We start from the raw sequence: 144,179 nt of genomic DNA, 5'->3' as shown, positions 1-144,179 counted from the left end.
CCATCTCAATATTTTATCTACCATATGTTTATTCAATAAACTGAGAATCCCCATCTGAAGAATCATCGTGCTTGCCCTAGTGTCACGAGTTAAGCTTGTTCAGGGCATTATGCTTGCCTGTGACCGCTTGTCTCGTGTGCTTGGGATGAGTTTCCATCATGTAAATACTACTGTAGGGTTATTTTCTGTTAGTAGTGTCTGTGTATGCCAAATAAGGCAGTATGACTCCTCGATCACTTTGATGTTTCCCAGTGCCATGATGATAATTACATAAAAACCTCTTTAGGGGAGGGTGAGTGTTCATCAGTCATCGTAAAACTCACTAACTATTGTCAACATGTTTAGCCTACTTGCCTCCCTCACTAAACACACATTGTTAATGGAGGTGTTGTTAATGAATTGCGTAGATTTGATGTTTACTTCTTGCTTGCCACTGCTTTCATGAATGTTTATTGTTTCCACTGCCATTTGATTGAATACTAATGAAAGTGTATCGTGGATGAATGTTGGTAAACGATAGGTTGGCTAGTTAAATAAAAGTGTTTTAGTTAGTGCCGCACGACCCTTTCACAATGGTGTGAAAATAGTCGGACCGTGACACTTGGTATCAGAGCCAAGGTTGAGTTGCTACGAGAATTCAGTTACCTTCGTTGTGGGATTTGGAAAGCTTTGCTAAGTGACCATGGCACCAAATAATGCTGAGAGGATCAGCGTGTTGGAAGCACAGGTTGAGGCAACAACCAATACTATGGCTGCTGAGGTGGCCCAGATGAGAGAACTTGTTGATGAAGTGATGAGATCACAAAAGCATCAAGCAAGTTTGCTAGGTAAGATGTTAGAGGACTTTCGCCATACAGTTTAAACTTTGCAATCTCGGATTGTGGATCTAGATGCAAAGCTGAATCTGATGGTTCTTGCTATGGGGAACTCCAACACTCCGAGAGTTAGCAAGACCAAGGTACCAAAACCCAGGATGTATGGGGGTGCCCGAGATGCCAAGGAGTTAGAGAACTTGTTTGATGTGGAGCAGTACTTTTGTGCTGTGAGGATGGCCTCAAAACAGGCAAAGGTGGATACTGCGACCATGTACTTGGTTGATGATGCCAAATTGTGGGGGCGTACTAAGTACCAAGCGATTTAAAATTGAAGTTGTATAATCGATAATTGAGCAGACTTGAAGAGAGAGCTCAAGGTCCAATTCTTTCTTAAGAATGTTGAGTATAATGCAAGGAGAAAACTGAGAGATCTCAAGCATACGGGGTCAATCAGGGAATATGTGAAACAATTTTCTGCTTTAATGTTGGATATTCGGGATATGTTAGAGAAGGACAAGTGGTTCTATTTTATTGAGGGGATGAAACTGTGGGCAAGAATTGAACTTCATAGGCAAAGGGTTCAAGACTTGTCAACTGCACAAGCTGCTGCAGAACGCTTGACTGACTACACTGGTGAGGATACCATTTCGTCCAAATGGTTTGACGGAGAGAGAAACAGTGGAAAGTCTTTCAAGAAAGGCAAACCCAAGAGTGGGGGAGCCGACTCTAAATCATCAACCTCAAAGGAAGCTTCATCATTTCAAGGGTTCAACACCCCTAATGGAAAGGGGAAAAGTAAAATTTTGTGCTACTTGTGTGGTGGATCTCACAGAGTGATTGAGTGTCAACATAAAAGATTACTCAATGCTTTACAAGCTTCCACTTCGGGAAAAGTGGTGGATAGCGAGGAGGAAGAGGATGATGCCCCAAGGGTCGGTTCAGTGCGGCTGGTGAGCGCATTGGAAAAGTAGGCAAAAGCATTGAAAGTTACATGAGCAAAAGGGTTAATGTTTGTGGACTTGAGGATCAATGGGAAGAGTACCTGCGCTGTGGTGGATACGGGGGCTACTCATAATTTTGTTTTGCAAATAGAAGCGTGTAGACTCAACTTATCCCTAGAGAAGGATATAGGACGCATGAAAATAGTTAAATCTATAACCCACCCTTCTTTGGGAGTAGCCAAGCAAGTGGCTGTAAAGCTTGGACAATGGGAAGGTTATGCGAATTTCACACCAGTGCCATTGGATGACTTTCTAGTCATTCTAGGAATGGAGTTCCTAATGGGGATGAGGGTAGTGCTGATGGCTTCGGTTGGTTCCCTGTGTCTGATGGGAGATCACTCGTGCATGGTGCGGGTAGTTGTGATGAAAGGAGATGATGTGAAGTCCCTTTCAGCCATACAACTTGAGGAGGAATTGGGTCAGAGTGAGCAGACACGTCTAGCCATGGTGGTGGTAGACAAAGAAGTAGGCCAAGAGCTAGAGCCTATAACCTTCCAAGTTGTGTTGGATGAGTACAAAGAGGTGTTTCTGGATAAGCTGTCTCATAATTTTCCTTCACGACGGACTGTGGAACATGAGATTGAGTTGTTATCAGGAGTAAAACCACTTGCTAAAAAGCCATATTGTATAGCTCCTCCAAAGATAGTAGAGTTGGGGAAATAGTTTGATAAATTGGAAGCGGGAAGTATTCACCCTTCCAAAACACTATTGGGAGCATTGGTGTTGTTTTAGAGGAAACATGAAGAACATCTATTGAAGGTGTTCGACAGGTCAAGGGGAAACAGTTTGTATGTGAAGGAAGGGAAGTTCTCTTTCGCTCGGTGGAGTAACAAATTCCTTGGTCATGTGGTTTGAACAAAGTCATATTTGGAGGGGTATGGAGAAGGTAAGGATGATTCAAGAATGGAAGATCCCCACGATAGTGAAGGAGTTGCGTTCCTTTCTTGGCCTTACTAGATATTGCAGAAAGTTCGTTGAGGGGTATTTGCATAGAATGACTCCAATGACAGTATTATTGGCTACACACACGAGATGATGTGGTTGATTATACCATAACGTGTCTCACTCGCCAACAAGACAAGGGGGAGCGGAGGAAGTATGGTACTTTCATGGCCGCACCAAAGTACTGTTTGGCAAAGGAGATGACACAATTGTTCCTTGTGACTGTTGTGAAACATTGGGCGTGTTCCCCAAGTTATTATTTGTGATCGAGACTTAATGTTCACTGACAAATTCTTGACAAAATTTTTTAGGATATTCAAGTCACATCTTGACTTCTCTTTGAGTTACCACCGATAGATAAATAGACAAATGAAGAGATTCAGAGAGCTACTAGATAAGTACTTGCGCCATTTTGTCAATGAAACCCAAAAGAATGACGTGCAACTACTTGATGTGGCTCCATTCTGTGGCAATGCCCAAAGGAGCTCAACAACCAACAAAAGCACTTTTGAGCTTGTTATAGGCTAGCAGCCATTGTTACCTCACACAGAGGGCGAGCCGTACAGATAATAGAGTCCTAGGGCGTACATCTTCACCAGAGAATGGAGATAGAATTCAGAGTTTGCCCGAGCCTATCTGGAGAAAACTTCTAAGTAGATGAAGAAGTGGGCAGATGAGGGGAGAAGATCACAATTTCATGTCAGTTGCCTCAAGCCGCTCAACGCCGACACCAATGACTTGAGCAGAAGTCAGTCCAACGGAGCAGAGTTGAAGACAGTGTAACCTGACAGACGTGAAGTTGAAGAGATCCTTGCAGACAAAAAGTTCATATCCTTAAGGAAGAAGGGGTCGAAGTTCCTAGTGAAGTGGAAATGCTTTGATGACAAAGAAATCATTTGGATTTCTGTGGAAGATATGAAACTGTTTGTGGACAAAGTTGAAGTGTACCTAGTGCCAAAGTCTACGACGACATCGACCGCATAAGTGGGGGAGAATGTAACAAGCTTAGCTTGTTCAGGTCATTATGCTTGCCTATGACTACTTGTCTCGTGTGCTTGGGATGAGTTTCCATTATGTAAATATTACTGTAGGGTTATTTTTTGCTAGTAGTGTCTTTGTATGTCAAATAAGGCAGTATGACTCCTCGGTCACTTTGATGTTTCCTAGTGTCAGGATGATGATTACATAAAAACTTCTTTAGGGGAGGGTGAGTATTCATCAGTCATTGTAAAACTCACTTGCTATTGTCAACGTGTTTAGCCTACTTGCCTCCCTCGCTAAACTCACATGGTCAATGGAGGTGTTGTTAATGAATTGTGTAGATTCAATGTTTACTGCTTACTTGCCATTGCTTTCATGAATGCTTACTGTTTTCATTGCCATTTGATTGAATGCTAATGAAAGTGTTTCATGGATGAATGTTGGTAAATGATAGGTTGGCTAGTTAAACAGGATTGCTTTAGCTAGCGCCACTTTCACAACAGTGTGAAAATAGTTGGACCGTGACACCTAGGCATGTCTCCTTTGCCATCATCTGCAGTTGTTTGGCTTGGCAAAGTTTCCACTCCACTAGCTTTCCATGAAACAGGCAAATTATTTTTTTCTGAAATCATAAATATTGAAGGGCTTGAATGATTGGTGGTTGTTCTAATCCATTAATGACCTCTTTGGAGAAATAGATCTGACATGTTGCAGCGCCAGTATAAGAATTCACCCTTAGTGTGAGAATAGCTCACAAGGTACCATGAAACCCATACTGCGAGCACAGCTTGGTGGCAGAAAATGATTCTCTGGACTTTCTTGGTAATCAAAATTTCATTGGTGATGATGAACATGAACACAAATTCCAAACACCACCACCAGATTAACCTCCAAGTAGAACTGATGTGATCCAAATCTACGCATATCCAATACTCCTACTTAACTATCCCACTGTGAGATTCAGCACCTGTGGCCTCGAAGGAATAAATTATAACGAGTTCATGAAATTTCTCTAAAATAGAGTCACTAATTCGGATGACATATGACATGAAATACTAGTGCTGCGTCAGCCAGGCACGGTGCCGAACAACCAGCGTTTACTTCTAGCGCAACTTACCAACATGGCAGAGGGGTCGGTAACGATGGCCATAGACGTCACCAATATGTACATAGTGGGTTACTGAGTTGGAGACCGTTCTCACTTCTTCTATAGCGCTTTGGAGGAGGCCACCTACCATCCTTTTACCAACATTGAAGACGACGTCTACTGTGTTATTTTGAGATTAGAAAGTGAAACCCATTTTCACAATGTTGGCAATAAGTTGATAACGCATCCGGGAATTAGGATAGCACGTCACGTGTTTGATGAAAGTACTGAATGACAATCTGTTTCATCATCCTCAAGAATTTCTTATATGAATCTCACTACAACTACTCATTCTGTTTCATCGCACCCCCACGTGCTCCATCAGCTGCTCTACTACACTGTCTACGCCGATAGGGATGCCTCCACTAGGGTTCCTCCTCCTTATTGGTGCCCTTCTCGAAACGAAACCAAATATACGAACTTGGGAAGAGTTATGGAAACTTACGGTTTCAAGCTTTTTGGGACATCATACAAGGATCCTATTACAAGCTTTAGTCTCTTTTAGAACATAGGGGAACTTGGCTTCCAGGTGTAGTTTTAAATATTGCCAAATGTTGCCTGCTACCCTCGAGTAAGACAAGAAAACAAGATGATAGTTTGGCTATTTTATGGAGGGATGAAGGCTGTGACGATTCTCCTATTAATCACATAACAGTAAAAGAACTTCGGGAAAAAGTAATGTATGCTGTAATTTTTCTACTTCACTTTTTACTTATTCTGTTTAACCACTGTATCTGTGGCATGTGCCATTTAAGTACCAGTGTACCACTACTACCGTGCTTCATGCTAAGGCAAACAAGGCCTTTTCTTGGTGCTTGTCTTTCCAAGTGGCGTGTTGTAAGGGGAAGCTTGGTACATGCACCGCGTCACATGCGGAGAGCTTCTGGACAACGAGGAGATCGGCGTCTGCGACGGATTTGTCATCACCGGAAACTGCAACAACGCCCATGGAAATGACACTTGGATTTGTAATCGCTTGTGTCTTCTTAGGAGGTTGGACTCCATGACGAAGAAGATTATGGGAATTTGCTTCAGTCACCAAGAACCGATGCGAATGCCTTGAAACTCTGGGAGTTTGCTGACAATTTGTCACCTTCCGAAGAACATGATGGAGTTGACACTCTTTCAAACGAGGAAGACAAGTCCCCACAAAATGAAAAACCTTATACAAGTGATTTCTTATGTTGATCACCAAAGTTCTTCAAGAGCTCTACGTGATCTCGACATTGTACATCAATCTGATCTACGGATGACTCCTTAAGAATCTAAATGAAGGATTATATCTGCGTATGTGCGCATGTACAATAGAGAATTCAAATTCACATGAGATCCATGATCTCAAATATTGAAGTGTGCAAGTTATCCGTCATTAAACTCAAGCACATCGAGACAATCAATGAGTGTTGTTGAGAATCCTCAAGATCATCATAAGGCAACCTCCCTCATCAGGATTGAAATGCCACAGATTCAGCCCATAAACTGCTCGACGAAGTGCGCAAGTGGAACTTAGTTGAATTTCATGTTACAAAAATCTAAAGTTTAATCTTTTTGGGGAATAATATGGGGCTTTGGGCATGAACATGGCTCATTGCCATCTAGACGGCAACACTGACATGGTGGTGTTTTAACCACACGACTCATTCAACATGTTCTTGTTGCTTTGACGTATATGCTGCAAGAGGGTGCTCAACCATGTAGATTCGAAAGCGTGTCATTTTTCGATATGGATGCTACCATTTTTCAATATGGGCTAGTCATCCTGGCGTGTATCTCAAAGTATGAACTTTTCTTCAGCAAGTTGTTTTCTTTTAGCAAGAATCTAATTTTTTTACGCTTGACTTGCATACAATTAAAGTCATGGTGAAGCAAAATATTATAATTTCCATGAAAATATGAAAATGACACCGTGGAACCCACAACTGGCCGCTTGGTGTCAACTTTTATTTTGATTAAATAATGAATAATAGGAGTACCTTGTCCTATCATTTTAAAATCACAGTGAGGTTCTCTAGTAGATAAATTATCAAAATATTATTAAAGAAGAACTGACCCAACTGACGAACAATGCTCATGATGCAATGCCCCAAACCCAAAACCTAGTTCGGTGTGTTATACCTGAATAAACCGTGCTTCGTGGCGCCTCGAACTTGCCTAGTGGGACTCAGGTGCCATGTAATCCATTTACCTATACCTGTTATTTTATTAACAATTACGCAGCGAAAAACATAATGTTGACCTTATAGGTCACGTCCAGTTTTGATAATGACAAATACTCATTGTATTTTATGCATGTTTGAGGTTATGTGCAGGTATTCAAACTGGAAGATCATGATGATAGCGCAAAGAGAGATTGAAATTGAAGACCCAATATTTATGTGTTGTATTTTGTTTCACTTTCATTCAAAGGGTCTGTAATAGTAAATAGGACTTGATCTATAATAATCATATGCATCACCTACATGATACAATAGGTAAGCTTAAACTAAAAAGGATAAGCTCAAAATGAAAATGACCTTAGAAAGATCTTAGGGATCACCCTTCGGTCGATCGACGCCGAATTTTTTCGGTGTCTACAAAAAGACCTAGAAATGACCCTAGGACACTCACTCACTCACTTGTATGTGTTAAACTTTTGAATAGGTTGATTGTTGGATGAAACAATATCGAAATGCACAAAATGTGCACCTTTGGTCGACCGGCACCTCACGTTCATTTTGCCACCAGTTGACCGAACCTGGTCTAGGTCAACTGGTTGACCACAGCCCGGTCGACCAAACTCATGTAGTTCAATAGACCCTGGTCAACCAAACCTCCTAGTAAGTCAACATTTTTTACCTCCTGGTCGACCGAGAACTTTTGGTATTCCACTAACCTGGTCGAACGAGTTCCCACGTGTGAGAACCCAACAGTCTGGTCAATCAACCAGTCTAGTTCAAATCGGCCCTGGTTGACCAAACCTCGTATATATTGAAAAATTGCCTCAGACATACATGTTCATTCAACCAAACGGGCAATTTATTTTTGGCTTGGTCGACTGAACCCCAAGAACGTCAGTCGACTGAACTTGTCCTGGTCGACTAGTGCTCTCGAGTTGGACCCATTTTTTTTACCATGGTTTACTTTTTTAAACGAGGTTAAATAAATTAAATATTGTTAAAACTTTCCTAATTATTCCAGCCATGTCCCTAACGGTTATATTTCTGGGGTAGTCTATAAATACCCCCTTATTTGGAATAATTAGTGGGGGATTAGCAAGCTTGCTTAAGAAAAATCCTTTGAAATCCCAAAATGCATAATACTTATATCTAAACTCCATTCACTCATACCCTCCTTCTCTCATTACAAAAACTCTTCGTAAGTTTAATTTGAGTGATTATTTTATCAAGAGGTTTGCTCTCCTTGAGTTGTGATTATTTGATATGATTTTCTTGAGAGTCAAACCTAAGTATTTTTAGGGGACTTTGTTGATAAGTCTCTCCTAAGAAGACTTGCATTAAACTTCCAAGTATTGCATATTCATTGCAATATCTTGTGAAGTTGGTATTTGTTTCTGAATTGTAAAATCTTCTCAAACATTTTCAAATATCTTGTGTGATTTATCTTAACATACCTTTGAAAAAATATTTGCTTATGAGGTAAAATCTTTGTTGCAATATTCATTGATTTATATATCATTTGCTGAATACCAAGATTAAACTCTTTTTGCAAATCAAACATATACATTACTTGAGCATCATACGATTGAGAAAATCTGCTGATTGAAATATATATATATATATATATATATATTGTTTGGCTAATATTTTGTTTGAGCGCTTTGATTGAATACATCTTGTGATACAAAGATTATACCGATTGCACTCTCACAAACTTATTACATTGATAGAAAATATTTATTTGAGAGCATATATAAAACCACATTGAGCTTACTTATTATATCTTATTGGTGGTGTATGTGATTGCGTGTAATTGAGTACACATTTGCTTTACTTGAAAGCATAATCACTGTACCAATTTCATTGATTGTGAACATACTATTGTATTTACAGGCACGGGCCTGAAAAGGGAGACTAGCCCTGTGAAATAGTCCCAGATTGGCTTAGACTCGATTAGGAAAGTTAGGTACACCATCCTGTTAAGGTGTAGGTTGAGGTCAGTCTCGCTAATTGACCTAGTTGTAAAGGTTGAGGTCAGCCCTGTGGTAATTAACTTAGTTGTAATCTGTGCCGCTCCATCCGTTAAGTGAGTCTTTAGTGGAATTCTCGGGCTTGCGAGTTAGAGGCGGGGATGTAGGCACAGTTGGCCAAACCCTGATAACATATCGTGTGTTTGCTTATATTTCCGCACTTTATATTTACCGCACGTGTATGTTATGGTGTGAATGATACGCATGATTTAAATTTCCATATATCATATTTATCGGCGCATTTGGAATTATATAAAAAGACCCTGGATTGTATTATACAGCTATCTCATTTAACTTAGGAGATAATTTTTTTAAAATTTCAATTCACCCCCACTCTTGGGAATACACCAGTTCTAACACATAACTACAATCCTCCACCAATATAATACCAGAGTTTTCCACATTTGTCTACATTTCAAAATAAACCATTCATCCACTTGTATCCACATATATACATATCTCCAAAAACATAATCTACAACTTCCAGTATTCACAACTTCGAAAACTTAAAACATAAAACATAAAACTTATACATCCCAAAAGTATCATCAAAGTTTATACCCTTTTTCTTTTTATATCCAAAAATGCTATAATAACATCGAACTCTCTAAGCTCGATCACGTGAAGGTCCTGAAAAAGATAAATTTGTGTTTGGGTGAGACACATCTCAGTAAGCAAAAAAACAATATATTAAATTAGTGTGTGGCCAACATAAGGTTTGTAAATGTTGGCCTAACCAGACTTTTCAATCTTGTTTTGATAATAACAAAATGAAGGATGTTTTAATATGCATTGTTGAGTGGTTTTAATTCAGGTCTAAGTAAAAGGACACTCACGATTAATCACGAAAGTAAGCTGGAGATCAAAGTCAACTAAATGAAAGTTTCTTAGAACATTGAAGAAATAAAAGATACATGAAGAGCTTAAAGGCCAAACATACCTTGAAGTATACACTGAACCTTAAGAGGCTGCAAGACTTAGTGATTAAGGAGATCATGTTTAGAATGATGTTTGAAAGTACTTCAAGTCATCACTATTTAAATATGTGAAATTCCTTAAGATACAAAAACTTAGAGACTAGCACTTAAAAAAAAAAAAAAAAACTCTTGAAAATGTTTTTGAAAAGATATAATTAAGTTTTTCAAGTAAACTATATTTTAAAGAAATCAAAAATAGAAAATATTTGAAAAGGAAAGACTGTCTAGCCGACTGATTAGTGCAACAATTGACCTAGTTGAGTGAGTTAATCGACTGACTCTATGGAGAATTTTTGAACGTCAAACTTGCGGGAAGATTGTCAAAATTGAGAATTTTTGAATTTCAAACTTGCGGGAAGATTGTCAAAATTGATAATTTTTGAATTTCAAACTTGCGAGAAGATTGTCAAAATTAAAAATTTTTGAATATCAAACTTGCGGGAAAATTTTCAAAATTAATTTATAATTTAATATTTTTTAAAAAAGTTACCTAAATGGAAGATTTTCAAAATTAATTTTATAATTTAATATTTTTTGAAAAGTTACCTAAATGGAAGATTTTTTTAAAATTAATTTTATAATTTAATATTTTTTTTTTGAAAAATTACTTAAATGCTTCATGATTAATGAGAAAACTTTTCCTTCAAAAAGGTCTATAAATACCTTCCTTACTAAATGAAGAATACATTCAAGCATTACATGATTTTTATGCTAAAACTCTCCTAAAGCTCATTCTTTTTCTTTTTTTGGATTAAGCACCGGGTATCCACGTGTCCGTTTTATGGTCCACGTGACTAATCCTGCACCCCTTGAAGTTGACCCCACAACTCCAAAGGGAGGGTAAATTCGGGAGTCCAGGGGCGAAAACGAACCCTTGAAGTTGACCCCTAAAGCTCATTCTTGATCACACCTTTGTTGGGGAAAAACTTTACGAATTTGCTGGATTAAAAAGGGGCTTTGATTCTGAGTCGCATATAAAATTCTTATATTAATAAGAAAGAATATTTGGTGACTTCTAAACCTTGAGCTCCACATTTTCTATTTAGTTTTGGTTTTGAAGTACGATTTGGAATTTAACTTGTACAATTTGCTCTGTGTTTTGAGAGTGTTTTTTGTACGCAGATCCATATCTTTCTACTTGATCTTTGACGGTTTTAGGCGTTGTTGAATCGTTGGACCAAGCATAGGTTGTTGCTTGGAGAGGTTTCTCTTCCAGAAGAAAGGGTAATTCTTATAAGCTTTTTGTTCCACTTGGAAGGAACAAGGTATAGTGAATTCTTTCGGTGGTTGACCTAAGGCGAGGACGTAGGCTGGGGTAAGCCGAACCTCGTAAAAGCTGTGGTGTCACTCTCTTTCCCTTACTCTCTTTAAATTCAGCAAAGATATAACCTGCGTGGATGTTGTAATTCTTTCAATCATAAACTAACGCGTATTGGAAATTAAGTAAATCTGAAGCCTAATTTGTTCTTGGGCTTGCGGAAACCAAAAGGGAGTATGTTGGATAATCAATCTTTTGCGGAAACCGTAAGGAAGTACGTTGATTGGTTAACAACCCAAAACCAGTTAGCTGAAAGTTTATTTAAATTCTAATCTTGAAAAAGTGTTTGGATGGTATTTTAATATTCAATTCTAAACCCAACTACAGGATTTGCACATTCATATACAGGGCTACTGAATATTGCAAATGAAGAATTGATTTCTTGTGTTGTGGTTGTTTTGTTTGAACAGTTAATTAATTAGTTGTGCTTGTTGTGATTGTGGATTGATTAGAGGAAGTAAGAATTGCATGGCTTGCCTAATCAATAAGAACAAAAGAAGTCTTTAAAGAATTATAAAAAATCTAGAACTTGTGAAAAGACTCTAAGGATAATTTTTAAATAACCCAATTCACCCCCCCTTTTGGAACTACAACTTAGATTTCAGTAAATGACATATGCATATGTATTCATCATTTGCAAATCATTATCATAATTTCTAAAATCCTTTTTTGAGCCTGATCAAACACATGCAAAAGTTTTTTACCCACAAGAATACCTAAGGATTGGGGTGATTACCCGCCAATACAAGTAGCACCCCTCTGCTCTGATACTTTAGGCAGCCAATGGTCACAACTGAAGCATATCAGGGCACTTACCTTACTCAGTAGGCCCTCAGTTGAAAAAGTAATCTCATACTCACACAATTCATACAAAGGTTTATCAGCAAAGGCTCTCGAGAATAAGGAAATTTACCCGCCCATACAAGTAATTTCCCTCTGCTCTAATACGTTATGCAGCCTATTGCTACATCTGATACATACTAGGGCACTTGCCTTTCTCAGCAAGCCCTCAGGCAAAGAACTTGCCTCGCCCATATAAATACATACCATACTAGTATGAATACTGATACAACAATAATAAATTACTTTGTCTGTCATTTATTCTGTATTTCTCATCTGGTCATGTTCTCAGTTTTGACATTTCGTAGCATTTCACTTTACGTGACTCTTTCCCATTTTACATTATTCACATTTCACATTACATAAATCTCATGTAAAGTCCACCTTGCGTGGATCTCATGTAAAGTCCACCTTACGTGGATCTCATGTCATATACATCTGCTCTAATAGTCCACATTACGTGGATCTCGTGTAAAGTTCACCTTACGTGGATCTCATGTCATATATATATATATATATATCATATGTAACAGTCCACATCACGTGGATCTCGTATAAAGCCCACCTTATATATATATCATCTGTAACAGTCCACATTACGTATATTTCATGTAAAGTCCACCTTAGATGGATCTTATGTCATATACATCATCTGTACAGTTCACATCATGTGAATCTTATGTCATATCAAATAATAGACATGCAATACATATTTTTATCGCATTTCCTATATAACCTGCATTTCATACATATAACATAATTTAACACAGAATTTCCATTTTACTCATGCCACACAATTTAGTAATATATTTCAAACATTTTCTGTAAAATAAGCCAACCCTCATTTATCATTCATATACTTAAAATATACCTTTAATTTCTTACATAATTATCTTGAAAAATCTTTCACTTTCATCAGTCCATTTTCACAAATACATATATAATAAAACAGCCTTAGGCTTAGAAATTATAATTTAAATGGTTGACATTTTAAACCCATACGGAAACATATACATATATACATAACATAATCCATTTATCCGTTTAATTCATAAAACCTGGTTTAATATATATTCCCCCTTACCTGCTTTCTTGAACTGCACCAATAGGAATCACGAAATGATACCTGTGGTGCTCACCCGAACCCTGATTCAAAAATCCAAACTTATCAATTCAAATCCCCAAATAACTCATATATAATTCTTCCTAAATTTCATATACTTCAATCTAACATGAAAACCTTAAATTATCTTACTTACCTTGATTTTGGGATGGTTTCCCAAAACCCCAAATCAACAATCTGTTTTGGCTACTTTGCAAAGAACAATCCCATGAAGCTCGTAGTGGTTCCAGATCATCAAAATAAGCCTTAAGGGAGCGAGAATCGAATAAAATAGAAAGGGGAAACCTAGGTTTTCGGAGAAAATGGAAGAAGAATTTTTGAACCTCAATTAAAATATGTTGGAATTGGTGTGATCCCAAAAGGGGGGGTGAATTGGGTTTTAAAAACTTTTTGGCTAATTTAAACAATTCACCGATTCACCACAGTATCATATCCCATTCACCATGTATACGTGTATGTAAAGCGAGTTTAACAATAAAAGCAAACATACACATGTGCAGTATCTTATTTAAATTAAATGTGTGCATGAGAATGATTTTGACATTAAATAAACATTCATACACATGCTGAAATTAAAGTGCAGAAATTTAAATAAGATAGAGGGAACGACACCAATCTGTTATCGAGGTTCGGCCAAACCAGCCTACATCCCCGCCTTGGGCTTACCCCCCAAGGATTCCACTAAACCGGGCAGAGCAAAATCCTTTTACATCCTCTCCATACGGGGCGAGGAAAACCTCAGCTCAATTACTAGGCTTGAACCAAACTAGTCTCACTTGTGGGGCTGAGACTCCCCAGTTCAATTCTGGGCTAAACCAAACCGGTCTCCCTTATGGGGCTGAGACTCCCCAGTTCAATTAACTGGTTGAACTGAACCATTACAACAAAACCATTTTGTACATAAAAATATGCTTTTGAAATACAAGCAAAGATGTACACGCTAAGCTCATAAAAACATACACTCCAATGATATGAAATAATGCTTAGGGGAGTAAGGGTGCTTAACTATATTTAAACCCTAATAAAAGATTTTCTCCAAAAAGGTATTTCGATGAAAATATAGGAGAACCTAGGGTTTTGCTCTTTCAATTATTTTTGCACAAATAAAATGTGTATGAAAAATGTGTACTATGTTCTCCAAAAAAGATTTATACAAATGAAAAACTACTTGGAGAATCTAGGAGTTAAGCCCAAGATAAATATTTGTGCACTAAATAAATTCTCCCAAAATATTTATCATGAAAGTAATCATGAGAAACCAAAGCTATGCTCTCAAAATATTTTCAAAAATAAAGCATAAGTGAGAGTATGCATGTGAAAATAAATGCCCCAAAAATAAATATGCACTCTTCGATAGTGATTTTGAGATAAAAGAGTGGAAGAGAGTTGGAGAGGTTTGTTTAAAATATTTTGCCCTAAAAGTATGATTTAAACAATAAAAAATATTTTGGGGGAACTTTGATTAATAATGGATTAGAGAGAATATTTAAGTTAATCAAAGTTACTAATCTACAGTAATGAAGGGGTATTTATAGAGTTTGTGAGAAATATGACCGTTGGGGACGCGGAGGTCATTTTATAAAAAAATTAATGATGTTTAATTAAAAATAACCTCGTTTTAAAAAGTTTAACAGCGGTAAAATTCAGACCAACCCGAGAGCACCGGTCGACAAGAAGACTTTCGGTCGACCAAAGTTCATATGGCACGGTTGACCGGGCCATTTTTAAACTTTAGGGTCGGTCGACCAAGAAGGGCAATTTTTCCAAATAGCGAGGTTCGATCGACCGGTACATTTTGAACTGAGAACTTCGGTCGACCAGGTAGTTGGGGCATTTTTCAAGGACCCTCGGTCGACTAGAGCGTTGGAGTGTATTTTAAGCTCAGTCGACCAGGTGGTCAAAAAGTTGACTCCAAGGGAGTTCAGTCGATCAGGTGTAAATGAAATGCCAAGTTCGGTCGTCCAAGGCCATGGTCACTGTTGACCTAGACTGGCTTCGGTCGACCGGGGCCAAAATGAACTACCTTGTTCGGTTGATCGTGTTGTGGTCAACTTGTTGACCCGGACCGGGTTCGGTAGACCGGGGCATTTTGTACATTGGATTTTGGTCGACCGAATGTGCACATTTTGTGCATTTCGGTCCTGTTTAAGCCACAGTTACCCTATTTCAAATGGCCAAGTATGGGTATGCATGAGTGAGTGTCCTCATGCAAGCTAAATACCCCTGACATCTGTCCAAGAGTAACCTCCTCGTCTATAATGCCGATAGGACCTATGGCGTCGAATGCACACTATCCTATAAACTCATATTCTTGCTTCCCAGGAGATCTGAATACTACCACCTTTCCACGAGAGTCGATCACAGCATAACTGGAGGATAACCAATCCATCCCCAGTATGACATCAAACCCCAGACATATCGTGTACCACAAGATTCGTCGATAGCAGTCTTTCCTGAATTACCACTGGCCAGTTTTCTAACATCCTCCTACAGCACGATACACTCCCAAATGGTGTAGCTACAGATAATTCTTCTTTCATGACTCGGGTCTCAACGCCGCATAGTTTTACAAAGTTAGCATATATGAAGGAATGGATTGCACCCGAATCAAATAAAACCACAACTGTATTTAAAAGTAACATCATAGTACCTGTCACTACATTCCCCGCATGCTCAGCATCCATTGGAGTAAGCGAGTATACCCTTGCCGGAGTTATGTTCGCCTGATAAGTTCCCCGGGATACTTGATTACTTCCCTGATTCTGACACGAAGCGGGCGTACCCCTCTTTGGCGCATGATAATCCTGAGCCATGTGACCTAACTGGCCACAGTTGTAGCAATTACCCCCAAACGGTTGGCATTCACCTTCATGCCATTTGTGGCACCTGATACAACGATCATGCAATTGATTCACCTGAGAACTCTAATGCTTGGTATTCTGACGGTAACCCGAGCTCTTGTTCTTCTTCTTTCATGCCCCCAAGTGAGATCGAGATTGAGAACCAGAAGGCACTAGCCTCTTCTTCGGTTCCTAATCCACCTCATCCTCCCGGATGTCGGTCTCGATCACAGTGGTTGTATCCACCAAAACTGAAACTCACATATCTGAAGCATACCCACTAATCTGTGGATGTCCTTCCTCAGGCTTTTCTCAAACCTCTGAGTCTTCTCATACTCGTTCGAGATCAAACACCACAAGAAACAGGATAGCTTTATATACCGACCAGCATATCCCTGCACCGTTATATCTCCCTGAGTCAGAACAAAGAACTCATCCACCTTTGCATCATGTGTGGAAGCAGGGAAGTATCTCTCAAAGAACACTTCCTTGAAACGGCTCCATGTCATCTCTATAGGACTAGTCTCTGCTTCTCCAGTAGACTCACCGCAGTCCACTATTGCCTCGCCTCTCCAGACAGCTGAAAGGTAGTGTAAAGGACTCTCTGCTTATCAATGCAGTGTAGAACCTCTAGAATCCTCTCGATCTTCTCGACCCAGTCTTCCGCTATCATCGGATCGGGTCTTGCAAATGTCGAAAGGTGTATACGTGTGAACCTCTCGATGGTACACCTCGCAGCAGTAGGAGAGCATTCACGTCTCCTGACACTCCACCCAATCTCCCGCATAACCTGCCTTGTCAACCCTCGAGGCACAGAAGGAGACTCATCGCTAACAGTCTCCTCGGAGCCACTTTCCAAGTTATTATTTTTGGGCTCCATTCTAAAAATACAATAGGAATCTATTAGCACTCCTATATCCTATATCACGTACAATTAACGCAATCATTTACAACTAATCATGTTAACTACCATCTCACGGGTCCAAGTCTGCCCTATCACACCGACACGAAAATCATCAATGGTTTGATGTGATTTTACTAAAATTGTCATTCCAGGAAAAACACAGAATACCACCAACGCGTCCCTATCTAGCAACAAAACAACCCTCGACCTACTCTACCAATTTCCTACATCCTATACTCTAGTATGTACACCCCGCAATGGTAGGAGAGCGTTTGCGTCTCCTAACACTCCACTCGATCTCCCGCATAACCAGCCTCATCAACCCTCAAGGCACAGAAGGAGACTCATCGCTCGCAGTCTCCTCGGAGCAACTTTCCAAGTTATTATCCTTGGAAAATACAATAGGAATCTATTAGCACTCCTATATCACATACAGTTAACGCAATCATTTACAACTAATCATGTTAACTACCATCTTATAGGTCCAGGTCTGCGCTATCACACCGACATGAAAATCATCAATGGTTTGTCGTGATTTTATTGAAATTGTCATTCCAGGAAAAACACTGAACACCACCAACGAGTCCCTATCCAGCAACAAAACAACCCTCGACCTACTCTACCAATTTCCTACATCCTATACTCTAGTATATACACATAGCTATGCCTAACCAAGTCTATAAGACCTATCAACTTGGTTAACTCCGATACAAAGTTTTCATGCTTTGAACTAGGTAATGGGACCTAGGGGTGAAATAGTAACCTAACCTGTCTCTGTATCATACAAAACACCAATAATACAATAATGAATGAGGGTTTGACCCCGTGACGATCCCGTACACCCTATACACATTCACATACATGACATATACACAGCGAAAATTATTCTTTCTATACATACATTGTACCATACCAGAGTCTATACAAAAAAGAGTCTAAGCTCCATAATACAAAAAATACACCTGGGTGTCAGCCAAAACCCAAAAGGACAACCCAGTACAGTCCTAATACTTACACAAGTATTTCACGCAGAACACCGACCACTACGCTCCCAACACAAGGACGTTAGTTCTAGTTACTTGAAAGACCTAAAAACATATACATACGATAGGAGCGAGACACCTCTCAGTAAGGAAGAATCTGGTTACATTGGTGTGTGGCATATGAGTGTTATCATGACATAAAACATACATAGTTCAATACAATTCCAATATACTAATGATACAAAACAATACGATCTGGTGTCGTCACACCCTCTGGTGGTATTTCACACCCTTAGGCAAAAGCCGGTGGCCCCGGTAACTTGGCATAGCATAAGCCCACATTGTTGAACCGGTGCAGATCTAGTGTTTTCACACAATTCGGTAAAACCCAGTTGATCTAGTGGTATTGCGCACTCTTCAGCAAAAGCCAGACATCAAGGCTTGGAACAATTCGGAACCCCGTTCCTACCTCATTTCATCAAAACACAACTCATGCATGTTCATATAACAATTCATTCCACACTATTTTGGTAATCTAAAATCATGATTTTCCAAAAATACAGTTTAAACAAGTCAAGGCACGACCACCTCCATAACACATATAATACACAATATATATATATATATATATATATATCCCCGGTTTTCCAACGAACGAAAGATGCAATCCAATGACCCCTTTTCCCAAAACTGTAAGATGAAAATCCCGTAATTTTCACCCGTTAGATTCCCCCAAATGAGTAGCTAAAATACGCACAGGACCGTGAACCACAGTTTTACCGAATCCGATTTCAAAAATAGCTGATATAAACAAAATCCCCTTACCTTTCCCCAAAAATCTAAACCCGAACTCTACGATTCCTAAACAGCGAACCAAGTTCCCAAAACCTATAAATCACATTACCAAATATACTTACAATTCCATTCTCTACAGAACTACCAAAACAGAAATGAAAACCAAGCCTTACCTCGATTTTGGGTCAAAACCCAAAAACACTCGAAACAAAGATCCGTTCCATAAATCTCGAAGAGAATCCTTCCCCGATCCTCGTAGTAACGATGGATCGTTGATTCTAACAACGTACAGCAAAGAAATCTAGAGAGAGAAAGAGTGGAGTTCGAGTTCAGAGAGAGAGAAAGAGAAAGAGAGAGAGAGAGAGAGAGAGAGAGAGAGAGAGAGAGAGAGAGAGAGAGAGAGAGAGAGAGAGAGAGAGAGAATTTTGATAACTTAGCCATGAAGCAATGGAAATGGATATTTATAGCACCTTTGACTCGGCCAACCTCGTCGATGAGGCGGCGTCTTCGTCAACGTGTCAATTTAGATTGTTCGTCGATGAAGCGGTAGCCTCGTCGAAGAGCCTGAGATTTCTGAATTTCTAGAAACCTCTCGGCTTCTCCTCGTCGATGAGCACCTGCAATTCGTCACCGAACAACAGAAAGGCCTTCATCGACAAACTCTGGCTTCGTCAACGAAGCTTGCTCAATTTACTGTTTTCCCCTTTCCTTATTTATTTATTCCAGATCTCACGGATCGGGTTCTTACAAACTCCCCTCCTTATAAAAATTTTGTCCTCGAAATTTGTTATCTCTCATTCACGAACTCATTCACACCACCAAACACACACTCGACTCTAGAAAGAACCGGCGACCACTTACAACGTAGCCTCATCTCAATACATACACACCCTAACTTATGGCGGAGGAATATTGTGGTTACATACACAAACTGTCTCAGTAGTTCACAATAATACACACTCCTAACGACTAACCACTTATCCCAATACAATAGTAGGGTAACACATATAAACTCACTGATTCTACTATCAAAACCACAACTCAGAACAACTGTGGATACTTCTAGTATATCTCCACTTCCAATTCCCAAGAAGCTTCCTCAACCTCGTGATTCCGCCACAATACTTTCACTAATGGTATATCCTTAGTACGTAGCTTCTAAACTTTATGGTCTAGAATCTAAACAGGTACTTCCTTATATGCTAGAGTATTCCCAATTTCCAAGTTCCTTTAACTAATAACATGCGATGGATCCGACACGTACCTCCTCAACATGGATACGTGAAACACATCATGGATCCTCGAGAGCGCTGGGGGTAGTGCAATTCTATAGGCTATCGGACCCACTCGCTCAAGAACCTTGAATGGTTCGATATACCTCGAAATCAGCTTGCCCTTCTTCCCGAATCTCATCACCCCCACCTCGAATTCTAACTCACAACGGTGAACATCCACGTAACTATTCTGCCGACTTTGAGATGATCTAATCCTATCCAAGATCAAACCCACCTTCTTAGACATTTGTTGCATGAGTTTAGGTCCAAACACCTGACATTCACCAACCTCATCCCAATATAGAGGAGACCGACACCTTCGACCATACATAGCCTCGAACGGTGTCATCCCGATACTGGCTTGGAAGCCGGACTGTCTCCTGATATTTCACACCCTTCAGCAAAAGTCGGTGCCCTCAGTAACCTGGCATAGCATAAGCCCACAGCGTTCAACCCATGCAGATGTGGTGTTTTCACACCCTTTGGTAAAAATCGGCCGATCTAGTGGTATTGCGCACTCTTCGGCAAAAGCCGAACATCAAAGCCTGGAACAATTCGGAGCCCTGTTCCTACCTCATTTCATTAAAACACAACTCATGCATGTTTATATAACAATTCATTCGACACTCATTTGGTAATCTCAAATCATGATTATCCAAAAATACAATTTAAATAAGTCAAGGCACTGCCACCTCCATAACACATACAATGCACAATATATATATATATATATATATATATATATATATATATATATATATATATATATATATCCACGGTTTTCCAACGAAACTAGAGATGCAACCCAATGCCCCCTTTTCCCAAAACTGTAACATGAAAATCTCTTAATTTTCACCCATTAGATTTCCCCAAATGAGTAGCTAAAACAAACGCAAGACCGTGAACCATACTTCTACCGAATCCGATTTCGAAAATAACCGATATAAACGGAATCTCCTAACCTTTCCCCAAAAATCCAAACCCGAACTCTACGGCTTCTAAACAGCAAACCGAGTTCCCAAAACCTATAAATCACAGTACCAAATAATCTTACAATTCCATCTTCTACAGAACTACCAAAACAAAAATGAAAATTGAGTCTTACCTTGATTCTGGGTCAAAACCCGAAAACAATCGAAACGAAGATCCGTTCCATAAATTTCGAAGAGAATCTTTCCTTGATCCTTGTAACGATGGATTGTCGATTCTAACAACGTACGACAAAGAAATCAAAAGAGAGAGAGAGAGAGTGGAGTTCGAGTTTAGAGAGAGAGAGAGAGAGAGAGAATTTTGATATCTTAGCCATGAAGCAATGGAAACAGATATTTATAGCACCTTTGACTCGACCAACCTCGTCAATGAGGCGGCATCCTCGTCGACGAGTTAATGTAGACTGTTCATCGATGAAGCGGTAGCCTCGACGACAAGCCTGAGATTTTCAAATTTCTTGAAACCTCTCGGCTTCTCCTCATCGAAGAGCACCTGTAATTCATCGCTGAACAGCTGAAGGGCCTTCGTCGACGAACTCTGACTTCATCGACGAATCTTGCTCAATTTACTGTTTCGACCTTTCCTTATTTATTTATTCTAGATCTCGTGGATCGGGTTATTACATCTAGGCTGCTCTTGAATGCAAGTTAGCCCTTGCTCCTCCTAGTAAGGACCTACCAAAATTATCGATACTTCCATCCATAACTACAACAAGGATAGGAAGATCATGTCCCTTTCTTACTAACAGATCTATCCCAACCTGGATGATTCCATAATGGACATATCTTGCCTTTTTATCCATGGCTTTCTGAACTTCTTATGTGGTTAGTAATGGAACTATGAACGTGCCTGCATCCGTGCTGGATACTTTTGCAGTTACTTCTTTCTCGATAACTATTATAGTTTCTTTGTAAGGTATCCATGAGGTTTGGTACACTTCAGCCCAACAGGCTCGAGGCATTCTCCATTCCTTACAATCCCAACTTTTTGAAGGAATTTCAGTTTCTACCATCTGCACTGGATCTTCTTCTTCTTCTTCTCCTACTAGAGAAACTAATTCTGGTGCTTTATCTACTGCTTTCATCATAGCTAGTCTTAACTGACTCAGCTTGATATGATGAGGAGATTCTTCTTCTAAACCAAAGTATTATGAGAAAATAGAATATATGCTCTCATCATCTGAGTCTATTTCCTCTCCCCAAATTGGTTCATATAACAATTCTGATGAATCTTCCATTAAAATCCTTTTAAGGCTACCTTTCCTCTTTTCCACCTCTGGACAATTATTAGCTTTATGGCCCTTCTTGCCACAAAACCAACAACAATCACAACTTTCCAATGAATTTCTTTGCGGACACTTAGGATATCGTCCATACTTTTTCTTGAACGATTCCTTGACATCTTTCCTAACCCTATTGGTCTAAGATATCTTTTTTCTGGATTTTTCGGCTCTTTTCTAGAGCTCTTCCTTTTTCCAAATCTTTTCCAGGTTTTTCCTTTGACCTTGGAGGATCTAATCTTTTTATGGCACATACCTCCTACACAACTAGTTTCTACTCTTTATGAGTTCCTAATTGGCTTCTAGATACAACCATATCTGCCTACAACCCCACTTGTCTTAGGGCAGCATGATGGATTCATAAATGGCATACTTCTTACATCCTGCAAGACATGCCTCTACAAATAGTAAAGCCTTATCATCTGTCTTACTATTTTTGCTCGTACTCCTAGAGTATCTGTGTGACACCCCGATTTTTGTACAAATTTTTTTTTCAATAATAAATAAATAGTTACACGTTATCGACAACATTCAGAAATCAGCCACGTCAACAATTCTACTACCATTCATACAACTCGACCCGCATTGGGTACCGGGTTAAAAATTATTTTATTATACAACCTAACAGCAGAAGACAGTATATACATATAAATTAGAATACCGTACCCAAAGTATCAATATACATCTATATACATCACCATAATAGACTCAAAAACAACTCAACTCTAGGGGAATTATACCTCCCCTAGTCCAGAAACTCACCCTGGGTGTCAGGGTCCCAGCTCCCTATGATCACAGAGCTCTATCACCTGACCTATCCCTATTCTCTGAAAAATTTAGATAATTTAGGTGAGACACATCTCAGTAAGAAGGAATAAATTATTTACAATGTGTGGTCATATAAGTTCAGTTATAACATGCTTTACTTTTTTTTTTTTTTTTCAAAACAACATTTCATTTGAGAAAATACACTGATATTCACATTCTCATAATCATATAGATATACAATACAAGCTTTTATAAGCTTTAAAATCATTTCATAAGTTTATTCATTTCCAACACACATAATTACTCGCAAAGTTCTTGAGAATAGGGAAAATTGCCCGCCCATACAGGTAGCTTCCCTTTGCTCTAACACGTTATGCTGCCAGGAATGACCACATCTGATACCTATCAGGGCACTCACCTTACTCAGTAAGCCCTCAGGCGGAGAGTTTCACTTCTCCTCAATTATTTATTTTATAAAACACACACTCTTTCATTTTTCATAATTATTTCCCATTTTAACTCATTACATATCTATGTATATATAAATTCATTTATGTACTTTAGATAATACATTAGATCACATAATTCCAATTCTCAACACAATCAAGATTTCCATACTGAGCATACCTCCCCAACGGCATTAGTAGGAATCTCACAACACAATTTCCATACTGAGCATACCTCCCCAACGACATCAGTGGGAACTTCACAACACAATTTCCATACTAAGCATACCTCCCCAATAGCATTAGTAGGAACTTCACCACACAGTTTCCATACTGAGCATACCTCCCCAACGGCATCAGTAGGAACTTCACACACACACAATCTTTCTACTGAGCGTACCTCCCCAACAGCATCAGTAGGAATTTTACACACACACACAGTCACCATACTAAGCATACCTCCCCAACGACATGAGTAGGAACTTCACACACACACACACACACACACACACACACACACACACAGAGTCTCCATACTGAGCATACCTCCCCAACGATATCAGTAGGAACTTCACACACACACAGAGTCTCCATACTGAGCATACCTCCCCAACGGAATCAGTAGGAATTTCACACACACACAGTCTCCATACTGAGCATACCTCCCCAACGACATCAGTAGGAACTTCACACACACACACACAGTCTCCATACTGAGCATACCTCCCCAACGACATCGATTGGAATTTCACACACACACACACACACAGTCTCCATATTGAGCATACCTCCCCAACGGCATCAGTAGGAATTTCACACACACACACACAGTCTCCATACTGAGCATATCTCCCCAACGGCATCAGTAGGAAAGGAATACCACCCACCCGCAACTATTGTGCGGTATTGACATATCATCAATCATATTTCAGTATATCTCAATTCAATTTAATATAAATATTCTCATCATTTTCTCTATACATTTCAACATCTCATAATAATATAAATCATATTTCATGTATTTCCACATTTACCAAAATACTCATATCAGTAATTTGTACAAACTCATTTTTCATGCAAATAATTTCTACTCACATATAAATATCACATCAATCATTCTCATTACAATATTTTCTCAAAAAATACACATCATTATATTTCAAATTTTTCAACACATGTTATGTGCCACACAATTTTCATCTAATACTCATAATATGTTAATTTTACATTGCAAAACATAACAATTTAATATTACTCAAATGCCACACAATTTATCTAATATTTATATCATAATAAATTTTTAGGCAAAGTATTATATGTTCATTTTCACATATTAATTTACACAGTAATTCTAAAAATACTGCTATAATTTATTTCCCTTACCTAGCCTACTGAGAGTCTCGCTAGAACGCCAAATCCTACGCCCTTGGCACTCGAAATTCAACTCCTACAATTTACATTTTCCCCAGATTAATTAATCTATTTCTCCAAAATAATACCCATCTAACCTTCCCTAGGCTCCTTATACCTTAAATTAATATTTAAACTAACATTTAATAGCCCCACTTAATTTTTTGAATTTTACTCGCGGGTCCCAAAATTACACCCGCGGTGCTCACTCGGGCCCCAAATTCCAAAAATTCTACTTCAACTCCAGATACTCAACATTTTAGCATTTCTAAATTAATGCTAATTAATTAAAAATAAGCCCCTTAATAATACCCCAAATTTGGGGTTTTGCCCACGATGACCCCACGAGAATTTTGTCCCACTAGACTTGTAAAGAATAATCCCTAGATTCTCATGGTGGTGTCCGTTCGTCAATCGGGTTTATAATTTGCAAGAAATTAAAGAAAAAATGGGAAGACTTACCCTAGGGGATACACCTACGCCGCTCCTACCATCGATCCGCTCCGATAGAAATGACGGCAGCAGAAAATGGAGCTCAACGGTATCTTCCGATTTTCGATCGGGTGAAAATTTGTCACGAAATTGAGGAGAGAGAGAGAGAGAGAGAGAGAGAGAGAGAGAGAGAGAGAGAGAGAGAGAGAGAGACTGAAGGGGCGGGGGGCTTCCTGCGCAGGCCTTTTTTTTTTTTTTTTGTTTCCTTCTTCTGTTCCATCCTTCAAGATTCTTCCTGAAGGATGGATAATAATAATAATAATAATAATAATAATAATAATAATAATAATAATAATAATATTAATATTAATATTAATATTAATATTAATATATTTAATTAATATTAATAAAAATAAAAATAAATTTTTTTTTTATTTTTTTTCTTTTTTTTATAATTCTGATTTATTTATTTATTTTATTTTTGAGAATCACCTCACTAATCTTGTATAACCCTTTTTGGGGTTATTACAATCTGATACTTCTATATCTCTCTCTAGTCTTTGTTTTACGGCTTGAGCTACCAATCCTGGCTAACTGCCTGGTAGTTTCTGCACAAAAACCTCTTCGGCATAAGCTTGATCCTGGGGGCCTAATTGATAATACCAATGTTGAAACTACAAAGTTATTCTTCAAAATAACACCTATCACAGATCTGAATTTTTGTGATTGCCATTTTGGCTTTCTCTACTAATTCATCTTCCTTATCCACTAGCGAATATCCTACAAACTCCTATTTGAGAAAATCTGCTATAATGACAATTACTTCATCTAGGATCTTTGTAGTGTCTAGGATACCTTTGATGCGACACTAAATGCAATTGCTTATGATACATTGACATTTCTCCTCCCTTAATATCTTTTCAAATTTAAAATTTATAAATTATAAAATATTATATTAATGTTTAATTTTATTAAAGTAATATGAGATTGAAATTAAGTTAATAAGTTTTTTATTTGTATAAGCCCAAGTATTAATTTGACATCTTATAATTGATAGATTCCAAGTCTTACGTGTAGGAATAAATATTTATTATACGAGTTTCCTATATTTTATATTTTAGTGTAAATTTTCATAACATATATCCTATAATATTTTAATTGGTTGAAATTTAGGGGTGAACATAATTCAGGTTTAACCGAATTAATCAACCGAGTTTGATCGGTTTGGTTCTGTTAACCTTATAGGTCATATCCGATTTTGATAATGACAAATACTCTTGGTATTTGATGACTTTCAAGTTTGTATGCAGGATCATACTAAACTGGATCACATTGATAGCATGCAGCATCTTGAAGCAAAAGAAGACCTAGAAGATTTACTTGTTGTAACTTTGTATTATGTTTTATTTGGGTCTGTAATAGTTAAATAGGAAAAGGTCTGTAACAATGCATATCATGCATGTAGGACTAGCTCAAGACCTTAGAAAGACCTTAGGGATCACCCTTCGATCGACCGATGCCGGATTTTTTCGACAAGCAAAATGACCTTAGAATGACCCTAGGTCCCAGCACTTACACATAAAATACTCCCCAAGATCACATATAACATTAGGGGAATAAATTGAATAAAATCAGGACTTAAGGGTAAAAATCAAAAGGCATTCGGGCGACCGAACCTACCAGTTCAAATTGCCTCGGTTGACCGAGCCGTGGACGAGTCAAAGTGTTGACCTAAGTTTGGCAAACCAAAAAAAAATCAACATATCTTCCACGGGTGACCGAACCTGTGTAAGGACCCTTCCCACCAACTCGGGCGCCTGAACCTACAGTTCATCTTACCCTTGGGCGACCGAATATGTGAGTTCGGTAAACCAAACTTGTGACTGGGTGACCGAAATGCGCACATAATGATTTTCACCTTGGTTCGGCCAACCAAACCTAGTTTCGAGCACCCCGAACATTCAAAAGTTGCCTTTTTAACTGAGTCTATTCGGGCGACCGAACTAAAGTTCAGCCACTCAGAACCTCTCGGGTTGCAAATTATTTACCAAGGTTGAAATGCTTTAAACAGGGTTAATTTTTCTAATGTGTTTTAAAACAAATTTAATAATACCTTTGGTGTTCTTAACGGTTATAATTTACCCTTTCTCTATATATAAGGATTCATTTGTCAAGATTAGTGGTGATTAGCAAATAGGAATAGCCAAAAACTCTATCAAATTTCCTAAACCTTATTTGTTCATTCAAACCCCATACACTTATAATACTTCATTCCTTTGAGAAATATTACTTTGTGAGTGTTTTATTCATCATTCTAATTTGCTAAGAACCCTCACTTGCTTGTATGCTTGTGACTTTTATTTGAGGGTTAAGCAAATGAATTTTCCCCATATTTTATTTAATAAATCTTTGTGTGAGAAAAATCTTATAGCTAAGTGAGTCTTTGCATTGTCATTGCAAGCTTATTTTTGTGTGTGCAAAAATCTTTTTACAAGCTTATTTTTTTATATCTCCTTGTGCTTGAATATTGAGAAAATATTTTTTAGAGATATTTAGAATACTTTTGGTAGAAATCTTTGAAACCCTAAGCTTGTGATTAAGATATATTGATACATAGTTTCAAAGATAGTTATAGAATACACTCTTGTGCTTGATTAGATAAAGTAATTATTCTGAGTGTCACTTGCACACATAGAGTACTGAGCTTATAGTTCATACATATTGACGTGCATTGATTATACTGTGCTGAATTGGTATATAGCCTGCTTAGTGTAGGAGGCATTTCCGTGTACGTCAAATTTATATTGAATTTGTTGTATTCCAAATGTGGGCTTGAAGAGAGAGACTAGCTAGACCTGGCAAGCGGATCGGGTCGGTTTATCCGTGACGGATAAGGCGGATTATCGGGTGAAAAAATCATAATCCATATTCGACTCGTTTAAGTGGCAGATTAGGCGGTTTCGGGTCAGATAATTCATAGCGGATGGGCGGATAATCCGCCATTCTCAAATATAATTTTATTAATAATTTATTTTTGTCATAATAATTTAAATTGTATATGATAACTTGCAATTAGTTTGTGTATTAACTTTTTTAGTAACTATATCAATCATTCAATCATTTATACTAATTAACAACTCCTAATTCATGCAAGTAAAACTATAAGCAATAAAATATAATAAATTAATCTCCATCCAACTCAAAATAAAAACTCAAACTGTGTGACTTGTGTGAGTCTAAAATCTAAACATTATAATTGTTCTTATAGCATGTGAGTTTCTTTAAATACAACTATTGTCAAATCGTGTGAATATCCCAAAATAAAACAATCAACAAACTAAAAAAAAATCTCAATCCATCCTTCAAATAGCTTCAAAATCATTTGAATGCCTTGAATTAATTGAAATGCTTTCATTTGTGACATCAAAGCTTTCATCTTGTTCTCCTCGTGTGCCTATCATGAAAGAATTCAAAATATAATTTAAGTTATGAATCAAATAACATAAATTGAACTTATTAATTAGCATCTCAAAAGTTACAAGTTATCAAATTGGGAAAAAAATTTACAAATAATTTATTCAACACTACAAGTTAAAACAACAAACAAACAATAATTTATTGACTACATAATTTTCAAAGATAAATAGAAGCACTAGCTGCACAGCCTGTGCCAGTGTAGTAATATTCAAATAAAGTCAAACAGAGTAAGATGATACACTAGATGAGGTATGACCTGCTCTTTCAGCTTGAGCAATATCTTCAGCAAGTTCTTCCTTATCTACAAAATTTTCAACTGCATTCAAAATTCAAAATATAAATAAATAAATAAATATTGCATAATACATAGTAATTATAATATAATTAAATAAGCATACCTCCTCGACTATACAGCCAATCACGAGTTAAAATGATAGTTTCAGCATTATCAGGCGTAAGAGAACTACGTGACATATTTATCACTTTTCCTCCAATACTAAATGTTGATTCCGATGCAACAGTTGATATTGGAATTGATAAGATATCTCTTGCCATTCGAGAAAGAATTGGATACCTATATTCATGACTCCTCCAAAAGTCCAAAATATCCAATTCTTTATCACAATCTACCATCCTCTCTCTAAAAAACATTTCTAGTTCTGACATTGGAGCTTCTTCATCTTCTTTAGCAAAAGCTTTAAAACCCTAAAAACAAGTATATAACAATAGAAATATAAAAATTCTATAGATGTATAATAAAAGTAAAATAAAATTTGTACTTAAAAAAAAATTTTACTTTTAGTGTCATATCAACTGATGTTGCAATAGGTGTCATATGACCACGATCATGACTAATAGTTGCTTCAAAGGAAGACATTTTCTTAGAAGTTGAAGGGGAGTGGTGCTTCACATACTCATCAAAAAGTGAATGCATCTCACACTGGATGTCGTTTACTCGATCTTTCCAAGACATTGGTTGCACTTCTTTTAAACAAAAAGATACAAATTGTATCTTGAAACGAGGATCCAAAATAACAGCCATTGCCAAAATTTTACTATAATCTGACCAGTATTTGTCAAATTTCCCTTGCATTTGAGTAGCCACATTCCTTAAAAAGACATCATCACCCAATGCCGCATTTAGTAAAGTTACTTGTGCCTTCCATACTCCTTGAAAGTATAAATTTGCAGTTGGATAAGATGTCCCAGAAAAAAGATTTGTCAAGTCATAAAAAACCTTCAAGAAACTAGCAATTTTCTCAATTTCCTTCCATTCATCATCGTTAGGGCAAAACTTGAAATTCTCCTCACTAAACCTGAATTGGCAAATAGCATCTCTATAGTATAAAGCACTTTCAAGCATCATATATGTAGAATTCCACCTAGTAGGACAATCTTGGCGAAATCCTCTCACACGTGGTACTCTCACCTTTTCACAACATTCATGAAATCTAAACTTTCGATGTTGTGAATGCTTCACATATTTGACATAATCTCGTATTTTGTCCACAACGAAATGAGATAATTTTAGGCCATCTTGGACAATGAGATTCAATATGTGAGTGCAACAGCGAACATGAAAAAATTTTCCTTCCCTTACCAAAGCATTTTTCAAGTTCAGATTAGACTTCAAATACTCTACAAAACAATCATTGGATGTAGCATTGTCCAATGTTATGGAAAATAGCTTCTTGTCTATACCCCAATTCACCAATAAGTCCATGACTTTGTTACTAAGTGCTAGACCAGTGTGTGGAGGAGGCATGTTTGAAAAACTCAATACTTTCTTCTGAAGCTTCCAATTTTTATCCACAAAATGTGCAGTTAAACATAAATAGCCATCAGTATTTAACGAAGTCCATAAGTCCGAAGTAAGAGAAATTCTACTAGAATTATTCAATAAAAGCTCACGAATGTGCTCTTTTTCCTTGAAAAAAACCCTCATAACATCAGCTTTTGCAGTATTTCGTGTCATAAATTTTGTCTCTGGATTTAATTCTAAAGCCCATTCATGAATTCCTTCATACTCAACAAAAGAAAATGGCAAATTGTGTCTCACAATTGCCATTGCCAACTTCCTACGTTGTACAACTTGATCAAGTTTCGTGTATGCAGAGACAACTTTCCATCACCTTGACTCATTAGCATTTGTTTCAGATCATTATTTTTCTTTCCCATGCATTTTTTTGTATGACAATGTAAGTTTGATGTCCTAGAGTTCTTACTATGGTAGAAATATTTCTTAGGACATTACTTACATTGGGCATATTGTTTATCTCTACTTTCAATCAACTCAAAATCTGTCCAAATACTAGATGTTTTTTTCCTAGCTCTTTTTACCTGTGAAGTTGTTTCTTTTGTAGGTTCTGTGTTTGATGAATCTGGCAACTGAACTTCTTCTTCACTCATTTCATCATTTTGATCAATTGAATTCACTATTGACTGAGACATTTTTTTCCCAAATCCTTGTAATGCATTGCAAAAAATTATGAAATGGGATTAAATGTTTTAGTTGACACTAAAACTTTTCAGTTAAGAAATAATGCTAAACTTTTAATGAAATTAACCATGCACATGGTACAAAAATTTTTGGACAAAATTACCTTTAGATGTCAATTAATCAAAGTTGGTAAGCTTGCCCTTTCATAAATATATAAATTAAGTTTCTAACAAACTCAAATCTTCGTAGATATATGTCAACTATCCAACAATCAAATTTTTTTTTTTAAAAGAAAAGATTAGGCTTTAATAAATCTTTAAAAAAATGTGCCAATTAAATTCCCAAGAATTTATCTTACATTTGAGACTATGAGTTTCGGGTCTTAGATTTGAATTTGTGTAAACTTAGACAAAATATAATGCAAAATTGTATTAAATTTCTTACAAATCAACACAAATTCAAATTCATATTTTTACATATATATCTGATTATATGAAATGGGATTAAATGTTTTCATTGGCTAGCGAAGGATTAAATTCATCTTGAAGCAGAAAATTATAAAATTAATTAATTTTTTTAATTTATTTTATATTTTTGCACTGCAAGAAAATTATTTTTATGTGTAAATTTGTTATTCTAATATTGTATTTTTTATTGTTTAACAAATATTTATAGAAGAGTGTTTTAATAAATAAAAACTATTTGATGTTTTACGTATTCTACATTATAACTAACTAGCCATTGGTTATGGAAACAATGAAATTTCAATTTCAATTTCAAACAATATGCAATGAAAAAAAATGAAACAATGAAAAAAATGAAAAAATTGCACATATGCAATATTAAGAACCTGCAAGCCACAAAGGAAGACTAGGCACTGGGCAGTCTGGGCGAGGCCGAGTGGCTGGCGACTGGGCGAGACTTGAGAGACGAAGATGACTAGGCGAAACAGAAACTGCAAGCTGCAAAGGAAGACTGGGCGTCGGCGAGGCCGCGAGGGAATGGTGGCTCGTGTGTCGTGGTTGTGGCTGTGGGTGGCAGTCAGTGACAGCAATGGGAATCGCCGTCGACCCGACGTCGTGGACTCGTGGGATGTGGCTGCGCAGCTGGAACCCACCCTAATAGGAATTTGGCTAAGATTTGAGAGGGGGGCAGCCAGGCAAGGGGCTGGGGCTCAGGGCTGCTTGTGGCCATCAAACGACTCAGGCCGTGTGGTGTGGGCAATGGGCTATGGGCTTGTGCCTTTTCCGTGCGTGCCAAATGCGGCAATGGGCAGTGGGCCGTGTGGGCAGTAGGCATTGCCGCACTGGGCTTTCCCATTTGGGCGTGCTGCTGGGCTTGAGTTTTTATGGCTCATTAGTTATGGATTTTTAAGCAGTTTGGCGGATATCCGCCAGATAAAACCGACCCGACCCGCTAAGGAGGCGGATATGAAAATTAAAAACCATATTCGACTCATTTAGCAAGCGGATGATGATAAGTCGGTTGAAACGGATCGGATGCGGGTTGGATTAACGGATTTTTATCCATTTTGCCAGGGCTAAGACTAGCCCTGTTGAATAGTCTTGAATTGACTTAAACCCAGTTAGGAAAATTAGGTGCACCATCCTAGTAAGGTATAGGTTGAGGTCAACCACATGAATTGACCTGGTTGTAACTAGTGCCGCTCCACCCATTAAGTGAACATTAGTGAAATCCTCGGACTTACGAGTTAGAGGCGGGAGCGTAGGCACAGTTGACCAAACCTTGATAACATATCGTGTGTACACTGTTTATATTCCCGCAATTTATATTTTCGCACGTGTATGTTATATTATGAATGTTGCGCATGATTTAATTTCCGCACGTTATATTTATTTACACATATGGGTTTATGTGTATATAGACTGACCCTAAGTTGAGTATTACTGTTGCCAGATTAGTTGAACTTAAGAAGAATTTTTAAATACCCAATTCACCCCCCCCCCCCTCTCTCTTGGGAATACACCAAAGCTATGAGATTCGGTTTCAGATTTGGATAATTTCAAGTATTAAATTAGCCAAATTACCCGAATTACTAATTAATTAATAATCAAATATAAATTAGTAATATTAATATATGATATATATATATATATTAAATCTTAAATATTTAATATTAAAATATCCCTTTTATCAATAAGCTTTTTTATGAAGTAAGCTGAAAATGGTAAATTAGAAACAAAATTTACAATCATATTTTGTTTTTATAAATAATTTTAAATTTATTCAGTCAAATTCGGTTAACCGAATTACTCGAAAAGTTGATTCAATCAGGTATGATTCGGTTACAATAACTAATTTAGTCAGTTTGGTTAGAAATTAGTGTTAGAAGAAAATTTTGGTTAACTCAGTGAATTAACTAAATTTGGCCGAACGGACCCTTGGCACACCCCTAATGAAAAAAAAATGAGAAGGACTTGTACCTCTATCTCTCCACTTAAAATTTAGAATCTGTTAATCACAATATTGTATATAAATATTTGAACTACTTAAAGTGATGACATGCATCGCAAGAACCCACAAACTATAACTCTCGCTTGTATGAATTCTGTTGATAATGTGTAAAATAATATGATATGATTCAAAGATTGAAAGTCTACTATTTTGTTACGGTTGATAGAATGTATTTCGAGTCTTAAATTTAAATTTATTTAAATTTAAATAAAAATTTATAATTTTATATTATATTTTATCTAAATTCATACAAAATCTAAGGTCTTAACGACAAGCTCTAGAGGTCTATGCACATATATTTTCACGGAACAAGTGCCCTGCTGAAATCTTAAAAGTGAAAAGAGGGTTTTGGTGACTTTGGGAGGTACCCCTCACAGAATAGTCGTTTGGACTCCATGTTTCAAAGACAATAAACATTAAATATAAAGATTTTATTGTAAATACTACTATTTCAAATAATTATTACTTGTACCAAATGAGAGAATATGTATGCTTTCTTTAATTACTTATCTTTCTAAATATGAAAAAATATATATTTATATTTTTTATTATTTGGTCTGTTTGAAAATTGGAAAAAAAATGTTATGGAGGAATTCGTTTTTTCATATTTTGTTATCAAGGAAAGTAAGAAATAAAATAAAAAATATAATAAATCAAAAAATAAAATTTTAATTTTAGCCATCATTAAAATTTGATTTTTAAAATTTTTTAATTGTATTAGAATAAATTTTAGTTTTTATTATTATTTAATGTAAAAATAAAATATATTTTTTTTCTTTATTTTTCTCCGATCATTATCTTTAATCCAAGCAACCCTTTATATATATATTTTTTTGCTCCCACTAAAGAAAATATTTGGATCCACTACTTGAAAGCTCCACGCATCAAGTTGCGATTTTGATTTTGGTGACTCCAATGTCACGGGTTCGATTTCTCCTTGAAGTATTATGCCGGTGAATTACCAAGGGTGCGTCAATATGCGGACGACATTCTCTCCTCTGATTTGGTACCGCGCCATAGTGTCAAAAGTGGCGCGATAGTGCGGGAAGTCTCTCGATTATCAAAAAAAAAAAAAAAATGATAAAAATTTTATAAATTAAATTGGTATAAAATTTTTCAAGCTTCATTAATGTCTATATAAACATCAACCCATTGGTCTGAATTGTTTCTCAGTTCATATTCAAGATCAGGATCAATCGTTTTCTGGTGCACCTTCCAATCGATCTGAATAAATATCAATTGCAGTCCCATTCCAAGTCACGTGCATGACATGTGATGCTGCTCGCGCATGCGTCAACCCTGTAGTAGGGCTTTTCACACTTAACAAGAATTTTAGTTTTACCTTCCAATTTTTTTTAACGACGAAATTGAGAATTCGTTAAAAATTATATGTAAAACTAATTATTTTTAAGTGATCGTCAAATGGTGTCAAATTGACAAATGCTTTTAAATTTTTTTTGTTACTCAACATTAAAACAAATATTCGTGAATTTCTCAAGCAGCACATGCACAGCATGACCTAGAAAATTTAGGGATGTGTAATAATTTCTATTTTGTTTTTTAAAAAATTTAAAATTTGCTAATTTTTAATTTTTATAATATTTGTATAAAATAAGTGAATAATAATAACTAGTTTTCGCATTGTTTGTTCGTGTAAATAGTTTTATTTTTTATTTTAATTTTCAAATAATTATAATAATGTCATCTTATTTTTTATTTTCTAAATTTATATAGGAAAGTTTTTATTTTATTTTTAAAATTTCTAACTTTTACTTTGCATACGAGAATATGGATCGAATTCAAATTTTGGGCTATAATTTGTAGGGATTATGTATAGAGTTTTTTGTTGACTTCTTCCGTATGATTTTTGATTTGATGCTAACAAAACACTAATTTCTCTTGTGTGCGTCTAATACTTGAACATGTTTATATTCCAACTCACGCATAAGGAAAAGGAGAATGGAAACCATAAGGAACTTCAAGGTCACCTCATTTTGGCATATTCCATTGAAGACTGAAGAACAAAGAAGAAAAAGGACATGTTATTTATTTGTAATTGCATTTAATTTAGATTTGATCTGTAATAATACATATCATGCATGATGGGAATGAAAGCTCAAACATAAACCATAGACTAACCTTAAGGAACTTAAGATTTCATGGAAAATCCCTTCACATACTCATACATATAGGGTTGATAAGTTCCAAGGTCAAAACATGGCTGAATCTTTTTTTTTTTAAACTTACCCCGGTCGACCGACCATTGCATGTTTTAAACGTCTCTGTTGACTGACCTCAGCCAACTGAACTCTACATGTGGTAAGTACCTCAGCCGATCGGCCATCGTGTTTGGCCCAGTTCTAAAAGGTCAGGCGACCGGCCCTTTAAGCACAAAATGACCCTAGCCGACCGAGCACCAAGACCAGCAGACCGAACTATAGCCCCAGCCGACCGAACTAACAAAGGCTTGGAATCCCCTTCGGCTGGCCGATCGGTACCTAACACAACTGACCAAACCCCTAGAGAAATTCAAATTCTCTTTGTGAGGTCAGCTAATCGGCGATGCTCACGGTCGACTAAACCTCTCTGGTTTGGTAATTTTTTAGCGTTAAAAAGGGGTTATTTTTAAATTAAATAAATTAGAAAATTCCAACTGTGTCCCTAACGGTCATAATTTTTAGGAGTTCTATATATGCTCTATCATAACTCTTGATTAGCACCTTGATTAGTAAGAAAAATTCCCTCAAATTATTTTGTGCTATTCTTGTTATACTCTCACATTCAAGCATTCATTTCATTCTCCTTCTCATACTTGTTTATAAAATCTTTTTAGAAAGAGAGCATTTAACTCACCCTCTTTGTTTGCATAGTGATTGCAACTTGAAGATTGGTCGAGTAATCATTTTTTTAGAGTACCATACATTTCATTCTAAGGCTTACACTCTCTCTTATTCATTCATAATTGAAAATCATTTTTAGAGAGTGAGTTTGAGTCTTTCCCATACGATTTGGTTGATAAATATTGTTGGGAAAACTCTCTACAGCTTGGGAATCTTTGCACACTTATTACAAGATTCAAAAGCTAGTCTTTGTGTTTATTAAAAATATTTTTGTAAAGCTAATCATCTTTATCTCCTACACCTTATTGTTGAAAAATATATTTTGGAAATATTACTTGAGTGCTTAAGATTTTTGAAACGCACTTGCTAACTATCATATATTTGAATCAAAGAAAATATTTATCCTTTTCTCTCTTAATATTTCATATATACATTTTTTAGAGATATCATACAAACTCTACTAAGCATAAACTCCTACAAGAGTGTATTAAGCTTCATTTTGTACATCATCTGCTTTTGTAGAAGCATTCACATTTGTATGCAAATATTATTATTGTTGTATTCTAGGCGTGGCTTGAAGAGAGAGACTCGCCCTGTTAAGAGTCTTGGATTGGCTTAGACCCAGTTAGGAAAGTTAGAAGGTTCACCTTCCTGGTAAAGGGTGTACAGTTTGGTTATGCCCATATAGTGAACCGAGGTGTCTCCACCTCGTAAGGAGAATTGGTTGTGGTTCAGCCCTGTAATTTGAGCTGAGAGTCTCCGCCCCGTAAGGAGAGTTGTAAATGGCATCACTTTGCCTGGTTAAGTGAGCATTTAGTGGAATCCTCTTACTGGTTAGCTTGAGGCGATGATGTATACAGCATTGACCGATCCTCGATAAAAACATTGTGTCACTCTTTTTTTTTTTTTTTAACATTCCAGTATTTGCATGCTTACATTCATCTATTTATATCACTGCTTGAGTTCTTGGATATTACATTGTGATTGATTGAGACATACTAAAACTATGATACTTGTATAAATTGTTTAGTCTTTCTTATATGTGTTGAATTAATTTGTTTAATTAGAAAGACTCTAGGTTGGATAACACTGATTATGATTCTAAAAATAGGACCATTGGCCTAGAAATTTTTAAATATCCAATTCACTCCTCCCCCCCCCCCCCCTTGGAATTACACCTAAAATCACATTTGGTATTAGAGTTCTGTTGCAATTAGCTTAACCGCGTTTGTATAAAGATTGCAATGGCTCAATTTGGTGTATATCAGTTTCGTAAGGGTCATTCCTTCTCAAGACCTCCATTGTTTTGTGGTGTTGATTACACCGCCTGGAAACAATGCATGACTATTTTTATTCAATCTACTAACTAGAGGGCTTGGAAAGTAATTGAACAAAGAAACCATGTCCCAATGAAAATCATTCAATATATTGAGTCTCCCAAAAATTTGGATGAAATGGATATGCACAATTTAAATTTATTGCAAATTAATTCTAGTGCCATGAACATGCTTTATTGTGTTTTAAATAATAACATTTTTAGTGAAGTCATGGCATGTGAAAGTGCTAGGGCCATTTGGGAGGAACTCGAAATGAGATACGGAGAGAGCGAGAAAAAGAAGTTCACTGTCTAGAAGCATCATGCTCGAATGTTAAATAAGGAGAAAATCATTGCCTAGTTGCCCTAATCAAAGAGGAGGTACATTTATCACCTTCTATATCTATTGTTGATTCATATACTAATTCATGTGTTATATCGTGTGATAGATCTATTAGTGTCTTGCGTGGAGGAAACTTGGAGGGAGAAGTCTTATAGTTCGGGTTTAGTTAGACTTGCTGGTAAATTGAAACATACGAAAGTTGCAATTCGAAACTGGAACAAACAAGTTTTTGGACATGTACAACAGTACATTAAAAAATTGGAGGAAAGTATGGAGGCTCTAAAGGCTCAGCTTCAGGAAGGGTATTCGCTATAAATGGAGGAAGATTTTTTTTCTTACTAAACTCGAGCTGGAAGCATGGGAAAATAGGGAGGAGATTCATATTTCTCAGTTAGCCAAAAAGAAATGGTTGGAGGCGGGGGATAACAACACAAAGTTCTTTTATGCATTTGTGAACCAAAGGAGGAAGAAGACTACGATTCATTCATTGAAACTTCCAAATGGAGAAGTGTTGGATTCTATGGAAGCTATTCATGAGGGTGCAGTAAGGTATTTTCAAACATTCTTAATAGGTGTAGGACCTAATCGAACAGCTAACCTTGTTGATATAATATCTCCTATGGTTTCTGAAGAGGAGAATATTGATATTTGTCGTGAACCATCTAAGGTGGAGATAAGGGATGCTATTCTTTCTATCCCGAGAAATAGTAGCCCAGGTCCGGATGGTTTTGGCTTGGCTTTTTTCCAAAATTACTGGGATATTGTAAAAGAAGACGTGATCGATGCAGCTAGAGAGTTTTTTGTAGGGTCCCCTCTTCCTAGATTTTATTCTGCATCTTACATTGTTCTAATCCCAAAAGTTCAGAATCCTCAAAGTTTTGACAAGTTTAGGCCTTTTAGTCTTTGTAATATTATCTACAAAATTTTTTCAAAAATTATTGTTGCAAGGATGACAGGTTTATTGTCTGCTTTGATTTCTCCGGAACAGGGAGCTTTCATTCCTGTTAGAAGTATATTTGAAAATATTTCTTTGGCACAAGAAATGTAATTATCAAAGTCGACATGGCAAAGGCATATGATAGGGTCGATTGGGATTTTTTAAACTTGGTTCTGGAAAGCTTTGGTTTCTCACGAAGATTCTGTGGTTTAGTGGCGGAATGTGTTTCCTCTCCTTGGTTCTCCATTATGATTGTAGACACCCCATTTTTACCCAGACCCAACATATGTATTACTATTATTATTATTATTATTATTATTATTTTTTTTTTTTTTTTTGTATTATTATTATTTTTCATTAGTATTATTAATAGTACTTTATTATTATTATTATTATTATTTATTATTTTCATTATTATTTTTATTATTTTTATTATAATTTTATCATTATTATTTTTTTTACTATTTTTACTATTATCTTATTCATTATTATTATTTTTCATTAGTATTATTATTATTACTTTTATTTTTATTTCTATTTATATTGTTTATTATTATTATTATTATTTATTATTTTCATTATTATTTTTATTATTTTTATTATTATTATTATCATTAGTATTTTTTTTTTTACTATTTTTACTATTATCTTATTCATTATTATTATTTTTCATTAGTATTATTATTATTACTTTTATTTTTATTTCTATTTATATTGTTTATTATTATTATTATTATTTATTATTTTCATTGTTATTGACATTATTTTTAATTATTATTATTATTAGTATGTTTACCTTTATTATTACTATTATTATTATTGTTTTATTTATTTATTTATCTTTGTTATTACTATTATTATTGTTATTATTTATTTAGGTTATTATTATTATTATTGTTATTATTTTGTTGTCACTATTATTTTTAGTATCTTTATTATCATTATTATTATTACTATTATTTATTTATCTTATTATTATTATTATTATTTTCTGTATTATTATTATTATTATTAGTTATTTTTGTCATTACTATTATATATATTATTACCATAAAATATGAAGGGAATAAAAATGAAAAAGGGAAGGAGAAGAAGGAATTACTATTATATATATTATTACCATAAAATATGAAGGGAATAAAAATGAAAAAGGAAAGGAGAAGAAGGAATTTTTAGGGTTGAAATTTTATAAAACGGGGGGCGCACAACGCAGTAGAGGAGACACCCGGCGCTGCACCACCACAGCCACAGCCGGAGAAATAAAAAATCCCTGCTTCTTCTTCTTCTGCTTCCCAACCTCCAGAGCTCCAGCCCACCATGCCCTCTCTCTGATTCCGAGGGTGCCCCACGACCAACCTCACTCAACAGCCGCCTCCCCGCAAGCCTTCCAGCTCCATCCGCTTCCATCACAGCAGCCGCAACCCCCTCTGCATCATCCCGGCTGTCTCCGCTGCTGCTCCAACAAAACCAGCATAGCCGAGAGCTGCTACCACCCTCCAGCCATCCCTCTGTAGCTGAGCACCACAGCTCCATCACAGCTGCAGCCAAGGACCTCCAACCGCTGCAACACTCCGGCCACCTGCTAGGCCCAGCACAGCCACTAGCCAGAGACCTTCTGCAACGCCCCTCGGAATAGCAACCACCAGTCGCCACGCCGTCGCCCTCGCCGGCACCATCAACCTTCACGACCATCCAGGAAAGCCGCGAGCCAGCACCACAGTAGCCCAGCACTCCGGTGACCTCCCCTTCCAGATTCCTCCGAACGCAACCCCCAAGATCTCCGGCCATCAGTTCCTCACAGTTGTAGTCACAGTGCTCTCCAAGGTAAAATTTTCATGTGATTATCAGGGGAGTAGCTGTATTATTATTATGTATATAGATTTACATTCTATATTATTTCTGCTGTCATATACATATTGCAGGGTTATTATATTATGCTGGTTAGTTTTTGTTTTGTTAATTTTGTGTATATATTTTATCATTGTTTATGGGGCTATTATTATCATATGGTATTATCATTTAACATGTATAGTTTTTATTTATTATTATTATTATTGTTGTTGTATAACATGTCGTATATATTTTAATATCTAACATATATGGGTTTTCTTTCGCTTTTGTTATTGTTGTTATATTTAATATATGCGTACTCATATTAGTATTTTAACACATTTAGTATCAGTATTTTAGAACTTTGACATATTCACATACAAGGGTATCGATTATTAGGTCGAGTTTGACATTTTGGTTTATATTAGGTAAGTTACTATTATATTTAGTGTGATAATGCATAGAATATTCGCATGGTAAGGGTTATATTGATGGGGCATATAATTTAATGTTTAATATGTATTTTTAGGGTGTGTTCGTTATTCGTTGTATTTATTGAGATAAGGTTTATGTTATAAGATTTTATCATGATGGCATTTATATTGTAAAATTTGTATTGTCTTAATATGTATTCTTAGGGTTTGGATTGACATCTTGTTGTGGTTCTTATGTGTAAGATATTTTAGTCATACTTATATTGTGTGTTAACTTTATATTATATCATTAGTATTTTATAATTTTGGTCATGTTAGAATTTTTAGTAAATTAGTTGCAGTATATGTGGTATTTTAGAACTATAGTTGTGTGTGTTTTTAATATTCTAGAATGTTAGTAATATTAGGTATTTAATAACTTAGGATTTATAAGTAACATCGTGCATATAATTTAGTATTTTAGGTAATTTTTAACATAGCATCTTGAGTAATACTATATATTTATTATTATTATGATACTTTTAGTATGTTAATTATTATGGTAAGTTTAATATTTTAAGTAATATTTTTGGTGTTTTGGTATCATGCTATTATATGGTATGTTTAGTATATATAGCATTATAGTAATTTATTACGTATTATATTATTTGTGGATATTTATTATTGTTAACATCGTGTTTATGTTTATTATGGTATGTTTAAGTATTTTTGTTTATAACACACGTGTAGTATTTTAATATTATGGTATGCTCATTATCTTAGTCTATATTATATGTTTATATTCTATTATTATTGGGATGTTAGATGTTTTAGCTTCTATTATATACGTTGATTAGTACATATTATGGTATCCTAATACTCTAGTTTATTATTATTTTATTTATTTATTTATTTATTTATTATGTTTAAATTATTATATCTATTATCCAAAACCTCCCAAACTAGTATTTTCATACTTAGGAAAACCCATAAAATTTCTAAAATTTGGGAGCGTATTTTATAAAGTATTTTTGATTTTTAATCCCTATGATTTTATTGCGAGGGTATGAGCCTTCGGGCATCACGTACCCTAAGCTTTGAGGGAATATATATATATATATATATATATATATATATATATATTATCTTTATTTATTTATTATTTTATTTATTTATTTATTTATTTATTTTACATGTACTTATAAATTCATAAAAAAAGGAGTCATTTAAAGAATTATTAGATTAACTTAGGGATAATTTTAAATTAATTAGGTACCGTTCGTAAGAACGGGCGCGTAGGGGGCGCTCGTACCTTCCCCTCGCGTAACCGAACTCCCGAGCCTAACTCTGGTAATGTAGACCGATTCTACCCCTAACGGGGTAGTAATCATGTGTTCTAACCGCACTAAAGGTTAGTGGCGACTCCGACTTTTTCCATGATTTTTCCATGAAAATATTTAAATTGATTTTAATTCCGCCGCCCGGGACACACGCGCTCCCGGGACGTCGCGACAATGATGAATGGCACTTATAAAGGGTTCTTTAAATCTTCTTGAGGGCTTTGCCAAGGAGATCCTTTATCTCCTTATCTGTTTATTATTTTACAAGAAGTTCTCTCTCGACTTCTAAAGAAAAATTTTATGGAGAATAAGATAGGGGCTTACAATCATCCTCGTGGGGCGCCTTTAGTATCTCACCTTCTCTATGCGGATGACATTCTTATTTTTTCCAATGGCAAGAAAAGTTCCATTCGAATGCTTATTAAGACTTTGAACAATTATGAGGATTGGTCAGGTCAATTGATAAATAAAGAAAAGTCAAGTATTTTTTTGTCAAAGAGAATTCCTTTTGCTCGAAAGAGATCTCTGTTAAGGACGACTGGCTTTGCAGAAGGAGGTTTTCCTGCTACATATTTGGGTGTTCCTTTGGTATCGGGTCGGCTTACGGCCTGTATTTTAGAGCCCCTAGTTGATAAATTGAAGAAAAAGATAGCGGGTTGGAAATTTAAGCTTTTATCTCAAGGGGGACGCCTAATTTTAATTAAGCATGTATTATCAATGGCGGTTCATCAATTGGCGGTATTGGACATTCCTACTACTGTCTTCAAAAATATAAATTCTATGTTATCAAAATTTTTTTGGAGTGGAGTAAATGACAAAAGGAAAAGGAATTGGTATTCCTGGTCTAATATATGTAAGCCTGTTTGTGAGGGTGGTTTGGGTGTTAGGGATTTGGAGGAGGTAAAAAAATCATTGCATATGAATTTTGTGTGGAGATTGTTAACTATGGATAATCCATTTACTCAATTCTTTAAAGCCAAGTATTTGTATAAGAAACACCACTTGAGAGAAATGAAACTAGAGAAAGGAACCAGATTTAAGAGAACGATTGTTCGTGTGATTCCTGAAGTTTTAGAGCATGTCCGTGTTCAAATTAAAGAAGGGTCGGCTTCTTTCTGGTTTGATCATTGGTTAGCCTCCAGACCCTTTGTGCTAAGGTTCAGGAAATCAATAACCATAAGCTTCGAACTCGAGATTGTTGGGATAGAGATGGGTGGAATGTTGATTTATTAGTGGATTTGTTTGGTGAAGATTAGGCTGAGGAAGTAATGAACTCTGCTATTTCTTACAATGAGGGTCTAGATATAGTAATTTGGGAACCTTCAACAGATGGGAAATTCACCACGGCAAGTGCTTGGGAAATTATAAGGGAGCATAAAGAGGAATTCTCAGTTGCAAAATGGATCTAGCATGCTATGTTGCCAAAAAGGGTGTCAATTTGTATGTGGAAGTCTTGGTTCGCTTGTCTTCTGGTTGATACTTGTATTAAAGAAGTAGGCGTCCAAATAGCCTCTCGATGTGATTGTTGTTCAAATGCCAAGATTGAATCTCTAGAGCATGTGTTTTGCACCGGATCTTTTGCTTAGGAGGTATGGAAAAAAGCAGCAGTGGCGTTGGGTGTTAGTTGTATGGCAACGAGTACTTGGAAAGGCAGAGTTAATGTCTGGTTTAGTTGTGCAAGACGGGCCTCACAGTTAGGCATTTTGGTAGATCTTATACCTAGTCTCATCATTTGGAGACTCTGGACTCGTCAATGTAGAGCCAGGATGGAATCAATTCATGATTCGGTGAGAACTGTGTGGCTTGATATTAAATATTGGATGAGATCCATTTCATACAAGTTAAATAAATGTGCACCTGCTTCTTACACGAATATTGTAGTCCTTCGTGCTTTGGATATTCAAGTAAAAAATGTGGGGGTTCGTCTTCCTCGTATAGTCAAATGGTGTAAACTTGGGATAGGTTGGGTTAAGTTGAATGTGGATGGGAGCTGTAGAGGTAACCCAGGGAATTGTGGTGGTGGAGCCGTGATAAGAGATGAAAAAGGTTTATTTCAAGCAGCTTTTTCCTCATTATTAGGTTATGGAACAAATAACATGGCTAAATTGAAGGCGATTATTTTAGGGATTAATCTGTGCAAAGATCTTGGATTTGATCAAGTGGAGATTGCGTGTGACTCTGCTTTGTTGGTTCAGTGGATAAATTCTAGGAAGTGCTCGATTTGGAACTTATGGGAATTGTGGAAAGAAGTTTTGCTAGCATTAAGAGGCCTACAGTTCAAAGTGGAACATGTTTACAGGGAGGCGAATAAAAGTGCAGATTTCTTTGCCAAATAGGGTGAATTTGGTATTTCTCGATCATATAGTTTACCAAGATGATCTTCCTCGGCAAGTTAGGGGAATGATTTGATTGGACTTGTTGGGTTTTCCTTCTTTGCACTCATGATGTTTTGTGTTATTACACTTTTAGTGGTTTAGTTTCTTAGTTTTTTGGTTTGGTTTATGTTGGTTAAGTTAGTTTTAGGGTCTTGGAATTTTGCTTTTCTTGTCCCAAAGTCTCAAAATTGTAACCACGGTTTTCCTCCGCCATAAGTGAGGGGTTTTCTAATAAAGTTTAGGAGGTGTCGTCCTCTTTTACCAAAAAAAAAAAAAAAAGATCTATTAGTGAATCATGTTCTAAATCCGATAGTGAATGCATGCCCATTTATAAAGAGATGAAAATAGAATACATTAGAACTCATAAGCTCCTTGTTAAAATAAACAAACGTTATACTAAATTGAAACATAAGAATGAGGCAACATTAAAAGATTTAGAATCTAAAACTCTTGGTTTGAAGGAAAGGGAGTTGAAAATCATGAAATTGGACGACAAGAATGCAATGCTGCAAAAAGAGCTTAATGATGTGAAATCCCAACTTTCCCTTGAGAATAAAAAGTATCTTCGTATTTCTAATCTTGAAAATAAATCAAATAGTATGATTAAATAATTTGTAAAATTACAAGCTATTTGCAAGGGACTAAAAGATTTGAAAATGTTAGGCTTACAAAAGAAAATAGAGGTCCAAGCTAAGATTGTCCATAAATTCACTAAGGGCCAAGAAAATTTTGAATAATTATTAGGCTCACAAAATATGACCTTAGACAAAGAAGGCATAGGTTATAATGGAATTAAAAATAAGAAAAGAAAGAACCTATACATGGGGTACTTTATAAGAGAATTTAAACATTATGCTAGTACCTCCTCCAGTCTATATGCTCACACCACCTGCGTCTCATGTAAAAAGAAGGGGCACATAAAATTTGATTTTCTGTAACATCCCTCAATTTCTAAATATAAAATGTCACATAATAGATAAAATGGTCAACCCAAACTCGTGGGTAGCGGGGATATCTGTAACAACCCGCTTAATTAACATGATTTTTATTTTACAATAGCAAATAATATACTCTGATACCATGATATTAACCTAAGCAGCAAGAAGCAGAAGTCACACAAACATAACCATAAACCATTATATACAATACAAAAACCAATACCAGAGTGCTACAAGTTTTCCCCCCAAAATATATACATAACACTATTTTCCCAAAATACCCTCAGCTAGCTAGGGTAAACAAAAATCTTCCACTGTACTCACTTTGCTGTCAGGGCACTACGGTCGCCCCTCTACTTGTGAGCCTGATCTACTCACCTACCTGGATCACCTGAAAAATGTTTCAACACTGGGATGAGTCAACGCTCAGTAAGACGATATATGCTATTACTAGTGTGTGGCAATTGAGTTATCATTTCATAAAAATCTGTTTCCATATAATCATGTATATCTGGATTTATAAATACAATACAAATCATAATATCCATCCCCATTTCCATTTCATTTAACACATCTGTATTTAGGTTACTATTCAAAATACTTCTAACATATATAAGTAATTTCCCTGTCTCTGTAAATCAGTATAGACATAATAATAATTGTAAACTTTCCCCTGTGGATGTCTGTATTTCATGATTTAACCCCTCATGACAGGGTTGTGCGGCCCATAGGCGGGATCTACACTGGCTGGCCGACCAAGTAAATCACTATACTCTCTCGGTCTGATCTGCCCACCTCTACCCATATCTAATGGGGAGCCTGTCCACGTCAAGGGCACCATACAATCGACCTACAGCCTATTATCTAAATAGGCGGTTGCACTCTGTAAACTGTATACTGTATGTAGTTACAGTACCGTGCTCTGTAAACTGTATTGTCCAACAGGGTCTGATACTACATAAATATTCATATATATACTTTTTCACTGTTTTCATCATGTTTTCAAAATTACCATAACGCTATCTTTCTGTTCTGTACATACTGTAATCGTAGCATCTCGATGCTATCTCTGTATAACTGTCTATATATTCTGTAAATGCTCTGTCTGTATACTTTGGATGTTATGGTAATAGAAAACATGGCATGCTTTAAACTCTTTAAATCATAATACTGGAACTACGTAATCATAATACTGTATCCGTAATTCGTATAATCATGGTATTAAAATCCGTAAATTTGTGGTACTATAATTCACATAATCATAGCACTGAAATACATAAAATCATGAAACTACAATTCATAAAGCATACTCCTGTACTACATACATATTCTCAAGCCACACCATACTATAATACATAATTTTCATAAATAAATACACTGCATAATATTTACAAATTTCCTAGCATAGCATATATCACTTACCTTAATTTTGAAAAGCCCCTACTGTACTCTAGCCTGATACCCGTAAGGCCTCCTACAAAACACCCTGAAACAAATATTTGTCAAAACTAAATATCAGTATTTTTCTGCCTGTATCATTTCTTATAACTACCACAAGGACAAAAGGAGACTAAAAGGTCTTACCTTGAATTTGGGATGATTTCCAACTTCGATTTCCCGATGATCCGCTCCGGTAGATGCATAGAGAACTCCGCTAGGAGTGTCGTGGTAGCTTTGGATCGTTAATCCGGCGACTGGTGGGGCCAAAAATGAAGAGAGAAGGGAGAGAGTGTCGTAGGAGAGAGAGAGCGGGGAGAGAACTGATAAAAATCCCAGTTTTCCTCTTTTATACTGCCAGATTTGTCGATGAGCCATGTCACCATTGACGAATCTTTAGTAATTTCTTCGACGAAGTCCTGTATTCGTCGACAAAATTCAGACCGCCCTAGATCCTCTCTCGGTATTTTCTGGTTGACGAAGCCGACGAAATTCTGAAGACCTTCGTCGACGAAACCCTATGTTTGTCGACGAAGCCTGGCAGTTTCCTTAAAATTAAATTAAATTTTTTTATTATTAAAAGAAGTCTACGGCCTCCTTCTGTTTCTATTTCTATTTTATCTCCCTCTTATTATTAAAATGTTATTATTCTTCGGATCACTATAATATCTGTCAAACACAGCGAAAAACCTAGTAGCAGTAAACATAAAATCTCAACATCCAATCATAAAACATAATACCAGAGTTTACTACATCATCAATATACTGTTTATATGTACAATCTCCAAAAAGTCAAAAACTACACTAGGACCATACAACAAAAATCTCATAGTCCTAATTCAACACTTACCCTTCTAGTAGGGAAGCTCCACTCACTCAGCGGCGGCCTTGACCCGCCGATTTCTCTAGGTTTCCTGAAAAAAATATATTAATGTTGGGGGTGAGACACTTCTCAGTAAAGAAAAATAAACTAAATACAGTTGTGTGGCAACATGAACATTTAAAGTGCTTATACATATACAGTACATTTCATAACTCTGGAAATAATCATAATATCATACTCGATAATCATGTACTTTCATATTTGTTAATAAATCATAACATAAGCATCTGTTATAACTGTAATATTGAAAATGTACCCAAGATGAATAGCTAGCTGGTGTCATGTATTACCCCCCATGACGGGTTGTGCAGCCCGGAGGCAGGACTCTACAATGGCTGGCCGACCACTGCCGAATCAAATATGTCTGTAAGTATGATGAGCCTGCCACACCCTGATCTAGACTGCCAGGTGGACATCCACACTCTACTGAAAGCCACATCGACTATCCATTTCCCATCCTCTCATGGGATGGTTAGCACTAATCTGAAGTAGATATCTGATCTACACATATAGCTACGGTACCGAGCCCTAAACTGAACTAAACTAACATCCTGGTTGTAATAACATATAATACATGAACATACATGACATCATCATGGCCTCATGCCAAAAACATAGATTGGCCTCGTGCCGAAATCATAAATACATGGCCTCAAGCCAAAATCGTAAATACGGCCTCGTGACGATAATATAAATACATAGGCTCGTGCCAAAATCGTAAATACAGTCTCGTGCCGATAATATAAATACGGCCTCGTGCCGATAACATAAATACATGGCCTCGCGCCAGATACGTTTCAGGTATTTACATTCTGAAAATAACTCATTTATCATATATTCGTCAAACTCAGTATAGCATAACTTGTCTTTTCAAAATACCTGAAAATATGCTTTGTTCATAAAATCATTCATATCATGATTCACTTCACATAAAAATAATGTTCATGCCACACATATGCCGTTTAAAGTCATGCTTCATATTCTAAAATCATCATTTCTGACATCTCATACATACATATACATTTTAATCATAATAGCAGTATTTTCCAAACATACATTTCATATATGATAAACAAATATAGCATAGATTTTTCTAAAAATAAATGTGCTTATAATTAATCTTAACTTGCATGGAAAATAACTGCTTTAGTTTATTCCCTTACCTGACTATTGAGAAAGCCCCTAAAATATCCTAGCCTAACCCCCGTAGGATTTCCTGATAAATTCCCTGAAACTGAAAATTCCCAGTATTAAACATCGGTATTTTCATACGTACATCATTTCCTATAACTACCACAAAGTCAAATTTGGCTTAAAAAGCCTTACCTCAACTCAGGAATGATTCCCAACTTCATTTTCCCAATGATCCGCTCCAGCAACCTCGTAGAGAATTTCGCCAAGAGCGTCGTGGTAGCCTCAAATCTTCGATCCGGCGTAAAACTAGCCCAAAATCGAAGAGAGAGAGAGAGAGAGAGAGAGTGTGTGTGAGAGAGCCGAAGAGGAGAGAGAGAGAGTGGAGAGGAAGCTTAAAAATGAAGTAAAAATCAGATTTTTCATATATATATATATATATATATATATATATATATATATATAGGGGATTTCGTCGATGAGCCGCATCCTTCGTCGACCAATTCTCACTAATTTCGTCGACGAAATTCAGTCGGCACCAAAACCCCTCTTGGTATTTCTTCGTTGACAAAATTCAGTCTTTGTCGACGAATTTTCTTAAGCCTTCATCGACGAATACAGGGGATTCGTTGACAAAGCCCTAATGATCTCCTTTTTGTTTTTCCTTCCAAAATGCAATGTCGTCGACGAACGCAAGACGACTTCCTCCTTCTATTACCGTTTCCAATTCCCCTTCTCTTATTACTTAAATCCCATTATTATTTGGGTTGTCACATTTTCCATTTAAAATGAAAGATGTGAAACCCAAACAGGTCTGGAGAGTCAAAGAATCACCTAGTCCTAACCCATTGACTCAAAGATAGAAAAATGGTATGGGCTATTAAGAAAGCAAACCTGTAGGAATTAAGGAAGAGGGTTCCAATGGGAAATAAATAATTATTTTATCCCTCCTTAGTTCTTAGATTTAGGAGTAGTGATGACTAAAATGCTTGGGAAGTGGTGTGTGCTCAAAATGAAAATTTCCTAGTATATACTTCTATTATGTAATACTAAGAACCACTAGAGAATCATGCCAATATGGAAATTAATGTAATAGATCCAATCTAATCACTTAATGCATATGTATCACAATGATTGGATAAAATGTTAAAATATTGGCTATAGCATGCGAACCTTGAACTGAAAAGGAATGTGGTTATCTTTGCCCATGTGGATGTCAATTCCCATATAATTCATATCATTCCTTTGATTTGTTCAAAGTGAGAGTTGAGGGTTTAACTGGTTAAAATATTTGGATCCTTGTTTTTTTTAAATGAATAACATAAATTGCATCTTGAAGAAAATCTCAGAAGCATGCTCAGAGTAAATCCACTTCCTAATGGACAAGGCATCTTTACTAGGTAAATGATTCTAAATGCTTAACTCATACTTAAAAAATGAATATCTTAAGTTAAGCATCTTTTGTCCGTTGCACAGAATTGAGCTTTAGGGATCTATCTTACACTATAAATCATTTTACCCTAAACTCATTTTTGAACATAAAAGTCTTAATCAAACCTTAGTCATCACTCTAGTCATAAGCATTAACGATCATAAATTTCTAATATTTGTAGTGCTTATCATAGGACTTTCTTTTACAACCAAATTAGAGAGTATCCACTAAGGGATTCAAGTTTTATTGTTAAATCAAAATTTTCCCTTTGAGTTTAAAATATGAATCCTCTAATCTTGATTCACGTATCTCCTCCATAGGAAATCTTTACCAAATCATGATCATGTTTGATAAGGTTTCATCTATTCATCGGCTCATATCCTTGCTCCAAATTGTAATCATATCTAAAGGATACCTTCCAATCTCCAAAGAGCATTGTTCACAACATTCATATACTCATAAATGCTCTTTGCTCAATTTTTTTTGGACATGTTCTCTTCCATGAATACATCTTGAACTCTATCCACTCATAATCCTCTTGAATACTCTTCTGATCTTAATAATTATTTAATTGTTAAAAGTATTTATCCCATCTCGCTTCATAAGCTCTCAATCTTTAAATCAAATCAATTAGAGCTTCTGATTGGCTTCAAGTGGCTAGAATAATTGCTATAGGTTTCAACATATATGGAAATGCAAATGATTGAGAAACCTATGCACGAATGTTAAACATGGAAAGTCATTTGAACTTAAGCCTCTCATGTGTTGAGATTCATAAGAAAAGAGGAAGAAATAGGCTTATGACCTAAATAGGTATTATTTTTGACTTTTTGGTCCTCTAAGCCTAAGCATGTTGTAGAGATCTAGAAAAATTAAATTAATAAAAGGAATGAAAGAAAAGGGAAAAGGGAAGAACAACAGGGATTCGTTGGCGAATTCAGAGACTTCGTCGACAAATGTGCTAATAGTTCTCATCGACGAAGTACACGTGTCTCATCGATGAGAGATTACTGATAGAGTTTTAGGGTAATTTCAATTTCATCGACAGAATAGTCTCCTCATTGATGAAATGCTTTCATGGGTTTGTCGATGACTTACTTGAACTTGTCGACGAACGTCGACTTATAAATTGAGGAAAGCCTCATTTTAGCAGCGTTTTGTCTCTCCTCTCACTCTCTCTTTCTCTCTAGAAACTCGAAACCATCACCTTCTCTCTTCATTTTCGGCTTCGTTACACTCGATTTGACGATCGAAAACTACCACAAGGTTCCTAGGAAGATTCTCTGTAACATAGGTGGAGTAAATTTTCAGTTTGCAGTTCCGGGGCAGCATCCCAAAATCAGGGTAAGTAAGAGATTTTAGTGTATTATGGTTTGTTTGTAGTATTTGAAATCTGGGAAATATTATACTCAAATTGTTGTGGGAAATTAGTTGACTGTTTTCTTAAAAATGTGATTTTTAGGCTTTTGAGTTAGGAACGCCGAGGAGTGGCAAATTTAGGGTGTTAGTGGACATCTCAGTAAGCCAGGTAAGGGGAATACACTATAGCAGTCTTTTTCTGAAAAATTATGGGTTAAGAAATATGAGAAATGGTATTATGATATTTTACTTGAAATTTATTTATGATATAAATATTAGATGAAATTTGTGTGGTATATGACTTATATTGAGAATTGTTTATAACTGGGTTAAATGATTAAGCCTGAAAATATGAGATTATGAAATGTGCATTGAGATATGAGTTATGAAATGGGAAAAAAATGATGAAATGAAATGTACTGAAAAATGTATATCTTCTGAGATATGAAAATGTTTTATTGAGAAATGTGAATTACATGAAATGAGATGCGTATATATATTTATGAGATGAATGAGTATTGAACTGATGAAATACCATTTAAATGATGAAATAAGTTGTGATTACTGATAATATGAACATTGCAATGATAATACTGCAATGGGAACAATGATATGTGAATACAAATATGAGAATATGAAACTGAGAATAGGAGAATGTGAGTATTGTAATGTGAATACTATAATACAGATATTGAAATGTGAATATGAGAAATGTGAATATGAGAAATATGAATATGTGAAATGTAAATATTGCACCGTTAATTCTACAATATGAATATTGAATTGTGAGAATTGAAATGTGAAATTCTGAAATATGAATACAGACATGTGATTGAGGAAATGCCAATACCACACAATGATTATTGGTATGTGGTAGTGATAACCCTGATAGATGGATATGGAAACCCTTATGATGGGTTGTGATATTGAGCACGGTACCATTGCTAGTGGAGTTAGTGCAACCACACGGGCTCATGGAGCGTGTGGCGTTACAGTAGACTGAGTTGTATAGTAGAGTTATTGTACCCCCTGAGTCCGAATCAGGGCTTTTGTCCGACCAGTCATACTACATGCAAGGGATATATGATGATATTTGACCTAACCGGGACGGCTAACCGTGGTTAGGTCCATCCTTCAAGCCGCACAACCCTATTCATGGGGGGAAGTATAATGTGGAGAAAATATCCTCAAGGCAGCCATGAGTTATAGACACGGATGTAACAGAGTACACTCGTGAGCTAGAAAATGGAAAATGGAAATGGAGAATGGAAATGGAAATGGAAATGAAAAATGAAAATGAGAAATGGAATAGTGTGAGTTATAATATAAACAAATAAAGCAGAGTAAAACACACCACCTGAGGGGTTACTGAGTAAGGTGAGAGCTCTAATAAGTATCAGTTGTAGCTAAACTCGAGTTAATCGGGTTAGGATGCAAACAATATCAGGGCAGAGGGAAGCTACTTGTATGAGCAGGTATGCTTCCCTATTCTCAGGAACTCCAGTAAACTTGGGTTACGAATGAATGATTTTGGAAATGAAAGTAAAAGCTTATGAAAGCTAGTGTTGTATATCTATATGATTGTAAAAGTGGAAATGGTATATTTCTCAAAAGATACACACTGTAGATAATTTATTCTATCTTACTGAGATATGTCTCACCCAATTATTTAAATATTTCAGGAAATTGAGATAGACTTGGTGATAAAGCTCCGAGGTGGAGGGGAGCAGATACCCTAAGTAGTCTAGGTGAGTATTTTGTACTAGGGGGGTTTGATTCCCCTAGAGTTTCTGTGGTTGTGTTGTATTTATGAATGATTGGTACTCTGGTATGTGTATTCATTATGGTGTGTATATATATGAAATAACTTCTGCTGCTAACGTTGTGTACATAAGTATGATTGTATACCCGTACCCAATTTTGGGTCAAGTTACGTATTATGGTAATAGTGGTTGACATGGCTAATATGTGGATATATATGTTGTTTATATGGAAAAAAATTGGTATGAAAATTGGGGCGTTACAGTTTGGTATAAGAGCCTAGGTTTGTTAGGTTCTGCATACTCTAGTAAATAGAGGAATACAATACTAGAGTATTGGAATGGTTATTGATGAGATATGAATCATTTGTTGTGGAGGATGAGATTAGAATTTAGGGTTTTGTCTTACGACGTGGAAGTAGGAGTTCTGTGGTTGTTTCTATGTTTTTCCTAGGGTAACGACTTCTAGAAAATCATAAATACTATCACCGGATCATGTTTCTGAGTGGTAGGATTGAATCTTAAATGGGGATTGAGAATGTTAAGAGAAATGTCTATAATAGAATATATTGTGGATTTTTGTATGTTGGGTGTGCAAGGGAGTTATAATGATAGAGTTCTAAAATGGTTTTATACCCTTTGCAGGATGGATCCAAGGAGTAGTAGTGCAAATACTGGAGGGGATGATGCAAGACCTTCCAGTATGGATGGCGAAGACCCAAATGTTGTACTACTTAGCGTCACCCAGCACGTGACGGCAGAGATGGCTAGAGGTTCAAGGGAGCGGAGCTGCACAAATGAGCAGTTCACGCTGATGAGACCTCCATCATTTTCTAGAGGACCTGACCCACTTGTGGCTGATAACTAGGTCTAGGATATGGAGGACATGCTGGCAGTTTTGCCATATACAGATGAGCAGAAAGTATTATTTGCGATGTTTAAGTTGACCGGGGAGGCAAAGTGCTGGTGTAGGTCAGAGAAACTATTGGAGGAGCAAAGACCGGACCCTGCAACGGTGACATGGAGCCTCTTCAGGGAGATATTCTTTCAGAAGTACTTTCTCACTACTGTTAAGGGTGCGAAAGCAGTGGAGCTTCTGCATCTGACGCAAAGATCGATGATAGTACAGCAGTATGCGGCCAGATTTATAGAGCTGTCTCGGTTTGCTCTATATTGGTACCAGAAGAAAAGAGGAAAGCAAGGAAGTTAAAGGAAAGTCTGAGGCAGAGTCTATTCGATTAAGTTATAGGTTTTTCATTGTAGAGGTAGTAGACAGGGTTGCAGTGTTTGAGGGTGGCTTTCAAAGAGGCACCGCAGCACAGAGTCAGGGGAAGAGGCTTGCACCTTCAAATGTTCAGGCAGGGTCTAGTCGAAGGCCTTGGAGGAGGCAGGATAGCAGAAATAGACAGAGACAGGGGGAGGAGATCGGGCAGTGCAAGGCAAGCGGATGCCCCATTCTTGTCCCATATGTTATAGTAGACACACAGGAGAGTGTTAGGTTAAGGGGATTATTTGTTATCGGTGTTATCAGCCTGGGCATATGTCGAGGGTTTACCGAGCATAGCTAGTTGTCGCTCCTGCTTAGAGAACATATCAAGGAGGTCATCAGGAACCCCAAGACAGAATCTACGCACTAACACCGGGGGATGCTGAAGCATTAGGAAGTGTTATGACAGGTACAGTTTCAATTCTATCATTTACAGCTACTGCATTATTTTATTTAGGGGTGACTCATTTTTTATCGCCCAGGAGTTTGTTAAATTTTATGGGTTAGAAACACAGTAGTTGGGTGTCAGTTTGTCAATGGCTATGCCAACAGGGGCTGTGGGGATATGTGGTAAAGTACTTAGTAACTATCCAGTACACATTTAGGGGAGATCTTTATTAGATGAATTGGTGGTCTTTGATATGCATGGGTTTGAGGTGATACTGGGTATGGACTAGCTAGCAGCTCACTATGCCAGTATAGATTGTTATAAGAGGGAGGTAGTGTTTAGACCTCTAGGGGAACAGGAGTACAGGTTTGTGGGGTCTTGTGTGCATACCCCACCACAGTTGTTATCCACCATTCAGGCGAGGTGATTGTTGTTTGAGGGGTGTCAGGGATTTGTGGCTTGTGTAAAGGAGATATTAGAAGGGGAATTGAGGATAGAGGATATCCTGATAGTAAGGAATTTTTCTGATATTTTTCCTGAGGATTTGCCTGGACTACCTCATGATCGTGAGATAGAGTTTTCTATTGATTTAGTACCAAGGACAGCACCGATTTCGAAAATGTTATACAGAATATCACCGACGGAATTAAAAGAATTGAAGGACCAGTTGTAGGAATTGTTAGACAGGGGATTTATTCGGCCTAGCGTGTCGCCCTAGGGAGTGCCAGTATTATTTGTGAAAAAGAAAGATGGGTCGATGAGAATGTGCATCAACTATCGTGAAATTAACAAAATGGCTATCAAGAATAAATACCCCCTTCCCCGCATATGATTTGTTTCATCAGCTATAGGGGACAAGTTTTCTTAAAGATAAATTTACGGTCTAGGTATCATCAGGTAAAGGTCAAAGCAAAGGATATTTCTAAGACGGCTTTCAGGACTCGATATGGCCATTACGAATTTTTGGTTATGTCGTTTGGATTGACAAATCCTTCTACACAGTTTATGGATTTGATGAATCGGGTATTTCACCGGTATATGGACCAGTTTGTGGTGGTATTTATTAACAATATACTGGTGTATTCAAAAAGCCCAAAGGAGCACAAAGAACATATGAGGATAGTACTTTAGGTACTGAGGGAAAAGAAACTATTTGCAAAATTCAAGAAGTGTGAGTTCTAGTTAGAGCAGGTTACCTTCCTTGGTCATGTGATCTCCAGGGGTGGTATCTCTGTAGACCCAAGTAAGATTGAGGTGGTAGTAGATTGGGTACGACTGAAAAATGTGTAGGAAATCATAAGTTTCCTAGGATTGGCTGGATAATACCATAGGTTTGTTGATGGTTTTTCTAAATTGTAAGGTCCATTGACTCGATTGACTAGGAAAAGGGTGAAATTTGAGTGGTCTGATGAATGTGAGCTGACCTTCCAAGAGTTAAAGCAGTGGCTCATCACTGTACCTATGTTGACGATCCCTTTAAGTGAAGAGGGTTTCATGATTTACAGTGATGCATCGTATACAAAGCTCGGCTATGTTCTGATGCAGTAAGGGAGAGTTATAGCTTATGCCTCATGGCAGTTGAAAGAATATGAGAAGAATTACCCAACTCATGATCTGGAATTGGCAGCGGTGGTATACGCACTAAAGATTGGAGACATTATCTTTATGGGGGTAGGTATGAGATTTTTACTAACCACAAGAGTTTGAAATACTTTTTCACACAGAAAGAACTAAACATGAGGCAGAGAAGGTGGTTAGAACTAATAAATGATTACAACTGCACCATTAGTTACCACCTGGGAAAGGCTAATGTGGTGGCTGATGATTTGAGTCGGAAGACAGTGGATGCATCAGTATCTGCAGTAGCGATACAGCATCCAGTTCAGATGGATCTGGAGAGACCAGGGATAAAACTTGTAAAAGATTATCATCAAAAATTTATTTCCAATCTGGTGTTGCAATTGACTTTATAAAAAAGAATTAAAGCAACACAGAGGAGTGATGCAGAACTGGTAGAGCTTATTGAGAAAGTACAAGATGGTTTAGAGGAGGATTTTAGTATCTCAAATGATGGAGCCTTGTGGTTCTGTACCAGGTTATGTGTACCTGCCGATCTTGAGATTAAGGAAGTGATTTTGAAGGAAGCGCACTAATCCTTGTATACGGTACATCTGGGTAGCACTAAAATGTATAGGGATCTTCGAGAATCATTTTGGTGGAGTAGAATAAAAAGAGAGATTGTTGAATTTGTAGCACAGTGTTTGATATGCCAGCAAGTGAAAGCTGAGCATTAGAGACCAGCGGGATCATTGCAACCGCTGTATATTCCGGAGTGGAAGTGGGAGTATAACTGAATTATCGCAGGCACTACATAGACAGGACGTCATTTGGGTATTTTTGGATCAACTTACGAAGACTGCCCATTTTTTGCCTATTAGAGTTAACTACTCCTTAAACAAACTAGCAAAGATATACATTCAGGAGATAATGAGAATACATGGCGTGCTAGTATCCATAGTTTCAGATCGAGACCCATGGTTCACATCGCATTTCTGGAGAAGTTTACAAGAGGCCATGGGTTCACAGTTGTCGTTCAGCACCGCATTCCATCCTCGGACAGACGGAGAGAACGATACAGATATTGGAGGATATGCTACGTGCATGTATACTGGACTTTGGAGGCAGTTGGATGCGGTATATATCACTAGTTGAGTTTGCATATAATAACAGTTATCAGGACAGCATTGGGATGGCACCATTTGAGGCATTGTATGGTAGGAGATGTCGATCCCCATTGTACTGGGATGAGATAGGGGAGAGATAGATATTGGGGCCAGATCTGATATAGCAGACTCAAGATAAAGCCAGACTCATTAGAGACAGCTCAGACAGGATCAGAACAGCACAGAGTCAGTAGAAAAGTTATGTAGATACTCACCGATGAGAGTTAAAGTTTGACATAGGTAATCACGTATTTTTTAGGGTGGCATTGTTTAAAGGAGTTATGAGGTTTAGGAGGAAGGGTAAACTGAGCCATAGGTATATTGGACCATTCGAGATTCTTGAAAAAGTGGGTCCAATTGCCTACAGGCTAGCGTTATCACCAGTTTTATCGAGAATTCATGACATATTTCACGTTTCCATGTTAAGGAAATACGTCCCAGATCCCTCCCATGTGATCAGATATAAGGAACTGGAACTTAGTGATGCCTTGTCTTATGAAGAAGCGCCAGTGCAGATTTTGAATTGGAAATAATAAGAACTGTGTACGAAAAGCATACCGTTAGTAAAAGTTCTATGGCGCAACCACATAGTAGAGGAAGCTTCTTGGGAATCAGAAGAGCAAATTCTCTAGAAATACCCACAGCTGTTTAGTGGGAACCAGGATTAAGTTATGTAATTGAATTTGTATAGTATAGGTAGCATTTTGGTTTTAATGGTTTTGGAGAGAATTTTCTTTCAATGGTTGTAATCTCCCAGAACCCCTATGTAACCACTGTATTCCTCCACTATAAGTGAGGGTAATAAATACAATGGTGGTGTTGTACTTTAAGAATGAAATGTGATAAATTAAAATTTTCGAGGATGAAATTTTATAAGGTGGGGAGAATGTTGAGACCCGAAAAAATTAAATTAATAAAAGGAATGAAAGAAAAGGGAAAGGGGAAGAACAGCAGGGATTCGTCGACGAATTCAGAGACCTCTTTGACGAATGTGCCAATAGTTCTCATCGATAAAGTAGGGAAATTTCAGGTTCGTCTACGAAATAGCCTCCTCGTCGACGAAGTGCTTTCATGGGTTCGTCGATGAATAGCTTGAACTCGTCGATGAACGCCAGCCTATAAATTGAGGAAACCCTCATTTTAGCTGTGTTTTCTCTCTCCTTTCACTCTCTCTCTCTCTAGAAACTCGAAACCCTCACCTTCTCTCTTCGTTTTCGATTTCGATACAACCTGGTTTGACGATCGGTAACTGCCACGAGGTTCCTGGGGAGATTCTCTACAACATAGGCAAAGTAAATTTTCAGTTTGGAGTTTCGGGGCATCGTCCCAAAATCAGGGTAAGCAAGATATTTTAGGGTATTATAGTTTTTTTTATAGTATTTGAAATCTGGGAAATATTATACTGAAATTGTTGTGGGAAATTAGTTGACTGTTTTGCTAAAAATGTGATTTTTAGGCTTTTGAGTTGGGAACACCAAGGAGCAGCAAATTTAGGGTGTTAGTGGACATTTCAATAAGCCAGGTAAGGGGAATAAATTATAGCAATCTTTTTCTAAAAAATTATGGGTTAAGAAATATAAGAAACGATATTATGATATTTTACCTGAAATTTATTTATGATATAAATATCAGATGAAATTTGCGTGGCATGTGATTTATATTGAGAATTGTTTATAACTGGGTTAAATGATTAACCCTGAAAATATGGGATTATGAAATGTGCAGTGAGATATAAGTTATGAAATGGGAAAAACTGATGAAAGTGAAATGCACTGAAAAATGTATATCTTCTGAGATATGAAAACATTTTATTAAGAAATGTGAATTACGTGAAATGAATGAGTATTGAACTGATGAAATACCATTGAAATGATGAAATAAGTTGTGATTACTTAAAATGTGAACATTGCAATGATAATATTGCAATTGGAACAATGATATGTGAATACTGATATGAGAATATGAAATTGAGAATATGAGAATGTGAGTATTGTAATGTGAATACTAAAATACAGATATTGAAATGTGAATATGAGAAATATGAATTTGTGAAATGTAAATATTGCACCATTAATTCTGCAATATGAATATTAACTGTGAGAATTGAAATATGAAATTCTGAAATATGAATACAGACATGTGATTGAGGAAATGCCAATGCCACATAATGATTGCTGGTAAGTGATAACCCTGATGGATGGATATGGAAACCCTAATGATGGGTTGTGATATTGAACATGGTACAAGTTCTAGTGGAGTTAGTGTAAGCACACGGGCTCATAGAGTGTGTGGCGTGATAGTAGACTGAGTTGTATGGTAGAGTTGTTGTGCCCCTTGAGTCTGAATCAGTGCTTTTGGCCGACCAGTCGTACTACAAACACGAGATATATGATGATATTTGACCTAACCAGGTCGTCCAACCGCTGTTAGGTCCAGCCTTCAGGCCACACAACCCTATTCATGGGGGGAAGCATGACGTGGAGAAAATATCCTCAGGGTAGCCATGAGTTACAAACACGGATGTAACAGAGGACACTCATGAGCTAGAAAATGAAAAATGGAAATGAGAATGGAAATGGATATGGAGAATGGAAATGAAAATGGTAATGGAAATGGAAATGGAAATGAAAAATGAAAATAAGAAATGGAATAGTGTGATTTATAATATAAACAAATAAAGTGAAGTAAAACACACAGTCTGAGAGCTTACTGAGTAAAGTGAGTGCTCTGATAAGTATCAGTTGTAGCTAAACTCAAGTTAATCGGGTTAGGATGCAAACAATATCAGGGCAGAGGGAAGCTACTTGAATGGGCAAGTATGCTTCCATATTCTCAGGAACTTTGCCAGTAAACTTGGGTTATGAATGAATGATTTTGGAAATGAAAGTAAAAGTTTATGAAAACTAGTGTTGTATATCTATATGATTGTAAAAGTGGAAATGGTATATTTTCTCAGAAGATACTGTCACTAATATGTTTATATGTTATGATATAATGAATTTCATATTGCCACACACTGTAGATAATTTATTCCATCTTATTGAGATATGTCTCACCCAATCATTTAAATATTTCAGGAAACCGAGATAGACCTAGTGATAGAGCTTCAAGGTAAAGGGGAGCAGATACCCTGAGTAGTCAAGGTAAGTATTTTGTGCTAGGGAGGTTTGATTCCCATAGAGTTTTTGTGGTTGTCTTGTATTTATGAATGATTGGCACTCTAGTATGTGTATTCGCTGTGGTGTGTATATATATGAAATGACTTCCGCTGTTAGGGTTTTGTATATGAGTATGATTGTTTACCCGATACCCACTTTTGAGCCAGGTTATGTATTATGGTAACAATGATTGATGTGACCGATATGTGGATATATATATATATATATATATATATATATATGTTGTTTATATGGAAAAAAATTTGATATGAAAATCGGAGCGTCACACATGTAAAGCCAAGTATGAATCATTAAAAACCTTAGAGTACTTGGCTAAGTATTTGAAGAATGGAAAAGGCATAAGATTGCAATAATGCATAACTCAAGGGGAGCATTTCAATTTAAAATATCATAACTCTATTTTATGTTCTAATACCTTTATGAAAAATAGTTTTGTAGATTACTATCCATAATGCATTAGATGATTAAATTTCCTTGATGGAAGGTTTTATTTTTTTATGATCTATTGTTTGAGCTACCTGATTGCATGCTTGTATTGAATACCACCTACATGACTGATGCAGTGATGTGAATTACATGCTGGTAGTGGATCTAGGTTGTTGCATGCTTAATACGATTTACTTGCTAAAAATAACCAAATTTTAGGTACATATTTTTATGGGAAAATGTTCTATTTACATATGGCATGCTACCAAAATTTCGTTAAATTTTTTCCAAGAACAAAATCATGTGATAAAATGATTATGTTAAAATAAATGCTAAAATATTTTTGAAAGGATGAGTGAAAATCAATTGAATATTAAACTTCATCCTTACATAGTCTTTGAATATTTAAGGGGGGCTGAGCTCCATCCTTAGAGAAAGAGTATAGAGAACTCATGTGCATCATGTTTCATTTTTTGAATATTGAGTCTCTTCTAAGAATTCTGAATATCTTTCCTACTCTTAAAGCTCTATAAATAGATATGAATTGTTCTTGGTTAATGAGCATTATGTCATGCCCTAATATCTATCTCCTAATGCATTTGTGCTCCCTGGGGAAACTATACTGATCAAAAGATAAATATAGTTGACAAAAATCCAGTATAGTTGTTCTAAAAGTTTTAAAATGATTGCTTATACTATTTGACATACTTAGTAAAACCATCTTTGATTAGTATAAGTAGCTCATTACATCTAAGCTCATATTCAAATTAAAAGGGGGTGCACTAGGAATTAAATTTATATTTTCTTGTGCTCACCTATCTTTAGGCTTGAATGTGATTGAGAATCTTACTGTGGCATATGTCTTTTAAAGCATGATATCCTAACCCTTGCTCACAGTTCATTTTGAATAAGAATAGGTTGCTCATTGCCTTATGATTCTTGCTTTAAATTTTTTGATATCTTTGGAATCAATATGGTTGTGATTATGGTTATATTATGAACTGTGCTTACATTCTTAACCATAAAAATGTTGCCTGATTAATCTTATTCTTTAATGTTTTTTTTTTTTTTTTTTTTTTGCAAGCACAATCCCCATTACTTTTCGATAACTTCATATTTATTGGAAAGAAATATCTTCAAAACTACAATTCCTTATGTCTTGCCTTATCATTTTTATCAATATATATTTTTACTGCGTGACTGGTTCTTTGTTCATAAATGAAAATGCATGTGAACTTGTTAAACTGAAATCATGCTCAAACCTACTTCTTGATATCATATGTCGTGTGCCTTGAACTAAAATCTTTCACGGGTCTTATGAAATATTTGAACTACAATGGTTTGAAGATAATTCTTGGTATGACGGTGCTCATCATGACATTTTTTTTACCTTGAATGACCAGGTTTACTGTCTTGTGTGCAAAATTCCAAATTCTTTTTTAAACAGTTATAAGACCATCTACTATGCCTATTTTTTTCATCAAACAAAAGGGGAGTTCTCTGTTAAGCTAACGTTTATATATATATACAATTTTTTAGCTTAGCTTAGACCTTTGCTGATGTCTAAAGGGGGAGAGGTGTTTTAAGCAAAATAATATTTATCTTTTATATTCCCTATGTGTTTAATAGTTTTAAATAGGATGAGCATCTAAACTTCAAAACAAATGCATGATAGTGCTAATTCTAAATCCATGATAACTTTAAAAGTCTTCTTTCTTTGGATATGCTTGAGTTATATTGCTTATCTTTTCAGTACGCATATTGTCAGGGGGAGCCTTTTCAGGTTGTACCCATTTTGCTCATGTATGTTTGTCATCATAAAAAAGGGGGAAATTGTTGACTTTTTGAGTCTGATCTCTATTTTGATGTTGACAAAACACTAGTTTCTCATGTGTGTGCCTAGTACTTGGACATGTTTATATTCCAGCTCACACATAAGGAAAAGGAAAATGGAAGTCATAAGGAACTTCAAGATAACCTCATTTTGGCACATTCCATTGAATACTGAAGAGCAAAGAAGAAAGAAGACATGTTGTTTATTTGTCATTGCATTTAATTTAGATTTGGTCTGTAATAATGTATATCATGCATGATGAGAATGAAAGCTCAAACATAGACCATAGACTAACTTTAGGGAACTTAAAATTTCATGGAAAATCCCTTCACATACTCATACATATAGGGTTTATAAGTTTCAAGGTCAAAACAGGGTTGATTTTTTTTTTTTTAACTTACCCCAGTCAACCGACCATTTCAGGTTTTAAACGCCTTGGTTGACTGACCTCTACTGACCGAGCTCTTAATGTGGTAAGTACCTCAGCTAATCGACCAGCCCAATTTTAAAAGGTTAGCCGACCAACCCCTTAAGCACAAAATGACCTCAGCCGACCAAGCACCAAGACCGATAGACCAAACTATAGCCTCAGCCAACTGAACTAAGGAAGGCTTGGAATCACCTTCAGCCAGTCGACTGGTACCTAACACAGCCGACCGAACCCCTAGAGAAATTCAAATTCTCTATGTGAGGTCAGCCGACCGATTATGCTCACAGTCGACCAAACCTCTCGAGTTTGGTAAATTTTTAGCCTTTAAAAGGGGTTAATTTTAAATTAAAAATTAAAAAATTTCCATTGTGTCCCTAACGGTCATAAGTTTTGGGAGTTCTACATATACTTGTGTCCCTAACGGTCATAATTTTTGGGAGTTTTATATATACCCCATCATAACTCTTGATTAGCACCTTGATTAGCAAGAAAAATTCTCTCAAATTATTTTGTGCTATTCTTGTTATACTCTCACATTCAAGCATTCATTTCATTCTCTTTCTCATACTTGTTTATAAAATCTTTTTAGAAAGAGAGCATTTAACTCACCCTCTTTGTTTGCATAGTGATTGCAACTTGAAGAGTGGTCGAGTAATCATTTTTTGAGAGTCATACATTTCATTTTAAGGCTTACACTCTTTTCCATTCATTCATATTTGAATATCATTTTTTGAGAGTGAGCTTGAGTCTTTCCCATACTATTTGATTGATAAATATTGTTGGGAAAACTCTCTACACTTTGGGAATCTTTGCACACTTATTGTAAGATTCAAAAGCTAATCTTTGTGCTTATTGAAAAATATTTTTGCAAAGCAAATAATCTTTTATCTCCTACACCTTATTGCTGAAAAATATATTTTGGAGATATTACTTGAGTGCTTAAGATTTTTGAAACACACTTTCTAAATATCATATATTTTAATCAAAGATCATATTTATCCTTATCTCTCTCAATATTTCATATAAACATTTTTTAGAGATATCATACAAACTCTAATGAGCATAAACTCCCATCATACAAGAGTGTATTGAGCTTCATTTTGTACATCGCCTACTTTTGTAGAAGCATTCGCATTTGTATGCAAATATTATTATTGTTGTGTTTCAAGCATAGCCTAAAAAGAGAGACTCGCCCTATTATGAATCCCAGATTGGCTTAGACCCGGTTAGGAAAGTTAGGAGGTTCACCTTCCTAGTAAAGGGTGTACAGTTTGGTTTCGCCCGAAAAGTGAACCAAGGTGTCTCCACCTCGTAAGGAGCATTGGTTGTGCCTCAGCCCTGTAATTTGAGTTAGGGAGTCTCTATCTCGTAAGGAGAGTTGTAAACTACATCACTCCGCCCAGTTAAGTGAACATTTAGTGGAATCCTCTTGCTAGTTAGCTTGAGGCGGGGACGTAAGTAACATTGGCCGAACCTCGATAAAAACACTGTGTCACTTTTTCCTTATCCTTTTTACATTCCGGTATTTGCATGCTTACGTTCATCTATTTATATCACTGCTTGAGCTCTTGGATATTACGTTGTGATTGATTGAGACATACTGGAACCATGATACTTATATAAATTGTTTAGTCTTTCTTATATCTGCTGAATTAATTTGTTTAATTAGAAAGACTCTAAGTTGGATAACACTGATTGTGATTCTGAAAATAGGGCCATTGACCTAGAAAATTTTAAATATCCAATTCACCCTCTCCCTCTTGAGATTACACCTAAAATCACATTTTTTTGTAAATTTAGATGATTCTAAATTTGTTAAAATTGAAGAAAGACTTTCTTCTATATTCTATATTCAACGTAAAAAGTTGTATATAATGCATGAGAAAGGGAACAAGATCCCAAATTACTCCTAAATATCTGCTCTATAATAACTGTACAATAATTGAAAGATGGAAGGTAATGCCTAAATATCTGCTCTATAATAACTATACAATTATTTATAAATGGAAGGTGTAGATATTTCTCTAATAAAATTCAAGCAACAATATTCATGATTCTAAATATTTATATAAATTTTTTTTTTTAAAAGCTGTTTTGAAATCTAAAAAAAAAAAAAAAACATTATTTGACACATTTAAACAAAAAAAAATATATTTCTATACTTTTAGTATGAATATTGAAAAGTTAAAAAATAAGCCAATTTTTTTGTAATTGTTCAAAAAATTAAAATTTAGAAACAAAGTATGTTTTTTAAAAAATAAATAGGGTCTAATTTTTTATGTTTGGGAGGAAAAAAAAATATGGAGGGAGATTGAGGAACTATAATAATCAATTGGATGAAAGACATTGACTTCAACTTGAGATTTGATAAAAGATTTACTCTTCAAAGATTTTTAAAAAGATTTCGCCTAAAGTTTCAAATATCTTAGAAACCTCTCTATTAAAAAGACACTAACCTTTTCTTATATTTTATAAAAGTACAAAAATTTTGAAAAATCAAAGCGTTCCAAAATCAAATTTGCATAGAGGTGTCAGAGTTTTAAAACCTCAAGGAATGCTTAATAGTATTTTTAAATTTTCAAAAAAGTCAATATCCTTTTATCAAAACTCAAAAAAGATAATTAGAAACAACAATAAACTCATAAGGGCATGTTTGGTTAATTATGGTTCATGAAATTACGAGGAACTGACATGGCATACAATTCCCCATTCTATTAAGTATAAATAAGTAGACGGAAGTGTGGACGCAATTTCCTGTTTCACACGTACTCGTAGAGTGTGTGGAAGTCCAGGATTAAAAGGAAAAAGAAAGTGGTGTCTGCTGTATGTTTTTCTCGTCTAGGTTGACGAGAGGAGACTTGGAAACTTGGGAATTGCAGGAGAACCCAAAATGGTTGTTGATTCATTGAGGAAATTGAAGTAGCTAGAAGAGGGAGCTCAGTCCCGAGTTGGTAGATTCATTGTGTATTATGGTGAGAAATTATTAGGTTAAAATGTAAACACAGAGTTTCATTCTTTTTATTATTTTTATATTTACTATTACTTGGCATTGCATCTATGCTTAAATGATAGAGACAACTGTAATGTTGTTGGTAGTTTATGCTGTAATATTTCAGGTCATCTCTTCAGTCTTCCTCCGCGTGCCTGCGTGCCTATTTCTTTAATTATATACCTACTGAAAAAAAAAAAAAAATACCCACTGAACATGATTGGTATGGTTATGCAGCAAGCCTCTCATTGCTCTCCCTCTCAGCCGCAACCTCTCTCTCGATCTATAAATGAGAGTACTCCCAGAGCCCAAAACCACCAAGCCTCTCATTGCTCTCCCTCTCTCTCTCTCTCTCTCTCATTGCACATACTCCATCTCCGATCACTTCGTGAATATAACATTCTCCCATGGCATCATCCTCAGCCTCTCTCGCCTTCACCGTGCGACGGCGGGAGCCGGAGCTGGTGGCTCCGGCTAGGCCAACACCGCACGAGTTAAAGCCGCTCTCCGACATCGACGACCAGGAGGGTCTTCGGTTCCAAATCCCAGTCATACAGTTCTACCGGCGCGACCCCTCCATGCTGGGGAAGGATCCGGCGGCGGTGGTCCGACGGGCTCTGGCGGAGACGCTCGTTTTCTACTACCCCTTCGCCGGGCGGCTCCGGGAAGGCCCTGGCAGGAAGCTGGCAGTGGAGTGCACCGGCGAGGGCATAATGTTCGTGGAGGCCGACGCCGATATCACTCTCCGGCAGTTCGGGGACAAGCTCCAGCCGCCGTTCCCATGCTTGGAGGAGCTCCTTCACGACGTCCCGGGCTCCGGCGGAGTCCTCAACTGCCCTGTCCTCCTCGTTCAGGTATATAATTTGTGGGGCCCATCATTACAATTTGTGTACGTAAGTCCGTACACATGCATAATTTATTTATACAAATATATCATTAATTATTAAAGTTTAAATGGAAGATAATTCACCAACCAAATTTTTTTATCAAAAATTTTGGGTGGTTAAATTTGACTCAAACTAATATATATCCAAAAATTAATTTTTTCTTTTTTTTTTTAAGCTATATAATATAATGATCACGAATTTACTTAAAAACAAAATATTAATTAATTTCTTCCGGCTAAATGTACAATTTGCGACAAAAATGAATTTTTATTTTTATTTTTTTTAAAAGTACCAAAGTCATCCACATAACAGTCTCGTCTCAAGTTTATTAATAACTCTCACGAAAAACACTTGAAATTTACATAATAATCAATAAAACACCCTATGCATCAAACCAAACAAAAAGAAAAAACAAACATATATCTACCAAAAAAAAAAAAAAACCAACTAAACATACCACATATACAAATAACATTACGAATCTTTCAAGTAGATACCAAACCTTGTAAGAAACATCTCTTATGTTAAAAGACTTAAATTTTTTTATATATGAGATGTCAATAACTATTATATTCTTCTTAGCAGCGACATGATCAACTAAATCTAAAAATTAGAATTAAAATTTCAATCAACTCACAAGTGTTGATCATTTCAAAAAATAAAACTGAAGTAATTATGTTGAAAAATGAAAATATTTTTAAACGAGTTATATACTTGCTCATCTAAAAAAATATCGAAAGCAACTTTGTTAAAAAAAGTTTTTAAAAAATAATCAAGTTACATACCATTAAGTGTGTGGCTTAATTAATTAAATTGTTCAAAAATATAGATAATTTTATGCTTATAGAATCATTTTTAAAAGTATATTTGCCAAAGTATGGCTGGACAAGTAAAATTAAATTTAAGTGATAAATATATATATATATATATATATATTAAAAAAAGAAAAAAGAGGCACATCATAAATCAAATATGTGTAAAATTGCCCTCCCTTAATTAATTAATTTTAAATTGACTTGAATATTCGTTTCAATTCGCAGGTGACGCGCCTGAAGTGCGGGGGCTTCATCTTGGCCCTTCGCCTCAACCACACCATGAGCGACGCCGCCGGTCTGGTCCAATTCATGTCAGCCGTCGGAGAAGTGGCGCGTGGCGCGCGCGTACCCTCCAAGAAACCCGTGTGGGAAAGGGAGCTGCTAAACGCGCGTGATCCGCCGCGTGTGACGTGCACGCACCGCGAGTACGACCACGTCCCCGACACGAAGGGCACCGTCGTCCCGCTCGACTCCATGGTACACCGCTCCTTCTTCTTCGGCGCCGCCGAGGTCGCCGCACTCCACTGCCGCCTCCCGCTGCGCCTCCGCTCGTGCTCCGCCTTCGAGGTCCTCACCGCGTGCCTCTGGAGGTGCCGCACGGCCGCGCTCCGTCCCGATCCGGACGAGGAAGTCCGGGTGATCTGCATCGTCGACTCGCGGACTCGGTTCAACCCTCCGCTGCCGGCCGGATATTACGGGAACGCGTTCGCATTTCCGGCGGCGGTCGCCGCGGCGGGGGAGCTGTGCGGGAGGCCGCTGGGGCATGCGGTGGAGCTGGTGCGGCGTGCGAAGGCGAGGGTGACGACGGAGTACATGAGGTCGGTGGCGGATCTGATGGTGGCGAAGGGGCGGCCTCACTTCACGGTGGTGAGGACGTACCTGGTGTCGGACGTGACGCGGGCGGGGTTCGGGGAGGTGGATTTCGGGTGGGGGCGGCCGGCGTACGGGGGTCCGGCGAAGGGCGGGGTTGGGGCGATTCCGGGGGTGGCGAGTTTCTACATACCGTGGAAGGATGAGGTGAGGGGGGAGAAGGGGGTGGTGGTGCCGATTTGCTTGCCGGGGGAAGCAATGGAAAGATTTGTGGCGGAGCTGAATGGGATGTTGAAGGATGAGGAGGCCGGAGAGGACAGTGCTCAGACCTCCACCTTCGTTGTTTCTGCCCTGTAAACCCTTTTTCGAAAATTAAAAATAGAAATATCTAAGAGGCAGAGGTTAGGCGTGTGCGCTTGGTATCCTGGATTGGAACGTTTTTTGTTTTCTTGAGGTTGTAATTAATGTTGTTGTAATGTAAGTGTGTTTTTAATTCTACTTTTTTGGAAGTGCTAAATATTGATGGGGGCTTTCATAGATCAAATATAATGTGTTCTTAGTGTTACACTACTGCATATCATTAATTGTCCATTTAGAAATCATATGTTTGTTGAAACTGAGATAGGTATTTTGTTTTCTTTGAGATGGAGCTTGGAATTCAGATGCAAGAGCTTGTTTCAAGTGTTTTAGGGAGATCATTTTATGTTCATTTAAGGTGATTTTGTGATTCACACTTCTTATCATTATATCTAAATGACTGTCAATTTGATTATAAAAATAATAATAATTATTATCTAAAAATATTGTCAGTAAATTTATTTTTCAAGAAGAATATAATTTTTCCTATCAAAAAAGAAAAATTAAAAAAAAGTAGAAAATGATAATACTCTTTTAACATCTCTTAGACTTCATAAACAATGCCCCACGAAGAAACTAATTTCGGCTTAGGGCAGAGAAGAGGCAAAACACTATTTTGCAATTATAAGGTTATCACAACCAAAATTGCAAGTTTCAGCATAAATTACAGATCAACTTCGGTTGACATGCTAACGCCAGCATTTATCAAGAGACGTACTTTCAAAGAACAAGACCCGCAAAGAAGAAGAACTGACGCTGGCAAACCATCTACTGTCTCTAATGAAATCCCACTCCCACCCCTCAACACCACACATCCAATCTTCCCCAACTCCAAAGAATCAACTGAGAAATAATCACCGCACCGGCACTGCCGAAACAGCTCCAAAACTTCTCCGTCATCTTCAACCGTCATATCCTCCAAGCTCATGTCTTCTGCGGCTTCTGCATCCCATTGCACAGCCTGCAGCTCGCTGTCATAAGCTGCACGTGTCTTTGAATTGCTCAGGACTTCCCAAGCCTTCTGTACCTGCAAGAATCTATCTCCTACCTCACCATTGTGGTTTGGCATCTCGGATGTCTTTTGCAATTTATCTGGATGGAAGTTTAGGATGGCAGATCTGTAGCTTGAACGGATTTCTTCGTAGCTTGCATCTTCTTTCACTGAAAGAATATCATAGTGGGTTTTCTGGAGGGTGTTTTCTCCCAAAACCATGCTGGAGGATGCTCGTCTCCAATGGATCTCGCTGCATCGAATCCTAAAAAGTTTAGGTTTTTGTACAAATAAAAAACATGTGTTTTTAAACTATGTAAGAACATTGAAGATGGCTGAAATTAATATGTTTACAGCTGCACTAAATACTATCTGAGTTTGGCATCAGCAAGATTCCAAAGCAAAGAACTCCACACACCCAATCTCAAAAGATGCAAAATTATGCAGAGTAATTTCATGAAAATGATTTGCTCATGGCAAATTTTATATAGGCTCCAGCCATCAAGTGCAGCATATGACATATTCTCGCGCTGGACTGCAACAAAAGTTGTTTTCAATCATGAAATGCACCACATAAGATCAACCAGGGCATATCCCTTAAACTATTGATAATAAATTGGCAAAAGTAGACTGCAGTACTATGTCTATGACGCACAGAAATCCATTCAACAAAAACCAACTGGGGGAAAAATGACATTTGACTTCAATGAAGGCAAAAGACATTTTAACTGGAATTTTTTCAGTCTCTTATCAACAGTTCACTCTTGGGGCTAGTTGTAGACTTGCAGTTTCATCATACACATCCTTGATTCTGTCTTCTTACCTCTATTAACTCTCACTAACAGCCTCCAAATCATATTTCAATCCCTAATTTAACCTATTCCCCAATTTCTCCCAAAAACTATATCCTAAATTAGTTCCCCCTATTTTCCCATACTTCTCCTACACTGCCAAGCCACTGAGTAACAAAATCCAATGAGTTCCCACACACGCCGAATAGGATGCAGCATGCTTATGAACATCCAACAAATCTAAGCTTTTTACCATCAAAACCATGTGACCCAATATGTAAGCATGGCAAAAATTGCAGAAATGTTTTTTTTTTTTTTTAATTCATGATTTTGTTTCATTTTTTATTAAGAAATCATAGCATTTTTGGAAATGTAACATCTATATTTATAACAATACAAAAAAACACGAGCTCCCCCCCCCCCCCCGGCGCGCGCCCCCAAATGCCCCAAAAACAAAAGAAATGATTTATGCACCCAACATAGAACAGAAAAACTCTTCTAAGCTAATGGGAAGTCATTAACTGCTGAGTCAACCTTACAAAAGTATACAAAAACTTTTGTAACCTTCTAATTGGATTCCTAACCTTTTATGCCAGCCATAATTAACAAACTATAACACAACTCTATCAAAGAAAAAAGGGAATTCTAACACTCTAACCTCAATTTTATAAATCCAAATTATTAATGATATTTTCATTAAGATAACACTTTTTGAATTTTAGGAAATTGGGATTACTGTTTAAGAGTAATACTTGAGCTTATTTATGTCTCTAAAATCATTTTCCTTACTTTTTCAAGAATTATCAGCCTACAAAAGATGAAATTTTTTAAAAATTGGGTTGTACTGAAAACTTTAGGGTGTTTCTCCTACATCTCCCTGCTCCAGTGAGCCCAACCAGTCAATACCAATCAAAGCAGTCAGACAAAATGATTTGCATATGCATGGACACAATAGTCACTGCAGCTATCTCACAAGTTACACCAACTTTTTATATAAATGGTGATTCATTTCCTAAAGCTGAACATGTCTCAACAAGACTAATAGTTCTGGAATGAAAATCAATTGGCATCAATTATACATACTACAAGCAAATTAACCCAAGCCAACAATAAAAATAAATAAAATTTGGAACCACTTAAGATATCATGACAGGAAACAACAAATAGAACTCTGAAGATCATAAATAAAGCACACCAACAAATAAAAATGCAAATAACCTGTGGAAAATTAGTCAAACAGGTATTCAGTTGAATGCATATTTAAAAGCAGACGAGCAAGTCAGTCGAGGTAGCTAGCAAACTATGGATGAATCTCTGCACGCAATTTCTTGAGCTATGAAATTGTTGCCCAATATTCAGAATGTTTAGATCTATATTGTTTAATTTCCTTCGGAGATCAGAGTTCTAGACTGCTAAAGAAGAAAAACACAAGCAGGTAGGATGATGACCTGTGAAAGCTGATGGTCGCGATGGCTGTGGCTTGTAATGTTCTCAAAATGACCAGGGCAATTGTTATGTCTGCAACTATTGTTGTATTCCTATGATAATAGGACAGGCACCTCCAGGTCATCTATAGAGATAAAGAAGTGAGAGAAAAACAACAACATCAACAACAACTACAGGCCTTAAGTCCCACTAAGTGGGATTGGCTATATGAATCCTTGCCGCAGGTTCACACGATCGAGGGCATTTTTCCTCTACTAATTTAAGAGTAGTTAAATCCCTCCTCACTACCTAATTCCAAGTTATTTTATGTCTACACCTACCTCTTCTAGTACCATTAACAATAACTAGTTCACTTCTCCTTGCTAGTGCACTACCTGACCTGCATTTCAAATGCCCAAACCACCTAAGGCGCCCCTCCCTTATCGTATATTCTATCGGTGTTATGCCTAATTTATTGCAAATATGATTTTTCCTTAATTTATCTTTTAATGTTGCACGACTCATCCACCTTAACATTTGCATTTCGAAAACATTTACATTTTGAATATGTTGTTTCTTAGTTACTTAATATTCTGATCCATACAGCATGGCTGGTCGTAAGACCATTCTATAAAACTTTCATTTTAGTTTTAATGGTATTCTACGATCACATAACATACTTGAAGCACTCCTCTATTTTACCAACCTTGTTTTAACTATATGAACTACATCATCTTCAATTTCTCCTTCTACTTGCATAATATATCCAAGATATTGAGAACTACTAGTGCTGTTTATTTCTTGATTATCAAGTTTATTCTTATCTTCAATATTCCTCCTTACATGGCTGAAATTACATTTCATATATTATGTCTTATTTCAACTTATCCTAAAATCTCTAGACTCTAAAGTTGTTCTCTAAAGTTCTAACTTAGATTCCACCCTAGTCCTATTTTTGACAATCAAAACATTATTATCTGCAAACAACATACATCATGGGATCTAGTTTTGGATATTCCTATTGAGTTCATCAATTACTAAAGCAAACAAATAGGAACTCAACATAGAACCTTGATGAACAGCTATTGTAATTGGAAATTCTCTCAACTCACCTCCTGTAGTCCTAACAGTAGTCGTTACTCTATCATATGCTAAATCAATAAAAACCATATACAAGTCCCTCTTCTTTTCCTTAAACTTTTCCATTAATCTTCTTAGAAAATAAACAGCTTTTGTTGTCGAGCTCCCAAGCATAAAACCAAATTCATTCTATGAAACCATCGCTTCCAACCTTACACTCTTTATTCAATTACCTTTTCCCACAGTTTCATGATATGATTCATAAGTTTAATTCCACAATAGTTATTACTACTTGGATATCTTACTTCGGTTTTGTTTTTTTTTTTTTTCAACGATTTATGTTGCCCTTTCTCCTCTAGTCTTAGTACAAATATCGAGTACTAGGACTTTATGTTATGTAGTCAAGCTTTTCCTAGGATAACTTTATAACTCTTTCAAGCTAAACAATCACCCTCCTATTTAAGAAAAAATCTATTTGGCTTTTATTTTGTTCACTCAAGTTATTAAGTGTTTTTCTCTTTTCTTAAAACAAGTATACAAGCTCGTATGACATGGAAAAATCTAGGATCATATCACTGGGCTCACTTTTAACTCCATATCCATGTCCTCTATATATCCTCTCATAACCTATATTATCTTTTCCAATTTGTCCATTCAAATCAACTTCTATGAATATTTTTTCAAATCCGGGTACACCTTGTATAATACTATTCATATCTTCTCAAAATTATTTTTTAAGTTTTTTCTATCAAACCTAATTGGGGAGAATATGCACTAATAACATTTACTATCTCTAAGCCTAGAGCTACCTTGATTTTTATGATCCCGTCCCCTATTCTTTCAACATCTACCACATTATCCTTTAGGTTTTTGTCTACAATGATTGCCACCCCATTTATATTTTTTTATTTTCCAGTGTACCAAAGTTTAAATCTTGATTTTCCCATTTCACTAGCTTTCTCCTCTACCCCCTTAGTCTCTTGGAGGCAAATTAAGTTAGTTTTTCTTCTAATCATTGTATCAACTAGCTTCATGCTTTTTCCTATACGTGTCCCTATGTTCCAAGTTGCTACCAAACCCTAGTTTCTTGTACTAACCTTAACCTTCCTCGCCTATAATGGCCTAGCCTAGCCCATTCTTGTCCATTTTTTGCTATGCTCAGGTGATATGAGTGCAACCACATCACTTGCACGAGACGATTCAGTGAACATTGGGTAAGGATTCATATCATAAGATCTGACAAATTTTACACTGGTCGTCAGCTACCTAACGCAGTCCCCCTTCTTTATCCAAGCTTGGGACCGGCTGTGTGCAGGGATATTTCGAGCATTTAGTGCTACACAGGCTGAGGACAACTATCTGCTAGCTAAAGAGAGATAAGATTTAGCAAATAAAATATTGTAGCCCTGTAATGAAGACTAGACAAGAATCTTGTGCATAAATTTTGTTTTCGAAAAAAAAAAAACAAAACAAAACAAAACAAAAACAAAGTGAAAAGATTACTGCATAGGCTGAAAAGCAAGACTTTGCATGTTCTTAACTAGGAAACAAAAGGAAAGTCAATTATTATTGGGAATATATATAAATAGGATGTCTTTTTTTGTCAATAAGTGGTTGATGCAAATTATTATACACATTCAAAGCATGGAAACTAGAAACCTAAGCGCTAAATCTACGTAATCTACTCCTTTTCTAACCTGCATCCACTTTCAAATTGTCCAAAAACACAGGCCCTGGAGCTTAGTCCAGGATCCACGCACACACATTAAAACAGAAATTGAGTGATAGAGAAAATATCACCAAAGGCAAACAATGGCGATGGACTGCAATTATGTGTGTTAGAGCCCAAAGGCCTATCTCACCAAGAGCCTATGAACGTAAACAAGATGGATTGTGCAACGGATCTGGTTAGGGAGTTAAGAGGCAGATGCAGAGGAATGCTAACTGAAGTGTGATGGTAATGGATGCAGCAACACGGAACAAAGTCAGCTCAGATGTCTCGTCAAAAAGAGGAACAGTCAAGGAGGGACAATCGATCAGTTGTCTAGTTGGCGTTTTTGGAGCTTTAGATCTGAGCTTGACAGTGCAGATTGGCGCAAAAGGCTCTCTCAATGAATGCCCCATTGTCCAGTCGAAAAGAGAAGAGACAGTTGGAAAAGACAACAGACCAGTCGTCTTGTCTGAAAAAACTCGACGAATACTATCAGAACTTTCAATACTTCGAATCTGAGCTCACCGGGGCTAGATCTGGGCTTGATGGAGACTACCATTCAGACCAGAGGGGCAGGAAAGGGAGAGAGTCAATGTTGAGAGAGAGGAAAAATTTTGTGAGGGAGAGAGAGGCCTTGAGGGGGCATAAAGCAATGGATTTTTGCAATATGGTTTCATGCACAAAACATCTTTGGGGGGAGGGGGAGCCAATGGCTAGTGGATAAAAATATCATTGGTCACTAAGATTTTCGCCAGTACATATATACATGTATAATTTTGCACTAGCGAAGGTACATGTACTAGAGAACTATATTCTCTGATTCTCTTTTTTTTCTAATTTTTTTATTTTAAATAAATAAAATCAATAAGAATATACTCTACACGATTGTTGCATACCCGCTCCTAAAGCACATCTTTATTCTTGCAACCTAACCTCTCCAAACCTAGAATCACACTGTTTTCCTTAAACAAGGGTTTAGATCACCCTTGAGCCAATTTATCACCAGAACATTGCTTCAATGATTTATCATCAAAACAGTGTCGCACAAACTTTCATATTCTCAAAGAAAAAGGTTTGTTAATACAATGATTTTTTATCTCATTGTTAAACAAGAGTGTAGATCACACAAAGTTCACAAAAATGTGTGTATGCTTAGTGGTGGATCCTAGATCATTGATCATTGGGGCAATCCTAAACATAATGAATAAAGTGATTTTTTCTTCATTTATTTAAATTTTTTTAAAAGTATTCACTATAAATTTTTCATAAAAAATCAGTTTTTAAAAGCATTTGTTTACCATAAATTCATCTATTCATATCCTTTTCAAAATGGTAAATATCACCATCATATTTTATAAATAATTATATGTCAACATCAACAATAACCAAAAAAAAATGGCACACATATAACATGTCCCTGTCAAAAATTGTATCATCTTTTTTAACACATTTCATTCAATATAATGTATTATCCCAAAAATGCATATTTTATAACTTATCATTTATCAACATCATCAGCAAAAAAATAAAATAAAATAAAATAGCACATATAAACTATACTCAAAATAAAACATTACTAAAATTTATGAGATAAAGAAAAAGTGGTTTACCTCTTGATCCTCTCCAAGTGTGCTGGTATTCTCCCACTTTCCTTATCTCCGTAAATTTATCTCTCAAATTAGGGGTTTTGCCTTCAACTTTCAAGTAACCTGCCAAAAATACAAGCAAATGTGTTGAAAAATTAATGTATTGAAATTTCATGAAAACTAAGTTGAAAAACTGAAATCAATTTTCTCATTTGTTGTCTTCCATTCTGAATTATATTACTATATTAATATCCATGTACAAATAAAACCGAAATTTACCAAATTGTGCACCATAATTATGTGCCATATAAATTAAAATTTACCTTAATTTAGTTGTGAAATAGTTTGATATTTAATTAAATTCAACAAACAGCTCAGAACAATATTTGGGCCGTAGCAGTGAATAATCCCATTCATTTGTACACAACTACATATTACCATACTCATAATCCTCATCACCTGGATTACAGCATAAGCAGCTTCCTATACACAGCAACACGAGTCATAAAATCAATCATATTCATTGGTACCCCTAATTCCTTAAACCTTCCCAATCCCCAGTCCCTATCACCCAAAAACCATAACCTTATGCTTGGGAGAGGCCTTGGATTTTAATTTGTGTGAATTTGGACAAAATGTAACACACAATTATATTAGATTTTTATCCAAATCAATTCAAATCCAAATCCAAAAAAACTCGAAATCCATGCTCCCAAACGCAGCATAAGTGGTAGCAGTCCAGCAGGAACTCACACGGCCAAGGGAAGAAACAACCCCAGATACCCAATGCGCCAATACCCATAATTCCTCAAACCTTCCCATGCCCGATCCCCATAACGGTATACCCGGGCCATGGCAGAAATCCGCTAGCAAACTAACAGTTATTAGGGTTTTTATCAGAAAGCGGAAGACTTACAGCCACAAAACGTGGGCTTTCAGATTCTTGGCGAATTCCGGAGATTGAGGAACAGTAGAAGTCCCCCAGTCGTCGCTTGTCTGCTCGCGTGAAGGAGATGGAGGCGCCGGAGGTTCTCTCTCTTCAGTTACAGCTATGAAGGGCGTTTGCGGTTCGCCCTCTTTTCTAAGACCAACAGCTTCTTTTTCAGTTTTCACCAGAATTTTTCAAAAACAAATTTAAAAAAAAAAAAAACTGAAAAAAATATTATTTTAATTTCATTACGGGTGTTTTTAGTAATTATACAAAAGTAATGAGGCAGTAATAAAAGTATTTTGCATATTCAAAAAACTATAAATAAATAAAAATGTGAAAAAATAGTTGGTTATTAAAGTGGCACATGTCCCCGTCGACGAACTCAATAAGCCACTTCGTCGACGAACTCTTCACATTCGTCGACGAGGACCTGCTGTGACCCCCATTACAATTTTTTTTCTCTCCCTCTTTTATTATTTAAATATCATAATTCTTTGGGTCATTACATTCTCTCCTCTTTATAAAAATTTCGCCCTCGAAATTTGTTATCCATACGATTCATCATCCCCTAAAAAAAATAGTCTACTTATTTTATTACTTACCCTCACTTATAATTGAAGAATAACGTGGTTACATTCAAAGTTCTGGGAGATTATATATACAAAATAAAATTCTCCCAAAACCAAAATACTACTCACTAATTAAACGATAACCTGCAAAAGAAATATTATATAATTACTTATACTTTACAAGATTATGACTGAACCCGATGGAATAATTGCTGGTATTTATGTCTTATATGTTCCTCGAGTTCCCAAGAAGCTTCTTCTATTGCGTGATTCCTCCACAAGACTGTCACTAAAGGAATCTTCTTATTACGTAATTCCTACTCTTTCTTGTCCAGAATCTGTACTAGTATTTCCTCATAGACTAGCGAATCACTGAGTTCTAATTCACCATAATGGATTACATGAGAAGGGTCTAGGACGTATTTCCTCAACATAAAAATGTGGAATACGTCGTGTATCTTGGACAACTCAGGTGGTAAAGCTAACCTCTAGGCAACCAGCTCTACTTTCTCTAGAATCTTGAACGGACCAATAAACCTAAGGCTAAGCTTGTCTTTCCTTCCAAATCTCATAACCTCTTTTAACGAAGTTATTTTCAAAAACACATGGTCACCGATATCCGGCATAACTCTTCTGTCGGCTCTAAACTGCACTGATTCTATCTCTGATGAGTCGAACCTTATCATATGCTTACTGTGCTAACTCTGGCCCTACAACTCGCCACTCACCCATCTCATCCGAATATAAAGGAGAAAGACATCTCCTACTATAGAGCGCCTCAAACGGTATCATGCCAATATTGGCCTGATGACTGTTATTGTACGCAAACTCCACCAGCGGCATATACTGGGTCCAACTACCCCCAAAGTCCAGCACGCATGCTCGAAGCATATCTTCTAATATCTTAATTTTCCTCTCAGTCTGCCCGTCTAACTGAGGATGGAATGTCGTGCTAAAAGATAACTGAGACTCTAAAGCTTCCTACAAGCTCCTCCAAAATCGTGATGTGAAATGTGGGTCCCGATCTGACACTATAAATACTGGCACTCCATGAGAACGGACTATCTCCTGAATATAAATCTCCGCCAGTCTGTTAATGGAGTAGCTGATCTTGATGGGAAGAAAATGGACGGTCTTAGTCAAATGATCTACTATCACCCAAATTACATTCTGGCCATGCAATGCTGACGGCAGCCCTAAAACAAAATCCATAGATATATGATCTCATTTTCACTCTAGGATAAAAAGTGGCTGCAACTGGCCTGTTGGCCTCTGGTGCTTAGCTTTTACCTGCTAGCACGTCAAACATTGTGCTACACACTCGGCAATCTCCTTCTTCATATCACTCCACCAATAAGACCCTCGCAGATCCCTATACATTTTCGTACTGTCAGGATGAACTGTGTATAAAGATCTGTGAGCCTCTTCTAAGATGATCTTCCTGATATCAACATCAGCAGGAACGCATAATTTAAAACGGAACTGCAAAGCTCCATCATCTGTAATACAGAATTCCTTTCCTTGACCATTCTGTATTTTGACCATTACCTCTACTAATTCTAGATCATCTTTCTGAGTAGCTTTAATCCTTTCCTGCAGAGTAGGCTGTACCACTAAACTGGCAATACATACCTGAGAATCACTCTCAACCAACTCTATGCCAAGTCTCTCTAGATCCATCATGGTCAGATATTGAATCTTCATAATTGCCCGTGCTGGTCCCACAGACTTCCTGCTCAATGCATCAGTTACCATGTTTGCTTTTCCTAGGTGGTAACTGATAGTACAATCAAAATCTTTAATTAGCTCCAATCACCTTCTCTGCATCATGTTCAATTCTTTTTGAGTGAAAAAGTACTTTAGGCTCTTATGGTCATAGCAGATTTCACATCGCTCGCCATAAAGGTAATGCCTCCAATTCTTCAATGCACGTACTACTGCAGTCAATTCAAGATCATGGGTAGGGTAGTTCTTTTCATATTCTTTCAACTGTCTGGAAGTATACGCAACCACCCTTGTGATGACCCAAAGAATAATTGTATTTAAATAATTAAGAGAGAGGAAAAATGGAAATAATAAAAGGCAGTAGCAGGTTTCATCAACGACATAGTGTTTTAGGCTCGTCGACGAGAAAACACCAAGACGTTATATTAGGCGACTTTAAATTTCGTCGACGAAGGAAAGAGCTCGTTGATGAGGTGACGTGGCTCGTCGATGAAGCTCATAGTATAAATAGCCCAAAACCTCGGATTTTTACGTAGAAAAACAACAAAAATCCTCTCTCTCTCTCTCTCTCTCTCTCTCTCTCTCTCTCTCTCTCTCTCTCTCTCTCTCCTATACAGTTTCTTCCTCTTCTTTCTTCGATTCTGACTCCATTAGTCACCGGATTGATGATTTGAGGCCACCACGACGCTCTTAGGAAAGTTCTCTCTAAGTCTGCCGAAGTGGATTGTTGGTGGGACAGAGTTGAATTTCATCCCAAATTCAGGGTAAGGTCTTTTATCTAATATTTGGCTTTCCAGAAGTTGTAGAAAGTGTAGTAGTCGAAGAAATAGTGATATTTTGTTCTAAAAAATGTTGTTTTCAGGGTGTTATGTAGGGAACCCTGCAGGTGTAGGACCAGTCAAAGTAGGGGACTTTAACAAGAATATGGTAAAGAAAATATGCTATGCTAGGAAACCTTATTATGATTTGAGTACAAATTATATGTTTTCATCGAATTATTATTCAGATCATAAATATAGTTTTCAGAACCCGATAACATGGATATTTAGTTGTGTGGCATAAGTTTAATATCAGATCAGCACAGAATTTATACAGTTTTCAGAATACGATGATTTACAGTATACGTACAGAAACCTATATTTCACAGCATTCTCAGAATATTATGATATACCAATTTCAGAACCATAACATACAGTTATCACAGTTAATCAGATATTTCAGTTATTCAATTATGCAGATACCTCAGATATTCAGTTATTATAGTTTATTCAGATCAGTTTATATAATGTATGGTTATTTCAGTTGTTACAAAATCATGGTAAAAGCTGTATTTTAGAAATATCAATTATTTATATATAGTATCAGACCCTGATGAACCATATTCAGCCAGCAGAGCACGGTACCGTAACTATATTCAGTTTAGAGTGTAACCACTACTCAGATAGTATGTGGTATTCAAAAGTCGATCGTGTCAATGTTGTGGAGAGGCTCCCCATCAGATATGGGTTGAGGGGGCCGATCTAACTGTTGGAGTTCAGTTGACTTACCCTGGTCGGCCAGCCAATTTAGGTCCTGCCTTCGGGCCGCACAACCCTGTCATGAGGGGTTAAATCATGACTTTTAGTTATCCATCTAGGGAATTTTCTTAGCTATTATATATGTGTATGATCTAATTTTCAAAAAATAGTCATACCTATAGATATTAGCAGTATTATGAATAAAATATTCAGAAAAATCAGTTTACGTTAAGCAACCTAGGCATGATTTATTTTGCATCAAGTATACAGGTTTTATTCAGTTGTGTTATTTATGGTATTTTCCTAAATCAGATTTTACAAGCATGTAGCTCACTTGCCACACACTAGTAATAGCATATTTCATCTTACTGAGCGTCGTCTCGTCCCAATGAATTGTCATTTTTCAGGTGATCTAATCAGGCGAGCAGATCAGGCTCGCAGGTAGAGGGGCTACTTGCCTAGTCAGTAGGGTGAATCTTTTTAGGGAAAGGAGTACTATTGTGTAGCCTAGTTCGGTTATGTATGTGTAATTTGAGAATAACCTAGCACTCTGGTATTATAAATATATATATATGGTTGTGGATATATGAATTCAGCTTCTCGCTGTTTAGGTTGATAAAAAGATTTATATTAGAAGGTATCAAAGTAGTGTAAACTTCAATATATATGTATATTTAAAAAATAAATAAAAATTAGCAGGTCGTTACAATCCTGCCATGTTGCATCAATACATAGTAAAGTCCCTTCAAGGACACATCACTATAGATAACATAACCCTCAACCCCTAACGGAATGATTAGCATTGGTGCCGTGACAAGCCATTACTTCAATTCTTGAAAATTGTCGTCCCATTCAAATCTGGTATTTTTCCTAGTCAATTGTGTCAGAGGCCCAAATAACGACGAGAATCTCTTAACAAAACGACGGTAATACCCAGTTAGCCCCAAGAAACTCCTGATCTCCTGAACGTTCCTCGGTCTAGCCCAATTCACTACTGCATCAATTTTACTAGGATCCACAGAAATTTCATCCCCTAAAATGACATGCCCCCAAAACACAACCTTCTCGAGCTAGAATTCATATTTTCTAAACTTGGCGTATAACTTATTTTCCCTGAGCGTCTGTAAAACCTGCCTCAAATGCATCTCATGCTCCTCATAGCTCCTCGAATAGACTAGTACATCATCAATAAAAACAACAACAAACCGATCTAAACATTGGTGGAAGATTCTATTAATCAAATCCATAAATATTGTAGGAGCATTCGTCAAACCATACAACATAACAAGAAACTCATAATGCCCATAACTGGTCTTAAAGGCCATCTTCGAGACATCTTCTGCCCTTACCCTTACTTGATGATAACCTGATCTAAGATCAATCTTAGAATACACCCCCCTGGAGCTGGTCAAATAAATTATCTATACGGGGTAGAGGATACTTATTCTTGATTGTCACCTTATTAATTTCCCTATAATCTATACACATCCTCATGGACCCGTCTTTTTTTTTTTCACAAATAATACTGGTGCTTCTCACGGAGATACACTAGACCGTATAAAACCCTTATCAAGCAAATCTAACAACTGATTCTTTAATTTTGTCAACTCTGCTAGCAACATCCGGTAAGGTGCTTTAGAGATTGGCGCTGTACCTGAGAGTAGATCAATAGGAAAATACCTCACGATCAGGTGGCAAGCCTAGTAACTTATCTAGAAAAACATTTGTAAACTCTTTTACTACTAGCGTACTAGTAAGCTTCAATTCATTCCCTGAAATTTCCTTCACAAATGCCACGAATCCCTGACAACCACTTAGGAGCAGTCTCCTCGCTTAAATAGCTGAAACTAACTGAGGTGGTGATTGCACTCGCGACCCTATAAACCTGAATTCTGGTCTTCCCAGAGGTCTAAATATTACTTCTTTCAAACGACAGTCTATGCTGGCGTAATTGGCTGCCAACCAATCCATGTCGAATATTACATCGAACCGATGCATATTCAATACTATCAAATCAGTAGACAATTTTTTCCCTGAATATCAACTGGACAATCTCGAAGCACTCTACTACACCTCACTATTGACCCTGTCGGTGTAGTTACTAACAGTTCGATGTCTAACAAATATGTTTCTGGCCCACATAATCTAATACACTCCATAGACACGAACGAATGTGTGGCTCATGAATCAAACAATATAATAACTTTAAATGAAAACATATTAACCATACATGTCATGTAACAACCCGAATAAAATGGTATTCAAATAATAAAGAGAGGGAAATGGAGACTGGAAACAGAAGGAGGCCGTAGACAAAGCGTTCGTCGATGACATTGAACTTTGGAAGGACTAAAGGAAAGGAGGTCAGCATGGCTTTGTTGACGAATATAGGGGATTCGTCGACGAAGGCTTTAAAGATTTCGTCGACGAACATAGGGCTTCGTCGATGAGAAAATACCAAGAGGGGTCTGAGGCAACCTGAATTTCGTCAACGAATACAGGGTCTTATCGATGAAATTTGTGAAGGACTCGTCGACGAAGAATGGGCTCGTCGACGAAATCCCCTGTTTTATATATACGAAAATCTAGGAATTATTTCATTTTTTAAAAAATCTCTCTCTCTTCTCTCTCTCCCCTTAGGCTCACTCTCTCTCTCTCTCCTCGTTTTTGGGCTATTTTTACGTTGGATCAATGATCCGAAGTCACCATGACGCTCTTGGCAGAGTTCTCTCCAAATCTGCTGGAGCGGATCGTGGAAGCTAGTTGGAAATCATCCTAGAGTTGAGGTAAGGCTTTTTAAGCCATATTTGGTCTTGCGCTAGTTATAAGAAATGTCGTGCGCATAAAAATACTGAAATTTAATACTGGGGGTTTTCAGTTTCAGAGTATTGGTCAGGGAAACTCTCAGGTGTTAAACTTGAATGCTTTTGGGTGAAAACTTTCTACTCAATATTTGGGTTTTTGGCAGTTGAGGAAAATATTGTATGCTTCGAAATACTGAACTTTAATTTTGAGATTTTTCATTTTCAGAATGTTGAGTTAGGAACCCTACAGGTGCGGGGCAGTTTTATTAGGGGCTTTCCAAGAATCCGGTAAGGGGATAAACTAAGCTAGTACTGTTTTGGAAAATGCTTACATATATATAGTTATCATTTGATTTATGGAAAATGTATATGATTATATATATATATATATATATATATATATATATATATATATATATATGTCTTATATTTGCAAAATACTGTGAAAATGATCGTATGTTGAATATATGGAAAATCTACTGTGTGGCATGAGTAAAAATGTTGTGAAATGCTGTTTTTCTGGGAATATGGATGATATGAATTTTTATGATGGAAAACTGGCGTACAGGCCGAGATGTTTTTACATATATATATATGTGGATGTGATTTGCTGGCGTACGGGTCGTGCTATGTGGTTTGCCGGCATACGAGCCGTGCTATGTGGTTTGCCAGCGTATGGGCTGTGCTATGTGATTTGCCGGCGTACAGACCGTGCTATGTGGTTTACCAGCGTATAGGCTGTGCTATGTGATTTGTCGGCGTATGAGCCGTGCTATGTTAAAATGTGTAATACCGGCATACGGGCCGATGATTTTCATGATACATGTATATCTGTGAAATGTTGTGATCAATGTGAAATTAAATGATATGAGATATTTATGTATCACGGTTTCAGTATATGTATATGATATCAGAACCTGGTTGGCTTAGTTTAGGCTAGCACTTGCACGGCACCGTTGCTATGTGTCCATGGTCCTCGTGATCATGATATCTGTGTTAACTCCGCTGTACGGAGTGGTGTGAGATTGGATGGTCAATGTGGTTATTTTCAAGAAGTGTGCTGTTATCGCCCCTGATGAACGGACCAGTTTGGGTAAACCCATCGGACCTACAGACTAGACTATTGACTTGGCAATGGTCGGCCAACCACTGTCAGGTCCTGCCTTCGGGCCACACAACCCAGTCATGTGGGGGTAATACATGACGACAGCCAGCTAACCTACCAGGATTGTTTTATGATATTATTATTATGATATGAGATGAGATATGTTATGAAAATGCAGTATGTTCTACCATGTTGATTTATATATATGTTTTCCCAGATTTGATGAAACAGTACAAAATGTGTTATATATGATATATGTTGAACACGAATTACTCATGTTACCACATACTAGTATTAGTTTATTTCCCTTACTGAGAGGTGTCTCACCCCTAAATTTCATTAACTTTTCAGGAGCCCCGGATAGGAGAGCGGGAAAAGTCTCGTAGAATTAGTGTTGTTTATCTGCCCTCTGCGAAGGGTAAGTCTTGATAAGGACAGTTAGATTTTTGAGGGAATTGTCCCTAGATTTATTTTTGGGATGTATATACTGAGAGTTAGTGGTTGTAGTACTCTAGTATGTATTGGGCACATTATGATGAGATGTATATAATTTTATACTTTCTGCTGCGTAGGCTTCTGCTGTATGTTTTGTTATATCCCTGGTACCCACAAGTCTAGGTGGATGGTGACCTGCTGAGCTGGATTGTGGGATATGTAGTATTAATCTTATGATGTTGATAAAAAAAATGTGAAAAATGAGCAGGTCGTGACATGTCACCACGTTGTCGGCTTTCTCAACATCACCTAACATCAAAGCGACACTCTGACTGGAGCCATATTCCTCTGCTGGCCTTCATGGGGTGCCTGATAGCCTCCCCGGTACAGTTTGGGAGTAGGAACGATATCTGGTGGTGTAGGGAAATCTCGCACCAGATGTCCCTGTCTACCACAGCGATGCAGACAACTCTCCTCACTCGACACTCTCCCTAGTGTCTCCTCCCACAAGTCTGATAGATAGGAAAATTCTACACCGCCTGAACCTCACGACCTCTAGTCTCCTACCTGTGTCCTCTGCCATAGTTTCCTCTCCTCCACTGACCCTGCTTAGGACCCTGCTAGTAGCCTAAAGGTGCAGATCTCTTCTTCTGTCCCTGCTCCTCTGTATTCATACGCTCACTAACCTCAGCCAAAGCTGCTTTATCAACTAACTTAGAAAAGTCCTGTATCTTCAGTAGTACCACCTGCTTGTATATACCTCGCCTCAACCCTCTTTCAAACTATCTCACCTTCTTTACCTCATCAGGAACAATATACGAAGCGAAGCAAGATAACTCTATAAACCGCGCCACATACTACTGGGCCATCTGCTGTCCCTGCTTCAGATTTAGGAACTCTTCCACTTTGACTTCCTTGAAAGTGGCTGGGAAGTATCTGTCAAAGAATAATTCTTTAAATCGATCCTATGTCATAGCTATCGACATCGTCCTCTACTGCTCCAAAAGTCTCACAACAGTCCACACTCCTTTCAGTTTATAGGTGGCGAAGAAGACCCTCTGTTCCTCCGAATACTGTAATACAGTCGAGACTTTCTCAATCTCCTGCATCCAATTTTTGGCAACTGCGGGATCAACTCCTCCTAAAAATATCGGAGGATTCATCTCAGTAAACTTCTATATCGTGCACCCATGGCCTGCAGACGGGCCTCCCTACTCTCTGGAGTTCCTAGCGATTTCAGTTTTAAATTGATGAGCCACGCTGCGTAGTATTGCAACAGAATCGGTCCCACTAGTACTCAAGGACCCTACTCCATCACTACCGCTCACATGGGCACTACCTCCTCCTAGGTCCATCCTGAAAAATTATAAATGTGATTTAGAGACCCTATCCTTATAATTTACTTGCCTAACATAATTCCCTATCTTGACATCCTAATCTTATTTCTAAATCCAGTCCTACATCCTAGGAACACAACCCAACAATAGTTTACTATGGTTTTCTTGAAATCGTCATCCCAGGAAAAACACAGAAACCGCCATGAAAGTCCTGCCTTTAGACTGTAGAATAAAACCTTAAATCCTTTTCCTATACTCTGGTATCATCACTCTAAAGTCTACAGAACCTAACAACCTAGGCTCTGATACCAAACTGTAACGACCTGCTTATTTTATCATATATTTTTTTTCCACAACAATTGTATCCAAATAATAGTACTGGCAAGTCATAATCCACCTGGACCCAAGGGTACCAAGGGTATACCTGAAATATAGTACTGATACCTAAGTAGCAGGAAATGTGACATCATATACATATCAATTACCAAACAACATAATACCAGAGTTTACTACATCCATCATATGAATACACACAACCCAAAATAACCAAAAAAAGTCCTAGGGTCGTCATCCAAAAATCCGTCTGACCCTAGCAAAATGACTTACCCTTCAGATAGGGTAGAACAACTGAATCCTAACGCTGCGGAGCTTTATCCGCTCTCCTATCTGGGACTCCTAAAATGTTTATATAATTTAGGCTGAGACACCTCTCAGTAAGGGAAATAAACTAATATCAATATGTGGCAACATGAGTATTTTTATGTTATACATATAATAGTACATAAATACACTTGATAAAATTATCTATATCATATCTGGGAAAACATATATAATCATAACATGATATAACATACAAATTTCCTTATACATAAATTATCTCATACAACTATACATAGAAAAACATCCTAGATGGTTAGCTGGCTGGTGTCATGTCTTACCCCCACATGACTGGGTTGTGAGGCCCGAAGGAGGGACCCGACAATGGCTGGCTGACCACTACCGAGTCAAAAGCAAAAGTCTGTAAGTACAATGGATCTGCCCCTCTTGGTCCGTACACTAAAGGGATGCCTGCACTACAATAAACCACATCGACTGCCAATCTCTCACTACCCCGTACGGCAAGCGGTAGCACTAACATAATCATAATCGTGATCACATAGTTACGGTACCGTGCTTCGTAAAAGCCTAAACTAAGCTAACCAGGTTCTGATAACATATAATATATTTCCAAATAATGATACATGACTATTACATAATAATAACAGTCAAGTAAATATCATCATATAATTTTACATAACATATCATAAAATCTCCGGCCCTTACGCCGGCATTTTATATTTTATAAATTATGGCTCGTACGCGGGTATTGTATATCATAAAATCCTCGGCCCGTATGCCGATTTTGCATATCATAAAACCCTCGCCTTGTACGCCGATATATCATGTAAAAACTTCAGCCCGTACGCCGATATATCATATAAAAATCCTGTATCATTATAACATTTTCTTGAAAGCAGTAAAAACATAATATTCCATGGTAAATTTTACTCATGCCACACAAAATAGGTATTATTCATATTTTTGATCAACAGCATTATTCCCAACATAATTCTACAATATACATATTTATTTGAAATTAAATGTTGTAAAATAATATATACATTTCCATAAAAATCCTGACTTAGTTTATCTCCTTACCCGATTCCTGAAAAAAAACCTCTATAACGTCTAATCTTACACTCGCAGGGTTCCCCGTTCAACACTCTAAAAACAATATCCCCCTGAACAAAACATTAGTATTTCTTCGACTACTACATTTTCTACAACTGTAGGAAAGCCAAAAACTAAATAAAAAACTTTACCCTGAATTTGGGATGAAGTTCAAGATAGCCCCACCAACTATCCACTCTAGTAGACTTGAAGAGAACCTTCCCAAGAGTATTGTGGTGGCCTCAGATCGTCGAATCGGCAAGAATCCTACCCAGAATCTTAGAGAGAAAGAGGAAAAATCGAAGAGGAGAGAGAGAAACACTGTTTGGTATGAAAAATCTACGCTGAAATCCAGATTAGGGCTATTTACACACTAGCCTTTGTCGACGAGACATGTTACTTCGTGGACAAGGCCACGAAGGAAGTTCGTCAACAAACACCTAATCCTCATCGATGAAATTCAGAACTAAATATAGTCTCTCAGTATCTTCTGATCGATGAGACACATGTCCCCGTCGACGAGCCCAATAAGCCACTTCGTCAACGAACTCTTCACGTTCGTCGACGAGGACCTACTGTGACCCCCTTCACAATTTTCCTTTTCTCCCTCTTTTATTATTTAAATACCATAATTCTTTGGGTCACTACATAAGTAGCTTCCCTCTGCTCTAATATCATTACTTCTATTAGGGCACTCATCTTTCTCAGTAAGCTCTCGAAGTTATCTTATTAATTATCCGTATTCATATAAATTAATAGATATGCATATAAGGCAATCCCTGTGACAAACACGCCATTTACTTCCCCCATGGCACGGGTTGTGTATCCCGAAGGCTGGACTAAGCCTAGGTGATCAACCTAAACAAAGTCAAAAAAAAAAAAAAAATCCTTTGCAAGCACGTTTGTAGGCATCCACAGCAAAGCTGCAGGTCCGACGCCCTTACTTCAACCTCACGCAGGTAGTCGGTTAGGACCCAATACACTTCTATCTAGAACAGTGTGGGTGCATATGGTCTAACTAGCAACGGTACCGTACTCACAATACACTGGTCCCCAGGGTTCCTAAAGCATATCATGCAAGTTAGATAATAGAAATCACCATTTAAAATATCAATTCACATATATTTCCTGTTATTCCAAAAACCTGGCCCTTGGCCACAAATACAATCCGACATATAGCCATCAATTAAAACTCGGTCATCGACCGTCAAATAATAATCCTGCCCCTTGGCCAATCAAACAATACCCGGTTACTAGTCGTTATTTCAAACTCCTGCATTTCATAAACATTTCTAGTATTTTCGCAAGCATTACTAGTATTTCTCAAACAATTTAGTATTTCACAAACAATTCAGTATTTCAAAATTCCAAATCCAGATATATGATAATCCATACCAATTAAATCATCTGCAACACGATTTTCCACATTTTAAGATAACCATATAAATAAACAAGTTTTCCACCATTCATTTTATTCAAAAATACCATACCAAATATTCTAAATTTGTAAAATCCATTTCGAACGGTTAGTTTTCAAAATAACCTTTAATTTCTTAAGTAAATAAATAAATAAATATATAACAATTTAATAAATTCATGTTTAATAAAATCCTGACTTAACTTAATCCCCCTTACCTGATTCCCAAAAACTCCGCCAGCAAGAACCCCAAAATGATACCTGCAGCTCTTACCCAAAATCTGATTCAATAATCCTAATTTAATCAAATCAACCCTAAATAAAATATTATTTTAACATTTCCCACGCTCATAAATTTCAATTAACAATTAAACCCCCTAAAACAACCAATTTCCTTAATTCCCTAAATTCCACTCTCGCTTTGGAGTGGTGCTTAAGACCTCCAAATTGAAAATCTGCTCCAGCCAAAATGACGACAATCGAGATTAGGACCCTGTGGTAGTACTCAATCATTGATTTAGTCGAAGATTAAAGGAGAAATTAAAAAAAGAGGGGGAGTATACCTTTTCCCAAGAATGTGGCCTACGTCGCTCCCACGACAAATCCGCTCTGGTAAGAATATCGGTGGCGAAGATAGGAACCCAACATCTTTGATTTTCTAATCGACCGAATATTGGTCAAGAAGATAAGAAAAGAGAGAAGGAGGCGTGCAGTGAGAAACTGACAAAACTGAGAAAGAAGTAGAAAGTGAGATGAGAGGCATGAGAAAGCTAGAGAAGATGTGTAGGACTTGAAATCCCAAATTGAATTTGGGATGAAGCTTGCTGAAGAAGCTTTAATCATATATATATATATATATCTTTATTCCAATTAATTTTTTTTCCATACTATTCCTTTACTTTTTTTATTTCATTAATTAATTTAATAATATTTATTTAATTAATTGATTAATAATAATATTTTTTTCGGGTTACTACAACGAGTGGCCTTAATTTTTTTTTCAAACATTACAAAATATCTATCCATTAATTGTATTTCCTAAAAAAATATATTTATTTAAGTTACTTCAGATATTTTCAAGCACCCTCTCACCCTGTAACTTGTTTGCTAAACATAACTTAGTGTTTGGGTGCATGTTTTAAGTTTTAAATTTGAATTTTTGTATAGATTTGAAACAAGCTCAATTTAATTTTATACTACATTTGATCCAAAGTTATACAAATTCAAATCCAAACTTAAAATCAATTTTTTCAAACAGGTAAGATAAAAATTTTCTTTTAATAGCTCTTCTTTCATAATGGGCTAAATAATCGTTTACAACCACCTCAATTAGCTTATTTTCATCCTTTAGAAGCTTCTTTTGAGAAAATCACTATTAGCCTGATAATTTTCTTAACTATGTTTTGATGATAACAACTTATTTTAATGTTATATTTGTGTTATTAAGTTACAATTCAACATGTTTTAAGCCATTAAAACTAGAAGATTGAGATAGTTTAAAGATATTTTATTCGTTCTTTTGTATTTGTTTATCTCTCTTAAATATAATTTTGTGTGCTCAAACTCTATATTTTTTTTATCACATTATATATATAGTACAAGGAAATCTTGTTTTCAACAAGTCATTGATTAGAGAAAAGTTTAGAAATACATATGTTTGCACTTTCAAGTTGAGATGATATCATATCTCAACTTGTATATATGTATAGTGTGTGCGTGTGTGCGTCTATGTAAAGAATATTTAGGTTGCATAACCACGTCATATTTCAAACAAAAAAATCTTTGGATTTTGAATTATAACTCAGAATTATGATTTTAATCCAAAACTTTCGTAAAATCACTTAGAACCATCTAAAATCTAAGGGTATGAATCTAAAATGTGATGTGTTTAGACAATCTAACCTAATAATTTATCATGTATGTGTGCCCACAACTACTGGACTGCTTGTGTTCATGTGGTACCACTTATTTTATTTATTCTAACTTTTCGAAAAGTTCATTTCAAAAAAAAAAATTTTTGACCTAACATAACAAGTCCTTGGACATTGGTACATAAACACATGCATTGAGGTTGATTCAATTATTTTTGAAATCTTTACTGTTTCAATTATGTGCATTTGGTGACATCTAAAGTTGTCACACCCCGAACCCGAAAATGGGCCCCAGGGTATGAATTTGTAACCTAACCTGTCCCTGTGTCATACAATCGTCCATGATACCATACAATGCAAGGGTTCGACCTCGTAGGGTTCACGTATACCCTATCCATAATCACATATACCATATACACATATACGCAACGAAAAATTCAACCTAATACATTCATAAAACCATACCAGAGTCTATACAAAATAGGATCTAGTCCCATAATACAAAACTTAATCCCCGAGTATCCACATAATCCAAAATGACACTCCAGCCACGGTTTAATGCTTACACAAGTACCTAGACAGTGCTAACCAACCACCACTCTCTTGAACCGCTATGATGCTAGTGTCGGCTACTCGAGGGTCTTAAAAAACATTTGTATGATAGGGGTGAGACACCTCCCAGTAAGGGAGAAACATGTTATATCAATGTGTGGCACATGACTGTTATTTCAATAGTAAAACATAAACATTTCACAATTCTAGTATTTTCACAAACAGTTCTAGCATACATCTCACAAAACACTGCAGTCTAGTGTCGTCACACTCTTCGGCCTAAGATGGCCGCACTACATGGCACCCCCGGTAACCCAGCGTAGCTTAAGCCCCACAACGTTCAACCGGTGCAAACATGGTACAAACTCATACCCTTCGGTGACCAACCAGAATCATAGGTGGTATTGCACACCCTCGGCCTAAATCCGAATATCGCCGCCTACGGTATTATTCTTACACACATTATATCTTAGCCTTTGGTTGTTAACTGACACGCTTCGATTGTCCTAGGCCTTTGGTTTTATCCCGATTTAGCATTTGCACAAAACCTAGAACAATTTGGAACTCACGTTCCTATATCTCATTTCAAATACTCACAGCCTACGGTAGTTAACTGACACACTTTTTCCCAAACATGTCATTCACAGCCTATGGTAGTTAATCGACACGCTTTTCCATAAATATACCATTCAAAATATATAAGCTATGCCACACTTATTTGGGTATACAAACAATCTCATATTAGGTATTCCAAAAATAAAATTTAAAATAATCAAAGGTATGGTCATCTCTGTATTACATTTTAACCAAATATATAGTTTTCCAATAGAAATAGAGATGATACCCGAAACCCTTAATTTTCCCAAAAAAACTGTAAACCCGAAAATTCTGTTATTTCACCCTATAGATTTTCCCAAATAAGTAGCCAAAACATCCATAATATCGTAAACCACATTTTTACCGATTTATATCACAAAAATAACTGATATAAACAAAAACCCCTTACCTTTTCCTGAAAACCAAAATATGAACTATACAGCTCATAAACAGCGAACCGAGTTCCCAAAACCTAAAAATCGAAGAACACAACTTTAATATAATCCTACCTACTATAAATTTACTAAACCAAAAATGAAATTGGACACTTACCTCGATTTTAGGAAAAACCCCGAAAATCCTCGAAATGAAATTCTGATCTGCTATAAATGTAGAGATTCTCCTCCTGATCCACGTGGTAATGTCAGATCATTGATTCAGGTAATAAACGACCCGAAACCCTAGAGAGAGAGTGGTTTGAGTTCTAGAGAGAGAGAGAGAGAGAGAGGATTTTTATGTTTATTAACAATGAGGCAACCAAAAATTCAATTTCTAGACCTTTGACCCAGTCAGACTCGTCCACAAAGTGGAGAGCTCATCGACGAGCAGAAGAAGGAAGTTCGTCGATGACAGGGTGGCCTCATCGATGAGCCTGAGATTTCAGAATTCCCAAAATCTCTTGGCATCCCCTTGTTGACGAACCTCTGAATTTTGTCGCCAAACTGTACAAGGGACTTCGTCGACGAGAAAAGGAGTCTCGTCAATGAGCCCCATTGATTTTCCCTTTTAAAATTTCCTTCCCTTTTCTCATTTATTTAATTCAAAATTCTCGGGTCGGGTTCTTACAAATTTTTTTTTTTAATGAAATACTTTGATATTTGCTAAAAACTAATTTTTTTGCACTAATTTAGACAACAACATTTGGTTCCACTATAAAGTAACTTACATTTATATTTAACATAATTGTAATTTTTTTTTAATAGTGTTGTATATATGCAATGCAATTTTAGATTGTGTGGATATGCCTCTATTCAATATATTTTATAAAACATACCAATTAAATATTTTCCAAAAGTATTATGTTGCTTGGGGTTGTGATATGGAATTCTTATATCTTTTCTGTCCTATTTTCAGGATGGATCCTCGAGATGAGAATATAGAGGCTGAAGGAAGAGAAGATTCAGACACTTCTAGTGAAGAGGATTTGGGCTATTCTGAAACTCATTGACGAGCTCACGGCCTTGTCGACAAATGTTCTTTAGTAGTTCCTCGACGAGTCCTATCTTCTCGTCGGCGAGTCGACGTGGCAAGGACGAGTATATAATTATCTAAGGTTACTTTCTTGCGAAGGAAAACATTTTTCCTTTAGCACTCTCTCTCTCTCTCTCTCTCTAAACGCATCTTTCTCACTTCTCTCTAAGAATCCAATCTGGATTCAGCCCGAATCGATGATCAGAGGTTGCTACGGTGCTCTAGGAAAGATTCTCTACACATCTAACAGGTCAGTTTTCTAAACTGAACTTTTTGGGAAATGCTCCTAAATTGAGGTAAGGGTTAGGATTTATAATTTTGGGTTTTTTTAAAAGGTTGTTTAAGGTTTACAAGTTGAGAAAATGTAGAAATAATAGTTTATTTGGGATTTATTTAATTAAACTAGGGTTTTTAAACTAGGGACCAGGTGAGCATCACAGGCATCAGTTTGGGATACCTGTTGGTGTAATTCAAGGATTCAGGTAAGGGGGAAATTTATATATTAAATCATGTTTTTATGTATTAAATGGAAATGGATTATGTTATATATATGCACATATGTTTTCATGTGAGTATAAAATGTCTTTAAATTATGTTTTCTGAGCTTAGGGTTGCCTATTTAGCTACGTAAATGTGAAAATGAATTGATGAAAATGGAAAGTATTTCAAGATAATTATGTAAGAAATGAAGGTATGTTTTAAATATATAAACATTAAATATTGGTTGACATATTTTAAAAGCAATGTGTGAATTTTTCTGCAAAACTGTGTGGCATGAGTAGATGGTAATGCGGTGTAAACGTATGTTATATGTATGAGATACAGACTATGTAAGTAATGCACTGTTAATGAAATGTTATAAGGACCATGTTGCTTGTGTTTGATAATGCAACAATGTATGCAATGACAGCTAAAAGGAGTAAAGATACAAAATCTACTAATAACTTGGAATCATTCCTACATACACATATTAATATGAGTCTCACTATGAATTCACATGGAGCATAGGGTGAGCCCTGTTATATAGTATGATTTAGTGATAATACAAGCTCAACTGGCAAAGGTTTATTGGGTACAACAATGTGTGTTTTACATTGTTGTAACCAGTGAACCCGTGTCATGTGGGTTCGTATTGTCAAGCATTTTTCGCGTAGGATGTGTGTGTGAAAAGTAAGGTCGCAAATGAGGTGAGTTAAGACAAACTTCGGCATGCTTAGGCTTGACTTAGTAAAGTGGGATTTCAGCTCAAGTTCGGACTCAACTTGGTTCGAACTCAAAAATTCGATCTCGACTTAGTTGTCAGCTCAAGTTCAAACTCGAGTTCAGATTGAAATTTTATAAATGACTTAATAGTAATAATAGTTTCATCAAGTTATTTTGTTTGAGTCAGGATTTGTATTTTTCTTCCTGGGCAATTAGGCTAGTAGTGGACTCTTAGGATTGAACCAACTTAACAAGCCCATTACCGAACTCTTTAGCAAACCTAATATTAGACTTGAGATTCATTCATTTAGATAATAAACGAGGTCAAATAAGCTCTCATCGGGCCAAACTCTTGAGCCGCTCGTGAACGGCTTGATTCGTTTATAGTCCTAGTAGAAAGAGCATACAACGAGGATATCAAGGCTCTAATGACCTTTTGAAAATGATTTTATTTTCTAATTATAGTTTTTTAAATAAATATAAACATAATATTAGTTGAATCTTGTACCTAAAAAAAATCTATATTGTTTTTCAAAAAATAATTCTTAAAAACATAATTTGATTTGACCACTTCACATTTCATTTGTTACCAAATTATTAATATTTGCACATTATATATACAAAAAAGAAAAGTCTCTCCCAACCTCAGGGTGTGGTTCAAGTGGTTGTGCAGGTTGCAAGAGTGTCTTTCACGAGATTAGGTGTTCAAATCCTCCTGAATTTACCCTCCCTTTGGAGTTGTGGGGTCAACTTCAAGGGGCTTAAGATTAGTCACGTGAACCGTAAAACGGATGCGTAGATACCCAGTACGTATTCCAAAAAAAAGAAAAGTCTCTCCAAGAATAATAATACTTCAAAATATATGTTGATTCACAAGAAAAGCAATGACCATCATTGCCGCCCTATACAAAAAAGAAAAGAAAAGAAAAGAAAAGAAGTGTAAGCTAGTTTAAAATTAGAATAAAAATTTAATAAATAAACTCGAGCAAAGAGAGAGCGGAGTAGGAAACAAGAAGAAAGGAGAGAAGCTTATCAGCCATGGCGGCTGCTGGTGCGGCGCTTCTGTTGCGTCCATGCGCGTTCTGTACTTCCCGAACCCATTTGTTCCCTCGCGCCCTCCCGGCTCTCAGACCTCCTTCCTCTTTCTTCTTGCAGCGTCCTTCATCGCAGGCAAAAAAACTCAAATCCCCGATTATTCGACTTGATACCTTTTCACCGGACAGAGCCAAATTGAAGGGTCTCCTGGCTCTTCGGAGAACCTTCAGTACTACACCATCCGCCCATGTAAACGAATCTGGCTCAATCGACTCCCCGCTTATGCAATCCATGGAGAATAAGGTTAATTCATTCTTAATTATTGTTGTTATATAGTGAATACCCATTTGAGGAAAAAATATTATTTTTTTCAATATGTTTCAATATGAGATTATATATATATATATATATATATATATATATATATATATATATATATATAAAATCTGAGGTGCTTTAGCATTGAATTGCGTGGAGGGCTTGCCCTTTTTCTTGGATTACTATTTAGAATGTTAAATGGGACTTGACATTGAATGTGGTATTTTGCAACGAGTAGTTTGTGCGCTGTGGCACGTCCTGCAGCTCATGTCAATGCGCTGTTGAGCTCTCGTTGAAGTGTAATTAGCAGTATGCATGTGGTGATGGAACTTGAATTTTATCTCGGAAACATAGTAGCTATCAGAAGTACAGTTCATAAGTACTTTTGCGAACGTTTACCTAATTGGTAAAAAATGGTAGTACCGTATCATTTTCCTCTCCGTGAATCAGGCTGTGCAATTGGTTGGTTTGCTCCAAAATTTAAAAGAACCGAACTTTTTTAGTTCAGACAAGAACAGAACTGAACTGAATTTGTCCCTTAAACTGAACTTAACCTGAACCAAACTTTTTGGTTCTGCTCCATGAAAACCAAACCAAACCGATTATTAGAATCCAATTCCCCCTCATCCGGAACCTCGACAATCTCCTTCATTATAATATTAGCCGCTGCTTACATATCTAAATATTTATTCTTGCAGATCACAAAAGCAATTATCACTCAAGAAACATACTTCTAATTTTGTGGAGCATAGCTTGAGATTTCCAGAAAACCTACAAAAACCCAAGTTTAACCGTTTAACCCATCCTTATTCTGGATGGCAGGTTTAAGGAAAACACCGAATGAATTAAATTACAAGTAATCAAATATTAAAGATTCGCACACAATGATTGAGATTAAGGAAAGAAAAAACATGAACAAATAAATCAAACCTCTTGATTTCCCAACACCAACCTTCAAGATGGTAGCTCTGCAAAGCTTTTCCCAAATTCAGAAACTTGTCTGAAAGAACATCTTCTCTGTCCAATATTGTCAAATCAATTGTGTAATTTGTGAAGCTTGAGAGGGCCAAGGTCCCAAACTTGCAAGCCAAGAGTTATGATACAAGAGCTGAGAATCTTTGCCAATTTGGGAGTTGAGTCTTGAAAGTAGGCCATATGGAATCAGCAACCTGACTACGGAGCCGGTGGGAAGTGGCGACAAGATTGTAAACCCCAGGATGTGGAGGGCTTGAGGCGAGGTGGATGAGGAGTTAGAGAAGAGAAGAAATGAGCAAGAAGAAATTTCTGAAGTTTGAGCCTTGATGAATTGTTGAATGACTCAATGACAGATCATGTTTATTTTAAGTGTGTATTTCGGTGTTCAATTTCATCGGTTTTAGATTTGCAAGACCAAAACTGAACCAAATATGTTTCAGTTTCATCATTTTTGAACTGAATCCAACCATTTCTGGTATGTAACCGAACCATTCAGACCAAAATGTTTCAGTTCGATCAGTATTTTCTTTAGTCAGTTTCAGCTGATGTGTGCACAGCCCTATCCATGATAACTTGCTGATTTTTTTTTTCTTTTTAAACTTTCCCCCATTCTTGTGTGTGTTTAAACCTTTTGTTGTTTGTTAAGTTTGCTAATTAGTCTTTTCTCACATTGCACTATTACTTTACTGTCATCAACAATTTGCTGCCATCTGTGTGTGTGTGTGTTTTTTAAAAAAAAAATTATTTTTCTGTTTTTTTTTTGGGTATATATAAACTTTTAATTATTTATTAAGTTTGAAAATTTTTCTTTGATAGTTTCACATTTTCGCTATCAGTTTACAGTCATTCACAATTTGCTGCCTTTTGTTTGGTTGCAAATCATGTATTACAGTTTTAAGTCTCTGTTATTGAAGCTTGCATTATGTATCATAGTGCAAGCATTGCTACTGCAGAAGTAGAATCAAGTAGACTGAATAAACGTTGTTGATCTTAAATGTTGGTTTTCCACTATGGCACTCATCATTAAGTTTCAAATTCAAGTGACATCTACAAAGTCTTATGCAAGTTCCCAGCTGAGGGTTGCCCCAACAATTAATTTTTGTCAATCCCTATGTCTGAGGTCATCCCATTTGAAGAACTGTTGGGCATCATCATCGTCATCATTATCTCTCTCTCCCTCCCCTAATCCGTATTTTTCTTGGCCTTCCAATTTGTCTAATGCATTAAACATGAATTGAATTGCACCATTTCATTGCCACAGTCACTGGTGTTTGTTGCAATACCAAGCCACTCTTTCTTCTTCTACATTAAGGTTACTTTAAGTAGTGGTCTTCTTGCAAAGTTTCCTTAAACTTTTGTCAAAATTATTGAAGCTCAATTATGCATGTGTGCGTGCGCGTGATCTCTGAGGCCATCTTTGATGAAATACATTTAGAGACCTTGACTAATATATTTAAACTATAAAGACCCAAATGTAGAGCCTGAACCAAGAAGGCTCATAATTTACAGTTTGTCACTCATTTCCAGGGACCACCCCTAGGTGCCAAAACCCAATTAACTGATAATATTGGACAAATGATCGAATAGCTGCAAGGAAACTTGAGCCAAAATAACTGTTGTTATTGAGAACCTGTGATTTAGCCCTTAGCTTCCATAGAGGATAATATTTTCCTAACCAAGTTATGGATACACCGGTAACTTTCTGTTTTTCCCTTAAGCTAATTCTGCATCTTGTGCGAGAGTACTTATATGTTTTTAGTGACAAGTTGCTATTCTGGTCTCATTTTAAATCGTGTAATTTGCTTTAACAGATAAAGGAACATCTACAAGCAGAGTCTGTCATTGTAAAGGATGCTGATGCTTATGGGGATGGTCGGCATGTTTGGTAAGCTTATTTTTTTCATTGTTTTACACTATTAAATATTATTTTTTTGATAATACACTGTTAAATATTAATTCCCAGAATAAGGTGAATACAAATTGCATTTTTTGGTTTTTTTTATGATTTATTTGGCTTATAGCTTTCTGGTTTTGTGGTAATTTATACTTTATTAGGTTACGTTTGGTTTTGTGTATTGTCTATTCCAAAGAATAGAATAATTGAGTTACACAACAGAACATATTATTACCACAATGTAAATTGCAATGCAAAATTTTTTATGCATTTATAACAAGGAACGTACAAGGACTAACTATTCCCAAATTTCAACTTGGAAATGTCTATTCTTTTCATATTCCTTGTTGCATGGAATAGCATAAACATTTGCATCAGTGATATCTCTTTAAATTATTTCATCCTTATACAATTTCATTACACTCTCAGTGTATTCCGGTCTTTACATAGGAATAGGTCATCCACAAGCCAAATGTAACCTTAGTTTCTAGACAGTGCTTAGTTAATGAAACTGTAACCAAGGAAAACTGCTTACAGTCAACAATCTGAGAAGCTCTTAGAAGTCAAAACTTTTTCCCAAAGAAGCCTATGCATTTATGTTGTGCCATTTGTAAAGCGTATATTGTGTTATATAGAGCTCAAGATGGTTAAGATGGCATAAATGGCAATGAAAGAATACACTTTCCATTCTTCCAGCTACACCTTTGCAGTTCTATTATTTTGGAGTTGGCCCTTTCCTTTCAGTTTATTTCATAACATAAATCTTCTCCAGATAGGGCAGAGCTGCACTACTCTTCTGTAGCCAATTGGCTCTATTAGGCTATATGATCTATCAAATTATAGGCCATCATGCTTATTCTTCATTCGTCAACTTATGGTCTTTTGGGGTCATATTCTTATGCTTGGAGTGATTTCAATTGCTGCCTACCGTTGTTAGAATGGACTTTTATTTTTAATCTATAAAAATGCTGAAGTAGGCCATTTTCATTTTCAGATAACAAAATGTTGTACATCTTTATGTTAGGTTGTTTTTTTTTTTTTAAAGAAGTATAGTATTAGTGAATATATTCATATTTTTTATTGCTATTTGGGTCTTCTTTATACATGATTGAGAGGCAGTTCAGCTTACTCAGTTTGTTATTTTTGCCATCTCTGACTTTTGATGAGTGTAATTTGCTGATCTTAGATTTCATTTTGATTATGCTTTTTAAAAAATATATATATAATTCCACTAACATTCAATGCCACGAAGTATGGTTGGCTAAATAGTTGTCTTATAGAACTTCTCCAAGAAGTTTGATATTTTAAAATTGTTGACAATTGTGGTTTGTGTGAGAAAAAAGAAGATATGATTTTTGGTTTAGTGGTATGGTATTGGGTGTCTTACATTTTTTTTTTCTTTAGGAAAAGGAAAATATTATATTAGACAAAGATCATGCGACAAGGTCCATAACTTGGGCCACACAGGCCAAGCTGAAATCATCCAAAGCACACAGCAAACAAGATGGATTAAAATTACAGAAATCATGAGGGGCTTTCATTGCACATTTTGCAACATAATGCTCAAAAGTGTTAGAATTCCTGGGAATATAGAAAAGGGAGCAACGCCTAAAGCCTTGTATCAGAATTTTGATATCTTCAAAAACATCCGTGGAATCCCAGCTTCTTGGAAATCCTTACCTAATACAATTCAGCACAGCACCTCCTTGGCATCAGGTATAAACTGAATCATGGTTTAGCCCTTTAGCTTCTCTTAAGAGTCTCTAATTGCAACTGCCTCAGCTTGGAAGGAAGAGAATGCTTGGAATTTAAGCCCCGTAATAAATTTCACCTCTTCATGACTATCTCTAATCATAACACTGGCAGATGCCTTACTAGAAAGGTCCCATGCTGCATCACAGCTAATGATCAGACTTGGCTTCAGAGATTCTAAAACTGAGTGGGTTGGCTGCATTTCTATCGGAGACATACTAGCAGATGTCTTACATTTTGAGGCAACATATTTGTGTATTTTCATGCCAATGTGTGAGTGAGAGAGGAGATGTTTAATCCAAGCTTAAGTATTCAAAGTCCACACCTCATAATCCAAGTTGAGTGTAGGTCGAAAACCGTCAAACAAGTTGAGCAACAAAGAAAGCTCAATGGCCTCCTGATCATTGAGATTTCTGTGAAATTTAAAATTCCAAGAAATAGTCACCTCCTAAACGATCATAAAAAAAAGAGATGGATGCATTTATATGACAAGGTAGCTGATAATGGCAGGAAATTGAAAGAAAAAGAAGTTTCCCCACCCACAAATCCTCCTAAAAGCGGATACAAGTGCCCTTAATAAATCTATATTTAATATAAAAAAGAGCAAGGAAGAGACCTACAAAGTACAAAATGGATCTCCAGGGACTATGTTGAGTTGTTATAATACCAGTATTAACATCCTAACTATCTGCCTGTGTACTAAATTTGTTTAATCACCTCATGCCTGAGGGAATCAATAGCACTACTTAACCACTAAAGCATTGTTACACCAATTACCCGAAAAACCTAGTCTTCCCTTACCCCTACACCTACACAGAACCCCCTAGCTAGCGTGATGATTCTTCGTCTCTGTAGTACCAGACCAGGGAAAGCCCTCATAAATCATAATCTTCTCTATACCCGCCTCACCAACTGGAATCCTAATCAAGGATATACCCTTATAGAAGGAATGCTGCCAAGCGTGTACCTCCTGATCTCCCATGGGGGTAACTGGTGGCATCTGTTTTCTTTGTGTGTGTGTGTAACTTGCTTCCCTATTTTTGATTCATTCTCCTGTCAAAATATTTTATATGCAAATTATGGTTTATATCTGTTTGGGCATCTTTATTGCACCATCCAGATAATTTTTAATGCATTGAACTTAGCAATTTAGATCTGTGTACTTATATTTTTGGGAATGGTTTTTCTACAGTTGAAGTTTGTGTAGGCACATGGCAGACAAATTATTCGGTGGGTGGCAATTTGTTTTAACATATCTGGAGTGCCTTTTAGTGAGTATTAAATCTGTTAAAAAGGTAAGAATAAACACGGGTGGTCTGTTGCTGTTCTGAAAAGGACATGATGTTGAAATTCTTAAAAAATTGAGATACAGTAGAGGGATATGTTTTATAAGACAGTTATAAGGCCAACTTATTTTATGGTTTAGAATGTTGGGCAACTAAGAAATAACATGTACAAAAAGTAAAAGTTGCTGAAATGAAAATGTTAACGTGGATGAGCGGTTTAATAGTTAAAAGATAAAATAAGAAATGAGCATATACGCAATAATTTAGGCATAGCACCATTTGAAAACCAGATAAAGGAGGGGCGGCTTAGATGGTTTGAACATTTGAAACGCAAGCCTAGTAGAGTGCCTGTGAGGAGAAATGAGTTAGTTATTGTTTTTGACATGAAAAGGGAGAGGGGTAGGCCTAAAATAACTTGGAATGAGGTAGTGAGGAAGGATTTTATAGCCCTTAATATAATAGAGAAAAATGCTCTTGGTCGGGTGAATTGATGGAAAAGGATTTATGTACCCGACCCCACCTAGTGGGACGTAAGGCTTGTTGTTGTTGTTGAGGAATATGTTAACGATTATCTATCTATCTATCTATCTATATATATATATATATATATATATGAGAATGTATGTATGTATTTGATAGAAAAATAACCCTTATTGAAACTAGCAAGTAGCAAGGAGAAATAGAGACAATGAAGGAGAAGAAGAAGCCTTTACCCATGAAAACAGATATCAACACCACAGCACCAACTTAATAAAGCCCCAGTCTCAATTGATATCCTAAAAACAGCAGCACTTAAAATGGCGTGCAATATAATCCCAAAGAGAAGCCAAATACTGCACCTAGAGCGATCATGGTTTGGTTACTTGAACCGAAGTTCTAAAAACCGAACAAAGATATCTTTACAGTTTTTTGTGAACTGAAATGATTCGAACTCATCAGTTAACTGACAGTCTGGTTATCCAATGGTTCAATTTGGTTATCATGTCCAATCCAATTCTCACAACATCACACCTTTTTTTACAAAAAAAAAAAATTTAAATCTTTTACTTAGGTTTTGATTTAGTGCGTCACTTTATTTGTATAAACCAACCATCCAAAAATTGCTGTGCATACTATTTTTGTTACTTCAGGATTTTTTTTTTGTATTGTTAATTATTATAAAATGATATACAATATATAATATATATTGTACATAAATACTACAATAAATACATACATATATATATATATATGTGTGTGTGTGTGTGTGTGTGTGTATAATATTTCGGTTCAGGTTATGATTGATTCATGAAAAGTAAACCAAAAGTGAACTGATAACTGAAACTGTGAAAAAGATGAATCGAAACCAAACCAAACAAATCGGTTAACCGAATTTTCAGTTCAGTTTGAATTGGTTTTTTGGATTGGTTTGGTTTTCAAGTATTTTTGAGCTGCCCTAACTGCACCATCTCAAAGAAGCCCCATTGATTATCCCTTTCCATAAAAAATTCTAGCATTTCTTTCCAATTGAATTCCCCATAGCACAGCAAAAGAGCACATCTCCACAATACATAACATCCTTACCCTTCCCAAAACCAACAAAAAGAAATAGTCAAGAGCCCCTCCATGGATGTTGGACAGACCCACACTTCCCCAATAACCCCAAAAAATGTATTCCACAATGCCCATGCAAATGAGCAGTGCAGAAACAAATGAGACACATCCCCAGAGCCTACTCACATATTATGAAACAAAGCTTTAGAAAGCCTCCTACTCTGCAGCAGGATTTTGGTGCTAGCTTTGTTTAGTGCCAGGCCAAACAAATGCATTTATCTTAGAAGGAACTATAGTCTCCCATATACCCCAAAAGAGAAGAAAAAACACATAAGCCATAACTCCAAGCTCTCAAACACTCCACATGTGCTTTTTAATACGTAGTTGGAAAAATCACAAATATTTGCAGGGCATTTGTTTATATGTGAAAATATTTCATTTGCGAATTACTATAATTAAAGAAATCAACACAGAAGAAAAAAAATATCTTTTAGTCATTGTACTTTTACTTGTTTCATATTCTATGAGAGTTTTGTGGTATTTTGTCATATATATATATTCTAGTTAGGACATGATAAATATTGACATAAACTGTTCCTTTGCTCTGTTTTTGTCTTTTTTCTCGCCACAATGATGTAATTTCCTCATTTCTTATTCTTGAGGGATTCCTTTTCTTGGGATTTTTATTTAAAGGGGATTTAAATGATAAAAGAGTTGGAGGAACTGTTTTCTTTGCTCATTATGCTGGAGGGTTGCTATATCTCCAATAGGAGTGATCGTAGAGTTTGGTCTTTGGATTGTTCGTCATTCTTTTCTCATCTTAGTAATTCATGGATTTGGAATTGTGTGGAGTGGACAAAAGTCCCTATAAAATTGTGTTGACTTTGGCTGAAATTCATATAAATATAATCTAAGGTTTCAAATCTGTTCTCAAATGCTGCATTGATATATTTTTAATGTCAAAATATTCATATGCAAGCATATGTGTTTATCTGACATGTTTTTGAAGTACATGAAACAATTGAGTATGAGCCCCATTTAAAAAGCATATGTGCTTTGCATATGTTTTTTTCTATAATTATTGGTTGATTAGATGAATTCTCTGCATGCAATTGCTAAAAAACTCCGCAATGTTTGTGCAGCATTGATGTGGTCTCATCTGCTTTTGAGGGACAATCAGCTGTTAATAGGCAGAGAATGGTTTACAAAGCCATATGGGAGGAACTACAGAGCACTGTGCATGCTGTTGACCAGATGACCACTAAAACCCCGTCAGAAGCTGCAGCAGAATCAGTAGACAAGTGAAAGCATCACTAAAATCTCAGTAGGATCACTGATGAGCTGCTTTTCTTGCCTCACAAAAAAATTGTACCCTGTTTTGTATTGCTTTGCATTTTACACATGTCCATGTACTTATTTGCCTGATCTTGGCATATATAACCAAGGGGGTATTCTTTGTTGTTTTTTGTTGCTGTTCAGTGTATGTTTTCTTGATTAGTAGCTGTCTTGTCAATGAACTTATTTGCCTAAATGCTTGAGATTACATTTGGGAGAGCAGTGCTATGTGAGGTAGATTTGTGATGATATAGGCCCACGTGGTAAGGATTTATTTGCAGCTCCATCAATTTCTCCATAAAAAGCAGCAAGCAGCCATGGAGATCTACTGGAATTCGTTGCTCTGCACTAATTTCTTCAACAATTCCATTAAAGATCCAACCCCAATTTCTGATGCCTTAACTTCAAACATAAAATGTATTGTAACTCAAGACCCAGTCCAGCTAGGTGACAATCCATGCTTGCAATAAACTATTATGTACCTGGAGATCTGCTGCTCAATGGCATGCTCTGGTTAACAAAAAAAGAAAGCCATGAGAGCAATCCATGGAGAACCAAGCTAGGATGGTGCAGAGGTAGAGATTTGAGACGTTCGACTTGTTCCTAAAGCAGAGGCCAAACGCAACATTTTTCTAACTTCTAGTCGCTTATAGTTGCCAACAATTTACAATGATTTTGTTGGTGACTGAATCAAAAGAGTTCAAAGGGTATTAAGAGACAAGTAAACAAATACTACCGGTCTCTTAATTTAGAGCCCATTCAGTGAACTAATTTTATATAGAGCCTATCAAGTGCAAGGAAACGCCCTTTTAGTTGTTAATGATTTAAGAGACTTTGAATGTGAAGATCAAAAGTGTTTGATCTTTCACATCATTAGAATTTTGATGAAGATAAATTAAATTAGCTGGTATTATACAAATTAGTAAAGGCCTGTTATAGTACATGACTCATATCGAGTGAAACATATTGTTTAAAGTGTGGCTCTTATAATTAGAGTTTCTTAAACAAAGGAAGAAAAGCATAAGAAGGGCTGCACAACAGGGACTCGTTGGTGAGTGTCATGTCCTCGTCGACGAGGAGATCCTGAGAGATCCAAAAGTTCAAAGATTCTGAGATATTGAGAGCAAGAAAATGGGCTTGTCAATGAATGTCTTGTTCTCATCGACGAATATCCTTCTTGTTCTCATCGATGAACCCATCTTCTCGTCGACGAGAACGCCTAAGTTGTGAAAAGAAATTTGAATTTCGAATTTGAACGTTGGGGTGGTTGGGTTATTGGAGGGAAACCTCCGAGGGACTTCTATATATGTACTTTTGAACGTATTTGTACATAAAAATCATTGTAAAAACTTGGGTGTAATGACCTCCATATAAATTTAAATTCTTTACTATTTTAAATTAAAACAATTTCCTACACAGTGGAAAGCAAATAACATGAAACACAACCTCATATATATACAATACCTGAGTGTCTACATATTCCACAAATATTACATATTTCTCTATACCCTCAAGAACTACTCTTACTAATACCAGGGCTAACAAAATTATACCCCAAAAACACTCACCCTAAAAAAGAACAGACTAACAGCTCCTCTATCTGTGAGCTTGCCCCGCTCGCCCAATTGGCTCACTTGAAAAATAATTCAACACTGGAATAAGCCAAAACTCAGTAAGATGAAACATGTCATCACTAGTGTGTGGCTACTGAGATGTGAATCTGTAAAAATTAATCCGAGTTAAGAGTAGTACAAATAACTAAAACTAAAAATGCTAATACTACATAACGTATTATAAAACCTTTAACTACATAATTTAACATGTCAAACTATATAAAATTACTTTTCATAATAATACTACTATTTCAAAAAATCTGATAGTACCATAATATCTGAGTATATTTCCCTGGATGACTATATGTCATGATTTAACCCCTCATGACAGGATTGTGCGGCCCGAAGGCTGAATCTATCCTGGTTGGCCTACCAGGGTAAACCACTCTACTCCTCGGTCAGATCGGCCCTCCTCAACCCATATCTGATGGAGAGCCTGTCCACAACTAGGCACGATCGACCTCATACCACTTACTATCTGAGTTAAGTGGTTGCACTCTGAACTGAATATCTATATATCTGTAACTACGGTACCGTGCTCTGCTATCTGATCCATCAGGGTTTGATACTATATAATACGTTTTTATATACAATTAACTGTTTTACCACGATTCTGTAATAACTATATAAACCATGATGCTATAATAATTCGTAACTATATCAACTGTATTTTTTTGAGATAACTGTAAATCTACCTGTTATAATGTTGTAAAACTGTAAAATCATGGTATTCTGAAAGATATTGTAAGTGTATTTCACTGTCTGTATATTCTGTAAAATATATTCCTGAAAATACTATATAAACATGTTTCTATACTGTATTCATACTCTCATGCCACACAATAATTTAAAACACTTTAATCTCAATATTAAATTGCTTAAATTTCTGCTTTGAATAATAATCTGGTAAAAACATAAACTTCATACTGAAATCATACTAAGTTTTCCTCGCATAGCATGTTTCCCTTACCAAACTGTCAAAAAGCCCCTATCGTATATTGATCCTACACTTGCAGGGCTTCCTATTCCATATCCTGAAAACCACATATGCCAGAATAGAATATCAATATTTCTTGGCTTACATCATTTCCTACAACTGTCATAAGGTCAAAAACTAAATAAAAGACCTTACCCTGATTTTGGGGAGAAATTTGATTCAATCCCACTGACGATCCGCCCTAGCATACTTGAAGAGAACTCCGCCAAGAGCGTCGTGGTGGCCTCGAATTGTCAATCCGGTGACTAACGGGGCCGAAATTGAAAAAAGTTGGAAGGAGAACCGTAGGAGAGAGAAAGAGGGAAACGCGGCGCTGAATTTTTGCGTTGAACCGAGGTTTTGCACTATTTATACTGCGGGATTCGTCGACAAGCCACGTCACCTCATCGACGATTCCTGTAGAAAGTTCGTCGATGAACCTACCCCCTCGTCGACGAATTTTAGACTTCCCAATAATCCTCTCTCGGTACCTTCTCGTCAATGAGACGGGACCTCGTCGACGAGATCCTGAAGAACCCTCGTCGACGAAACCCCTGTGTTCGTCAATGAGTGCTTGAAAAATCTCTGGGATTATTATATCCAAAATGCAATGTCTCCTGCCTCCTTCTGTTCTTGTTTCCATTTCCCTCCCTCTTTATTATTTAAATAACATTATTCTTCGGGTCGTTACATTATGTATTGTGGTGTTTCACATTGTAGTGAATATTGAATGTCATTTGCTTTCATTATTGTGTTATATTGTTTGTTGTTCTCTCATTCATATTGGTTAAGTGTTATTGAAACTTGGAGTTTCTTTTGTTTCTACATCTTCCGCTGTGTGTGTGTGTCCTATACCCGAATTTTACAACAAATTGGTATCAAAGCGATTATCGTCATGACATCAGGATCATCTCTTACAAGATTTGACATCATCAAATTTGATGGAACTGGGAACTTTGGTTTATGGCAGAGGAGAGTGAAGGAAATTCTTGTGCAACAATGAATGGCTAAGACTCTACTTGACACTCAACCGGAAGGAATGGATGAGGCAACATGGGTAGATTTGAAAGCAAAGGCTGCTTCTACGATACTCTTATATTTGGCCGATGAAGTCCTTTATCGGGTGAAGGATGAGGATTATCCAGCGGTTATATGGTGAAAGTTAGAGAACCGGTACACATCCAAATCTCTCAATAATAAACTTTTTCTTAAGCAACATTTGTATTGGCTTAAGATAATTGAAAGATCAAATTTGGATCAACACATTAATGCTTTTAATCAAATCATTAGTGAATTGATGAGGGTTTTTGTCAAGTTTGATGAGGATGATAAGGCTTTGATGTTGTTAAATTCCTTGTCGTCGACTCATACCTATGAAAACCTTATGACCACTCTTACATGGGGAAAGAAGACTCTTGATCTAGAAAGGTAACAAGTGCCTTGTTGAATTTTCATCAAAGGCTGAAAATATGTGATGAAGGAGAAAGACTTGTGGTAAAGGGTAGTAACAATCGTGGCAAAGGAAAGTTTAAAGGTGGGTCCAATCAGAAATCCCAAAATCAATCCAAGAAGAAGAAGGAAATCCAGTGTTATAAATGCGGTAAAAAGGGGCATGTGAAACTGGAGTGTCTAGATTAGAAGAAGGGAAATTCTAATAAACATGAAGGTGTTTAAAAATCTACAAATATTTTTCAAGAAGGAGATTCAGCATGTAGTGATGATGATGTTCTACCAATTTCAGCGGGGTTAGATAATCTAACGGACTCTTGGATACTTGACCCGACATGTTCTTATCACATGCCTCCGAATAAGGTGTAACAACTTGCTAATTCTTTAACATTTTTTTTTCGATATATCATAAATAACATATGTCTGATAAAGGACTACAATTGTACTATTAGCTATCACCTAGGAAAAGCAAATGTTGTAGCTAATGCTCTAAGTCGGAAGTCTATGGATGCATCAATCTCTACAATGGGAGTTCAGCATCAGATTTATATGGACCTGGAAAGGTCGTGCTTAGAAGTGGAGGAAGGAAATTGTAACGACCTGAGAAATTTTTAAACAAATTAAAATAATAAGGAAGATGGAAGGGGAAGAAGGAATAAAATTCAAAAGGTGGCAGCAAGCATTCGTTGACGAATAGACTGGTTTCATCGACGAATGTTCTTCTTAGCTCATCGAAGAGGGTACGTGTTCTCGTCAACGAGGAATTACCGAGAGGTGTTTTTCGCATGACTGAAATTCATCGACGAGTTGGTTGTCTCATTGACAAACTATGCACTAGGAGTCATCGACGAATCGACGTGTCTCGTCGACGAGTCCCTACATATAAATAGTGGATTTCTTTCATTTTTACGGGAATTCTCTGCATGTTTTTTCTTTCTCTCTCACTAAAATTCGGCACTAGCACCTTCTTTCTTCGATTTCGGGCTGGATTTCCTCCGGTTCAACAATCTGAGGCCACCACAACACTCCTGGAAGAGTTATCTACAAATCTACTGGAGTGGATCATCGGTCGGACTAGTTAAGAATTCAACACAGATTTAAGGTAAGACTTTTTATGTAAAATTTAGCTTTACTCTAGTTGTAGGAAATAATATATGCGAAGAAATACTGAAGTTTAGTTTTGGGAGATGTGGTTTTCAGGGTGTTGAACGGGGAACCCTATGGGTGCAGGATTGGTTATTTTAGGAGGCTTTTCAGGAATTAGGTAAGGGAAAATATTTTATAATAGCTTTTAGTAATTATTAAAGTGACTAATTTTGGGTAAAAATCCTACATATACATGTATAATTTTATGAACCAAACTAATATTGAAAATACTGTTTTAATTATATAAGTATTAAATTGAGAAAAATTGTGTGGTTGAAACCATTTTGATCATTGAATGATTGTTGAGCATAGTGGAACAAGGAAATTGTTGAGATTGTGAATGTCATTTGACTGAAATTCTTGTTTGGTTGAATACACTGACTGGATTGTGAACATTGTTTGGTTGAAAATACTGGATGGTTGAGTATACTGTGGTATTTGCGTAGACATGTTTGATTGGTCAGGTTTGTGATTGATCTGTGGTGTGGTTCATGTAAATGACAATATAACGTTGGCAGTGGTATGAGGAGGTTGTTATATGGACGTTTATACTGGGAGGTAAACATTGGCAGTGGTATGAGGAGGTTGTTTACCTATTTACCATGAACGGGGTGTTTATTTTGTAATCTGTATGATTTGATTAGTCATGTGTGGACCAGTCCTGTGTGGACATTGATGCTATGTGATTTGATTAATCCTGTGTGGACCAGTCCTGTGTGGACATTGATGCTGTGTGATTTGATTAGTCCTATGTGGACCAGTCATGTGTGGACATTGATGTTGTGTGATTTGATTCTATGTGGATTGATTATGATATGGGCATCTGCGTGAAATTTTGTGAAGCGATTCTATTGGCTGTGTACGAATGTTAATAAATTAAGTATTTAGGGTAAAATATATTACTCCACGCGAGGGCTTGCTGAGAAAGAAGAGTATGCTAGTAATTAATTGTGGGAACCAGAGTAAAGGGAAGCCACTTGTATGAGCGGGTGATCTTCCCTATTCTCAGTGACTTTACCTGAATACACAACCTAATGGCTTATTGAAAAAGGTGAGTGCTCTGGTGTTAGCACTAGAGCAGAGGAAACCCACTTGTATGGGCGGGTGGATTTCCCTATTCTCGGAAACTAATATTAAAATACTGATTGGTTATGAGTATGTGATTGGATGATAAGGACGTTGATCCTGTGCGATTATGGGCATGCTATCTAGCTTTTAGTGAACTGTGTGTACACCTGAGATGAATATATTAAATTGTATTATAAACACTTCAGCCACACACTATAAATTATTTCTTCCTTACTGAGAGGTGTCTCACCCAGGTTACCAAGGTGACCGAGCTTAGATAACTCTAGGGCGGGGTAGTTTTGTGAGTTAAATATAGCAGATCAGATATGTATTTAGTTTATGTTTAATATGTATGAATTCTGGATTTATTATATGAAGGATTAGGTTGTAATTATTATGGATCAATGCATGTAAATATAGCACTCTGGTATTTTCTATTGAAGATATTTATTATTTCCGCTGTGTGAATGGTATCAAAGACGCATGTCGGTCTCTTAACACACCAGGCCCCGCATGCGGGTATGGAGCACTACAGAAATCACTAGGCTGTTCTTGCTAGCTTGGTGGTACAGTCAACCTTATAGGAGAAGATCCGAACAGCTCAGAAGGACGATCCAAAGCTAGTTGAGGTTATGGAAGGAGTCCAGAGTGGGTTAAAGCCGGATTTTAGTATCTCTGGTGATGGGATTTTGAGATTCCATAACAGGGTATGTGTACCAAATGACACCGAGTTTAAACAAGTCATTCTGGAGAAGGCACACCATTCGCTCAACACCGTACATCCTAACAGTACGAAAATGTATCAAAATCTGAAGAAATCTTTCTAGTGGTCCAACATGAAAAGAGAGATCGCCCATTTCGTAGAATAGTGTCTGAGATGTCAGCAAGTCAAAGCAGAGCACTAGAGGCCAGCAGGACCACTTTAGCCACTTGACATCCCCAAGTGGAAGTGAGAGCACAACTCGATGGATTTTGTGACGGGATTACCTGCAGCGGTGCATAGGCAAAATGTTATATGGGTTGTAGTGGATCGACTAACAAAAACTGCATATTTCATTCCAATTAGAGTTAGTTATTCTTTAAATGGCTGTTTCTATTGTTTCATATCGAGATCCACGTTTTACATCTCGTTTCTAGAAGGGTCTACAAGATGCCTTAGGGTCACAACTCACATTCAGTACATCTTTTCACCCGCATACGGACGGGCAGTCTGAGAGGGCTATTCAAACGTTAGAGGATATGTTGCAGGCTTGTGTACTAGACTTTGGTGATAGTTGGATACAGTATCTACTGCTTATTGAGTTCGCGTATAACAACAGTTACCAGGCCAGCGTAGAGATGGCACCTTACGAGGTATTGTATAGTCATCGGTGTCGATTTTCGTTGTATTGCGATCAGGTAGGTGAGTGGCAGATATTGGGTCCGGAACTGATTCAGCAGGCCTCTGCAACGGTCTAGTTAATCAGGAAGAGAATTAAGGCAGCTCAAAGTCGGCAGAGGAGTTATGCTAATACTCACCAACAAGAGCTAGAGTTCGAGGTAGGAAGTATGGTGTTCCTGAAGATCGCTCCGATGAAAAGGGTGATGAGGTTCGGGAAGAAAGAGAAGTTAAGTCCTCAATATATTAGGCCTTTCGAGATCTTGGAAAGGATAGGTTCGGTTGCTTATCGAGTAGCTTTACCCCCAGCACTATCCAGAGTTCACGATATGTACCACGTGTCATTACTAAGGAAGTACGTGTCAGATCGATCACACGTGCTAAGTTACGAACCTCTAGAAATCAGTGATGCTTTATCATATGAGGAGGTGCCAATGCAAATTTTGGATTCGAAGGTACAATAACTACGAACTAAAGAGATAACGCTAGTGAAGGTATTGTGGCGTAACCATGCAGTGGAGGAAGCTTCATGGGAGTCAGAGTCCAAGATACACCAGAAGTACCCTCACTTATTCAGAGATAGTTAGAGTTAAATAGGTAAACAGAAGGATATGTAAGTAAATGTATGTGTGTTTAGTAAAGTATGTATGACTTTGGGGGAGTTTGTATGTATATTGTAATCTCCCAAAATATTATGTTGTAATCACGGTATTCCTCCGCCATATGTGAGGGCATGTAATAAATTCGGGACGGAGCCGCTATGTGGGTGGCTGCCAACCCTTCGGTAGGGTTGAGCCTTAAGTGTAGGATATGCATAATATCGATTAGCAAATTTCGAGAACGAAATTCTTATAAGGAAGGGAGATTGTAGAGACTTGAACCCATAAATAAGGAAAATAAATAAGAAAAGGATAAAATGGGAATTTCAGTAGGGTTCGTCAATGAAGCTAGTATATTCGTCGACGAAGTCCCTTTAGTTCTTCGTCGCCGAAATTCAAAGCGTCGTTGATGAAGAATATTGAACAAACCAAGAAAATATCTAGATGGAGTTTGCCAACAAAGGAAGAGCTTCATCCACGAACAATCCAGGTGGTTCGTCGACGAATTTGACTCGATCAAAGGCACTATAAATATCATTTTTGGTTGTTAAGAGGTAAGAAAACTCAAAAGCTCTCTCTCTCTAGAACCAGAGAGTTCTCTCTCTCTCTCTCTCTACGATCCTTCTCCGTTCGGCATCTATTTCAATGATCGAAGGTTTTTGGGTGGATCAGGGGAGGAAACTCTATAGTTATAGTGGATCAGATCGTCGTCTTGAAAATTTTTGAGATTTTCCTTAAAATAGAGGTAAGGATCTGAATTCTTTTTCGTTTCGGTAGATATGTAATAGATTGAATAATATTGAAGTATTGTTCTTCGGTTTTTAGGTTTTGAGGATCCCGTGTCGTAGTTTTGGATCAATAAACTCATGTTTCAGTTTTTTGGGATAAAGGTAAGGCGATTTGTTTACATCAATATGTTTTTTAGAAAACGAAACCGTAGGATATGTAGCTTATGTTTATATGTGCTTGTTGACTACTTATTTGCAAAGTTTTACTAGATATAAATGCCGATTCTTACGGTTTTCACGATTTTACAATTTTGGAAAAAAAGGGATTTTTTTGGGCGTATAATCTCCAAATTTCTTATACTAATTTATTTGCATTAAAACTAAAGTAGGAGATGCTTGAAACTCTTAAATTGCAGCATAAATGATATTTTACGAACCTATTTATATGAAATGTCTAGTTAACCAAATAAGTGTGACGTATGATATGAGTTGAATCTATACTGATTTGAGATGTATGTATATGAACTATGGGAACTAAGGTTTCAAGTGATTATCATAAAATGTAGAAAATAGGTGTCGGTTAGATACCGTGCCAAGTATGAGAAAAGGGTAAAACCGAGAGGTTACTGGCCGATTTTTACCACAGTATGAATGACAGTATGCATGACTGAGATTGTAAAAATACTGCAATTGCACAGGTGATTATGTTTTAATGTAAATTATATACATGATATTGGGACCGCAGCTTGTCTCAATAGTATATGAAGCCTTAAAAAGCTTATATTATGTATGCTCGGTACCGTTGCCAAAACAGAGGTACAGTGCAACCACACACAGTTATTTTTCAGTGTGGGTATGTGACAACCCGAATAATAATGGGATTTAAATAATAAAGAGGAAGGAAAATGGAAATAGTAACAGAAGGAGGAAGTCACCTTCATCGACGAACGCTTCGCGTTCGTTGACGACATTGCACTTTGGAAGGAATAACCGAGGCGAATCATCAAGGCTTTGTCGACGAAGACTGAATTTCGTCGATGAAGAAATACCGAGAGAGGTTTTGAGCCAACTGAATTTAGTCGACAAGGACTGAATTTCATCGACAAAATTATTGAAGGATTCGTTGACGAATGACGTGGCTCATCGACAAATGTAGTTCTATAAATATAGAAAAATCCGGATTTTAACTTCTTAACAAAGCTAACTCTATCCTCTCTCTCTCCCCTTCGGTTCTCCCTCTCTCTCTCTCTCTCTCTTCGTTTTTGGGCCAGATTTACGCTAATTCGACGATCTGAAGTCACCACGATGTTCCTAGGAAAGTTCTCTCCAAATCTACCAGAGCGAATAGTTGGTGAAAGCAAGTTGGAAATCATCCCTAAGTTGAGGTAAGGTTTTTTAAGCCAAATTTGATATTACGAAAATTATAGGAAATGATGTACGCGTGAGAATACTGAAGTTTAATACTGAGAGTTTTCAGTTTCATGGTATTGATCAAGAAATCCTACGGGGGTTAGACCAGGAAATTTTAGGGGCTTTCTCAATAGTTAGGTAAGGGAATAAACTAAAGCAGTTACTTTTAACGCAAATTATTATTATTTATGAGTAACTTGATTTTCTAAAAGTATTTACGATATTTGAATATTATGGAATAAATGTACGTTTGAGAAAAATACTACTAATGTGATAAAACGTATATATATGTATGAGATGCCAGAAATTATGATTTTTAGAATATAATGCATGGTTTTATACAGCATATGTGTGGCATGAATATTATTTTTCATTGAAGAATATCATGATACAACGATGATACGAATGAAATATGTTTTGTGAAAGTATGAAAGAGTACAATATATTATGATGATTTTGAAATGCATGGTAATTGATTTAATTTCATAATGATATGTATGATATGTTCGACGCGAGGCCGTAATTATGATATGATCGGCACAAGGCCATAATTATGATATGTTCGGCATGAGGCCGTAGTTATGATATGTTCGGCATGAGACCGTAATTATGATATATTCAGCACGAGGCCGTAATTATGAAATGTTCGGCGCAAGGCCGTAATTATGAAATTATGAAAGATGCTATACTATCATGTATTATATGTTATCAGAACTCAGATGTTAGTTTAGTTCAGTTCAGGAGCTCGGTACCGTAGCTATATAGATCATATATCTATGTTCAGACCTGTGCTAACCACCCCACGAGGGGGTGGGAGATGGATCGTCGATGTGACTTTCAGTGTAGAGTTGTAGACGCCCACCTGACAGTTCGGACTAGGGTGTGGTGGGCCCATCGTACTTACAGACATTTTTGACTTGGCAATGGTCGACCAGCCATTGTCGGGTCCCGCCTTCGGGTTACACAAACCATCATGGGGGGTAATACATGACATCAGCTAGCAATTCATCCTAGGTATGTTCTTAGTATTATCAGATATAATAGATGTTTTATGAATGATATGAGTTACTAGAAAAATATAAAAGTATATGATAATTCAATATGTTATAACGTATGTTCACAAATATATGAAATGTATTGTGTATGTATAACTGCATTATATATATTCATGTTGTCACACAGTTGTATGTAGTTTATTTGCCCTTACTGAGAAGTGTCTCACCCCTGAATATTAAATGATTTTCAGGAAACCCAGAGGGACCGGTGGGTCAAGGCCGCTGTTGAGTGGGTTTAGCTTCTCTACTAGAAGGGTAAGCGTTGAACTAGGATCAGGAGATTTTTATTGTATGATCTTAGTGTTATTTTGACTTTTTTTGAAGATTGTATATATATATATATATATATAGTATTTTGATGATGTAGTAAACTCTGGTATTATGTCTTATGGTTGGATGATTGAGATTTTATATTTACTGCTACTTAGGTTTCTGCTATGATTGACAAAGTGTCCCCGCTACCCACGGGTTCGGGTTGACCATTTATTTATTATGTTTCATTTTATATTAAGGAAATTGAGGTCGTTACAGGGTACCTAATAGTAGTTGTTGCGACGTCCCAGGAGCGCAAGTGCCTCGGGCGGCGAAATTAAAAATGAATTTTCATTTTCAAGGAAAAATAGGGAATGTTGGAGTCGCCATTACTACCCCGTTAGGGGTAGAATGGGCCTACGTTACCAGAGCTTGGGTCGGGAGTTCGGTTACGCAAGGCGAAGGTACGAGCACCCCCTACGCGCCCGTTCTTACGAACGGTACCTAATTAATTTAGAATTATCCCTAAGTTAATTAAAAAGTCTTTAAATTACTCCTTTTATGAATTTATAAATACACATGGAAAATAAATAAATAACTAAATAAATATAATATATATACGTATATATTCCCTCAGAGCTTAAAGGTACGTGAAGCCCGAGGGCTAATACCCTAGCATTAAAATCATAGGGATAATAATTAAGAAAAATACACACCCAAATTTTGAAATTTTATATAAAATTTTTATAGGAATATACTAGTATGAGAGGTTTTAATATATATTAATAAGATAATAAACTTAAGAAATTAAATTACTATAATACATGTAATAATAATAGGGATACATATATGCTAAAATATTACAAATATCAAAGTAAGTAATGAAATACCATGATACTATATACATTAAGACACTACAGATACTATAAAAAAATAATTAATATTAAATATATCGAGATACTAAAAATAATTAATACTAAATATATTAAGATACCAAAAATAATTAACACAAATATATTAAGATATTAAAAATAATTAATACTAAATATATTAAGATACTAAAATAACTAATACTAAGTACATTAAGATACCAAAAATAATTAATATTAAATGTATTAAGATATTAAAAAAAATAATTAGTACTAAATATTTTAAAATATATATATATATATATATATATATATATCACAATAAATAACTATAACACCATAATAATTACATGTAATAAGGGAAACCCTAAAAATACCTAAAACAATGTAAAATGATCAAAATTCTAAAATATTTACATCATCAACATGACAATAGTGAAAGCCCAAAATATACAATATTGATATAACCATAATGATAATCTAAAAAAAAACTTATATTAATATGATAATGATGAAAACCATATAACTATATAATAAGATCACCTAAATATTACATGATAACTATAACAATAATAAACTATAATATCACTTGAATACATAATAGACAATAATATTACGTTTATATATATACATGAACTTAACATTCAATAGTAAAACATATATTTATATCTATATATATTCGTGCAAAAATAAACCAATATTACAATATCTCCCAATAAGCTAAAATAACCTTGGATATTATCATTTAAACAAATGTTACAAACACAACGATATCAACAAGTAAAATATTGCATGAATATTAAAAGTTAAAACACATATTACAATAATAAAACCCAACAATAATAATATTATTTAATATGTACAATAAATTTAGACATAAATAAAAACCCTTAAATATACCACATGCAAAAACACATAGACAATAAACATACAATAAACCTACAAAAATTAATACCATAAGACAATAACAAACATATATCGAATGATAAAATATGTACCTAACAAATAAAGAAAACACATAAACTATAATATTACATATCAATATAAAATAATGAAAATAGTAAACCAAGCCACTGTGTATATATATAGAATAATAGCTGAGAATCATGATAGAAACAACATAGAATAATGATAAATCATAATAAATCTAAATATATATATAATAACAATTAACATACATCCTAATAATCACATAAAAAATTTACCTTTATGAAGAAAGTGACCGGAGCGGGGCACGGCGACGACGAACGGCGGCGGGGCAGAGAGTTTGTGGCGGCGACGGAGACGACCGTGGCGATTAAGTTGACGGGGCTGTGGCGCTCTGTCTGTGTACAGTGTGTGTGCAGGGGGAGGCAGGAAACTCACCGTGGGAGATGGAGACAGCAGCTCTGTGATGGTCGGAGATAATCAGGTAGCGGCTAGAGTTGATGATGGCTAGTCGGAGATGAGCAGGAGCCTCGGGATGAAAGATGGAGACAGAGGTCTCCGGTGCTGTCTGCTGTGTGGGGGACGACGTCGATGGTGTATGGCGGGAAGCGACGGTGTTAGCAGAGTTCAAGGCCGTACTGGTATGATGCTGCAGCGGCGACGACGAGTGGGAGCAACCAGAGCAGACGAGTCTGGAGAAGATGACGGTGAGGACGGTTGAGTTGCTCCTGCTGTGCGTTACCGCGTCTCTGGTAGTGAGGACGCGAGAGTTGATGACGAAGCTGGAAAAGACGGGTCTCCGGTGGTCTGGTAAAGGGTCGGTGACAAGTTTGGCAGTGGTGGTGCTCGGATAGAGTGGACGGGAGGTGGTTCACGGGAGAGAAGACTGAGAATGGCCGAGGGTGATGGCTGGAGAATCTTGTTGCTGGAGTTGTGGTAGAAGGAAGAGAATAAAAGGGCAGCCAGGATGATGGCTGGAGAATGAAGAAGAAAAAGAAGGGAGAGAGGGTTGCGCAGGATTTTTTTTTTTCGCTATCTTTTCTTGCGCTCCGGCCCCCCTTTGGCAATGGCTCTTCTCATCTTTTATAAGCCTAAAACCCTAAACTTTTCTTTTATTTTCTCTTTCTTTTTATACTTTTATGAAAATAACAAATATAGTAATAATAATGATACTAATATTGCTAATACTAATGATAATAATATATTAATAATAATGGTAACGTAATAATAATATTAATAAGAATAATAATAATAAATAATTAATAATAATAGTAATAACAAAGTAAATATAGTAATAGTATTAATAATAATAATAATACTAAATAAAGTAGTATTAATAATAATGAATATAGAAATAATAATAGTAAATGATAGTAATAATAAGTGTAATAAAAATAAAAATAAAAATAAAAATAAAAATAATAGCCAACTAATAATAATAATAATAATAATAATAATAATAATAATAATAGTATATCAAAAATAATAGTAGTAAAGTAATACTAATAATACTACTAGTAATAATAATTACAAGAGAGTAATAATAAAATAAAGATAAAAAATACTATTAATAATAATAAAATAAAAATAATAATGATAATAAAATAATAATAATAATAAGGTAATACTAAAAATAATGAAAATAAGAATAGACCATTTCTTCTATCTAGTTAGGGCAAAAATAGGGTGTCTACAATAGGCTTGGTAAGAAGGGCCACTGGTCAAAAGGGATCAGGGTGGTGATGGCCAAGTCGAACTGCAATATGTTATGATGCCTGACAATGCCTGCACAAATAGGGCTCGATTAGTGCTTTCTTATCGCACAACCCTTGCCATGGTGAGTTACTGGCATAGTTATGATAGTTTTAAACTAGACAATGCTCTAAATATGCATATACATGATTTAAAAGCTTTAATAGGCAAAGTCACAGGTTTGAGTACCGGGTGGAAGGATTGTATAGTGTATGGGCCTATACCCTACCCTAACCTCGGGAACTCTCACTTGTAATGATGATGGGTTGTATATTATTAGGGATTTATATATGTACTATATATACATTACGGTATTGAGAATGTGCAATCTATGTAACCGTTTTCAAACAAGTATATAACTGTACAGTCACACAATGATGTAAGATCTTCCTCGTTACTGAAAAGTGTCTCACCCCAATCTTACAACCTTTATTTTAGAAGTTACAAGAAATCGGTCCTAGTCTTCTAAAAAGACTTTGGAGCGTAGAGTCTGGTTAACTAAGGTAAGTTTTGTATGAGTTCCGAGTTGTTTAGCCAGGATGGGTTTCTTTTTGGGAATGTAATACAATTTATGTTTTATGTACGGATGAATGTATGTAAGAAACAGTTAGATACTCTGATATGTCTATTAGAATCCATATGAATGTTTATGTTTTCTGCAATATATGTGAGTACAAATCATTATGAAATACCCATACGTCCCTGTTTAAGGCGGGTCGTTATGTATGTTATTAGGATTTGTATAGGATAGGTATGTATAGTAGTACTCTGGGACCGTATTAAGGGTTGGGGCGTTACACAGGAGCTGTTAGATAAAGGTTTTAGTAGGCTTAGCGTGTCGCCTTGGGGAGCACTAGTTTTATTTGTGAAGAAGAAAAATAAGACCATGAGGATGTGTATTGATTATAGAGAGATAAACAAAGTGACGATAAAGAATAAATATCCTCTTCCCAGAATCGATGATCTATTTGATCAGCTCCAGGGGACTCAATTCTACTCCAAAATTGATCTCCATTCAAGTTATCACCAGGTGAGAGTTAAAGCGGAGGACGTTCCGAAGACGGCTTTCAGGACCCAATATGGGCACTATGAGTTTCTCATTATGCCATTTGGTCTGACAAATGCACCGGCAGCATTTATGGACCTGATGAATTGGGTGTTCCATCAATATCTAGACTAGTTCATTGTAGTATTTATATATGATAAACTGGTCTATTCGAAAAGTTTTGAGGAACATAAACATCATCTGAGGCTAGTATTGCAGGTATTGAGGGAAAGAAAGTTGTATGTGAAATTCAAGAAATGTGAATTCTAGATGAGGCAAGTTGTTTTTCTAGGGCATGTAATATCCAAGAATGGTATAGTAGTTGGCCCAGGCAAGATAGAGGCAGTGGTAGATTGGGCGAGGCCGAGAAATGTTCAAGAAATCAGGAGTTTTCTAGGATTGGCTGGGTATTACCAGTGCTTTGTGGATGGATTTTCTAGACTGTCAGGTCCCTTGACATGGCTCACAAGAAAGAATATGAGGTTTGAATGGTTTGATGAATATGAGCAGAACTTTCAGAAGTTGAAACAGCGTCTGGTTACTGCCCTGGTGTTGGCTATTCCATTAGGAAAGGATGGATTTGTCATTTAAAGTGATGCGTCTCAAAAGAGGCTCGGGTGCGTGCATGTTGATGCAACATGGGAAAGTTATTGCTTATGCATCCAAGCAACTTAAAGAATATGAGAAGAACTATCATGTGCATGATTTAGAGCTAACTATAGTGGTATATGCTCTCAAGATCTGGAGACACTATCTTTATGGAGGAAAATGTGAAATCTTCACTGACCACAAAACTTTGAAATATTTCTTTACTTAGAAAGAACTGAATATGAGGCAAAGAATATGACTAGAACTCATTAAAGAATATGACTGCACTATTAGCTACCACCCAAGGAAAGTAAATGTGCTGGTGCACTAAGCCAAAAGTCAATGGGAGTAGTATTGTCAGCAGTGGAGATTCGGCACTTTATCCAGATGGATTTGGAGTGGTTAAACGTGGAGCTGATAGAGGGTGATTACCAAGCATTTATTTTCAACCTAGTGGTACAGCCTACTTTGTAAGAAAGAATTAAAGCTACCCAGAGGAGTGATCCAAAATTAGCAAAACTGATGGATATAGTACAGGACGGATGGGGGAAAGAGTTCAGTATTTCAGATGACAGAACTTTGAGGTTCCGTGCCAGACTATGCGTTCCTGCAGATGCTGAGATCAGGAGGATGATCTTAGAGAAGGCTCATAGATCCCTTTACACTGTGCATCCGGGTAGCACGAAAATGTATTGGGATCTATGGAAATCCTTCTGGTGGAGTGGCATGAAAAAAGAGATAATTGAATTCGTGAAACAGTGCTTGACATGCCAGCAAATAAAGGTTGAACACCAAAAACCGACAGGGCAGATACAGCTACTCTACATCCTTGAGTGGAAATGGGATCATGTTTCCATGGACTTCGTGACAAGGCTACCACCGGCGCGATAGGGACAAAACGCTATATGGGTGGTCGTAGATTGGCTGACGAAGACCACTCACTTTATCCCTATCAAAGTCAACTATTCTATGGACAGACTAACGGAGTTATATATTTAGGAGATAGTGCGCTCTCACGGTGTACCAGTATCTATAGTCTCAAATTGAGACCCCCGATTTACTTCACGATTTTGGAGGAGCTTTCAGGAGGCTATGGGGTCGCAGTTAACATTCAACATAACTTTTCATCCTCAGACAGATGGGCAAACAAAGAGGATGATCCAGATACTTGAGGATATGTTGCGAGCATGCGTGCTGGATTTTGGGAGTAGTTGGACCCAGTATTTGCCGCTAGTCGAGTTTGTGTACAATAATAGCTATCATACTAGCATTGGGATGGCACCGTACGAGGCTTTATATGGTAGGAGGTGTCGTTCTTCATTATACTGGGATAAAGTGAGAGAAAGGAGAGTATAGGGACCAAAGTTGGTGCAGCAGGCGTACGATAAAGTCCGGCTTATTAAAGACAAAATCAGTGCAGCTTAGAGTCGACAGAAAAGTTACGCAGATACTCGCCGACGGGAGTTAGAGTTTGATGAGGGATATCGAATATCTTTTAAGGTAGCTCCACTGAGAGGAGTTATGAGATTTGGGAAGAAGGGTAAGCTGAGACCTAGGTATATTGGCCCATTTAAGATACTTGAGAGAGTGGGGTTAATTGCCTACAAGCTAACTCTTCCACCAGTTCTATCTAGAATTCACGACATATTTCATGTTTTCATATTAAGGAAATACGTTACAGACCCTTCCCACGTAATAACTTATGCAGAGATAGAGTTCAGAGATTCACTAGCATATAAGGAAGCACTAGTGCAGATCTTAGACAGGACGGAACAAGAATTGCGTACCAAGAAAATTCAGTTAGTAAAAGTCCTGTGGAGGAATCATGTCATAGAGGAAGCTTTGTGGGAGCTTGAGGAGAAAATCAGACAAAAATACCCACACCTATTCAGTGGGGTATAGTAAGAGTCAGTATTGTTCAGATAACGATAGTTTATTTTATTCAACATAGAGTGATGAATGTACAGTTGTATTTTAGGTTATAGGGTAGTTAGTGTTTTGGTTTTGAGAGAAAATTTTCTTTTATGAGTATAATTGTAATCTCTCAGAACTTCTTATGTAACCATGGTATTCCTCCACCATAAGTGAGGGTAATTAATAAAATAAGTAGTCGTTTTCCTCAATGGATGGTGTTCAATACAGATAGAAAATTTCAAGAACGAAATTTTATAAGGAGGGGAGAATATAAAGACCCAAAGAATTATAGTAATTAAATAATTAAATAAAAAAGAGAAAAAAAAAAAAGGAAAATTTCAAAAAGGACAAAGAAGGGTCTTGTCGACGAACACAAAGTGCTCGTCGACGAGAAGCCTTCATGGGCTCGTCGATGTTGACTCATGTATCGTCGACGAGAACTTACTAAGAGGGATTTAGTAGAGCCTAAAGTTCATCGACGAGGGTTACGAGTTCATCAATGAACTCCTTTCATGGACTCGTCGACCTAGTAACGTGTCTCGTCGACGAATCTGCATTTTATAAATATGTTAAACTCGGATTTGTGCGAAATTTTTCATACAACAATCTTCCCACTCTCTCTAAAATCGTATCCTCTACCTTCTCTCTAGATTTTCGGCTTCGTTCTTCGCCGATTCGACCATCGAAAGTTACCACGTTACTCCTGGGAAGATTCTCTTCAAGTCTGCTAGAGTAGATTGTTGATTAGGTCAACTTGGGCACCATCCCAAAACCAGGGTAAGTAGATTATTTGGGTATTTTTAGTATTACTAGGTTTATTTGAGCCTAGATTTTGTATGGTATGAGGATATACTGGATTTTTGTGAAATAACATTGGGGTGTTGTATTTTTAGGATTAGGGTGTTTTTGGGACCCTATAGGTATAGATTGAGGACCCCAGCGGTATCTTTCTAGGAGCCGAGGTAAATTATAGTTTAGAAATTCTAAATATGTGGAGTTGGGAAAAAATATGAATGTGATAATTATTATAGTAAATTCATTTGTGTGACTGGGAATTATATGGGTGTTATTTCAAGGTGTCAAAAATTATGAATGTCGTATGCATGAGATTATAAAATAGTATCTAGAGCTAGATAGTCAGGTAAGGGGAATACATGTTATGCCAGCTTTATTAGACATTTTACCAGTATAACATAGTATTTGATTAGAGCATGAAAATTATACAGCTTTACAGAATATATTTATATAGAGTTTTTTTATAGTGTGGCATGAGAATAACTGAAATATTATACATTATTCAAACAAAGTGTAGAATTATGCTTATATATAGTTTCTATAGAAATATGTTATACAATTTTACAGAAACATGATTATATTGTTTTTATAGAGTTATGAGATACAACTTATACAATATTATTTACAAAGCTATGACTATATCAAGTTTTACAAATTTATAGATTATATGATTAAATATGTTATGTTTAAGAGCATGATTATACAGTGAATTATAGAATACGATGATACATTATTCTTGTAGAACCATGACTTTACAGTACATTAGAGAACCATGGTTATATAGTAATTCTACAGTACCATGATTATACAGAACATAAAACCATGACATACAAAAATACAGATTATACAGAACATAGAACTATGACATACAAAATTATAGAATTATAGAATATACAGATATACAGTTATTACAGTGTCATGGCTATACAATTGATATAGAATCATAGTTATTATAGAAATACAAAATCATGGTAAAACAGTTAGATTTATATAGAAATATTAATATACAATATCATACCTCGATGGAACACAACAGTTTACAGAGCACGGCATCGTTGCTATACAGTATAGATGGTGCAACCATATGTCTTAAATAGAGTATGGTACAGCCGATTGTGCCCTTTGGTAGAGTTGTGAGCTCATTGACATCCAGACCAGGTGGAGCGGGCCTTTCGTGCTATAGGCATCTAGATATCCATACATTTAGGCTAGCACTAGAGGGCCAACCAGTGTTTAGCCCCGCCTACGGGCTGCACAACCTAGTCATAAAAGGGTATGTCATGACATATAACCATCCAAGGGAGAGTTTACAGATTTATGTATATGTATAGTACACACAGAAAGCAAAGATTACGTATTATAGATAGAAGTACTTTTGAATAGATAACTCAAAAATTTTCATATTCTAAATGACATAAGCATGTGTTATTATACAGATGTTTTTCTTAATGTATATTTTATACAGTATTGATTAAATGATATATTGCCAACTAACTCATATGCCACACACTGGTAATAACATGTTTCTCCTTACTGAAAGGTGTCTCACCCTAACATTATTAAAAATTTAAAGTAATCCAAAGAGGTGAGCAGGGTCAGCTCAGAGGTAGAGGTGGTATTGAGTCGACGTAGTTTTTTTGGGCTGGTTTGTGGAACCCACAATATTTTTGTGACTTATGTAAAGTGTTATGTATATGTGTGTATGGGCACAGCTAGGTATACAGTATTCTGGTATTGTATTTTGGAATATGATGGATATGTATGTACTTCTGCTGCTTAGGTGTTATATGAAATGCACAAGATACCAAGGTCCAACTCCAGGCCATGATGATGATAGCTATGCTATTGCAAGGTATTAGGAATTATATTAATATAGAAAGAAAAAAAATGGATGAAAATTGAAAATTTTAAGTTGTTACACAAAATATATGAAAATTTGCATACACGAGAATATGCTTCTCAACAAGCGAATATGTACCACTAAGCACAATCACAAATCAATGCACACCAAACATGTAAGAACGATAAGTTCAGTGGTGTATATGTGCAATCTACACTCAATATAATGATAATCTCAAGTATGCACAAGAGTGTTGAAACAAGCTAATCTTTGAAAGCAAAATATATCAAATCTCAATATCAGATTAATGTTTCAAAGATGCTAACAATAATATTCAAACGAACTAAAAAATATTTTCTCAAATTGTATCAAGCACAAAAGTTGTTTGAAATCAAGATTTGTAAAATATTTTGCACACAAAAATTATTACTTAAGGAATCTTGTAATGACAATGTAAAGAACCTCAAGCTAATGAGTTTTTCCAACACTAGATTTATTAAGTTAAATCTATGGGAAGAACCCTAGCCAAACTCTCAATACAAAAATCAAACAATACAAATTTCAATGAGAGTATAGGGCTATTTAGAATGAAACACTAATAATCTAAACACTCTCTCTAAGCTTGGATGATCAAAGAAAATGAAGGAGAGTCTTTGGGAGTATTTGAGAAATATAGGCTTTGGAAATTTTCAAAAGATTTTTTGCTAATCACTTTGCTAATTTCTCACTAATCCTTGCAAATGAACTCCTATATATAGAAATGGTAAAAATTATAACAGTTGAGGACATGTAAGGAATTATTAAATTTGTTTTAAAACGGTTTAGTAAAAATAACCCTATTTAACCATCTTAACTGGGGTAAAAATATAAAACAACCCGAGAGTTTCGGGTGGCTAACCTACGGTTCAATCGCCCGAATAGACTCAATGAAAAAAGCGATTTTTCCAAAGTTTGGGTGCCCTAGTCAAGGTTTGGTTGGCTAAATAGATGCAATTTCCACAGTGTCCACGGTTTGGGTGCCTGGTGAAGATTTTGGTTAACCGTACTCATGTGTTCGGTCGCCTGAGGCTATTTTGAACATGAAGTTCGGGCTGCCGAGTTGGTGGGAAAAGTGAAAGTCAAGGTTCGGTCGCCCGTGGATGATGCGTTCAAAATGGTTAGGTCGCCTGAAACCAAAGTCAACATTTTGACTCGTCAAGTGTTCAGTCGCCCGAGGTGTTTTGAACACCTGGGGTTCGATCGCCCCGAAACCTTACAATTTTGCCATTTATGTTCATTTTCACTTCAATTAATTCCCCTGATAATGCAAATGATTATGAGGACTATTTTATGTGTTTGTGCGAGGACCTAAGGACTTTCTAAGGTCTATGAGCTTACAATTACTTGCATGCATAATATGCAGAGATTATTACAAACATTTTCCTATATTTATTATTACAAACTCGAATTGAGCAATAATATAAATTACAACAAAAGAAGTCTTTAGGGTCTTTATACTTTGAGTCTTTATGTGTCATCAATTGATCTGCTAATATATACCTGCACATAAACTCGATAACCATCAAATACTTGAGTATTTGTCATTATCAAAACCAGGTATAACCTATGAGGTCAACAAGCTTGGTTTGTGTATGTTCATCAATGAGGACGTTAATTGACTAAGTACAAGAAAATGTTAGAGTCTTAGAATTCTGTGACCCTAACACATGGTTTTTGTAACGTCTTGCTTAACTTATCACATAATAAACATAAATAATACAAATATCAACCCGAACCCATGGGTAGCCGGGGATAGCCTGACATAAAACAGCGGAAATCTAAGCAGCAGTAAAAATAAATTTACATCCATCAAACCATTAATTACATAATACCAAAGTTTACTACATTCCCAAAATACAGCATTTGAATACAATCTCCAAAACATCAAAATAGACCTAGGATCTTACAACAAAAATCTTCTGATCCTAGATCAAAACTTACCCTTCTAACAGGGAAGCTCAACTCACTCAACGGCGGCCACGACCCGCTAGTCTCTCGAGGTCGCCTGAAAAATTAATTAGGTTTGGGGGTGAGACACTTCTCAGTAAGGGAAAATAAACTTAATACAGCTGTGTGGCAACATGAATATCTATTGCAGTTATACATACTCAATACGTTTCATATATATAAAAACATACATCATAACATGGTGGAATAATCATATACTTTCATATTTCTAATAACTCATAGTGATCATGAAATGTTTGTTATAGCTAATAATACTGAAAACATACCTATGATGAATAGCTAGCTGATGTCATGTATTACCCCCCATGAAGGGTTGTGCGGGCCGAAGGCGGAACCCGACAATGGCTGGCCAACCACTGCCAAGTCAAAAATGTCTGTAAGTACGATAGGCCCACCACACCCTAGTCCAGACTGCCAAGTAGACGTCTACAACTCTACACTGAAATTCACATCGACTATCCATCTTTCACCCCCCTCGTGCGGTGGTTAGCACAAGTCTGAACATAGATATCTGATCTATACAGCTACGGTACCGTTCTTCTAAATTGAACTAAACTAACATCCGGGTTCTGATAACATATAATACATGATATTATAGCATTTTTCATCATTTCATAAATACGGCCTCGTGTCGAAATCATTTCATAAATACGGCCTCGTGCCGAACATTTCATATATACACGGCTTCTCGCCAGAATCATTTCAGGTATATACGGCCTCGCTTTGAAATCATTTCATATATATACGGCCTCGCGCCAGAATCATTTCAGGTATATACATTCTGAAAATAAATTAATTATCATGTATTTGTCAAAATCATCATAACATACTGTATATTTTCATATAATACCTGAAAACATGTTTTACTCGTAAAATCTTTCATATCATAATACTTTTTATGAAAAATAACATTCATGCCACACAAAGCTGGGTAAATCATACATTTCATTCTAAAATCATAATTTTTGTACAACAGTAGTATTTTCCCAAATATGCATTTATTCCATAATATTCCAAATATCGTACATATTTTTTAGAAAATCAATTTGCTCATAAATAATTGCAATTTGCTTGAAAAATAACTGCTTTAATTTATTCCCTTATCTGGCTACTGAGAAAAACCCCTATAAACTCTGGTTTCACACCCGCAGGGTTTCCTGATCAATGCCCTAAAAACGACAACCCCCAGAATTAAACATCAGTATTTCTTCATAGATATCATTTCCTACAACTATGGTAAGACCAAATTTGGCATAAAAAGCCTAACCTTAATTCATGGATGAATTTCAACGGAGTTCCACCGATGATCCACTCCCGCAGATATGTAGAGAACTTCTCCAAGAGCGTCGTGGTGGCCTCAGATCGTTGATCCGGCGAGCGGCGAAGCCAGAATCGAAGAGAGAGGAGAGAGAAACCGAAAGGGGGAGAGAGAGTGTGTGAGGATTTCTTAATTTTCACGTTTAATTCTGGATTTCTACTATTTATAGGGTCAGATTCATCGACGAGACACGTCACCTCGTCAACGAGTCCTGTAGAAATTTCGTCGATGAACCTGCACCTTCGTCGACGAATTTCAGACTTCTCCAACATCCTCTCTCGATATTTTCTCATCAACGAACTCCTGTTATACCCTCGTTGACAAGTCCCCTGTATTCGTCGACAAGGTGCTGAAAAATTTTCCCAGGATTATCATTTCCAAATTGTAACGTCGTTGACTGCCTCCTTCTTTTTTTGGCTTCCATTTCCATTTCTTTTTATTATTTAAATCTCATTATTATTCGGGTTATCACATTCTCCCCTCCTTATAAAATTTCATGCTCGAAATTTACTATTCATGTAATTCATCATCCCTTATTAGGCAAAATGGTCTACTTATTTTATTACTTACCCTCACTTATGGCGGAGGAATACCATGGTTACATTTCAAGTCCTGGGAGATTACATATACTAAAAAAAAAATTTTCTCAAAACTAAAATACCACATACTACCTAAAACATTACATGTACCTGCAAAAGAAACATTACATATTTATTTACATTTTCTAATTACATTTAAACTTCTTGGAATGGTTGCGGATATTTTTGTCTGATCTGCTCCTCAAGCTCCCAAGAAACCTCTTCTATTGTATGATTCCTCCATAGAACTTTTACCAGAGGAATCTTCTTATTACGTAGTTCCTGTTCCTTTATGTCCAGAATCTGTACCGGTACCTCCTCATAGACTAGCGAATCACTGAGTTCTAACTCACCATAGCTGATAATATGAGAAGGATCTGGAACGTATTTTCTCAACATAAATACGTGGAATACGTCGTGCAACTTGGGTAGTGTAGGTGGCAAAGTTAGCCTGTAGGCCACCGGCCCCACTTTCTCTAAAATCTCAAACAGACCGATAAACCTAGGGCTAAGTTTATCCTTCTTTCCGAATCTCATAACTCCTTTCAATGGAGCTATCTTCAGAAACACATGATCACCAGCGTCAATTTCCAATTTCCTGCGGCGATTATCGGCATAACTTTTTTGTCGGCTTTAAGCTGCACTGATTCTTTCCCTGATAAATCGAACCTTGTCATATGCTTGCTACACCATCTCTGGACCCACAACTCGCTGCTCACTTATCTCGTCCCAATACAAAGGAGATCGGCATCTCCTGCTATATAAAGCCTCAAACGGCGCCATGCCAATACTGGTCTGGTAACTGTTATTATACGCGAACTCTACCAATGGCATGAATCGAGTCCAGCTACCCCCAAAATCTAATAGACATGTACGAAACATATCTTCTAATATCTGTATCGTCCTTTTAGTCTGTCCGTCTAACTGAGGATGGAATGTCGTGTTAAACGATAACTGAGACCCCAAAGCCTTTTGCAAGCTCCTCCAAAATCGTGACGTGAATCGTGGGTCTCGATCTGACACAATAGATACAAACACCCCATGAGAACAAACTATCTCCTGGATGTAAATCTCTACTAAATGGCTGAGGGAATAACTGATCTTGATAGGGAGGAAATGGGCGGAATTAGTCAACTGGTCTACTATCACCCAAATCGCATTCTGACCATGCGAGGTCGACGGCAGCCCTGAAACGAAATTTATGGATATATGATCTCACTTCCACTCTGGGATAAATAGCGGCTACAACTGACCCACCGGCCTCTGGTGCTCAGCTTTTACCTGTTGGCACATCAAACACTGGGCTACATACTCAGCAATTTCTCTCTTCATACCGCTCCACCAATAAAACTCTAGCATATCCTTGTACATTTTCGTACTACCTGGATAAACCGCATACAAAGATCTGTGAGTTTCATCTAAAATAGTCTTTCTGATGTCAGCATCAGTAGGAACACATAATCTGGAACGGAATCGCAAAGCTTCGTCATCTGAAATGCAGAATTCCTCCCCCTGACCACTCTGCACACTGTCCATCACCTCTGCTAATTCTGGATCTTCCTTCTGAGCAGTTTTAATTCTTTCTTGCAGCGTAGGCTGCACCACTAGGCTAGTGATACATAATGGAGTATTATTCTCTATCAATTCAATACCGAGTCTCTCTAGATCCATCATGATCGGATACTAGATCTCCATAGCCGCCAACACTGGTTCCCTGGATTTCCTACTCAACGCATCAGCTACCACGTTTGCTTTCCCTGGGTGGTAATTGATAGTACAATCAAAATCTTTAATTAACTCTAACCACCTTCTCTGTCTCATATTCAATTCCTTCTGGGTAAAGAAATACTTTAAACTCTTGTGGTCAGTGAAAATCTCACACTACTCACCATACAGATAATGCCTCCAAATTTTCAATGCGTGTACCACTGCAGCTAATTCAAGATCATGGGTAGGATAGTTCTTTTCATAGTCTTTCAACTATCTGGATGCATATGCCACCACCCTACCATGCTACATTAATACACAGTCAAGTCCTTTCAAGAACGCATCACTATAGATAGTATAACCCTCACCCCCAGACGAAATGATCAATACAGGCGCTGTGACTAGTCTCTGCTTCAGTTCTTGAAAAACTCTACTCACAACTGTCGTCCCATTCAAATCTGGCATTCTTCCTAGTTAGTCATGTCAAAGGCCCTGATAAAGCTGAAAACCCTTCAACGAAACGACAGTAATAACCAGCTAACCCCAAGAAACTCTTAATCTCCTGGATGTTCCTTGGTCTAGCCTAATTCACTACCGCCTCAATCTTACTAGAATCTACATAAATTTCGTCCCCTAAGATAACATGCCCCAAAAACACAACTTTCTCAAGCCAGAATTCACATTTACTAAATTTTACATACAACTTATTCTCCCTAAGCATCTGCAAAACCTGCCTCAAATGTATCTCGTGCTACTCATAGCTCATCGAATAGACCAGTACATCATCAATAAAAACAACTACAAACTAGTCTAAATGTGGATGAAAAATCATATTCATCAAATCCATAAATATCGCAGGAGCATTCGTCAGACCAAATGGCATAACAAAAAACTCATAATGCCCATATCTGGTTCTGAAAACTGTCTTCGATACATCCCCTGCTCTCACCTTTACCTGATGGTAACCTGATTTAAGGTCAATCTTGGAATACACCCGTGTACCCTGAAGCTAATTGAATAAATCATCAATACAGGGTAGAGGATACTTATTCTTGATTGTCATTTTATTAATCTTTCTGTAATCTATACACATCCTCATAGACTCGTCCTTCTTTTTCACAAACAGTACTGCAGCTCCCCACGGAGATACACTAGGTCGTATGAAGCCCTTATCAAGCAAATCTTGCACTGATCTTTCAGTTCTGCCAACTCTACTGGCGCCATTCGGTACGGTGCTTTAGAGATCGGCACTGTACCTGGAAGTAGATCAATAGGGAAATCTACCTCACGATCAGGCAGCAAACCTGGTAATTCATCAGGGAACACATCTGTAAATTCTTTTACCATATGCGTATTGATAAGTTTCAATTCATTTTCTGACATTTCCTTCAAAAAAAGCCACGAATCCTAAACAGCCACTCTGGAGCAGCCTCCTCACCTGAACGGCTGAGATCATCTGAGGCAAGGATTGCACTTGTGACCCTGTAAATCTGAATTCTGGTTTCCTTTGAGGTCTGAATATCACTTCTCTAGTACGACAGTCTATAATAGCAGAATTAACTACTAGCCAATCCATGCCGAAGATGATGTCAAACCCGTGCATATCTAGCACCACCAACTCAGTAGATAGAATCTTCCTCTGAACATCAACTGGACAACCACAGAGTACCCTACTACATCTCACCGCTGACCCGGTCGGTGTAGCCACTAATAACTCGACATCTAGTGATTGAGTTTCAACCCTACACAATTTAACACATCCCAAGTATACAAACGAATGTGTGGCACCAGAATAAAAAAAGTACAATAACTTTAAATGAAAACATATTAACCGTACCTGTCACCATGTCGCCGGCCGTCTCAGCATCACCCGACGTCAAAGCGAAAACCCTAATGGGGGCCATATTCCTCTGTTGGCCTCCACGTGGCACCTGGTAGCCTCCTCGAGCAGGTCTAGGAGCAGGAGCAGCACCAATTTGAGCCTGGAAATCCCTCATCACATACCCTGGCTCCCCACATCAATAACAAACACCTCGCCCGGCACGACACTCCCCTAGGTGCCTCTTCCCAGAAGTCAAGCAAACTGGAGGTTGCTGTACACCTTGAAAAATCGCGATTCTCGGTCTCTTACCTCCGGTCTTTGTAATAGCCACCTCTCTTCCACGAACCACGGCCGACTCCCTGCTGGGAACCGAAAGGTGCGGATCTCTTCTTCTGCCTCTGCTCCTCAGCCTCCAATCACTCTCCAATATCTGCTATAGTGGCTCTATCAACCAACTCGGCAAAATCCTGCAACTTCAAAATCGACACTTGCTTATATATTTTCCTCCTCAGACCTCTTTCAAACTGTTGTACCTTCTTCACCTCATATGGAATTATGTACGGGGTGAAGCGAGATAACTCAATGAATCTCGCCGCGTACTGCTGCACTAACAGCTATCCCTACTTCAAATTCAGGAACTCCTTAATTTTAGCCTCCCTGGATGAGGCTGGAAAATACCTGTCGAAGAATATTTCTTTAAACCGCTCCCACGTCATCTCCACAGGTACAGTCCTCTGCTGCTCTAATAATCTCACCGCCGACCATCATCTCTCAGCCTCTCCAGTCAGTTTATATGTGGCAAATAGTACCCTCTGCTCCTCCAAACACTGCAGTACTGCAAACACTTTATCTATCTCCTGCACCCAGTTTTCAGTGACTACAGGATCTATCCCTCCTGAGAAAGCGGAGGATTCATCTTAATGAACTTCTCTATCGAGCTAGCCTGCCGATGGACCACCCTGTTCCCTCAAACTTCTAGCAATCTCAGCCATGACTTGTTGTGCCACACTGCGTAAGACAGCATCTGAATCACTACCCACAGCGCCTGAGGGTCCAGCACCCTCATTCCCACTAGCATGGGCACTACTGCCACCAGGGTTCATTCTGAAAAACAATAAACTTAACTCAAAACCCCCTTCACTATACATATCATCCAACTCATATAATATATTATCCTAATTAATTCAAGATTCAATCCTACAACCTAGATACCTAACCCGACGATAGTTTACTATGACTTTCCTGAAATCGTCACCCCAGGAAAATCACACAAACCACCACGGAAGTCTTGCATTTAGACTACAAAACCAGACCTCAAATTCCCTTATCCTATACTCTGAAATTATTACTACTGCACTCTAGAGTCTACATAACCTAGTATCCTAGACTCTGATACCAAACTGTAGCGTCCTGCTTAACTTATCACATCATAAACATAAATAAAAAAAATATCAACCCGAACCCATGGGTTGCCGGGATAGCCTGACATAAAACAACGGAAACCTAAACAGCAGTAAAAATAAATTTACATCCATCAAACCATTAATTACATAATACCAGAGTTTACTACATTCCCAAAATACAGCATTTGAATACAATCTCCAAAACATCAAAATAGACCTAGGATCTTACAACAAAAATATTTTGATCCTAGATCAAAATTTACCCTTTTAGCAGGGAAGCTCAACTCACTCAACGGCGGCCACGACCCGCCGGTCTCTCAGGGTCACCTGAAAAATTAATTAGGTTCGGGGGTGAGACACTTCTCAGTAAGGAAAAATAAACTTAATACAGTTGCGTGGCAACATGAATATCTATTGCAGTTATACATACTCAGTACGTTTCATATATCTAAAAACATATATAACATGGTGGAATAATCATATACTTTCATATTTCTAATAACTCATAGTGATCATGAAATGTCTATTATAACTAATAATATCAAAAACATACCCAAGATGAATAGCTAGCTGATGTCATGTATTACCCCCCATGACGGGTTATGCAGCCCGAAGGCGGGACCCGACAATGGCTGGCCGACCACTGCCGAGTCAAAAATGTCTGTAAGTACGATGGGCCCGCAACACCCTAGTCCGGACTGTCAGGTGGACGTCTACAACTCTACACTGAAAGCCACATCGACTATCCATCTCCCACCCCCTCGTGGGGTGGTTAGCACAAGTCTGAACATAGATATCTGATCTATATAGCTACGATACCGTGCTCCTGAACTGAACCAAACTAACATCCAAGTTCTAATAACATATAATACAGTATATTATAACATTTTTCATCATTTCATAAATACGGCCTCGTGCCGAAATCATTTCATAAATACGGTCTCGTGCCGAACATTTCATATATACATGGCCTCGCACCAGATGCATTTCATATATACACGGCCTTGTGCCAAAATCATTTCATATATATACGACCTCGCGTCAGAATCATTTCAGGTATATACATTCTGAAAATAAATCAATTATCATGTATTTGTCAAAATCATCATAACATACTGTATCTTTTCATAATACCTGAAAACTTGCTTTACTCGTAAAATCTTCCATATCATAATACTTTTCATGAAAAATAACATTCATGCCACATAAAGCTGGGTAAATCATACATTTCATTCTAAAATCATAATTTCCGTACAACAGCAGTAATTTCCCAAATATGCATTTATTCCATAATATTCCAAATATCGTACATATTTTTTAGAAAATCAATTTGCTCATAAATAATAGTAATTTGCGTGAAAAATAACTGCTTTAATTTATTCTCTTACCTAACTACTGAGAAACGCCCCTATAAACTCTGGTCTCACACCCGTAAGGTTTCCTGATCAATGCTAAAAACGACAACCCCCAGAATTAAACATCAATATTTCTTCGTAAATATCATTTCCTACAACTATGGTAAGACCAAATTCGGTATAAAAAGTCTTACCTCAACTCAGAGATGAATTTCAACGGAGTTCCACCGACGATCCACTTCGACAGATATGCAGAGAACTTCTCCAGGAGCGTCGTGGTGGCCTCAAATCGTCGGCGAGCGACGGAGCCAAAATCGAAGAGAAAGGAGAGAGAAACTCAAGGGGGAGAGAGAGTGTGTGAGAATTTCTTAATTTTCACGTTTAATTTCGAATTTCTACTATATAGGGTCAAATTCGTCGACGAGACATGTCACCTCGTCGACAAGTCCTGTAGAAATTTCGTTGACGAACCTGCACCTTCGTCGACGAATTTCAGACTTCTCCAACACCCTCTCTCGGTATCTTCTCATCGACGAATCCTATCCTCGTTGGCAAGCTCCTGTTATACCCTTGTCGATGAGTCCCCTGTATTCATCGACGAGGTGCTAAAAAATTTCCCCGGGATTATCATTTCTAAATTGCAACGTCGTCGACGGCGTCCTTCTATTTCCGACTTCCATTTCCCTTTCTTTTTATTATTTAAATCTCATTATTATTCGGGTTGTCACAGTTTTAGTATATAATTATTAACTTGGAGGTATGGTTAGTTAACCTAGATGCGTCAACTTGGCGACTCCACTGGGGATCCTTATGCCACTACACCCAAGAAAGTATGGCTAAAGAAGGAGAGGGAAACCCTTAAAATTCCAGTATTACCAAAGGCCTAATCAATTTCTTCTAATTGTGTTTCTTTGGGTAAGGGATTAAGTGGCCCCTAGTTGCTTTTTGATGAAGATAATAAGAGGATGCCCTCCAAGAGTGATTGACAGATTGTCTTAGAGCTTCAAGATGTATTGCTCCTCCTTCACCCATTTTTTACTTCCTTTTGTCGACATCGAATTTTGCCCAAGGTGCTGACAAAAAGGCAATGACAGTCCCCAAACAAGAAAGGAAAAGGTTTTGATGAAAAAGGGGTAAAACAATTTAAAATGGAGTTACCACCTTACCTTTTCAGTAACACGGGGAAAATAAGGAAAAACCCCTCAAAAAGGTCTGCAAAAACTAGAAAATTAGCTCAAAACTACAATTATGCGAGGAGAAAGTATTACCAACTTCGAAAATACTTGTTCGCAAAACAATTACTGCAATTACGTAGGTGCTGCCTTCAAAAAGAAAAGAAAAAGAAAATAAAAGAGAAAAAACCTCTTTTGGTCATCCAATTAGGAGATCATTGTTTGAGTACTTTAATATGGTTTTGAGAAGTCCTAAATATTGCTCTAAAAGGGGTTGATCTCATAATCCTAAGTTTTTTATGAAAATGTGATGATGGTGATGGTGATGGCTAATAACTACCTAAAAATAATTGGTTTTGAAAATGTTGAACTTGTATTACCACCCAAAAAACCAAAGTTTTAGAATAGGGAGATCGAGCTTGTATTACTGGTAAATGAAATAAATGAATGAAATAAGTAAATTTAGAAAAATGTGATGAGATGAATAAGTTTTGAAAAACTAAAGTTTCATCATCGACCTCATTGTAAATCAAGAAAAATGCTACAAAAAACACAATTTTGGACTTTTCAATAATTTACTATTTTTTTAGAATTTTCAATAAATACGGGATAAAATACACACTAATACTTACTAAAAAAAAACAACACTCGTACAAACACATACATCTATTTATGTTCATACACATACACATGCATATTACTATCTATGTATGTGTGTGTATTAATAAATATACTCATACATACATACATATATATATATATATATATATATTATCATATATAAGCACATGCATTCCTATACGCATCTACACATGCTATACATATATATAATCACATGCATTCCTATATGCATCTACACATACATGCGTCTCATACATCATGTCATTCATGCATTTATATCTATATAGATGCATACATGCATACATCCTCATCCCTCATCATGCCTATAAATCCACATTCGTTACTAGCATACAAAATCACTTACATGCATATCACATACTTGTCATGTCATGTCATGTCATTTATGCATCCATATTCCCACACATGCACATAGGCATTTCCACATCCATACACCCATACATACATGCATATCTACATGCATGAGCATGTATATGCATCCATATACATCATGTATTCATGCATATACATACATCTACATGCATTCAAATATACATATGCATCATCCTCCCATTATGCACCATGCACACATGCATTCACACCCTATACATCATCCATCCATGTATCTCACATACACACATGCATCCTTCATGCATTCACATGCATAGTTACATACTCATGCATCAACATATATTCATGCACATGCACCACTCATCCCAACATATGCATATGCTTGCACATCATCCATTCACTCATGCATCATCATACATATGCAAATGTACATATATACATGCATCACGCAGATAGGGCACACATTCAAATAAACCATACGCACACAGCACACGGTGGGAAAAAAAATGAGCAGGAAAGAAGAGAGAGAGAGAGAGAGAGAGAGAGAGAGAGAGAGAGAGAGGAGAGAGAGTATAATAATAATAACCTTGTGGGCTTTTATAGTGAGGGAGGGGGGGAGGAGGGATATAATAATAACAACCTTGTGGGCTTTTATAGTGAGGGAAATGAGGGGGGAGGAGTAGGGATATAATAAGGGGGTAGGTGGCAAGAGGGTAACGAGAGGAGGCAAAGATGGAGTGACGAAAGAGGCAAAGGTTGCGTGTGGGGGTGGGAGGGAGGGGGGGGGGGTGGGGGCGTGGCATGAGAAAGGCACCTAGAGGGAGAGAAAAACGAAAAAGTGAAAAGAGGGGGAGGGGCCACCCGCCGGCCGGCAGCGTTAGTGGCAGAAGACAGCTGGTCATGCATGGGAGGAAGATGGAGGAAGAAGTTGGGGAAACGATGCCAAAACAGCATCGCCCCCTCCCTTCTTTTTTGAACACCCAAAACGGCGCCCCTTTAAATCAAGGACATAATCTATTGCTAACGGTAAAAAAATAAAACAAAATCAATAAACTGCATGAAAGTAACATAGTAATTTTGTATATTTGCTGAATATTAGTATTTTAAAAATTAATGCTTGCCAATTTTATACTATTTAAAACTTAGAATAGTAATTAAATAAAAACGATATCTTCCTTGAAAACAATAATTTAGATGCATGATAGGATTAAATGTTAAAGCTTTTGATATACATTGTTGGCTCCAAATCTAACAATTTAAGCTTTTAGGTAAAGTGGTAATACATGGTATCAGAGCAAAATTGATCCTTCTTCATTGCAAGAAAAATTTCCCTGCTGCGCTCTGTTCTCATCACACCAAACTCGACGGACACCACCCTTGCATCTCCATCGCCTCCAGTTTTCATCATCAACTTCCGACGTTCGACTCTGCACGTTCATTCCCAACGGTTGCCATCGCCTACCTGCTTGCCGACGAACCACCACCCGTCGTCACCGACCCTGTTCTTCTAGATCTCTATCTTCGCCGGTTCCTTGTCGTCACCGCTGCCTTCGTGCCATGATTCGTCGCCAGCACACGTCCCATTCACCAATCAAGGAGCAAATCTTCTCTACAAAGGGACCCAAGAGCAGCAGCAGAGTTCTCCGGTGCTCGTCTGCATCTCCATTCCCTTAGTTCATCTTCTCCGACATTCGCAATTCTTGTCTTAGTTCTCCGACACCCTCATCTCAGTTCAGCTCTCTGGCGTCTCTCGTCTTCTCCAACCATCGCTCATCTCTCAGCTCTCTCGGCTACCATATAAGATCTACACCAGTTTTACATTTCTCAAATCCTCTTATATTTTACTTGTACAAATGCTAAGGTCACTCATGGAATACTGAAGCACCTCCCCGGTTGAGATCAAGCCCAAAAACAAAAACAAAAACAAAAAACAAAAAACAAAAACAAAACAAAACAAAAAACAAAAACAAAAAAGATAACAAAACAAAACAAAACAAAAAATCAAAAAAATAAAATAAAATAAAAAATCAAACATTTTCTATTTGTCTCTATGGCTGCCAATACTACAAGCACCGACAATTTTGATAATCCAAATCATGTTTTTTATCTCAATAATTCCGACAATCCTGGCATCGTCTTGATTTCTAATCTCTTAACTGAAACCAATTACAATACATGGAGTCAATCCATGGTCATTGCACTCAACACCAAGAACAAAGTCGGCTTCATTGATGGTGGTACCATATCCAAGCCCTCCAAGACATCTTCTGCTGAGTATTGAAAATGGAATCGTTGCAATAACATGGTATCAGAAATGGTTATCAGGAGATCCTGGGTTCTAGTCTTTTTATCCACAATTTATAAAAAAATATATATATTACATTCCTTATTATGAGTATTATTTATCATGTGTTTATCTCTCCATGTGCTGTCGAACTGCACGTGCGGGAGAGTTTTAAAGCTTGATATACATTGTTGGCACACAACCTAACAGCTTAAACTTTTAGGTAAAGTGGTAATCTAACATTAAAGATTTAACAATTGGACTGGCAAAATGTAACTGAAAAATAGAATAAAATAAGATAAAATAAAGGCCTGTTGAAGGGTGTAAAGACAACCAAGCACCGAGCCAAAACTGCCATTGCCCAAGGAGGAGCTCTGTTATGGTCATGGCATATGGGCTTTTAGCTTGCGGATTATATATACATGGCCCTGTACAGATTTCACATGTTATGGATGGATCTGCTTTGCTGAAAAAATAAAACTAAACTAAACAATTTGCATTTTAAACAGTCAAAAGGGTAGCCACAAAAATTCACACTACACAAAACTCACCCTTTATTAAATGTGGCAAGTGGAATTCAGGAGACTCATAGTGCATGATTGCAATAAAGATAATCGCAGCAATGACAGCAGAAGCTGCAATCCGAGTAAACTGTAGGGCAGCCATGCATTGCAGGAACAACGAAATTTGAGGGCAACTATGACGAAAAAAGTATTCAAACTTGAAACATTCAGCAAGTGACCAGCCTTATATTTTCAAACTGAAATCACCAGTGATTCTGCACATCAGCTTCTCAATCCAACAATCTGAAATATAAGTTAAAATTGCGAAGACCATCACCATTTTCTGTTAAACCTTTGTTTGTGATGAATAAATGATTTAGATTGTTGTCTTAACATCCCATGCACTTAAATCGCAATGGAT

The 144,179-nt window shown here is 36.7% G+C and overlaps 4 protein-coding genes across 9 annotated transcripts in view; 2 read left to right on the top strand and 2 right to left on the bottom strand.

The window, feature by feature from the left end:
* Nucleotides 1-67,303: 67,303 nt before the first annotated feature.
* Nucleotides 67,304-70,499, top strand: LOC131159231 (benzyl alcohol O-benzoyltransferase). Of its 2 annotated transcripts, XM_058113969.1 has the most exons (3): nucleotides 67,304-67,395; nucleotides 67,836-68,266; nucleotides 69,340-70,499. In XM_058113969.1, exons 2-3 carry the CDS (start codon nucleotides 67,991-67,993, stop codon nucleotides 70,279-70,281), a joined length of 1,218 nt encoding a protein of 405 aa, XP_057969952.1. In that variant the 5' UTR covers nucleotides 67,304-67,395; nucleotides 67,836-67,990; the 3' UTR covers nucleotides 70,282-70,499. The 2 variants fall into 2 exon arrangements, with proteins under 2 accessions (XP_057969952.1, XP_057969951.1); XM_058113968.1 differs by having other exon boundaries at nucleotides 67,386-68,266.
* A 309-nt stretch (nucleotides 70,500-70,808) lies between these two features.
* Nucleotides 70,809-78,969, bottom strand: LOC131159233 (uncharacterized). Of its 2 annotated transcripts, none has more exons than XM_058113971.1 (3): nucleotides 78,782-78,969; nucleotides 77,890-77,988; nucleotides 70,809-71,537 (listed from the first exon to the last, which is right to left on the bottom strand). In XM_058113971.1, the coding sequence occupies exon 3, from the start codon at nucleotides 71,492-71,494 to the stop codon at nucleotides 70,946-70,948; it is 549 nt and encodes a 182-aa protein (XP_057969954.1). In that variant the 5' UTR covers nucleotides 71,495-71,537; nucleotides 77,890-77,988; nucleotides 78,782-78,969; the 3' UTR covers nucleotides 70,809-70,945. The 2 variants fall into 2 exon arrangements, with proteins under 2 accessions (XP_057969954.1, XP_057969953.1); XM_058113970.1 differs by having other exon boundaries at nucleotides 70,809-71,525.
* Nucleotides 78,970-97,998: 19,029 nt separating this feature from the next.
* On the top strand, nucleotides 97,999-107,458 carry LOC131159230 (protein BOLA4, chloroplastic/mitochondrial). Its single transcript, XM_058113967.1, has 3 exons — nucleotides 97,999-98,446; nucleotides 101,248-101,321; nucleotides 107,044-107,458. The coding sequence occupies exons 1-3, from the start codon at nucleotides 98,147-98,149 to the stop codon at nucleotides 107,204-107,206; spliced, it is 537 nt and encodes a 178-aa protein (XP_057969950.1). The 5' UTR covers nucleotides 97,999-98,146; the 3' UTR covers nucleotides 107,207-107,458.
* Nucleotides 107,459-130,629: 23,171 nt separating this feature from the next.
* LOC131159229 (uncharacterized) overlaps nucleotides 130,630-144,179 on the bottom strand; it is a 27,217-nt gene continuing 13,667 nt past the window's right edge. The window contains exons 7-8 of one of the 4 annotated variants that reach the window (XM_058113964.1): nucleotides 137,739-137,802; nucleotides 130,630-130,684 (exon numbers count right to left, since the gene is read on the bottom strand). In XM_058113964.1, the coding sequence (XP_057969947.1) occupies nucleotides 137,761-137,802 (42 nt within the window). In that variant the 3' untranslated portion in view covers nucleotides 130,630-130,684; nucleotides 137,739-137,760. Of the gene's footprint in view, nucleotides 130,685-137,582; nucleotides 137,803-143,785; nucleotides 144,062-144,097 lie in introns of those variants that run through there. The other 3 variants (XM_058113963.1, XM_058113965.1, XM_058113962.1) reach the window with 3 other exon arrangements.

Source organism: Malania oleifera, chromosome 7 (genome assembly GCF_029873635.1).
Source record: "Malania oleifera isolate guangnan ecotype guangnan chromosome 7, ASM2987363v1, whole genome shotgun sequence".
Lineage (NCBI taxonomy): Eukaryota > Viridiplantae > Streptophyta > Magnoliopsida > Santalales > Ximeniaceae > Malania > Malania oleifera.
The sequence above is the reverse complement of the archived record's forward strand: the minus strand, read 5'-3'. Positions and strand labels throughout refer to the sequence as shown.

Bases quoted from the DNA above. Each gene is read 5' to 3' on its own strand.
- LOC131159233 (XM_058113971.1), bottom strand. From the start codon at position 71,494: ATGGTTTTGGGAGAAAACACCCTCCAGAAAACCCACTATGATATTCTT.
- LOC131159231 (XM_058113968.1), top strand. From the start codon at position 67,820: ATGGCATCATCCTCAGCCTCTCTCGCCTTCACCGTGCGACGGCGGGAG. The intron at 68,267-69,339 runs GTATATAATTTG...TTCAATTCGCAG, and splicing joins GCCCTGTCCTCCTCGTTCAG to GTGACGCGCCTGAAGTGCGG.
- LOC131159230 (XM_058113967.1), top strand. From the start codon at position 98,147: ATGGCGGCTGCTGGTGCGGCGCTTCTGTTGCGTCCATGCGCGTTCTGT. The intron at 98,447-101,247 runs GTTAATTCATTC...TTGCTTTAACAG, and splicing joins TGCAATCCATGGAGAATAAG to ATAAAGGAACATCTACAAGC. The intron at 101,322-107,043 runs GTAAGCTTATTT...ATGTTTGTGCAG, and splicing joins GGGGATGGTCGGCATGTTTG to CATTGATGTGGTCTCATCTG.